The sequence below is a fragment of the Triplophysa dalaica genome, chromosome 22, assembly GCF_015846415.1.
Source record: "Triplophysa dalaica isolate WHDGS20190420 chromosome 22, ASM1584641v1, whole genome shotgun sequence".
Classification (NCBI taxonomy): Eukaryota; Metazoa; Chordata; class Actinopteri; order Cypriniformes; family Nemacheilidae; genus Triplophysa; species Triplophysa dalaica.
The window spans coordinates 8,057,050-8,192,848 of record NC_079563.1 but is presented as its reverse complement, the minus strand read 5'-3'; the positions used below and the strand labels follow the sequence as shown (position 1 = coordinate 8,192,848).

Sequence of the window (135,799 nt, the reverse complement as noted above, 5' to 3'; positions counted from 1 at the left end):
TTACATTAGAGAATTTATAATACATTGCCGAATGCAACGAACTAAATCCTCCCCTCTTGACCTTATCACATGAATTGGTATTAACTTAGTTAAGTAGTTGGAAATTATACGGTATTATTGTACCATCAGCACAAGAGGTCTTCTGTTTCATCGGATGCTGAGATTGAATGACACCGAGCTGGATATTGAAGTTGAGGCAAGAGTAATGACGATCTTCACGGAAAAGAACATCAGGGGAAACTTGGCAAGAAGCCACGTTTAAAATAGGAAAAAAAACGTCTAATGAGCCTCACAGGATCTGATCTAAAGTTCAGGAGATGGAAGTGCTGCGGCTCTGGAGAGAAAATGACAGGAGATGGAGGGCATTACAAGGGAAAGGAAGAGGAAAAAAGACATTCAGATGGAAAAGGGATCAAGATCTTCACAGAGTCTCGCCCTTCGGCTGTACCTCCACTGCAGAAATGTCATGAAAAGCGAGTGTGAACTGAAGGAAGGAGATGCCGAGGTCTGATGGGCAGAACGTGTGAGTGAATTCATCTACACGTGGGATAATCTCACACGTTATGTGCTGAACCTATCAACCTTGGCCACATTATATCATACCATCAGAATACTGGTAGGTGGTAGCTACATCTAGATAAGATTTGAAAAAGATGAAAAATTCCATACATTTGGAGTGTGGAGTCAACTACTAACTTTAGGCAATTCACTTTTTCGAAGTAAAGTGGCAATTTATCACAGTTGCACAGAATGTGAAGTCACAGGTGTGTGTTTATAGGGATTTTAAAACAGCTTAAAATGTGTGTAAAATTAGATGGAATTAAAAAACATTGAAGTAAAAAAGAAATGGATACAATGTGTACTTTTAAATTAGTCCATTTTGACAGTTCCAAATTATGAAAGGAAAATTAATTACAGGTTGTGAACACTGAAATTGATTATTTTATTGACAATGTTTTATGTTCTACAAAAAATATTGGAAGTTGGCTTCCTAAACATTGTGTTCAATGTCTGATACAGCCTTACTCAGTCCATGTTAACGATATCAAGCTTATATTTTCAAAACATTTACTTTGTGTAAAATTATTTTATGTATGGTTAATCTGTGTTTTCACAGACAGGGTAATAAAGTAAAAGGGGCTTTTATTCTGTAGTTTACTTAAATGTAATCTAATATATGCAAAGGAATAGTTCTCCCCAAAATGCTATTTCTGTCATCGATGCCATGGACCCAACTGCACATTTGACATCTGAAAAGTATCCTGATTGTATTTAGAAACATTGAAAATTGAAAATAGTGAGCAAGAAATGACATTAAACAAAAATATATGAAAATAATTTTCATTTATCCTTTGCCCGTGCCTTCTGGAACTAGAGCATGAATTGTGTTGTTTTTTTGAGCGAGAATTTAAATCTATTTGAATCAACAGCTTTTTGTGGTGTTTGAATGAGCTCAATGCAGAGATATCAGCAAACAAATCTACAAATAAAATATATATGATTAAAAAAGTAACATTTTGTAATAATATTTTATTTAAAATATGTTATTTAAATATTAAGCAGGAGTGTCTTGAAGGAGTTAAAATACAAATAACAATTCAATTTGGTTAATTTGTAAATTAAAACATTCATTTTATCATTAATCATTAATAGGGTTGGGAATCAAACATCAATCCCATTCAAAAGGTTAGGAATTGGATACTTGATAAAAACTTAAAATTTAACTTCCTCTTATCAATTCCTGTGTGCAAATTTTCTGAAATATGCATGTGTTTACTTTTGATCTGCTAATATCTCAATTAAAGCCCTTTGAAAAGTAACCATATGTTATACTATAGTAACCATGGTGGTTATATGGTTTTAGTAGTAAATCACAGTAACTATAAAGTTATAATAGTTTAATTATAGTAACTCCAGTTTAACCATGACATTTGTAGTTAAGGTATGGTAATACAAATTGTAAAGAAATAGCACAACATGGTTGCTATGTGTGTATACACAAAAAGGAGCTCATAAATATTCATTTTTTACAACTTACAACTAGGAGTCGATAGGTATTGGAATCGATGAGTAGAATTGAAATTGTTACAATGTAAGTGATACTCAACCAATTACCATTAATCTGTTTGTCCATTAACATACACTGAATATTTGCTAAAATATTAGATAATGTCCTTTTGAAGGATAAAAATTGTGTTTTTAAACACGACTGGGATCTGTTTCTATATAAATCAACAAATAGGCTTCAGAGATTGGTTCCCATACTCTTTCTTGCCTTACTCCTTTGCCTGCACATAGACACACACATACATGCTTCAAAGCTATCAGCCATTCCAAGCACGCAGCCTCAGCACAATGTAAATTATTCAGCCGGGCTTGCTAGAGGCTGCAAGCGAATCATAAATCGAGACAATCTGGGACCATTTCAGAGGGGTGACCATGGTTAAACGAAGCTAAGCATCAATACAGAAAACCCTCGCAACCCTAATGCTGCCAAAAAGGACCCAGTCAAACAGTTCATTCCAGCTGAAATCTTGCAATAAATATTTGGACATTAGTTCTTTGGAGCTGTGGTTCACCCAGGTTTTGTGGATTACAATTCTTGGCAGGGCTTCAAAGGTTAACCAGCACTTTATGGATGCAAACGAAGCCCATGCCCTGCTAAATAACTTTAATTATGTATGGCTACTGGGCCAGAGAAGGCCACCGTGTACCTGAATCTGTACCTCTTTGCATTTGACCTCGCATTTGACATTTCGACACGAAAATCCCCGGAAAGCTGTTTGTGCTTTATAAAGAAGTTAGAAATGAGAAATATATACATCAAGGGGATGTTTGTATAAGGCTAATTTGCCAAAGGCGGATTGTGCTTTATTCTTCTCAGGTTTAGGAATAAATTGTGTTTAGAAATAGAGATTTTCATGATGATAGAAGATAGTTCACATACAGTATGTGTTTTCTTTATTCCAGTTTCTGTAGTCTGTAGTTCTATCATCTACAGACATGTAATAATCTTAATCTTAAGAAATAATGAAGTAATTTCTGTCTTTGTGCTATTATTCGTGTGCATGCGATTAAATGCTTTTTCATCTCTGCTGCCATACATCAATTCATATAATGAGCAATGCGTGCTCCGCCTTCACTCTACGACACTCTATCTGGGAGGGGGCATGGCCAGCTTGAAATGCATTTTCAGGTCCACATTGAATTTTGCAGCACTCCACACGCTGCGTGGAAATGAAAATGCAATCCCAAATGTTCTACTTGTTTGTGTTAATGCATTTAGGGAAAATAACATTTGAATGATCATTTTGCTACAGTTTTGCCTGGCTATCTTAAACATCTATAATCAATCCCGGGAATTCATTATCATTTTGCAACTTAAAGAGTGTTAAAATTGGACTGTGCTGCCTTGTTCAAGGATTTAACTAAGTCATTTGATCAGTGAATCATAAGTTACTGCTGAACAAACTTCGGAATATTGGTCATATTCCAACTGCCACAGAATGGTTTAAAAACTATTTGGTAGACCGTACTCGATGTGTTCATGCTGAAGGTTTTAACTACGGGTGTCCCACAGGGCTCCATCTTGGGACCGGTTTTATTTTTTACATTTTTATGAACGATATTGGTATGAACCCCCATGCAAAATTACACCTATATGCAGATGATACAGTCAGTTACAGACATTCTTCCTCAATGGTACAGGCAGTTCAAAAGCTTCAGAGTGCGTTTAGCTCACAAGATACCCTGCTAAGTTTAAAATTGTTTTTGAACAGAAAACAAAGTTTATGATCGTTTCAAAGTCTCATTCACAGATAGTTCAAGATGTTAATATTCTTCTTACATCAGATGGAAAATCCATTGACAGAGTGTCTTCATTTAAATATTTGGGTTCATGGATAGATGATAAGCTATCATTAAGGTACATTTTGTTAAATTTGTTAAGAAGCTCAAAATGAAAATAGGCTTTTAAAATAGGTTTTACCCAAAATGTCAAGAAAAAACCTATGGAAGCATCTTTTTTTAGATCGGATGGATTATGGCAATACATTGTTTATGCATGGAGCTTCCTCCACCTTACAGGGCCTTGATTCTGTGCATCATGCATCCTTGTGTTTTATTACAGATGTAAAGTCATTCACACAGCAAACAGACCTTGTATATATTCATTTTTAAAGCTATATGTGGGACACTTCCTCTCTTTTAACCTTTTTAGTCCACTCTTCAAAAAGGTTACATGGTTTTTACTGTACCCAGAGTGTGTCAGAGAGAGAGTGTCAAAAAAATTGTAAGGAAATTTGGTAAAGTAGACATGTAATTGCTTCCTTTAGAAAGATTTGTGTGTGATTAAGGGGTGCTGCATAACTTCTATGTCTGCAACCTTGTAAAAGAGATCTGTGATTTCAATGGGGCTTCCTGGAAACATAAAGGTAAAACAAAATATATCTATTTTTGCATGTTACAGTTTTTCTCAGTCGCTTTGGCGCATTTCTCGAATAATTTAAAAAATGTAGTAAATATAGTGTGCATTTCTCCGAAAAATTCGCACAAACTGCACAAAATCATGGACTTCGTGCAAAGCGTGTAACTTGTTCAAAATTCTTACTCTCAAAATATTTTTTGGGGATCAATGAACATGTCAGTCCCATCAAAATGACGAGTCCTTGTGTCATTGTTTATGAACAAGACAGTCAAGATGTTTAGCCATGTGATCAATATATCAAGAGTATACAATTATATCTTTCAGTATATTCGGATGTGGACTGTAAATGAAGAAGTCTGACTCAATGTCTGACTCAATGTCAGACTCAAAGACTTTTTCAATTTCAAAAGTATGAAGTTACACATTTGTGCATTTTAAATATTGCACAAGACAAAGAAATAATTACCATTTACAGTACTATACTGTATGTACAGCTTTGAGATACAATGGGATTTTAATACAGGTAAAAAAACTGTAAACACACTGTAAAAAAGTCAGACCTCTCACTCAAAAATTTCTCAGTTCCCCTAAACTGCAATATTTTTACACGTACTGACGTTCCAGTCTGTCAGGTCACAGATTCTCATCTACATCACAACGGATAACTTACCTTGCAATGTGACGTGGAAATAATCGTTTGGAATGTCTTATCCACCCTCTGCAGTGGTCTGCTGTGATGTCATCACATGCTGCATCCATTGCAGCCAGCAAGATTATTTCATTTTGAGAATGGCGATCATAGACCTTCCACCTCCATGCAGAGAAGAACTTCTCAATTGGGTTAAGGAATGGGGAGTAAAGTGGCAGAAATTGCAACTGTATCCTGTTGTGGGCCGCTAACCATTGCCTGATTCTGTTTGAGCGATGGAAACTAATATTGTCCCAAATTACCACATACTTTGGTAGATGATCACAAACCTGACCACTCTCATCATCAGGGATGAGCACTCTATAGAGAGCCTCTAAGAAGGTGAGGAGATGATGTGTGTTGTATAGCCCTTCAATTGCAATACGAGTTAGCACACTATGCTGTGAAATAGCAGCTCACATACTAATAATTCCCTCCGCATTGGCCGGGCACATCTATAGTAGCCCTGTTGTCGATGATATTTCAACCACGCCTTCTGCTTCTTGTCTGGTTGAAGCCAGCCTCATCCAGGTATATGAAGTTGTGTGGTGATTCACTTGATTCTAGTTCCATCATACGCTATATAACAAGATCCAAAATTAGTTTTAGAAATTATAAGAAGTTGCATTGATACAAGTAGTACTGTGATAGTACATCAAAATGTATATTGCCGTAGCAAACGTACTCTAATACATGTCACATTATACTGTAACTGTACTGTATAAGAGTATTTACCGTATCGTGAAATAGAATGTAAACATGTTTTACTTGTACATAATGGTATATGTCCTTCACTCTGTCACTATATATTTCAAATGGCACTCTGTACAGCTGTTTCATGCTCATGTGGTGTCTTTTTTCCACCCTATCAAAAGTTGAGATGCTAATAGATTGAATGTTTTCAAAGACATTGTTGTCTTCTGTAACGGCACTCTGTATTTCCCTTAGTCTAATTGCATTATTTGCTAGGACCGTGTTGCAAATAGCCTCCTCCTGTTGAGGTGTAAAAAGGGGCCCTCTGCCACCCCGGTGACGTAGACGTGCTGTCCTAGTGGGAAAAATAGTAATGCAAACACAGACTGGGGAATATATGAAAAATGTGTTGTACACACAGTAAAGCATCCACTGTAAATATACAGTGGTGGTCAAAAGTGCAACCAACAATCTCCCAACATTTGGCTGCACCCTTCGACCAGCCTCAGCCACTGAAAGGCAGTGAGTGACGACATGGTTCACAATAGTTGCCCTGATTTTATCAGGAATGGACTTATTATAGCTCTTCCTCTGTTTTGCCTCCCTACTTCGTAATCCTCTTCTTCCAGGCTTCTGACCCTGTGTATTTTCTTGTGCTTCTTCCATTGTTAGAAATTGTAACAATTGTGTTGTGCTGTGTCTAAATATTCTTGCTAGTTGAATGTTCATGAGATGCACCCCTGAGCTATTCTAGAGAACTGCTTGACGATTGGCTGATCTAACACTTCACACATTCCCCCTCATTAGTCAAAATCAAGATTTATTTATGTGCGATTTATCAATTCAGTTCAGTAAGACTAATCAACTGGAAACCGGTATAATGTATTTTGATGAAAATTACATAAGCAACTGAAAATGTAGGAAACAGCCGACAATTGTACATAATCATCTACATGACCATACAAGTGCAAGTTCGAGTGTGTTTTGCTGCAAAAGGTTGACCAGTAGTGAATGGAACAGTTTGTTTTGTTGTCTCTGTTTGATTTGGTCATGTTCACTCTACATGAAGTATTTAAGTAAAGTGTACATGTTATCTCATGTTATGGAAACTTAATTCAAACGTGTGAAATCATATTCAACCAAAAAGCTCCTAAAATGCTTGTTTGTCATTTGTATTCTGTGGTAGTCGGGTTGTTATATTTGTCTCATTTAATTTAAATAATTAGCATAGCATTGTCCTATATCAAAACATATAATAAAAAACACACAACTTGTAGTGAGGCTGTGAACATTTTGTGTTTGAAGTTCTAAAGCTGAGCTGTTTGAACATTATAAACATGTGCATGTGTTTTTTTTGTGCAGGGAAGTGCTCTGCAGGACAGCCGCCATGTTTAGCGAGGGCGTTTGCGGTCTAATTACACACCGCAGGAGTGACCTTCCTTACACCTTCTCCTTAACCATCCTCAGGTACAAGAGAGCAACCCCATCACACAGCATTTCCTCAAAACAACATGTCAAACTGAGGTGATGTTTGCTAAAGGCAGCTGCGCTTTACCCTTAAAATTTGAAAGTCAAGATGGTCGTGGGTGATATCTTGACATCTAATTGCAAACATGTAGCGTTCTTCATATAGGCAGTGAGCTCGACTTGACTCACTTTAAATTTTAATGGGATTTTGAGTTGTCGTGGTGCTAAGTTAATCATGCTAATCACCAAAAATATATCTTCTTTTGTGTTCTGCAAATGAAAGAAAGTCATACAGATTGGAAATGATGATCGGGTGAGTAAATTATGTCAGAATTTTTGGGTGAACTATAACTTTAAGCTTTGGAAGAGGTGTTAGTGAGACCAGCAGGGGGTTTTCACCCTGTGGTCGATGTGGGTCCTCTAGTGATGGTAACACTACCCCGTCAAAAAGCACGGATAAGATGTTAAACCGAGGTCCTGACTCCCTGTGGTCATTAAAAATCCCCCAAAAAGAGTAGGGGTGTAACCCTGGCATCCTGGCCAAATTCGCCCATTCGCCTCTATACATCATGGCCTCTTAAACATCCCCATATGTACTAATTGGCTTCGTAACTCTGTCTCCTCTCCACCAATAAGCTGGTGTGTGGTGGGTGTTCTATTGCAAAATGACTGCTGTCGCATCATCCAGGTGGATGCTGCACATTGGTGGTGATTGAGGAGATTCCCCCTTTAATGTAAAGCGCTTTGAGTGTCCAGAGAAGCGCTATATAAATGTAACGAATTAACAAATTACAAAGCTTTGGAACTTCACTTGTTAGCTGCACTTTTTCTTTGAAAAAACACTCAAGGTTTGTCAAATTCTAAGTCATTTCCAGTGGCGGCTGATGCACAGATCTATTGAGTGGCGCAACAAAACCATTTGACATGTGATGTAAACATATCGGAACTGAATCTGATCGTAAACTGCTTAGCTAAAACATGGTTTAACTATCAAAGGGTGTTTATTAATAGTGATATGTAAAAAATATTGATTTGCACTTTATTATTTAATATAGTAAACGCTGGAGCGCCACGTGATTCCTGGAGCCTTCAGATAGTTCCAGGAAGTTATGTTTTCTCTTTAAATGCTTTTATTCTTTCATTTTTTTAATCATTAAATGGCTTTCGTCTATAAATGGGTTAAAAGTTGAACTCAGTTGATCCGTTTAGTCGCAGCTCCATGCGTTACTAAAAACTTCCAGGAACTATTGAAAGCCTTCATGAACCAACATTGCTGTGAAAAAAAACTGCTCCATTGGCGTCAACGGAGTTGACACGACTCTCTCTCTCTCATTGCTGGCACGTTCTGACGTAGCCAATTAGAGAGCTGCCTCAGATCACCTGTTTGCCAAAAGTTTGCAGGTGGTAGCCTACATTTGTCCGGCGCCCCGCACGTACAATATATATGTATTGTCACATTAATTAACCCAAATACAATTTCAAATAATACTTTTAATGGAACACAACTACCAGGCGAATATAGTGTGAATAAATGTAGTTATTACAAAATATTTTTTGCAATTTATAAAATGTTTATAACACATACTTAAAAAACAAATCTATAGTGCAAGACAATATAAGTCGCTTTGAATAAAAGCATCAATCAAATGCATTAATGTAAATGTTGAACTTTATATTTTTATCAGTCTTCTTCTTTGGATAATTTGGAGGAGCAGCCCCCAAGCGCCCCCTATTGACAAACCGCCACTGGTCACTTTTCAACTCAAGATAGTACATCAAACAAACTGTACTTCTCTACCACCTTGGATTCATTGTGTCAGACTTTCTATTCAGACTGCAAGCTCAAACTACTTACGTGATTATTTGGCTCCTAACACCAACATTCCTGTATCTCGTAACATCTAAACGATACAAAATGAAAAGAGTCCAATTTCAAAAACATTGCTAACAAGCCAACCACACTCGCAACAAGCAGCGACGAATGTGAAAAGGGAACCACAAATATTTAACAGTCTACTAATAAAGCCGGGCAGGCTTTAATTCCATCTCCCAATGTAAGTTAATTAATGTTTAATTATTGAAATTGGAAACAATATCACTTAATGCCGTTTCATAATTGCCGTGACACAGATGGGACAAGGGTAATTGATTTTAAGTTCTCTTTTCCGTCTGCCGCTGTAGATGCAAATACACTGCAATTCCCTCTGATGGTCTCTTCATTCCAAATGTCACCCCACCCCTAACTCGGTCACAGTTTCCCCTGAGTGTTTTGTGTGTCTGGACATTACTATGATGAACGTTTCTTCGGACATTGATGCTGTTGACATGCAGGTCTGTATCAGCAGAAACAGCGGTCATAAATCGCTCTGCTTTCAGATGCTGTGTGATTTCGAGGGGCTGTAAATGAAACTGCCGGTGTTAAATAGAAGTAAAATAGAAGCCCTGGATTCTAGAATTTAGGCTACAGAAATGTTGTAAACTTGACCAAATATGCATCTACGTTTGCCTTTTTTAAAACATTCAGGGCAATTTTGCCCTTGGCCCTGTTTAATTTATTGACTCACAAACAATATACATACTTCAATAAAATCTCTACGGTTTTCAGGGTTTTTTTCAAACCGCACATGGTGGCTAATATAGGACTGATCCATGTCTTTTGCTCTGCTGTTAGTTACAAAGGGATCCATATGTCCTTTTCCTGTATATCCAATCCCAGCATCATATGATTCTCTGTTTAGATAGCACTCCTCCAGATTGGGACACAGCTTGAGGCAAAGGTTGGAGAGGTGCCCCTAGCACACACACGAACAGGCTGAAGCGTAGCGATGCAGACGCTTCTGAACTGAACTGCCGCCACACTTTGTGAGTCTTGTCAACAAACCAACAAAACATCTGTCATTTTATTTGCCTCAGTTTGGCGAGTCTGATGCTTCCACTTTCACGTTATTTCACGGTTTAGTGGAGGCGTAGCATTCACCACCTGGAGATTACTCATGGTTTTAATTTTTTAACAGGGATTTGTTAAAAACACAGATATATGAAAAAGTAAAACAGTGTTCACTACTTTTTTTAGGGGATTGGGGAGACTTTTATTTTATTTTCGCAAAATCTTGGTCATTTTTTTGTTGTTGTTTTGTACTGATACTGTAATGACAGGCTGCAAATGATTTCATTTGACCAGATTCTAATCTGCATAGGTGCAACCTAAATATATATTTACAACCTAACATTCACGCTATCAGATGGATCATTAACTTAATTTACTTCGCTATTTTCATTTGCAAAATCGTCACCTTAGAATTAGAAAAGGTTTTATCTGACATTTGTCAAAATTTAGTTATTTACATATACTTGTGACAACTTCTAAAGATTACTTTATAGTTTTTCAAGTTTAGGACTACCAAGTATTGGGACTTTTTAGATAACTAAAACGGTCCATCTAGTTGAACTCTAACTTAAATGCACACTAGAGAACCATCAGGATCATCTTTCTTTGATCCCTTTTTTTTTATATCTTAAAATGTCTCAAATGTTGAATATTAAGCCTCACAGGTCAAACAGTCAACAAAGAATTGATGGTGTCTAAATTACAACAATAAATGTTTGCATCTTATTTAGTCATATAGTATCTCTAGAGAGAAACATTTAACCTGTAACACTTTCTGTGGAATAACGTCTGGGTTGCTACATAAAATTTACATCTGAACCAGACCAAATATTTAGCACTGCCTTTTCTGCACACACAAATCCATCCTATCCTTATCCATCCTAAAATATGAAATAAATGTCTCGGAAAGAATGGAATAATGTCACCACATTATTACAAAACTTTTTTAAGTAAACTGTTTGAGTTGCTTGAAAATGATTGCTTCAATTAATGTTTTACAAGATAGAACCTTCAAAAAAAATCACCATTTACAGATTTGAAAGGATTTTGATTCTGTACATTTAGATCTCAGTTTTTTAATGTATAGATAATTGTTCCATAATCTCAGACGTCATGCCCACGGACTGTTGTCTGAACGTCTGAAGCAGCATCAGTAAAAATTGTCGGGTTAAGAATTGTTCTGCAACTGAAATAATTTTAGAGACATTATTTTAAGGTCGAAAATTACAAAGTGTAGCTTTAATTCATAAAAGTATGCAAAGATCACAGCATAAACTCATAAGCGTTGTTGCTGTTAACTTTTGACATGTTTGTGAATGTACACCGGTCTGTTACTGCGGGGACATTTCCACGCCTCTAAACATGACACGGCACAAACCGAAATGTGATTAGTCAGTCAGGCCTTGGCCAATGAAAGTTCAGTATTTATATTTTGCTATATAGTATGGAAGAACTTTGAAACTTAATATCTCAAAACTGATCCGAATGCAGACAGAAACGTATAATTACAGGGTAACGAAATATTGACTTTTACCCTCCTCTATATAAAGATTGTGTTTTCTAGCATATCACTGGTGAATATAGACCATTTTGCAAAAAATAAACAGGACCGGTCCGAAAGCACTTCCTCTTTCAATTTATTATATTGTTATATACTCATTAAATTTTTTTGTTTTAAAAAAATGTTATTTAGCATTTTAATTAATCATTAATCTTCTGCTGGATGTAATTTGTTAAAATTGTGTACTGATGAAAACCGAAAGAAGAAGTGCTTCTGCACAAGCTTTGTCTTGTGAAATCTGTCTTTGTCTACTGAAAGGCTTTGCTTTTATGAAAGAAACCTATAGGTTTAAAATCCATACCGCGTTGATAGCACATTTTGATATACTGTAAGAACTTCCAGTAAGATTGAATGCAAAAAGCTACTATTTCACATTACAAATTGGAGGTTTGGAACATAGATACTTTTCTCTGAGCAAATCCAGAAAAAAAAGGAGAGGGGGTGACTGAACGGGTGACTGCTGCAGAAATGTCCATCTCAACTGCCTTGACAGTTTACTTCACACAATAAATGATCAATTGAATGATCACATCCATTCACCAGACATTCTAAAGTTCCCATTGAGGTTATTTGGTATCCTCCCAGATTAGACAAGATTTTATTAGCAAAGCGTTACTAGGGAACAGCTGAATTTTTAAGGCCCTCCTGTCCCAATAAAGAGCTTGGCAGAAGTGAATACAGAGCAGTTGGTGATGTAGTGGTAACAGTCTAATGGTTGTGGACCCTGTCAGACCCACTTACTCAACATACAAGACCTGGGTAAGACTCTTAACTCTCAACTCAGTCTTAACCTGACTTAGATTTAAATGGTTGAAGACAGCTTAGTTTTTCAAGCAACAAAAAGTTCCTGATTCAATCTAATCTACTTATTAGATCTGTAACCATCTATAGGTCTTTATTGCCTGTGGCCACATAAAGAAAATGTACATTTTCGTTTGTGCTTTAGTAAGAACAGAACATTCTCCTCCGCAACAGGTGAGATTCAGACGTGTTATGAACTTTAAAAAAATAAGTGTTAGAGTTTGATAACAACCGATATTGTATTCTTTGTTCTGCATTTTTTTTAAATCAGCAAGCCTACACAGTGGCGCTTGTTATTCTACACCACATTGGTTTACTCGGACACAAAGTCAATACTTTAAAATGCTAATGGCACTTGATTATCGCCAAAGACCCGGATTTAGTTTTATGTTCCCACATCCCCGTGATGTAAATCCAGACAGCCGACTGAACGTAACTCCAGTAAGTGAAGCGAAGGAAAGACAGTACTGTAAGCGAGGTGAAAGCGTTATATGGGACATTTAAGGGCAGCTGCCAGCATCATAACTTCACAGGGCATTAATTGTTTCACCGCTGTCAGCGAGATTGCCTCCGCTCGTTGAACCCTGGCCAAGGAGCGGCCCATCAGCCAAATTGGAGACCAGTTGGTATGTAAGTAAGAGTTCCAGGGAATGATGTTTTCGCATTACAGAGCGAGGTGTCGGCCCCAATTCTAGAAAATGTGCTTAGGCCAGGAAGAAGTTTCTGTCGGTGGTAATATGGTGGTAACAGAGCTGACTGGAAATGTGGAAATGCCAAATCTTTTCCCAAAATGACACATATAGTCGATCAATACATGTAAGTGGTGAGAGTAAATGTTAAGTGTTTTCAATTAATAATGTTTGTTTATTACTAAAGACTGTTTATAGGCGGTGACCATTTGCGTTTGAACAAAACTGTATAACGTCCTACAAACATGAATATTGAATAATAACAAGAGAAAGTTTGCACAAAACGATCACTCTTTCATCATAAGTTCACCCTCATTTCTTTCCAAACTTGTTTCTTTCTTCTGCAGAACACAAAAGAAGATATTTTGAACAACATTGGTCAACATTGGCCCCCATCGACTTCCATTATATGGACACAAAACCATAGAGACATTTCTCAAAATATCTTCTTTTGTTTTATTTGAGAGACATTTACAGGTTTCAAATGACAAGAGCATGAACAAATTATGACAAAATGAAAATTTAGGTGTGAAATATCCCTTTAGGTTTGAATGCGATCCGAATAGTTTTTTCTCATGCATGATTAAAACAATTAGGCCTTACCAAAAAAGTTATAATCCAGTACACCCTAGCATAGCAACAGCATAGCAACGCGCCAGAAATCATTCAGGACACACTAGCAAAAGCATACAGCAGTTCTCCGGCGACTACCCACAACACCCTTGTATTATGTTGCATTCCCTTAAGAAAATGCACAAATCTAGTGTCTGGTTTGATGTAGGTGGAACACAAAAGATGTGTGATTAGAACATTTAAAAAATTCATGGAAAACATTTGTGATCCTGAGGTGATTTAACCGAGCGCTCTGTTACACACACTCACGGCAGCCATGACCTCTTTCTGAACTGTTGATAAAGACTGCAGCGGTCTGGCCTCGATTTCCAGGCAATTGTACAATTGTCTAGGTTCAGTTTACTCACAAAAAAAGGAAACATATTCTCTTTAAATAAAGCAAGGATTTGTTTGAAACACAACCGTACACAATGCCAAATATGTACATTTCTGCTAATCATGAATGGCTATATATTTATGCGTCCATAAAAATAAGTGAAAATAAAATATGCCTCTGGTTTTGTCTTTAATCAGCATTTCTGCATGTAGTTAACAAAAAAGGTGTCATATGTCCTATCTATCCTATGTGACAAAGCAAAAATGCATAAAAAACTACATGCAATATAAAATGCTCTTTTAAACTGTAAATATTTAAATACATACAGAATATATTAACAGTGTGTTTTTGGCATTTTTGCTGTCACACCATATAGGACACATATTCGGTTTATTTGTCGATCACCCATAGCCACGTATAAATAAGAGACCATTGCACATTTTCATTTAATCAGCATTTCCATGTGTATTGTGGCGACCAGTGTGTGTTGAATCTGAACAAACTCAAACCTCAGGGGAGACAAGACACATGAAAACTCAATCAAAATCAAGGTTATACATAGAAAATTATGTTTGAACTTTTCCTAAATACATGTCCAAATATTACTGTTGTATTGCTTAAAAGTGAATCTGAACTAAATGCAATATTTAAGGTCTGAAAAATACTGAGAATCTTTTCTGTCATTTTCATTTGTTTCTCCAGTGTTCGTTTTCTGCAAATAGTGAATAGAAACAATATTTTTATTTGAAATGCAGAAGAAATATTGTTAGTAGTTCACAGAATGAAACAAAAATGACAATTTTACCTCAAAACATACCTAGTAAATTCAGAAATACTTTTAAAAAATCATTTTTTTTATCATCTTAAGTGTTGGCCTTGGTCAATCAGTTCACTCAGCCTTAGGACGTTAAATCCCTTTGTTAACAGCCTTGTTATATTGAAGGGGACACTTGATCGACAGAAATTACAGGGTGGTGCTAATGATGAAGCAGGAAATAGCAGTGCCAATCAAACATCTGCCTTGCATTGGAAGACAAGCTCAGCCAATTAGATTCCCCCCTGCGTGAGACCCCATAATAATCTATTATCATTGTCGAACTTGGACGGAAATGTCAGTCAAACCTTTCACCCTGAGCCATAAGGATATTTCTATTATAATTATAAAGGACTTGTGGGTGTTGTTCAATATTTAAACCAGTTATTTATTTTAAAAAGTCAGTTATTGGACGTTGTCCAGTCATATTAGTACAGGTCCATGTGCCACTTAGATTTAAATAAGGTAAGATCCTTGTAATTTGGTGTTTGGCCAGGAAATAACTTACTCTCTTTTGCTGGCTTGTTTGTTTTTCCTCATATACGTACTGGTCTCTGTCTTGTTTTGAGTGTCACCCACTCATTTTCCCTTCGCCTGGGAGAAAAATGAGAAGAGATTGTTGCTGGAGATGTCAGTTCGCCAGAAGAGGGCATTCCGATTCTGTCTGACAAAGTTATGGTGCGACAGGCAGTCGTGGTTAACCACTCACAACCCTGCTGCATCTCTCTCTACTGTCGGGAACTGTACAGATGAGGAGAAACATTCCCGATGGAGTGGAATACACTTCAATACAATTCCAAACTCTGTAACATTAGTGCATTGTTTTAGGAGCGGATGAAAATCTCATAGACATCACAATGAAGATTTCTTTCTAAAACGGTAAACGGATTTGCCTTCTCTAAACAGCATCCTTTCGGGAAAGACAGAATTTGCGCAGTGTGCTATGATGGAATATCGTCGGAAAGGGCTTGCGGGGATTTCCATAAGTTTGACTTGTGGTAAATAACTTGGATTGGGAACCGCGCGTCTCCGGCGACTCAACGCGTAATTTTGGGATTTAAAGGGGTTCTTTTGGTTCCGCTGGATATTTATTATGAAACCACGGCGTGTGTGATTTTGTTTTGAGGAGAACTGAAAGACATGATCAGTGGTCAGTTAGGAGAGACTGGCATCAACGGATACGAGGAAGATTTCCCGCGTCTGTTCTGCGGTGGAAGGCTACAGGCGGGAACGTGCGCGTTAGAACCGAAACATCTGAAGGGAACGCGTGCGATGCCGTTTCGGGTGTCGGGCGGTAGAAAGCTGTAAAACCTGTGGTCAGGAGTTGACTGAGACGCGGTGATGGGTAAGTTTGCGAAAGATCACTCGGTCCCGAGTTAAAACTATATTTTTCTGGGACATACCACAGTAAAGGGCAAATACAATATATTTTTTAAAATACCAAAACTGTAGTTTTGGTGACCCACGTTAAATTGTACACCTCATTTGCCTTGTTCGTATATTAAAACTGCGGATAGCTTGCATATAAATGCATGGTATGTTGTCATCTATATGCATGCAGTGCGTGCGATGTTGGTTTTGTTGCATGCATTTATTTTGCATACACATCTGACCTTGTAATCGCGTCGCTATAGATCCTGTTGTATAATATAATATTTTGCCTGAGCATTCGTTTATTTGATGGGCTTCTCCATCCCTCAGTGTTTTAAAGAGCAGACCGATGCCGGTTCCATTGATTGACACCGGAATCGGACCTCATTTTTGGAAGCAAAGCAACTTTTTAGCTCGAGTCTGTGTGCATTGATAGTTTAAGGGCACACTGGTAGTTCCAACCACATCACATGTGAACCTGACTAGACTGCACATTTTCTAACATGTCAGGATCACATTTCGTGCTCGCATCAGTTTGGGTCCGTGCATGTGTGTGTGTGTGTGTGCGTAAATACGCACGCAACGCTTGGATAGCTGAATGTGTAGTTGTTCAGTTTGCATGATTCTTAACATGCACTCTATCATTGTAAAACGAAGGCACTGTGTGCGTTGCTATTATGTGCCGAGAAAATAAGTACGCATTGCATGAGTGTTGAAAGTGTCGGTAACTTCAGGTGTTGTTGCGTTTTGTAAAGGACGCATGCTGTTAATCATGTTTTTTTTTTTATAATTATCTTACCCTTTATTTAAAAACACACTGCTATTAATCTTAAACTACAGACCTTCTCATGGCCGCATTAGGGTACTTGATGCTTTCCATCATTTTACAGGAGCTATTTGACAGTTATGCGACCCTCTCTGATTGTTATTCGTTAGCAGCGCGCGGCGAGATGGCCTTTCACAGCTCGTAAAACGATGAGCTATGCTCGCTGCTTTGCGGCACTGTAGAGGGAGATCTTGACAGCAAACATAAAATAACTAACCTGGCAAATTTTTGGAGCTTCTCCGCAAAGCGTATACGTGTAGGTCTATAGGGGCAGTATCGTTTTTTGCCAAGAGAAGAAAATATACAGTTGCTTCTAAAATAGGAGAAGTGGCAGTGCAGGTTTGGAAACAAATTAGTTTTCATTAGATCTCACTTGGGTCATTACGTTTATCAGCGTAGTTTCATTAGTAAATGTCATTAATCTTATTCAGGCTGATTATATAGTTGATATGTATTGAAGCTATGTGACGCAATTGCTTTTATGTGGGTGCAGCTTACCTGTGTGCCAGTGGTTTGCATGGATAACAGCACCTTTGTTTTCTCTTTGTATGTGTGGACCACTGTTGTTGATCGTGTAAAGAAATGATTACATACAGGTTCATATTGGTGAATATCATTCCATTCCAGGTAACGACAAAACATTTATTGCAAGGAAACAATAAAACAGTCAACATACCGGTGACAAGTTGACCACTTTTTGGTTGTTGGAACATAATTGGAAGAACACCTGTAGATATTCAGTAAAACACCTGCATCAACCTGTGGGAAACATTCATTAAAAATCACTTTTGGTTTAGCAGAGGCCGCTTTTGGCATCTTAAGTTGTGTACTGCTGCTTTTAATAAATAACCTTTTTAACTGTTAATACAAAATGCTTCAAAAATGATCTGTAGGATATAGACACATTACCCCACATCCATTTACATTGTCCTGTGACTCGTTTTTTCTTTGACATGTGGCATAAAACACTTATAACAACTGCTAAATTCACTAAGTCACGTTTAAAAAATGAAAAAATTTTATGTTTTTATGCTTTTTTGTATCATATTCATACATAACTTATGTGTCCAAGTGATTTAGGCACTATTGTGTATTGGAAGGTTCATGATTATTCAAACATGTTAGTTCTAATAAGCTTTAAATGTTATGAGAAAGAATATCCTGTGAATATCTCATTTCCAAAATTAGAGATCAGAATCTGGCAGAAACGCTTTTACGGTATAGATTCCACTGAACGTGGCATTTTTGAAAATATTTTTTGGATGGGTTTGAAAACGTTTTGCCTTCAAGCAAAGTGGTTGCTGTGATATTTCATAACCACCTGTATGGATTCTTGTTATGACAATATTAATGTGCCATACCTAGATCTTCTGCTGATACAGACAGATAATGCCTTAGGATTATGATTTTAGAAGTTATTTCCAACTATACCCTTGTAAAAGTGTTTAGGATGTTTCTATGTCAGGAACCCAATCGAAACCCTTTCATAACAAAACAGTGCAGCTGTGAAGGCCAGAAAGACCAAGTACAAATGATACAATCCTATCATGGTCATATACTGAGACCTTCAAGCACAGAGAATGTGTATTTTACCCAGACCTCTGACCTCACCTGATAATGTTTGGTTGAGGATTCAATGCTGATATAAGATGCCCACACCTTTTTATTTTCGCAAATGCAACACCAATGTTACCTATTTGCATTAGGGAAAAAATGGACACAGGCTGGCAGGAAAAGCAGATTTGTTTGACTGACAATCATTTAGATTATAATTAGGGTGTAATAGGATGGCCGAAGCATCTCTCAGGATACTTGCTTTCATGCTGTAGTGGGCTTGCGTCCAAGCTTATTGTAACGCTGGCTTGTACTGATAGCATGTTTACTATTGCCAGAAAGGAGAATTAAAAAACAAGCCATGACTGGATTAATTTCAACAATCACCATTGTTAATTGGGTCCCGTGTGGTATCATATTCTAGTGTAAATGTAATACTTCAAGGGTGTATAATCGCTGAACAATTACAGAATTTCCCTTTTAATTAGTCATGTTAATTCCTGCTTTGAAACTTTTCTGCACTATGGTATACATTACATTCTGAAGTTGAATTGAATGCAGAGCTAATCCATCTTCAAAAGTAAAGTTCACCCAAATAGGAAAATTTTGTCATTGTTTACTCCCCTCAGGTCGTTTCATACCTTTGTGACTTTTTCCGTGCCAGTCAAGAAGAAGAATGTCAGTGACTGACACCCAGTCGCCATTTGCTTTTCATTGAATAGTGTTTCTTAAGAATGGATGTAAAACCTTACTGAGGCTGTCAGTCAGTAGGATTCTGCTTTTCTGGTCTATGGAAGAATACAATTCATAGAGTTCGAAACTGTGAGTTGGATTGGGAAGGTTTTTACAAAAGGTTTTCACCATACTGATAGCTACGATTTTAATATTTGTCGGTTTAAATACCTATGTGAGGCCTCTTTTAAAGTTTTTAAAGCACACGTAAGATTTCTATAATTTTCCATAGACAGGTACTGTAAGTGCAGCTTGCAAATGTGTCTACTCCGTAATGAATGGACAATGATGTAAATAAATGAAAACTAAAATATAATGACTTTTTATGTTCTATGAAGGCACATTACTTAATCTTTTATTGGATTTCATTGCTTCTGGTTTGTGCATTTTAATCATTTTAAGTATATAGTATCTCAAAAACAATATTACATCCATAACAAAAAAATATTTATAGACTGATATTTTTCTAATGTTTAAACTCAACAGGGGTTTGGTAAAATATAAACAGGTTGATCAATGTATTTGTAATAATAAGATTCTCTAGGATTTCACATCTATAATGCTGGTATCGCACAACAGAATTTTCCTTTTTGGGGGAACCTACTGGTTTCAAATTTTATCAGATGAGTTCATGAGCTTATGTTGTTCGTTTACGAAGTGTTTACTTAATTTAGCTTTTCTTGTCCATTCCAGGCTTTGCCATGAGGCACCGCTGGTTTATGGTGCCACTGCTAATGCAGGCATGGTTCTCCGCCACCCCCTGCTTCGGTGATCGTCCTTGCCCTCGAAGTTGCCGATGCGATGGCAAGATCGTATACTGTGAGTCCAGCGCATTCCGCGATGTCCCTAAAAACCTCTCCGGTGGCTGTCAGGGCCTATCCCTGCGATATAACAGCTTGGCAAGCTTAAAAGCCAGCCAATTTGTTGGCCTCAACCAGCTCATTTGGCTGTACCTGGACCACAACTATATTGCCAACGTGGATGCCCGCGCCTTCCAAGGCATACGGAGACTTAAAGAGCTGATATTGAGTTCTAACAAGATCACGCTGCTTCATAACACCACTTTTCACCTGGTACCAAATTTGAGAAACCTGGATCTCTCTTATAACAAGCTACAAGCTCTACAGCCGGGTCAGTTCCAAGGACTACGCAAGCTGCTGAGTTTGCATCTCCGATCCAACTCCCTTAAGAACCTCCCCTCTCGCCTTTTTCAGGACTGCCGTAATCTGGAGTTCCTCGACCTCGGCTACAATCGCCTCCGCAGCATCACCCGTAATTCAATGTCGGGCCTGACCAAGCTGACGGAGCTGCATATCGAGCATAACCAGTTCTCCAAAATCAACTTCTTCAACTTTCCTCGCTTCTCTAATCTACGTGCTCTTTACCTGCAGTGGAACCGCATCCGGACCATGAGCGAAGGCCTTACGTGGATTTGGACGTCGTTGCAGAAACTGGACCTTACAGGAAATGACCTCCAGGAGATAGATGCAGAGGTGTACCGGGCCATTCCCAACCTGCAGACGCTCAACCTGGATTCAAACAAGCTTATCAATGTGTCTCAAGAGGTCGTGGATGCCTGGGCCTCTCTCACCACTATAAGTCTGGCTGGAAACATGTGGGACTGTGGAGCGGTCGTGTGTCCTCTAGCAGCCTGGCTACGAACCTTCCGTGGAAACAAGGAGATCAATATGATATGTGCATCGCCAAAAGAAGTTCAAGGTGAAAAGGTTATGGACGCCGTCGACGCCAGTGGAGTTTGCAGGATTACCTCTGCTACGGCATCGACGGTCATCATTCCCTCCGTCCCATTCGTCGCCTTCGCCCAAACGCCAGCCAGCTCTTTTGTCCCGACACTCAAAGCCAGAGATAGTAGAAGGGGCCAAGGCACTTCCTTGAAAGACGCAACCTCCTCAGCGCCTTCTCAGCCTGCTGTCCCACCTCCCGAGCAAGACTTCGAGCCAGTTTCCTTCCACAAGATAGTGGCAGGCAGCGTTGCCCTCTTCCTGTCAGTAGCCATGATACTCTTGGTAATTTACGTCTCCTGGAAGCGTTACCCCAGCAGTGTTAAGCAGCTGCAGGAAAACTCGGCTGCAGCTCGCAAACGTCGAAAAAAGTCACGGGAGACGGAACACACGCTCAGCACGCCCTTGCAGGAGTACTATGTGGACTACAAGCCTAATAACTCTGAGTCCACGGACGTGCTGGTCAACGGTACCGGACCTTGCACCTACACCATCTCCGGCTCTAGAGAATGTGAGGTATGACTCCACATCTGCATTTTTCGTCTGCTATAAGTTTATTTTGCTAAATTCTTCAACTGCTTTTATGGAAATTGTTGCATGTGCTGTGTTTTGATGCCCTTTATGGGGCATCGTATTTGTTTGGATAGAAGTGTATGTGTGGGAGGGATATGTTTTTGGCAGGGATATGTGTTGAGATGTTTTTGGCACAGTATGTGGTTTGTTTAACCTCTCGACGAGGTGTTAATTAACTTACTATTAGTCTTGTTAATTCTGATTTTTTGTGTGATAGTCTAATTTAGAGCAGTACTGGTGACATGAGTACAAGCAATTTGAGAGACAAGATTATTTTTTGTGCTGTGGTTTGACACGATGCGTTTGTACATTGACATGTCAACTTAAATGCCTTCCTCTACCTGTTAGGCACTTTCCTGAAGTTGATAGGACATTTTATAGTATTTGTGCTTTGTCAGACTTGATGCTTCATTTGGGCTCCTTTGGAAATGATGTAGCGGTAATTACACGGTTTCGTCACTTGGTCCCTTGGTATTGGTTTGTTAGGTAACCAAAATTTAAATATCAAATACCAATACCTGTATGTTGTTTAATGATTCTTGGCGCAAAATGATAGTTCAATTACATAACAAATAAATACAAAAACATACTGTAAATACAAGAAATATTAACATAAATACAAAAGAAATCAAGCAAACTTAAATCTTATTTTATATTATAGTTGACAAATGAATAGTACATTTGTCCTATAGTATGACAGCAAAAAATATTATAATGAAGATAAATCTCTCTTATGCTGTTATATATTATACATATAAATATAATAATATTTATTATATTATAATATATCATTAACAGTTTGTCTTCTAAATGTTTGCTGTCACACCGTAGAACACATGGTACAGTTTATTTTTGCAAATGTGTAAGATATATTGCTTTATATGTTGTTGCTGTCTAAATTAACAGTTTTTCTGGAAACAGAAGAAACACTGTACTTTTTAAATGTTGACAAGCTCTTTTTAATACTTTTTATCTGTTAGATATTTGCAAAACCAAGTGACAAACATGAAAGGTGACTATATGATTTATATCAAAAAATCTGAAATGACAAAACATGAAGATACAACGGTTCAGAAGGACAGCAGCGATATATGTTTATTTATATCTTAGGCTGTTTATTTATTAGCTATAAATTGAAAAATTAAACAAATTATACGCATGAAAAAGTCAAAATTTGGGAAAAAAATGCCTGCTTTCAAACTACTAGGTCTAATCCACAGAATAGATAATTGTACACATACACTACTGCATTCTTACAACTGCAAATTGCATTTCAACAAAAAAGTGCATTTTCTCGTTCACACAAAGCTGCACCATAAGTGTGCATGCGCATATAAAAGCTCGACAGACATCAGTCAAATATTGCCTGACTACTGAACTGAGGCAGTATTCTATTCAACAGAGACAAACACTGTTGAAATACTGATGTTTTTATATTTTTTGTGTAGTTTTGACTTTCTTTCAAACTACCAATCCTCATTCTTCAGTCCAACATCGTGTGTGCTGAACTTCTCACAAAACTAAAATGGAATAGTCTTTGAGGAGCGTCAAACGCATCCCGCTAGTAAAGAAAACCTTTTTAGCATCCTTCTAATTCTGAATCACTGCTTCTCTGAGCACTGTTTGATCCATGCTCCGTTTGAGTGAAAGAGAAACAGTGATGGTTCTTTCCTCTGTTTCCTCTCTTCTGTTCCTCAAGATCTTCCCGAGGCAAAGAGAACGTTGTCAAAGACATCCCCACTTCCAAGAGCCTTTTTTTACTTCTCTATGTTTTGCTTTATTTCTATTTCTCACCCTCTTCGCTTTACACTCTTCCTCTCCACTTGACTCATCTTTCTCACATTTTCTTTCATTCTACAAGAGATTCTGCAGTAGAAATAAATGTACAAAACACAGATTCCTCAGTCTATCAGTCAGGGTTCTGCTGACACGTGTGAGTGTTGACAGCAGGGGTCAATTGAAGCTGTTTAAGGAGACGGTTTTGTCTGTGGTTTGTACAGGTTTGCTATATTTACATGCCTTCGTTGTTGTCCCAAAGGGTAGCCGCTACATTTATTCTCCAGGGGTGCGAAACCTGTCAGTAGTGCAGGAAGGTGTCATTAGAGGCAGACGGCGCCTCTGGCAGAGCCATGATAGGGGCGAATGTGCTGGTGGCAAGTGGGACAGGCTTGGGGGAAACAAGAAAGGCAGGTAGACAGGCCGGCAGACCGATTGGCATGATGCTGGACAGGCAAACAGGTAAGTCAAATCAACTCACAGGAAGTGAAGACAATAAAGGAGGCAAGAACACAGAGAGAGAGACAAAATGACATTCTGACAGCTATACTGACCTCTCCGCACAGGTCCCTGTCCGCTCTCTGATGTGCCGCCTCAAAGCGCTTTTGGAGAGATCATAGGTGCACATCACATTCCAGGAGATTGGCATGTTTTCCATTTGTGGCTTCAAGTCAAGAAACAAACTTTTTTCATACGTGTAAATCCCTGCAGTACGTCCCATATGCAATCATTTGTTTGAACTTTTGTGTGATGACATGTCTTCACAATATGTATACAAAAAATAAATAATAATAAGAAATGAAATAAAATACTGTTTTTTCTCTTGTCTAATCGTCTCAAGAGGATAGTTGTAATGTGAATGGTTTAGTGCAGTGGTCTCCAACATGGTACACATGGGCACCTGTTAGCCCTTGTGAAGTCTGAGTCGACTTTTTTATAAATGTGTATATATATATATATTTTTTTAATAATACATCCATAAAATAAGGTGGAAAACGTTTCATACAAGATAAAATATAAATAAATATAATAATATATTAATATAAACATGTCTATTTTTTATAGAGTATGTAACCACCTATATTATTTCATCCCTTATGGTCACCCATGTTTACAGATCTCCGGTTTAGAGAGTTTGAGGATCTTAAGAAGGCTTAAATGAAGAAATAAGAGAAGACTTAGTAACATCTGATGACTTGAAGCCGGTAGCTACAGCAGTTTGTGCTTTTCCTGCTGGAAAATCTGAGCTGACCCGTTTCGGTAATATTTTCCATTAATAATCTATAATTCCGATTTGTTTTCCTCCGTTTCCCCCCGCTGTCCTCCACACCACAGCATTGCTGCATCAACACTAATGTGGTTTGGCTTCCCTCCCGTGCAGCAAAGCGCACGTCACCCGTGATTGATGACTTCTATTCTCTCTCCGGTGATTTGGTATTCTGCGCGCGCACCTGATTTACGGGCTTTTCACATCAAGCCAACAGACTAGATTCAAACACACAGTTCAGATTGCTCCTGTCTGGAAAACCAGTGTTCTTCTGATGCCTTACATCGCCTCTGTTGCGAATCACAAATAGAATATAGGTGTAGAAGAGACTGCTAAGAGAGATTGTCCCGTGACCTCACCTTGAGAGCGGCTCTCTGTTAAACTGACATACCATTTGGACATCTTTCATCGTAAAATATAATGCCAAGATCTAATGTCTTCTTCAATCGATTTGGAACGGCAAAGGGCCTTTATCGACGGCACTAATAAAGGCTCGACTGAGGATGAGCTGCCCCTTGAATTCAGTTATTTCGGGGATGAGGCTTCCCGATATATCTCATTTAGTTGTCAGTGATGTGTTGGCCACTGATGTTCCTTCTCTCATAGAGGAATAGATGATTAACATACTGTATATTATAGGTTATAGGTCTTTATTATATTCATTCTTGTTATGCAGTTCTGTTTGAACTCAGTGATATATGAAGACATAATTATGGTCATGTTGTACACAAGTATTTTTATACATTACAAAAACGAACACAAGGTTGATTAAATGTAGCTTGATTATTTAAAAAAATAGCAAGAAAATATGCTTAACTGGATGAAAAAGAGCAACAGTTTGAGAGATAATGTAAGTAAAGGTGTTGACTTGAATTTAACCAGCTTTCATAATATTGTATCCACATGCGTGTTTTGGAGAAAGATCCCAAACATCACAATTTATAAAAATCCACAGCTGATATGTATTGAAGTTTGATCTGTTGTTTGTTTCCGTACTAAAAGTGACTTTATGGGTAATTTGAAGCTATAGACAACATATAAAACTATAGTAAAACAACGATTCATGTCTTTATAAAAATATATTTGAAGAGTTTGGTTCCAAAATGAGGTAACTCTGTTTTCTTAATATTGCAAAAATCATGTTTTTTATTATGTTATCATGTTTTTGATTTTGTAGGTGTATTTAGTTTTTTTATGTGGTCTAAATTAAAAAAAATACACTGCAGTGTGATTGATATTAATTGGAATGCACAATAACAAACATAATTTTTGAACATGATTATTTTGGAACATTTTGGGTCACACTTTACAATAAGGTTGCATTTGTTCTTGACTTAATAATTAGTTAATGCATTAGATAACAAATAAAATAAACAGTTAAATGCATTTTTTCATAATACGTCCATGAAAAAAGCAAAAAATATTACATTTCATATAACTGTGAAACATTTAATAAAGTCATTACAAATATTTAGAAGTTTATAGCATCACATGTTTATATTGTTAAAAATATGTTACATATATATATATATATAATATAGATAGACTAATGTGCAATTTTGTCCTGTGGTGTGACGGCAAAAATGTAAAAAAAAACGAACAATGAAGATATATCTTTCTTATGCTGTTGTATATAATAGTATTTATAGTAATTATATAAAACCATGGAATAAACAGTTTGCTGTTATACCATAGGACACGTGAAGTTTATTTGTCAACTACAACAAGTATCCCCCTATATTATCCCATCCCTTCAGATGGCCTTGTTTCCAAAGGGTTGGAAACCAGGGTTTAGAACGTTTTAACATTTTAAGGTTCTTAAGAAGTCTTATAGCAAAAAAAGGCTCACACGAACTAACAATATGCAATACTTTTACTGCAATTATTAATCTTAGTTTATGTTTATTTATTTATACCACTACTTGTCATTTTTACCATCAGTTAATGCCCAATGAACTAAAATTAACAATTATATCTGCATTAACTAACATTAACAAAGTTTGTTAGTTAGTAAAAAATCCTGAAAAGACCATTGCTTATTGATTTTAGATTTTAGTAATGTTAACAAGTACAACCTTATTTTAAAGTGTTACAGCATTTTGTTTAGATGTTGTTTTTCTATTTTAAAGAAACAAACAATATTCCTTTATAAATCTCTGTTTGTTTCGCATAAAGTCAGGACAAAAATCTGTCCAAACCCCACTAGTGAAATAACTTTAAAATCATCTCGGTCACTTAATTGTGAAGCAGTGATAAAAGAAAACGAATTATTTTTTTATGTGAGATTAATATTTTATTAATCCCAGTATATCAAGACATTTGATGGGGACGTGAAAATGTACTGCATCAAGAAAATGACCCTATTGCAGCTGCAACATCTTTACATGTAACTTTGTGAGCTTATAAATCATATATCTTCTACTCGCAATAAACAGGATGTTATAAGGCCATCAGACTGTCAGGCCCATTGGGACTATCGTGTGTATGTGCAGAAATAGAGGTGCTGAAATCACCGGCCATGTTTCTGAAGGCTGCTCATTCAATATTAATCTTTTAGTTGCGAGCAATTAGGCCAGCGTCGTCCCGTTTTGGCGTTTCGTACATTGCGTTGCCGTCACATTTGCATTAAAAGCTTAACCTGTCAGACCGTGATGTGTTCCATGGATTTTAAATTGCTCTAATTGCTTTTGTGGGGAAAAAAAGAGAAATAAGTTTGCTTTAGTACAACAGTGGTAAGCCTACAACAAGGGCATTAATCATCATTAGACTCAACAAATTTTAGTTAACAAATGGTGTTGAACAGTACCTTTGACCTCTCCGCATAATGAAAATGCACTAATCCTCCCAACAGACAAAGATGCGAGACGGAGATTAACGGTTTTGCTACAAATCTAGTTAGCGGTTCAGAACGGGCTCAAAACTAGTGAAATAAACTCGAAGGGAGAAACAAACACGATTAAGTTCTGCCTGCTGATCACAAAAAAAAGAATAAACCATTTTCCGCCAAGGAACAAGTTGTAAACTTATGTTCATTTTCTAAATACACTGTTAAGCATCGCATTTCTGCAGCACCAAATGAAATTGCAGAAATGTCTTACTCCATTGGTCCACAGACAGATGTCCCGCCTGAAACACTTGCCATGGGTGATGCGTCAAGTCAGTTTGGCATTCAAACAGCAATTTTCAATGTGTTTGCACATTTTTGGGGGAATTCAACACGAGTGCCTTGCTTACAGATGGCTCTGTGCATTAAACTGGGATATGGGTGTGTTGAACTTTAAACCATCCAGCTTCACGTGTTTCACTTCTCAATAAAACTAGTTTGAAAGAACGCAGTGCCCCGAAAAATACAGTCTCTGCTTCCTAGTGGTTTCCTGGAGGATCTCCAGCAGTATATTTTGGATGTCTCCCTTAGCTGACGTTCCCATTTCAGGTCTTGAAGCTAAGCTAATGAGCTGATGAGTTGAATCAGGTGTGTTTGGCTAAGGAGACATCCGACATGTTTAATCCTGGAGGTCCTCCAGGAACAGGGATGGAAATCACTTGTAGAAAGCATCACGCTGCAGTCGACGCTGTTTAAAAAGACAAGAAACTTCTCTAATGGAGAAAAAGCTAGCAGAACAGATCCATCTCGCTCTGACCTGATAGTCACAGCCCATTTCATTTAGCACCAATCACGGTTTTTAACGTCTGTGGAGTGCATTATAATTTATAGGGATTATCATAAACTGGTCTGCAGTTTGGCACAAGGACATTCCACCCGCCCGTGTCAAAATGAGTTTTTGACAGCAGGCCTTGACGTCAATCCTCACCGGACAACCGTGCTTTTCCACCTCTTTGATGTTGTCCCCCCATCTTCAGGTTGGCAAAGCTTTGGCACTCCATAAATATTTATGGCCGGTTTTTGGCCAAGGATCCTGCATAGTGAACGGAGCTGAAGGGCCCTCAACATTTGCTCCATTGAGCAGGGAGGAGGAACACAACCAACGAGGGCTCTTGCGACAAAAGTGGCCCCTCGTGTTAGTGACCCGTGCAATTGAGGCGTGAGTGTTTTTTTTTTTTTTTGCAGGGATGGATGGTTATTTGGGATTGTTAAAGAGGGTTTATTTTCCTTCCCAGATGTCTTGTTGTAACTCACTGTTATGGAAAACAAGTTGAAGTGATGCTTAATTTGATCGAACGGAGGGTTTGGAGTTGTCTTTATAAAACATAGATGTTGTTTAAGAGGCTTTCGCAAATGACAGTCTGGGCAGAGATGTACAAGTGTCTTTGGCAGAAAAGAACACGAGGAACCGTGATAATTTGATGGCTCATCCACGTTTGACCTTTAAGTTCCATATGCCTTCAGCGTTCTGAGAAAGCACAAGACTTGAGCAAACATCATGTATTTTGCTAATGGTTCATTTACAATGTCAACGTTCACTCTGAAGTAGCGGTTCTTGAACTGTGCATGAATCATTGACCGCCGGGTGTCTGTTAACAATTAACAATGCTATGAAATTATGGCTAGAGATGTATTTAAATGGTTTAAATTTAAATGAATTACATGATATATCATTTCATTCATTCAATTTATCTCATTCATTAATATTGGCTGAGAAAAGTGAAAAATCTGTCAAATGAACACTTTTTAAAGGGATACTTTCCCAAAAATTAAAACTCAATCATCCTTTTCTCACCCTTTCAGTTGTTCCAAACCTGTATATATATATAAATATATATCTTCTCTCTCTCTCTTGCTCTCTATGTATATATAAATATATATATATATATATATATATATAAATGTGTATATTTGTTTTGCTAAACACAAAAATATATATTTTTTTTATATATTCTGGTGCCCAAGAACAATCTGTTTGCCACATTCTACAAAATATATATTTTTGTATTTAGCAAAACAAATAAACACATAAATATATATACATAGAGAACATTTTAAGGGTGGGTAAATGATGCCAGAACTTAATTTTTGGGGTGTGAACTATCCCTTATTTGCAGGCACAATATTCTGGAACTCAGTGCATTGTTTATTTTGTGTGTGTGTATTTATGCAACATTTGCGCCGCAGCTCAAATCACCTCCGATCAGTTTTATAAATCACAGAGAACAGATAGAAGCCAAATTGAATAAACGCATTATCGGCACTAAACACATTTAATTAATCGCATGCCTTAACACATTAACAAGTCTAGTCAATAGCAATCGTAACTTTATTTTATTTTATCCCTTTACCTTCCGCTCACTTGCGCTGGTAACCAAGCTAGCACGGAGCAGGATTACACGCTTTTGCAATTACGTTCCAACGACCATAGCTGGGAAATGTGTCCAACAACAACGCGATGTGTTTTATGAGAGGATGGAGGGTGGTGCTGGCAGTGCCAGTGCGAGAGGCAGACAGAAAGCTTAATTAATCCGGCCTCCCTTAATTAGCCTCTGTCCCTTTCATTATGTGCTTTCCAATGCACTCGTTCTCGGTTTATTCCTCTCCTTTTTCTTTTTTCACAGCCTCCCTTTTCTTTTTTTACCCTCCGTTTCTCTCCTTCCAAGGTTCCCTCCCTCTCTTCTCCCCTCGCCTGCGAGGACGTCGGCAATATGCTTCGGTGTGATAAACAAGCTCTCTCTGTCAGAAAGGGCGGCGGAGGCCGACGGCGGAGGTGCCCGAGCCCGTGCTCCTCGTACGGAAGGAGAGAGAAACAAAAGCACAGCTGCGGAACGATATTGAGTCCTTTTTTCTGACCACGCATTGTTTCGTAAGGAGCTCTGTGGAACGGGAGAGGCGGTCATTGTGTTCCGTGACTGGCTCTCGGCTTTTTGGCTGGAGACCTCCCGTGTGCTCGTGTCGATTAGGATCATGTCAAAGCTTGAGCAGGCATTTGGCCCAGTGGGCACACACGGGGCCTTCGGCTCTCGAGAACATGGCACATGGTGGGCTGGAGCATGCTTTCCATTTGGAAGCTCGGTACTGAGCAAAAGATGAATAAACGTCTGATTATGATTATAGTGCAGCCGTCCCGGAATGAAATAAAGAATGGAATTAGCCTTAGAATTTCAAATGGCAGGACACATACTACACAAAAGAAAAACCTTTTGAAATACCGGTAACACTTGACAATAAGTATTTTATATAGGTATTTGTTATCATTAGTAAATGCATTAGCTGACATGAACTGACAATGAACAGTATAGTTGTTCAACATTTATTAATTCTTCTTAATGTTTTTAAATGTCAATACAACTATTCATGTTAATTTATGGTGAATTAACTCATTTTAACAGATACAAATTTGGATTTTAAACATGTATAAGTAAATGCTGAACACTTAACATGAATTAAGATGAGTAAATGCTGTAAAAGTATTGTTCATTGTTAGTGCATGTTAGCTAATGCATTAACTTGTTTACAAATAATAATACAATTATTAATTAAACCTTATTGTAAAGTGGTATATGGGGTGACAAAACATATTTTGGTTGAGGTTGAAAAACAATCTCATTTTTTTTAGTTAACATGGAAAATGGTCGCACATATGCATGTACCACACGAGGGTTGAATTTTAGAGTAACTTCATTTTGCTGTACAATTTGGTTTTGGTTATTTTGCCTGTATTGTGAAATTATTAGCTTTATCTCTGTTTGAGCACACACAAAAAGTCGCACTCCAAAATCTTCATTGGAGTCCACATTTAAATCATATGATGCAGTTGATTTGTCCAAGATTATTTTATGATGAGTTATGATCAGTTAAACTTGAAAAACAGCGTTGTTAGAATTGTGAATCAATTGTTCAGTCCAGTTTATGAGATGAATCAATATGTTTTTTCAGAAAAAAAAAAAAAAGAGTATGCAGCAATGACACGAGGTTGAGCAAATAATTCATTTCATTATTGAAATCATGGAATTAATATTGAAGTTTTATGGCTTAAAGAGTCTGTGTACCTTCTGGCCCTTTAATATTCATTTGAAAAGCGGATATTAAAAATGAAAAGGAGAGTTATATTTATCATCGTTTAATAATTCAGAACCTTGCTACAAAAACAAGCTAATTTGTGATTTCTATTGTTTTGTTTACTCCCCCTTCTCCCTAATACCACCTGCTATTGGCTGTCAATTCAAAAATAGCAAATCATGATTCACATCTGTGATAGAAACTAACACAAAATTGGCTATTTCAACAAAAAGGCCTTTGATATGACAACTGTTTACAACGGTCTGCTTCAAAAGAGATTAGTCTAATTAAAGGGGAAAAAGCTATTTCATAAGGTCCATAAAGTCAAAACCCCTTTAAAAACCTTTCGTCTTCTGTACGAGGATAATAATTGGAAAATAATTTCTAATAGATAATGAAGATAATTAAGAAGCAGAACCTTATCTACATCTCTGCCAATGGTCCACCGCATGATAAATATCTTTAGCCAGTTTTTCCTTTTTTAAAGGAGGTCTATTTGCATATCAAGGTCATCTTACATCCCCCCTCCACCACCAGGGCACTCTCGATATCTCTTCTTTCTTTATCGTCACGCTTACTTTTTTATCTTTAGAGGAGACAGATTCAGGAAGGTTGAGGAAATGACACACTGAGTATGGCGGAGCCTTTATTGTGGAGGAGAGGTGATGTGGGAAATGACCTTTCCAGTTCTGTCTCAGACATTTATACCCTGATGCCTTAAAACGTTTGTGATGGACGGCTTGTCGTGTGAGTTTAAATGGATACCTCAACCAAAATAAAAATTCTGTTATCATTTATTCACTCATGTTATTTAAAACCTGTATATGACTCTGTCTTCTGTGGAACACAAAAGATGATATTTCGAGAAATGTCTCTGTGGTTTTGAGTCAATTGACAACAATGTTGTTTTGTTACCAACGTTCTTGAAAATATCTTCATTTGTGTTCTGCAGAAGTGAGAAAGTCATACAGATTTTAAATGATATTAGGGTGTATGAATGTCATCATGAATGACTTTAAAGTGAATATTTGCTCTCATTGACACTCATTATAGTTCATGAAATAATAACAAGACTTCATTTTATTAATAAAGAAGTCCGTTTTGTGTCAGTCATCATCATTGCCGTAAAGTAAAATAGAGCAAGTTCTTTTATTTTTCTCTAAGTAGAGAAAATCATGCATTCTTAATGTGTGTAAATGGGGACCGAAGTTTCATTTATTGGTTAAAAAATTGCAAGTTAGTCCCAGAACCCATTCATTGGCATTCACGGTTTATCTTGTACATTCCACTTGTCTTGAGAAAGATGGAAGTATAAGAGAGCAAGCTCATAAAGCCCTTATTCCTAGGGTGACTTCACATCAGGACTGCAGCTCAGAGAGCAATCTCAACGGCAATGAGGTCGAAAAACATTGTCCCTGCTCCGAGTGGGAGGCCGACATGTCTAAGCCATCACTGGAAGTGTTGTTTGGCGGCCATATAATCCTTCATGCATCATTTCAATGTCCGCCGAGTCCCATCTGCCGTTGGGATCCTGCACTTAACTGATCCCTGGGAGTATATCCTGCTTCCTGTCAGAACGGTGAGATAACCAAGTGAGGTTTCGCTGGTAATGACTATTTCTTGTGACTGTGGCTCAGTGCCTGGCAGGTCTCACGGGTCTCATTGCAGACCATTCGAAGTATAGTGCCAAGCTGACGTGTAATTTCAATGGCACCTGCAATTCTTCGGCCACAGATGCAATGTTGAGTTTTATTTTAATTAGCTGGTTTCTAAACTATTATTAGCTTCTGAAGGTAGAACGTAACCCTTAATTTTACCGTGTGTGATTGATTGAATGCGTTTGAATGGTAAGCTACAATTATTTAAACGGCTTTATTAGCGATGAAATTAGGCTAATTTAACCCAAGGTTAATTATAACAGTGGAACAGCAGAATGTAATTAGTATTGTTTGATCTTCCGTGTGCAGTAAGCACAAAACCCTGTTAAAATCTGTTATAAAGGCAATAACTGGGTCCAAAACCGCTGCGGAATAGACAGTTTCATCGGACGCGTGTGCACCTGACCCCCAGTTAACTTCCGGTTTGTGTCTGACTAGTGTCTAATATTATAACTATATTAATGTCATCTATTTTATGTTAATGTTAATTTGCGTTATTATTTTACTGTATACATTTATTATTAAATACACAATTTGTTGAATTCTGTTGTATGTTGTTGAATGGGCCCTGTAGTTTTGTCGCATTTACAGAAACAATTTGATACATTGACACCTAGAGGTTGAGCTTGGTATCGCAGTCTAAATTCAAAATATTGGAGAGAGAAGTTTAGCCAAGTAACAGTTCTTCTCGGTTTCTTTTGATTGTTTTCAGAAATAATCTACAGGCACTGTATTGTTTGTGAATGGAGATCGGATGTTCAGTTGGGGTCACAAAAGTGCGCAGGTGCAGTAACGTTTGTTAATGTTGTTAAAATGAAACCATCTATTTGACAGAAGGCATTTAAAGGGACAGATCATCCAAACATGAAAATTCTTTCATCCTTTACTCATACTCGTGTCTTTTTAAACCTGTATTTGACTTGTTGCTTTTCTAGGAGTTTTAGTTGATTTTAGATTATAAAATACGGTTCCTAGCAAAGCTGTCTGAGACCCGGTACCTCTGTGCAAACGTGCTCCTTAACCCTTCGATCGACCAAGCAGCTGTTCTCAGTTCAGAAAAAGTCAAATGCATCAATTCATCTGTATTGCAGTGCCACGCTCAAAGGCACACCTGCATTCATCTTCTGAAGAACAGAGCGATGACCGTTGAGCCTCTCTCGGACCCTCATAATAGTTGTCAGCCAGGATGCATTAGATAATTATTTTCCTTCAAAAATCTTTAGATGTGAGTTTATAGATCATACGCCGAGCCTTTTTCTAGCGTGGCGGTTGGTGCTCCACCGATGGCCTATTTTTTAAAGTGGGGCTGCTTAATACCTCCATCGAGGGGCTGCGGAGTGGTAAACACTCCTTTCAACACCGATGCCAGCGAACGTCCCAAATGAAATGATCCACATTTGATTTACTTTGCCTGTGCCCCTCGCATCCTCGAGAGCCCCATACTTTCCATTTGTAATTTTTACACGCCCCTTCCTAATCGTAAAGGTGATATAAAAGACCTTTTTACGCTATCGCTTACCATCTCATATTGCCTCATGGGACGTATGCATTCAAGATGCTCTCTGTTTGCTTTACATATTGCATTTCTTTGCACTTCCTAGCAGTTGTTTGCGCTTTAGCTCTGGTTTGTGTGGAACGAAGCGTTAAGCTTGTAAAAGCATTGTTGTAACTTAATGCAAGTGGAATAAGCAATCATGGTTATATTACATTTGGCAGTCATTCTAATCCAAAGCGAATTACATCGCATTCTGCACTTTTCATAGATATGAAACCCATGACTTTGCGCTACCATATGAGCTTTGATATTATGATTTTACACTCTCAGAAAAAAGTACAAAACTGTTATTTTTAAGGTACAATATCCGTCACTGAGGCGATACCCCTATGTGTTCCATTATGTGTACCCCTACAGGTACAAAACATACGTAACTTTTTGTGTACGTAATTATACACTATGGAATTATTATATATTATTATTATATATATATATATATATATATATATTATATATATATATTATTATTACAACCTTTAAAGGCACAGTTTAAAAAAAAAATGTTTTATGGAACCCATATGAGGTGCACAAAAAAACCCCGAAATACTTCGCAAGCGACCGACGTAACTAAAGTAGAACACTCTTGTAATGATTAACAAGGCATGGAAACAGTGTGAAAGATTCACAGTGCCGTGTAGAACGCTTTGTCACAGTGCAGAACTCTGTGAAGTTAACTCGTCCTAAAATCCAAAGTCAAGCCGTTGTTCTCTTTATTTGTATGATTTATTCCGAATTTGAGTTGCAGTTCTTCTAGATGTCTATATGACCTCTGACAAGAAACGTTTCAGAGATATATTGAAGACAAGCAAACAAAACATATGTCTTGCGGTGCTAGGCGGTATAATGGAAATATGCCATTACCACGGAATAAAATGCTAACTGTAAGAGATTTTTCGATCCACGTGTTCTGACGTCACGCACCACCATATATGAATGGTCATTTACTGTTTCCGGGTTCAAACGCTTAATAAGATGCAATATATTAACAACAAAAAAATGCTAATATACGCTCACGGAGAGCTATAAAACTATGGGAAAACCACGACCCTTACCTTTATCTTCATAACGAAATCCCACATGGCCAGTCAGCGATTTAATTTTCATAATTTATTCAAAAATTGATGTCTGAGATTCCGTGAGCCTGGTGGGGGTAGTTTATACTTTGAGTTGATAAATGTTTCGCCTTTAATACGCAACATAAGTAAACAGTCCTCATAAATAGCCGTTTAGCTCTAGCCCCGCTTGAGATGCTTGGACCCGAAAAGGCATTCCTGTCATACTTACAACCGAATTCTGTGTATTCTGCGGAACATAAATAAGTAGGCTCGGTTAATCAGCGCTCTGCAAGTTGGGCGTTATGACGAAAAAAACATGTGAGTTAATCCACCCGTTACAAATGAACAAATCAAATATTCTTTTGACCTTCCTTCAGTCGTGATCCCCTCCAGTGCAGGAGATAGTCTCTCACCTGTCACAATGCTCATGCAGGGGTGCAGTGATCTTCTCGTGCATATAAAAAGCTCAGTCTTGCGTTTTTCAGAAGTTAGATCGCTTTATAAAGCTGTTTATAGTTTTAATACAGTTTAACTAGGCGAGCTAAGGTGAAAAATCACGTGATGCTACTCACTTAGTAAAAGCTTTGATCTGACACGCCACATACAGTCAGAAATTTTCATATGCTTTTTTTCACATTTGGCTCTCGTTTGTATGGTGTCTCTGAATTGTTAAAAAGGCCACTCAAAATGCTTGACGGATGCGAAAACGCTGAAAATCGAACCCATTCCGAATTTTTTAATGATGGACCAAAATATCGGAGGCAGTGTGTAAATGTGATTGACACAATGTGAGGTCATATTTTTATTTTAACGTAAGAAAATTTCCGACGCAAATTTCGGACTCAATGTGCAATGGGCTTAACTCCCCTTTTGGGAGATTCTCACTATTAACTAGTCGTTATTAGCATGCCTGATATTGGCATATTGGCTGTTTATTTGTTCTTTTAAGAACAAATTCTGCATGACCATATTCTACATCCTAATCCCACCCAATACCTAACCTTACAAATACTTTACTAACTATTAATTAGCAACACATTCACAGTTTATTGGGGAAAAAGTCGTAGTTAATGGTTTGTAAATAGCAAGAATTGCCCCCTATACTCTAGTGTGACACATTTTCATAACTTGCCTACATTTGAATTATAGTGAGCAATTAAATGAACTATAATAAATAAATAAATAAAATCAATCTTAGAAAAATGAGGTTTAAGACATATTATTATAATGGGAGATTCCATTCCATTCCATTTTCTACCGCTTATCCGAACTACCTCGGGTCACGGGGAGCCTGCGCCTATCTCAGGAGTCATCGGGCATCAAGGCAGGATACACCCTGGATGGAGTGCCAACCCATCGCAGGGCTAATGGGAGATTGTAACTGTGAAATATATCGTTACCGTGAAATAAAATGACTCATTCCGTGAAATAGATCTTTGGTCATTTTGCCCATCCCTAGTTGCAGATGTCAACGCAGACGTAAAATAGACGTCTTTGAGATGTATGTACATGCTATCAGGAAAGAGGGCCAATGTGAAGATGATTGTCGACGCACTCGATATACTTTGCATAATACAACACAAAACGATTCAGGGCTCTGTTTCTATATGCCCCCTTCACCAGACAAAAGTACTTGAATGTAAATTCTATTAATCATAATTTATGTTCACGATATAATCAACAATTAGGATTTTTGTCATAATCTCCCAGCCCTAATGTCACCTCCGGTACAGCGCAGCTCGATTCGAGTTCAAATTTATGGATGCGCTTCTTTAGCGTAGCAGCCTTCAGGCTAACTCTGCTTCTGTCAGATAAGTCCACCAACCACCCACCGCCCTGCCTCGCTGACCGAGGTAGATTTTTTGAGCGGATGAAACAAAAAGGCTTTTGAAAGCTTGTGCTTATCTAAAATTCGTGATACACTCCTTTTTATGCCCGAGTCATGTTTTGGGAGGCTCGTGTATTGCGTAAACTTGCTGAATGCGGAGCATCTGAAACAGAGCCTTTGAACATCAAGAGAGATGTGCGAAGATGCGTCTTGTGCGCAACAAAGTCAGTTTCAATTGAGAAGGATTTTTGTGGGATTAGCTGCGATTGTGTATTATGATAAACATGTATTGGAATTGTAGGGATCTAAATAGGTAAAAACACATTAGTATGTGGGTTGAATACTCTTAAAACAAAAGTGTGGGTTTTACAAGCCGGTCGTCATGGCAACACAAATATATAACATGGCCAAAATCCTCTGCGGTGAGACTCGTGCTGCTTTTGTTTATCGTTTTATTACTGTCTTGTATCAAGTGCCTGCTATTGATGACTTGGCAACTTATCTGATATCATAAATCCTGGGGGAGTAACATCATCTGCACTTTTGCCTCACGTGAATGTTTAATTGTTCGTCAACGGTTTGACACCGATTGGAGCTGCGGGACAAGGGGGTCTCAAGAGCGATAATTGGAAAACTCTTGACTTGAAAACAGTGCCAACTGTTTCAGCCACAAAAACCCTGCATCTTATTCACCAACCACCTGAAATGACTTCAAATAGTCACACTGCATTTCTCGCCTGGTCAAACTTTTATTCATTCGTCATTCTTAAAGAATCCCTCCAGAAAAATGTTTCCAGCATCTCAGTCGCCATACCTAAATTTGACAGGCAGTACCTGTCTGCATCAGAAGGAAGTTATGAATCATGGATAGAGCTCGCTTTCCTCTCTGGTTCCACTGAAAACCTCAGGCAGCCAATCTGTTGGAGGCCATTCCAGCTTGCACCGTCCTCTCCCACTATAGATCTGAAGTTTCTATACTCAGTTGTCTGTCTCCTGCCATCTGCGAAATGAAACCAGACCATCTATGTTGGCGACGGGATGCTTTGACCTATAACTCTAATCGAGACTGACTGACTTACACGGGACAAATGAACGATATCTGCTGATAATTGGAGATTATTTATTGGTGGATATCATTGGCTGAAGGTCAGGGTGGCAGCGATCCACGTCTCCGCTCGTTCGCATAGAGTTTACTGGGAGTCGTATTGCAGCGAGCATCCGTTCATAAATCCATTTCATTTCCCAACAGGATGATGCATTTACCTATTGCTGATTGAGATCAGAGTATGCAGAACGGGAGCGGAGTTGCGGGAGTTTTGCCTGGAACGAAAGGGATTTTTCTGCAGTTGTGTTCTCCCTTGTTCATTGATCACTTTTAAACCGCTCCATCACAAGCTTACAGTGTTAATAGTGGGTTACCAGTCAAAATAAAATGAAGATGCTATTTGTGAACCATTCATGGGATGATGATAATAATACAAATGTTTAGTAAAAGTAAATGATGAATAGGGAAAATGTAGTTGTAGAGATAGGTAAAATATTTTATTGCAGAGGTTAAGAAAAGGGTACATTTGACAGTTAAAACAAAAGATTTAATAGAAACATTATTTTTCTACTTATGCTTCATGTTACTGTGAAATGATTTATTCCCCTGCACATTGTCAGTTTTGGTAAATCATTATCATTCATTACCAAAGTTTTTTTTTTTTTTGCATTTCTGTAATGTTAATTCTCCAGTGTGTTTGCTCTTTTGTCACAGTAGTATTTTTATGCTAAAATATAATAATTGTTATTATCCCTGAATTTTCTAATTTACTGAAAGAAAGGCAGACAAAATAGTAAAACACTCAATTATTATTTTATTCAGATGCCCAGTTACAGTTGCAGTCCTTCATAGAAAAAACAAGGTTTAATGGTCTGAGAGAAGTTGAATGTGCCGGCTCAAATTTGGGAATAAAAACATGAATTAAGACTATTTAGGTGTTTCAGTTTTTTATTTGACTGATGTATGACAATAGTCAAACGTTTTAATAAATTCTAAATTTCAAAAATCATTTGAAAAAAAATCTGCAGTTGTGTTGTTTTAAGTAATAATAACTCAAAAAATACCGCTAACTAAATCAATCATAATAAAAACATATTCAATTCAAGTTTAAAAAACATGTTTTAAATAAACTCTTCATATTTACATGCTTGTACAAATATATATTTTTCTATTTTATTTTATTTTCTATTAATTTATACTCATTTTATATATATTTTATTAATAAATATGTTTCTTCTTTGCACAGTTTATAAAGTATGCCAGACATTTCACTGCTAGTGATATATTTGTACAGATGTATATTTATGTATGTGACAAATTTGAAATTTTTATTAAATAGGGAGCAAGTATAGGCTAGTTAGTCGTATCAGAACACAGAAAGATGAAATCACTGTTGCTCCACCACACCACACTCACATGCTCTGCTACTGCCACATATTTCTAAATATGGAAAACTATTAGGAAAATGTCACGGAGGCACCCTGGATAATTTTTTTTTCTGTGCCCCGACCACAAAAACTACATTTTTAGCACCGGTGTGGAAATTAGGCGAGAGTTCCTTGAATTTCATTGAGGCTAGTACATTGTAAGCTTGCATTGATTTCCTCATCATTGCTGGCATTTGACTGCCGTCAAAGTCCTCCCCTGTCTCCTTCAATTAGCTTTCGGCCTAGGAGCTCTGTCAATCCCCATCTGCTACTGCGCCTGTCAATGGCTTCTCTCCACTGAGCGAAAGAGAGATACAGATGAGCTCTGTGTTCAGAGCCCTTTAGCTGGAGAAGAAATGAGTTAAATAAGTGAGTAAAATGTCAAAAGTCTCATGGCCCTTTTCTACTGATGGGCTCAGTGATGATACTTTAAATCTTGGTTTTTCCATCACAGAAAATCGACAATTTGCTTTGTTTTGGTTGTGATACAGTGTTCATCAGTTTTTACAGATACTAAGACTGAGTTTCCGTGAAAACTTTGGTCCCACAATCTCAAAGGGAATGGCTTAGATCGCTGTTTTTTCCTCATCGCTTAGAAGGTGGATGGTTTCAGAGACATTGCAGGCGAAATCTGAGAAGCAAATTCTAGCTGCCGAGTCCCATGAGAGCTGGGTATCTCAAGCAGGCTGGACCATATGGGCAGTTAGAGAGGACACGATAGCTCCAGTTTCCACTTGTGACTGGGTTTTTTCTTCCTTCCCACTTTGTGGATTACGAAGAAAGTCTGCTTTTGAAAAGTCTGCAGTTATGATTTCACAGATGAATGGATGTTTAGAGAAAGCTTGAGCTTTCCTTTGAAAAGAAACGAGACGCTTGGGGACAGTGGAAGATGTTGGCTTTTTGTCCCCGTTTAGTTGTATTAGCCAGTTTGTGCATTTATATTCTGGTATTTCTTTATTGTGCATTTGAGTGTTGGTCTTGACGGGTGGTGTAATTACTAAGCAGTGGGTGAGCGGTAAAATTGGCGACTTTGCGAAGGCGTACTGTGCCGAGCCCACTGGTTTGTAGGCAAAGAATTGCATTCTACCACCGTTTATTGTACTCCCATAGCCATCTCCCTGTGTGCTCACACTAGCGTAGCTCAACAGAACGCAATACATCTTGTATTCGCCACATACCGTGGAAAATCACAAGAAGTCCAATAAAATCTTGAGTTCTTCATTCGCATGTGGTTTTATATACCCGCAAACTCATTTGGGTGGAGAGCTGGAGTTTCTAAACACGTACGAAGCCGGGGGACCGGCAGGCCGTTCGCCTACGGTGCATTAGCCATCGCCGAGGATACGGAAAGCTGAAATGGCCCAGCGGTGGCCTTTATGATGGACCGGACTTCCAGGGCTACCCGGAGGAATCTAATTCACAATGGGGCCGAAAAATAATGAGCCACTGAATAGTTGGACGGGAACGAAATGATGCCCCACCAGATAGCATCAAGCAAGGTCAAATCTGACATGAGGAACCCTTTGGAGAGGTTAAGAGTTCGGGGATGTTCGCCATAGTTTCACAGCCTCAATTTGGTATCGACCTCAAGGGACGGAGGTCTATATCATTTTTTTTTCAAACAGTTGTAAGTGCTAGAGGAAATGTCAATATTAACAGCTGCGCTGGCAACATTACCAACGGCAGCACATTGGAGAATTCAAAACAACAGGAAGCCTACAATCGAGCAGAATGACTCATCGGGATAATGTAATGACCGTTGGCTCCCATTACCAAGATGTGAGGTGATTTTTGGAAGCCCAGGGCATCAGGTTGTGCGGAGGTGTGCTCTACCCGTTTTTGACAGGCTGGAACCTGATGCTGGCCTAACGAGCCTCTGGATGAATGTCTTTGGCTGTATCCCCCTGCTCTTCCTCACGCCTTCTCCCAGTTATAAATAAAATCCTGCCGCATTAACGTCCTTGTCAAAATAAAGCAGTATTCAACAAATGCACTGCGGAGCGTCAAATCGCAGTGGAAATTACTGCGCTGATGGGGCAAGTTCGGTAATTTCATATGGCAGTCTTTATCTGAAGATTCCATTAGCGCTGAAATGAGTCAAATGAAAATGTGGCAGTCTTTACCTAAGGAATTGCTGGAAGTTAAGAGAAGTCAAATGAAAACGTTTTGTAGACACAAGAAACTTCAGTAGGCAATGGCTTCCGTTTTTTTTATTGTTTTGAATAGGGATGGATTTTTCGAACACGTAAACGGAAATATATTTATGAATTTTTGTTTTTTTAATAGGAACTGAATGTGCTTTCTTTCGCCAACGTGGACGAATAACTTTACTTAAATTATCTGACAATGTTTCTTGTGCTGTAATAAACTAATTTATGACTTGTTTGCATAGATCCTTTGCAGACAGAAATTACTTTTCATTTTGGTTATACTTTACAGCAAGGATGAATTTCTTAATATTAGTTAATGCATTAGCTAACATGAGCTAACATGAACAATACTTCTGATACATTTATTCATCTTGGTTTATGTGAATGTTAGCATAACATGAACAATTGTATATGCATTTAGCATTAGCAAACTAACATTAGCAAAGATTGAAAATGCTAAAAAAATCTATTAGTAATGCATAAGCTAACATCAAGAAATGTCCATTGTTACTTGATGTTAGCTTATGCATTACTACTGTTAACAAATACAATCTTATTGTGTAAATTTAATATTTCTTCCTCAAAAGTCTTAAAAAATAAAAAAATGAACTCATTATAATTCATATCCCTTGACTTAGATAGTGAAACAGAATGAACGTACTGTGGACATCCCACCTCTGACATCGTCTTCGATTCAACCTGACACTGTACTTCATATGTTCAGTCTTTCTTTTTTCACTGTTTGTTTTTCTCACAGTGTAATCCTATTTCCCCTCCTTTCTTCATCCCATCACCTGCTGCAGTGCCCCGAGGGGTGAGCCCAGACTCTCCTGCTCAAGCCCAACGATTATTCCTCAGCTCATTCGCTTTGACTGGAGGGGAGAAGACTGAAAGCCTCTCTTATTGAGGAAGGGTTCTCAGGAATATGGAGAACAGATAGGAGGCTCTGGGTATTGGCTGTGCCGGTGCTTTACCTTTCAGTATTGCTTTCTCTCTCGCTAAGCCTGTTTAGATTCACAGCCACATTCTTTCTCGGCTAAGCTTTACAAATCCCTGTTATTTCTCTCAAAATTTTCTCATGGTTGTGCGTTCGCTTCGGGGGAGGGTGTCTCCCTCCCCTGTCCTATATGAACACTTTTGGGATCAGATGCTCAATGAGTAAATCCATTTTGGAACATTTCAAGAATAATGCATGTTTGCGCAAATTAAGCCTCCAATTAATCCTGTTTTTGTCGCTCGCTTCGAGGACTCGAGTGTGGCGTGTTTCGCGACGCTTTAATCAATAAAGATTGTCGCGTGAGAATGAATAGACGGTAACATCTTGACTTTTTGGTTGGTTCTTGTTGTCAGAAAAAGGTCATCAACATGGAAACCAAATCAACACTCTAAAAGAACATTTCACCCAAACATGACAATTCTGTCTTCATTTACTTTCCCTGAAGTTGTTTCAAATCTGTATAAATGTATTATGTATTTGGAAGAATGCTTGGAACCAAATAGTTCTTGGACACCATTGACTACCACAGTAGGAACATTTGCTTTATAATTGTTTTTGTTCTGTTGAACACAAGAGAATATATTTGGGGAATTTAGAAAAGCAAACAGTTCTTGGGCACTTTTGACCCACATTGTAATAAATCCTACTATGGTAGTCAATGTTTAGAGAACTGTTTGGTTACCAGCATTCTTCCAAATATCTTTTTCTGTGTTCATCAGAACAAAGACATTTATACAGATTTGTAACAACTCGAGGGTGACTAAATTATTACACAACTGTTATTTTAGGGTGAACTGGCTTGTTTCACATTCTGTCAGTTTACTCAGCACATTCAAGTTGTGTCTTTTAAACATTTTGATGTCAAAATACCAAAAAAGTAATAACTCTGAGAACATCAAGCCAACATTTTTTTAAATTTACATATTTCAATAGCTTTCAGGATGCTCAAACAAGCAAGCCGTATTTTGTTTGAGTCACTGTGTTTACACATTTCAGGGGAGAATCAACCTACGAAATTCTGACTCATACAGGCATCAAAGGAGCAAGTATTTTAACTAGGAAAAAAAGCATGATTCACCTTTGAGAAATTAGGTGATCCGTTAAGGACTTCATCCAGCGCAGAAACTTTGGCAACATTCGACTTGTCACATGGGAACAGGCTTTTGCTGTCCTTTACGGTGAAACGCACCCGACGGGGCGGCTTGGCTCGTGCCAGCAGGGAATCTCACATAACTCATCTCGGTGGGAGACGGTTCTGTAAAGTCATGCAGGTGCATTAAGAGTGAGACAATGAAAAAGGGATGAACTGCTTGATTTCATGATTTCACCTCAGTCCACCCGTATGCAACATTCTCCTCCTGTTCTAAACTGATTGTGCTACATGCAGCTAGCGGTGGCTTTACTAGCTTTAGGGGCTCAGCCGCCATCTCTGATTGACAGGCGTCAGGATTGATGGATCTGCAGGCGCCCCTTTGACTATGCCTGGAGATATCTTGACGCAGGAGGCTAATTAACCGTCCTCTGATAAATCAATGAATTTGAGAATAGCCTCAGGTAGGGGGTAGAAGTACTAGCCATCGGTTAGCGCTTTGTGTATATCTGGGCTTGTTAAATCAAAGGGATATGACAGTTCTTGCAATATCATGCAGAAATGCCTCCATGGTGTACATTTTACATCTCACAGTTGTTATTTCGACTTTAAAACTCAATAAACAGTCAGTTGTTGTTTTGCTAGCTTGTCACTTTTTGCTAATGTGTGCCTACTGCATTTTCTCAACCTTGAGTTTCTAAGACTTGTTTTGTCTAGCTAGCTCTCAAATGGGTTGTTAAAAAAGACATTTTTGTTGGTAAATGATTTAACAAATAGAGATGTATACCTGCGGGGAGACTACTGCTGCTTTGAGTGGTCTCTTTGAAGAGGGGCCTGAAAACTGACAGCACACTAAATTATGGCCTTATTTTCTCTCTCCCATTGAAATGGGTTTCTTATTTTAGGAATCAAAGGAATAGTTTGTCAATAATGGATCTTACGCGTTCTTTGAAGAGGGCGGAATCTTAACAGAGAGACCAGCCAAAAGACGGAAAGAGTCCAACCGAATGGGACCCTTTTTTATTTGCATTAGTCATTTTTTACATTTCAAAACTGGGACACACCAAGACACATTGCATAGTGTTCCCCATGTGTTTAATACACTAGACATACAGAACTAATAAACACTAGAATACAGCAATATTACATAGGTTACATGTGTTACAACCTAGTAAGATGTCTGTGTCCCAACAGGAGGGAAAAATAATTATGCTGGGAATGTTTTCTTTTCACCAGTTCTTACAGAAACATTGCATAAAGTAGTTGCCAAGAGTAATGTCTGATGGTTATATTTGTATAATATTAACTTTAAATGCTCTCTCAGGTATGATTAAACCAACAAAATATGAGGTGATTAACTGAAAATTAACTGTTATTAAAATCTGTTGATTCTATCATGTTGAAATATTCAATAGTCATTTTCTATAGGCAGCATCTGACACACAATAAATTGCACTCTAAAATGTAAACTGTGATTTTACGGTGAAACAATTTTTTTATTAAAAATAAGTAAATTGTAAAGCTGTGAAATCAATAAAAAATACTGTTTAAATTGAGTAAATGTAAGTTAAAAAAAGTTAAGTAAATCTGAGTAACTCGACTATAAGAATTCACCAAAAATATTAAGTTAATTTTAAATACTAAATACTTTTTTCATTAAATAAACTTAAATAAAATATTTACACAACCACGGAATTATTTGCCACATTTAGCTGCCCGAGATTTAACATAACGTCATGTGTGCAGATTTTCATGCTTTCAAGTCTGTTTTAATGCAAAGCTACATGTCACTAACTAGCCATTTACTACACAATAATTGTTCATTTATTGTCACCAGCCTTCTGTACATCTCTCATTTACTGTAATACCATTTGTGTTATTTCGCCTTTTTGTCGACCAATCGGCAACAGTGCTTTTCTAATATCAGCCATAAAAAAACATATCAGTTAACCAGTTATTTTTTGTTTGATTAAAGACATCAGTTGTGTAGCGTTGGACATCACATTTGGCTTAGAATATATATTATTCTTTGCAGTGCGCGTACACAAAGAAATTTGACTGGATAATTTGAATAAATATTGAAGTGTATCTGTTGGCACACGTGAGCTGCCAAGAGACAGATAAGCATAGAGGCTGGTATATTGTTATGCTTTATTGCTTAGTCACTGTCTCTCATTCAAAAGAAAGCCTGGGGGATAAAGCCCACATTGCAAAGAAAGAGGAAAGAGTGAAAGGTTAAAACATAAGAGCATATATATAAATAAATAAAAGTCCTGAGATTTAGAGACAGCCACTGATATCACAATCTAATGAAGGGCAAGCCAGCGTTTCTCTGGAGCCGGGGCTCCGGCCCCACAATTGACAAGCTGTCCGCATCCGAGTGTAATTTAAGACCTTCCCCATGAGAACCCAGCAGAGTTAGGACATGCATATCCCTTTTCTTTTCATCGTTCCCCAATTTCTTCATGCCAGACCTTAGCCACCCTCTTTCACTCACTGTTTCAAAATCTACGGAGCTGCCACACGGCCTGTTGCCTGCGTAGACAGCTCATTTCTTTTTGCGACATATTCTCCGAAATGGTGACCGATTGGAACGTTTTACATCAACTCAATGCATCATACAAATAGTTCCCTACTCAAGAAGCGCACATGATACTGGGCGGGTGAGGATTTGGGAGAATGGCTCAAAATTTGGTACGACACGTAAAGCCAACCAGCCTGTACTTCACAATTTAAGACGGCAATTTTTTGTAACAGTGAAGTTTTTTTAGAAAGCAGAAAAATTAAGTTTCCGTCTCTTCGCTTCAGGATGATGTCTTAAAATGCCGTCTATCTAGGCATCTCACTCGATTTTGGAGGGTAGCATCTTTCCCTCCCTCCTCATGTAAACACCAACTCATTCCTCTTTAAATTCAACTGTAAGCATTCCTCCAGCCATTTGTTTGCCACAGCCTGACGTCTTTTCATTCTCTTCAGCCTGTCATCCATTTATCCTCCTACCGCTCTATCTTCCTCCCTACGCCTGTCTCTCGTTTCCATTTACTTTTCGTCTCTTCTACACATCTCTGCCAGCCGCTGTATCCCCCGTTACTGCAGTCCTCCATCCATCTCAGCGCTCTCCTTATTTGGTCCTTTGTCAATGCTCACTTCTGCCCTCTCTTGGCGCACTCCCTTTGGATCATAGTGACAGGCGGAGGTATCTGCAATATACAGGGTATACAGTAATCAGTTAAATGTAATACTTTTTAAGAGCTTTTTTAAGACTCTATCCATACATTTTAAGACCTCATCACCACTTCAAGTGATAAAAAAGATAACACAACTATACAGTCTTAGTTTGTGATAACTCCTTATTAATGCAACATCATTCAGAAGGGTGGGAACGAAGCCCCAGAGAATTAATTGAGTGACTAACCCAATGCAAGGTTTATTAAAAAGAGAAACGAGGCTACGCTAATCGCCTTCCGACACATTCACAGGGACAGCCCTCAGCCACGGTTCCAACTCTTTATCATCCTACCATTTGCATTAAACTTGCATATTAAAAAATGATTCACATTAAATACCTTGGAAAATGGAATTTAATAAGGGCTTTATTTTTCTAAAAATTTATTTATCAGCTTTTACTACTTTTTAAGACCCACAGACACCCCAATATGCCAGGTGGCAAGAGAAATGTCAGGCTCGAGTTCTTGAGGGAAGTGCACTTTTTGTTATCACTTTTTTGAACACTATAAAAAGTTCCATGACTATTATTGATGAAGCGTAATGCCAAAATATTTACCAAAGATTTTCAGCACACTGGTGGGTTTTAAATATCGTGAAATCTCTCTCAAAGTTTTTAAAGCACCACTTTCCATAGTTCGTAACTTTTTAGTAATTTTCCTAAAAAAATGGACGCATGAAAATTTTAATATTTTGTTGATTATGAAGAGCCATCCCTTCTCTATTTGTTGGGTAATATTCACAGAAATAGTATATTGTCTCTCAAAAACTGTTCTTTTTTGTCACATCTCGCATGTTTATTTCCTTTTTCTAAATAGAAAACTCATGCTTAAGAGTCCAGACATCAGAAAAATCTCAGTCTATAAACAGGACTTTTTCCAAATATCAACAGACATTTCAATATTTTGGATAATAAATACATTCTCTCAGAATTTAGATTTCAAGTTTTGACTGAAAATTGCCCATCCATAACACTGGAAAATAGCTTCACAAATGTCATGTTAATGCAAATGCATGTTTATTTTCATTTAGATTTTCGGTTTTAGTCAGTTTTCATATTTTATTTTATTTGTATCTTGATTAAATCTAGAAAAACAACCAGTGCTAGATGTGTTTGTTAGCTTTGTTTCAGTACCTGTAACTAGATAATCCATCCATGTTTAAATTATCAATAGTAGCGCCTATTTTTTGTTATATTTTATAGTTTTTTCTTTAAAAAAAACGATAAAACACCACTAATATTACCTTGGACATCAAGGGAGCCAGTCGTGCCACCAGTTTACCCTCAAAAAATTGATTTTGCGTAGCCCCCGCGAGGCCTCCCTTCAAGTCCCGCCCCCCGTCCCACTCCACCCAATAAGCAAACAGACCCGTCCTCCCTGACCACGGCTCCGCACAGTAACAGTAAACAGCTGTGCGTCTGAACTCTTGCTCCTGATTGAATTAACATGGGGGTCAGATTGAATTACGTGTTGTTGCGGTCCCATTTTGAGTAAATGGCATTATGACAGTTGAGATTTAAAGTGGTGATTTGTTGAATGCCGAGGGAAATAAATGGCCCTGTGGAGTCTCCGGGGCTCAGGCCAGCATTAAGCAGCCCCTCCGCACACCTCTTCCGCACATCCTCTTCCATTTATCCACCGAGTTTAACCACCCGGTTTGGCTCACGCTGGGAGCCACAAAAGCCTTCATTACCTTAGTTTTTAATCACTTAATTTCCCCCTTTAATAAACAACGAAGTGTACAAATGCACAAACAGTGTAAGGAATGGTGATGATGCTCGGTAATAGCTCATAAATCTTTCAAATCTGGTAATTAGGTACAGTGCTCTCATACGGGCTCCGTTTGCAAGCGTTCGGGAGGCACGCGGCGGACGCTTCCCTCACTTTCGCTCTGTTGAAGAGCTTTGCGAGGGATTCATTTGCTTATTTGTTTGCTTGGGAGAGTTGAGTTAATCTGTTTAGCCGTAATGTTTTCTTTACCTCCCATAAATGATTCACTCATTTCATCCCTAGTTCATTATCGAGCTCAGCATTTTATAGCTCAGCCTATTTTCCAATTGCGCGGGGAATTGTAATAGGAACGAGTTGTGGAGCGCTATACCTCAGAATGTAATGCGGAGTACAAACGTTCGCGTTCACTTGTAAAAGTCCCTACCACGCGTCTGAGCTGTACCGAACGCTCTTTAAACTGGGTTAATGGAGTTTATGTTTAAACCGTCACAACTACATGAATACAAATATCCTCAATGCAGTCGACGGTGCATAAATGAGCTTTAGATAAACAAGGCCTTTAAAAGTGGGAGGGGGGTGAGAAAAGGCTAGAAAGAGCATTTCTGCGGCACCCTTCATGCAAATGGGATGACAAGTACACCTCTTTCTCTCTCTCTTTGCACGGAAATTTCGCCATACTTGTACATGGCCAATGAGCCATGAGAGCTAGATGGAGTCAGTCACCAGGCAACTGCAAAACCACATAGCGCTCTATTGTTTTTCTCTTATCCTGTTCTCTCTCTCTCTCTTCTCATATGATAGTTAAGATATTTACATTAAAAAATATATACCCAGATCTCCCACTGCAAAGGCTTCATGACTTTAAAGAGCAGTTTGTAGACGACTATTATCGGACCAAATTAGTTTGCTTGCCATTGGTGTAACATAACTTAGTTTGGTTGAGTTAAATACCCTCAATGTTAGATCATTTTAAGACACAATTTTGTGTCCATCCTAGCCTGAAACTGATCATGGGGTTTTCCCAGCATGTTTTGCATTGGACTGGATGGAAAGGGTAAACACGGAGTACATTAAGTGTTATTTAATGTGTTTTCTCAGTGAGATGAAGAATGTTAGACTTGTTAGTGTTTAATGATCTGTTATGTCACGATATAGAATAGTTTCTATTATGGTTATCCTTGTGCTGTAGAATAGAGAGTGTGCTGAAGATGGACTATAGTCCTGTAAACACAGAGAAAGAACACAATTGATCGCAATTGATAAAAGCAGACAGACAAAAAGTAAAGAAATGGATTGGAATTTGCTGAAGGTGCTTTTGTCTTCAGATGTGTGTAAGTGCAACTATGTTTTTAACACTTTTGGAAATAGAGTTTGATTGTGTATGTTAATGTGTGTTCGATTGAAAGATTCATCTCTGTTTGAAACCTAAAAGTGCAGGTGACTTTACAAATGGTGACTCCCTCATTATACCAAAAGTATACATTTCGAAACAACTACAGTTAAATAATTATTCTTTGTTTACAATACAAAACACAATTTTGTGGGCCTTCATTGTGATTTTATTTGAGTAGAGAGTTTGTATCCCTAATGACAATGTGGTATTTTGTTTTGATATAAAGACTGGCATTAAAATGATTTCATGTTTAACAATATTTTATTTGTGACTTAGTTATGTTGTAGTTGGAATTGACCATGTAGTTGCAAAAGTGACTTATAATCAGTTTAATGTCTAAAGCGTAACCTTTCTTTTGTCAATTAGAAAACATTTGAAAAAAGTTGACGTCTTTTGGATCCAACGTGTTTTTCCAAATGGTTGGGTGTGACTGGTTCTGATTTTGAAGAGTGATGAAGTTGTCAGTCTTGAGAGACGTGTGACTGTAGGTTATGACAGGGATGTCCTCACCGGGCCTCTCATGTGACCAACATGTATGATGGAGAGATATACGATGACAGAGGTCATTGTCATCCTGTCATCTATATTAAGTGTTATAAATCACCAGTGGGAGAAGTATTAGTTAGAGGAGCTTGTGTTGTGCAGGTGTGCAGGTCTTATGGCATGAAGATCGGGGCATTATGTAAGCTTTGGAGAGTTTAGCTCATTTGCATATGCAGTAGAACACTCATAAATAATGTATGTTTGCTTGGAAGTAATTAATGACTTAAATAATCTGACAGTCTCTTTAAAGCTGTAGGGAAATTGCAAAGTCTTTCCGTAGCTACTGTGTATACAAGCATGGAATTCCCATACAGTAATTAAGTTTGCAATTTGTTTTGCACATTTTAATGGGGCACACGTTATATTTTACATTCACCCGAGAAAAGGTTTTGATTCTGAAAAACTACCTTAACACTTCAGAGGATCTCATTAAGGTCAGCATCAGACCACATTAATAACTGCTTTTGAAATAGAGACTGGCGAGCCATACATTCTTTTTTTTGTTTCGTTATTACAAAATATTTCTATTATACTTTTGTTTTGCATTCACTGCTTCAATGCTTTGATATACAATATTGATTTACTTAGAGGCATGTGTCACCACATGAAAATATATATATTTGTGTGCTTTCAATATTTCATGAATTATGCAAGACACCACAAGCTTAATTAAGAGTTAATGATGTTTTTGATTGTATTTTAATGAGTAGTGTGGAATATCAAATGCCAACCCTTGTATGAATTTGCATATGAATGGATCACTCTATACTAATAAACACTTTTTAAAGTTTAGGGTCACTTACTCCTTTTTATGTAGTTTTTTTTACACATTTTGATTATTAGTTAACTCATCAAAACTATGAGCACACATATGTGACCCTGCCTGTGAACGCCCAACTATAGTATTTTCGTTGGTGATTTTCCACATAACATCATCCTACATATTATGAAGAACATTTTGTAATCTTGATATCTTTAATATTTACTGTGTAAGCAATGTCGAGGATTAAAAACACATTAAAATAATAATTGAAATCAAACTTTGATGCTATTATCTCATACTTGGATTATGTGGCTTTAGCTTGATTTTCACATGCAGGCACGGTCACATATAAATATGGGTGTTAAGACTACAGAAATGATTAATAAATACAATGTGTTCATCATAGTAGTCACCCTCTGTCTCAAATCTGAAAAAAATACTTCAGACATTTTGTTTGAGATGTAACGGGATATGTCACGCTTAAAGTGTCCAAAATCATCACGATTATCAGTATTATCACAATTGTGATAAACGTCCTGGAAATGACCAAAAAGTTATGATTCACTCCAAGTTTTATATTAATTTCACATCTTAAATGCACTTTCAAATAAATAACATTAACATCAATCATGGCACAGTGAGGTATGAGGCCATGAGGTAAACGTTACTTTTGTTCAGGTTGAACACAACCTTTGAGTATATAAGACGTTCAAATAAACACATTGCAAATCCGCAACTCATCTGTCTGCCTGTGTCGTCAGAAATCGAGTGTGCTTTAGGACCAAGGAGACAACTGCAGTCATAACAGTGAAAATATAATTTATTGGTCTGTCTGAAGAAATTTGAAGTAAATGTGTGTAAGTAGATCTATATTTCCCCAGATGTGCACCTTTTTGGACTAAAATAAAAGCTGCTTAGCAAATCCTGTAATCACAAATAAACAGGAGAAATATGCTACGGATTAACTGTAATGTTGGACGTTTTCATCATGGTTAAAAGAACAGTTCGCTCAAAAATGAAAATTCTTTAATGAATTACTCACTATCTCTATGTTCTCAACCTGTATATATGTCTTTGTTCGGTTGAACACTAAGAAAGATATTTGGAAGAATGTTAGCAACTGACAGTTCTTAGGCACCATTGACAACCACAGTAGAAAAAAATACAATTGTAGTCAAAGGTGGCCCAGAACTGTCCTAAATTCCTCAAAATTTCTTCTTTCATGTTCAACACAGGAAAATAACACAATAATTTGTCCTACTATGGAAGTCAATGTTGCGAACTAGAGCAAAGTTTACAGAGTAGTTTTAAAAGAGTTCCCACCTATGCTGGCTGTTTAAAATGTTTGAAATGTCAAATTATATTCAAACTTGTAAGCATACACCTTTAGATGAAACGATATTAAGGATGACGTGAAACATTTCCGTTTAGTGACCCTATACTAAATGGTAGTGTATATTTATCTATATTTATATTGTTTATAAATGAGCTGTACTGAACACGTAGCATCACCTCCCATTACTGCATCTGACACTTGGGTTCTTTCAGCACAGAGACTCTTACAGAGATTGACATCTCGCTTCAGTCCGTTCCCTTTTGATTGGCAGAAAAGCGCTAGAGGCTGGACTGACTGAGGGCAGCGTGTAGAAAACTGGCTGTTAATGAAGTGTTTAGAGAGAACATCTCTATACCATGCAACAATGCAAAACAGTCAGAGCGGTGTAATTTAGCTATTTCACTAAAGGCTGTCAAAACAAATTGGTTCTAAACACCTTTCATCCACCGCCTTCGCTTTGCTCTTTTCTTGCAGGCTCATATAGTCGAAGTTCAGCGGGTTTCTGGTCACTCATGCATTTACGTATGAAAAATGCAAATTGTAAATCTAGTTTCCTTTTCAAATAATCAATATCGAAATTGTCCTCGTGGGAGAACCTAATCGAGCTTTTGTTCTGGCGCCGCGATGCCTTCATTTTTGTTGTCTTCACCCTCTGAGAACTTTTCTACATAATCTTCATCCCGCTGCGGAATGTTCATTCTTGGAAAGCTATCCATCCTGGACATTCATAGCGCTCATTTACTATCATAGCCGGAGAGCTAATTGCTTTTCAGACACCCTTGATTTCCTGGAACGTGTGCAGGAAATCAAGCAGCAAGAGTGAGCCCCCTTTTCAATTTTCTCTCTAATAAATTTCCTCCCCTTTTTTTCCTTCGCTCTTTCAAAAGTACAGGCAAATTAGAATTCATTGAATTCCGACATATTCATTAAGCTCTGAAGTTCAAGGCCCGCTTTCCGTTGAGTGGCGGGTGTGGTTGAAGTCAGCGAACGAGATGAGGAAAGACATTGAGTCTCTGATCTCAAGGCACGTTGACAAAGGGCCCGAAAGAACGAGTGTAACGCTTAAATCACTAATTCAGATGGTGCGTTAGATCTGTTGGAGATCTCGGGGCGTCCAGGGTAATGCTGGCTTACTTGTACATTTGTCACGAAGCCCTTGAAAAGCAGCCATTTCATGGTGACTAAGGTTATTCTCATATGCACGGTTTTGTGCTTTTCAGGCATCCTACATTTTGTTGACACATTTGTGTGAAATACTCTGAAATGGCTTATTGATCTGACATATTTACTTTTACCAAACACAACACAGAAAACGCTCACCTATTGTGACTGGTTAAATTTATCCACATACGTTTGTTTGTTTCAATCACTTACGATTGTATATAAAGACTATAAAATTAAGCAATCTGTCTCTGTTTACTCATCCTCAAGTTTTCCCAAATCTGTATGCATTTCTTTGTTGTGACGAACACAAAAGAAGATATTTTGAAGAATGTGGGGGAAGCAAACAGTTCTTGGGCACTTTTGACAATCAAAAAGTGCAAATTTTCCTATTACGGTAGTCAATGGTGGCCAAGAACTGCTTGGTTACAAACATTCTTCCAAATATCTTTCTCTGTGTTCATCAGAACAAAGAAACTTGATTTGGAACAACTGGAGGGTGAGTAAATGATGACAGATTCTTTATTTTTGGGTGACTTTTTCCTTTCAATGAATTTAAAAGAAGAATTATAATAAATGTAAAGTCGGTTTAAATTAAATAAACCAGTGAATATTCTTTTGATATCTGGTGGCAAAAATTGGCAAAAAAAATAGTTTAACAGGGACTGAATTTCAAGGGCTTTTGTGAGCTGCGATGCTGAAGTCGAGACAGAAGGCTGAGACGAGTTAAAGTCTGTAATTTTTTTAAAATCCAGACATTTGCCAGCACTGAGAAAGGAGGTTAGAGAGAAACTAAACAATTGAATAGGCCTTTGGGAACAGACAATTTTAGTGGTGAACCTCAAGGCACTTCAGGATTTTAAGAGGGAGGCCGGAGGGCGTCTGCAGTCCGATGCTTCAACAAATGCAAAATGATGAGATATAAGTATTGTTGAAAACACATGCATTAGATAGCATCTCTAAAAGTCAGTGTAGATGCAACCCTAACCTTTAAAATTGTTACCTTTGTCCCAAGTGGTCATAGGGGAGGTGCACGAGCGAGCTTGAGCAGAGAAATGTGAAATTAAATTTGAATTGCATTGGATTAAGGTGCGTTCATCCGAATATTTCAGTTGAACACAAAATTTTGAGAAATGCTTCAGTGGTTTAGTGTCCATACAATGGAAGTCAATGGGGACCAATGTTGTTTGGTTACCAACATGCTTCAAAATCTCTTTGCGTTCTGCAGAAGAAAGAAATCCCTACAGTTTTGCAATAGCATAAGGGTGAATAAATAACGAAAACATTTGCATTTTTAGGTGAACTATCCCTTTAAAAGAAATGAGCATGTAAGTATGATGTCCACTGTCTATAATAGACCCTCGTTGACCCATGAATGAATAATGATTGCTTGTAAACACAGTAAAAGGTCATTGGGAATATTGGTGAAGATAAAGCTCATGATTTACTCTCTAGGCAACTCAATATATGTTGATGAAGTTTTTCACGCCACGCCTGTGATTTATTATACTGCACAGATGTGTATGATATTAACTGGCCGGCTGCCATTTTAAGCCCAGTTTCCAGGTGCCGTCTGAAAAACGTTTCTTTAAATATTTTGTTTGGTTGGGATTTCTCAGCGATAATGCAGTGAAGGGGGATTTTTTATTACTGTTTATGCCTGTAGAGAGAGTTTGATTGGTCTTGGGAAGTGCAGAGGGCAGGAGACTGGAGACAAGGACAGCCAACCTCCCCATCCCCATCCCCCCCCCAACCACCACCCACTTCTGTTCAACAGTTCATCCACGCCCGGACTTGCATCTAAATAAGAGGATCTGAATACCGCTGCTTCATCCCACGAGGGTTACTGGCATAACATTCACAAACACATAGAGAAGATACATTCTTGCAAAGAAAATGTTTATTGGAGCACAGCGGTGGTACTATGTGTGATCGAAAAATGTGTTTACCAATCATGGTTATATGTAAATATCGACAAACGTTTTAACGCAAATGTTCACCCAAAAATATATATATTTTGGCATAATTGAAGGTTATTTACCGTTTGTCCCTCTAGTTGTTAAAGCATAACATTTCTGGCTACTTATGTCATTTCGTCATTTGGGCTTCAGCTCTTCCGTATGGATGAATCTAATTTGTGCTTGACTGATGTACCCAGGTGAACATTTTACCAGAGCCAGTGCCAAATTCGTCCCAACGCTGCTTTTATAGTGCTGTTAGGTCCATTTTGAAGATTGAAAGATCTAGTCGCTATTCATTTAGTGGAAGAGTAACCAGGACATGAAGCAATATGTATTTGTTAGTCTTCCACGAAGAAATAAAAATCATGAGCTGGGAACATTTGAGCTTGAGTAAATAACATCAAAGAAATAATTCCAGAGAATATAAATGTTTATTTTTGGATGAACTGTCCCTTTAAAGATCCTTTGCTATAGGTGCTGTCACATCACCGCATACACATCAGCATTGGCAGACATTTTCTGCAGGATAAAGATTAAAATTACTGCCACGGTAAAACTATATACAGCAAATTAAGCGGTCGGCAAACGGTGCTACAAGTAAGAGCTCTCTGCAGATTCCAAAAGAGTTTTTTTGTCTAAATGAAAAGCGCAAAATGAAGAGGTTGAAGCCTTCAATATTTCAAAAGTCTCTTCCCTTTTGGAGACCTCTGTATGCATGGTTTTTTTTTTAGATGTGGGTGGTGAAAATGCTGGGATGGTGAGGGATATGTGGGCTTCATACTAATACTCTTACATGTAACACCTTTGCAGCCTGAAAGAGGCGTGAATGTACTTAAATTCTTGCAATTGAAAACTATTTTTTGCATTTTGTTAAATATAAACATAGTTCTTATAAAATAGTCATTTGCGGATGAGCCACATTTAAAGCATGGGTTGGAAAATACAGCAGTTGATAAACACACAATTGTGTGTCAATAAAACATCAGAAATTCCGTTGACTGTTACACATGTTTTGTCCTGAAGCATATCGAAAACACAACATGCACATTTAGCTGTGGAAAATATTAAGAGATCTTTCAAATTTTCATTCAATCAGATGTATTTTGGTCATTCTAGTCCAGTGTCTGTTCAATCTCAACAATTATGAACTTGTTTTCTTTGCAGTATTTGAGTTCTGAAAAACAGAGCATCTTTTCTATTATTTAGACCCGTTTTCTCCAGTTTTTATTTTCTGCAAATACATGCAAAAATAAACTTTTTTTATTAGAAATTTGGTAGTTAACATTTTAACTAAACACATATCTATAAATAGTAAATTCAGAAAAACTCAAAATGTTATTTGAGAGGGTCTATTCAATTTCCCCTAACTGTATATTCAAAAGAATTATGTCTGCGAAAATGTGTAAAATAAAAGATATCTGAATGTAATTAGAATTTTATTTGGTGCTAGTTTAATATACAGTATATGTGTACTTTTACATTTAGGCATCTTAAATTATTATAAAATGTGTTTTCTAAAAGATTTTGATGTAATCTACTTTCAGGGGGCATAACTAGGATTCTCAACAAGGGTGCAAAAATGGCCAGAAACAGCCCTGTATGTAAACAACATAACAAACACGGTTGACAAATGTATTAGTGCGGTTGAGGAACAATGTAAACTTCACTGTTAACTCTGTTGTGGCTCACAACGCCCCAAATAACAAGTTATTCTTCATCTTACAAGACTTGATCAGGACACGCCCCCTTTGTTATTTGACATAACTACATTCCAAATATATCTAGCACTGCATAGCACAGCTTCATCTCCACCCACTGCCACATTTCTACTGTCGCACTGTCTGCCCAGCCCCAGCACATTTCCACCGACATTAAGTGCTTCAAATTAAAGATTTATTCTAAAAAGCTCCAACAAATGGACGATCCCGGCCCTTGTCAGATTACACAACTCTTACCAGCCCGTAATTTCCATTCCAGACTCGTTTCCACTCCAGCTGTTGTATGAAGCAGCAGTTTTTAATGTCAAGCTAAAGACGTAGATTATTTTTCGACTCATGAATTCATCAAAATACGCGTCCAATTATTTTCCACGCTACGTTTCCCCATCAAGTGGCACAGAACGAACAGCGCATGGGAAATGAGCCACCGGCGTGCGAGCTGGGCTCACACTAATACATTGACCTTTTAAGTTGACAAGTGTGGAATGTGATTGCGGGGATATCGCGAGCACGATTTTTGTCGCCAAATTTTCTACCCTCCGCTCCTTCGGCTCGTAATGGCTGGGGAGTGGAGCTCAAGCTGAACTAAAACCGCTCGACAAACACGTGACGTCCTGATATAGGCGTTTTAAAAGCGTTTCCCTCGCACGTTCCTTGTCCTCCTCCTAACTACCCTTGGTGTCTGATACGATGAAGCGCCATTTCTCAACCGCATTGTTTTTATTGCCGTATAAATCCTTCTTCATCCGAGGCTCCACATAATAAGATATGTATACACTATACGTGTGCAAGCGCAGGCACTCCCACGTTCTTTTACATTACTGGAATTACCCAAAGGGCATTGACAGGGGGTTTTAATGAATTAAAGTGGACAGAGCTGACTCAGAGCGATCGATTGCTTGTCCCTTATGGACCCGTGTGTGTTTAGTGCCAACAGTTTCGTTTTGGCACAGGAGAGAAGGAGAACTACTAAAAGAGAGGCAGATCTGGATGTCGTGCTCGGTGGAGAGGGGAAGCACAAAGTGTTTTTAACTGGCCAATCATTTTTGATTAATGACGGTGTCTATCGGTGGGATCTTTACATTGCTTCCTAATGCAAGAAAAACACATACCCCCTTGCCGTACGGGATGGGGGGCTAAATAAGAATTTATTCACCCTAATGTCATTCTACACTAAAATAACCTGAAGATTTTCAGTGGTCAGAGCATAATGCCAAGATCATGGGTTCGATCACAAGGTATTGCACATGGTCAGAAACAAAAATGTATTGAACAATGCTATGTAAGTCGCTTTGGATAAAAGCGTCTACCAAATGCATAAATGTAAATGTAAATAATCAGAGGTTGCGCTAGACTTCTCATTGTAAGTCATTTTGTCATAATCTATTTTTACCCTTCACTATGTTGCAAGGTGATTTCATGTACCAATTAGGGTGTTTGTGACATACATGCGTTCTTTGAACTTACTTTATTTTAATACCCAATAAAGCCAAAGTCGTTTACATATTTAATATTTCAGTTGTCAGACATAAAATAGTAATTACAGACATATGTTCATATGTTCAGTCAGTAACAATGACAGGTGCTTGTACACCCAAGCAATCATACATTTATTCACTTACAAGCAGGGGCGGCTCAAGGAGAGTGCAGAGGGTGTTATGGTGAAATATCATTCCAGATCCAGGGGGGCCAGTGGGGTGGCCAAGTATGCTTGCCCCTAAATCTGGAATGATATTTCACCAAAACAGAGAAAATTTGAGCCGAACTTCTTTTCAAATGAAAAATGACTGTAAAATGTCATGACAACGAATGTTAGTGTGCCCCCTAATAGCATAAGTGGCCTCCCTGGCCCCCCCAGTTACAGTGGTCTAGAACCGCCACTGCTTACAAGTAACTTTAAAATGCTGTTGTTAGGTCATGAAAAAAGACACAGAGAAACTTAAAGGAAATGATTGGATGCTACCAACTTGACAAAAAGGGGAATTACAAACTACCCTCAATGTTATCCTGTGACTTCAGATTTTGGTATAAAACTGGTATAAAAAAATGACAGATAATTTTAGGTAATTTTTCTGCTAAATTATACATTGTTTTCCTGTATTTCAAAAATAGACTGTAAAAAATGAAATCTTGTAAGAAAACTTGGCGAAACTGGGGCGCCCGAATTTTATCTGTAAAAAAAAAAAAAATCCTTGAAAGTTTTTTCTTTAATTTCACGTGTTTTACTTTAAAATGTAACAAAAAACAGTAAACTATTTTTTTTACATTTTATGTAGGAATTCTGTAAAATTACGAGGGGGTCTATAAGCCTGTATATGACTCACAGAGGAAGCTATTTGAGAAAAGAGGTTTTGTGTCAGTATAATGGAAGTCAATGGGGTTCAATGTTGTTTGGTTACCAACATTCTTTAAAATATCTTCTGTTCTGCAAGTCAAAGGTTCGGAATAACATAAGGTTGAATAAAAGAAAGAATTTTCATTTTTGGTGGAACTATTCCCCCTGGGATAAACCCCATGACTTTTATGGTCCAATCACGGAAGTCTGATTTATTTTCAAGCCTTTGCACCCGTATACGCATGGCTATTCTTTAGTTATGTACCACAGCTTTAAGTTTTAAGAAATAGGTTACTAGCTCAGTTGCTTCAGGTAAGGTCACTGAACCTCCTCATGGGGTCAGGGATGTCAACTAACACACAAAAGGACTCAATGCTTGTTCCCTGTCCTGTGGCTGTGCGCCCTTGAGCGGGGCACTTAACATTAGAGTTGATCCTGGGGTGGCTACAACATCTGCCTCCCTCCGTATGCCCCTGACCCCTTTTAAAACAGAGCGCACATTCAATAGACAACCACTGCGAATAACTAAAGACTAAAACGGCACTACATCTGTTGTGAAAATAGCCTCCATGACCCGCTGTTTTGTGAACAAGATCAAACCTCGTCGTAACGTAGAGGGGCATCAAAATTTTCCAGGAACAGCTTAAAACGCTGTCAGAGAGGGGTGACATTCTATTAGCATATATATCCTACCTCTGCAAATGTCACCCTCAGGTTTGTATGACTAGCCTAAAGCCTACTTAGTGTGGGATAGAGGAATATCATTAACTTTTTTAAAGGACATTCATTACTTTTCATGTTTTTTTTTGCGTGTGAAGATATCTGTCTTCGGAAATGCCCAGAAGACATAAGAGTGACACAGAAACCTCATTGACTGTTTATAATAACTACAACAGTAGGTGTGTTAGTTAGATTTATTACAAAATATATATATACTAATATTATATAATATATAATAATAATATACAAAAATAAATAATTTTGTGCTAAAATATAGAATGCCAGTGTGTTACATATATAAATTGCCTTTATATATATTGTTTAAAGCAATCACAGCGGTGTTACCATGGTACAGTTACAGTCTCAAAGTAACCTGATGTCATTAGATTTTTATGTAACAATGCCTGTATTCATACACAATGATACAGATATTAAAGTCATTTCACCATTATGTAGTTAAAAACCTATATATGAACCTATGTGAAACACAAAAGAAGATATTTTGAAAAATGTATGGGTACCGCTGTTGTTTAGATATCAACATTCTTCAAAATATCTTCCATTATATTCTGCAGAAGACAGTAAGTCATACAGGGGAAAAACGTGAAGGTGAATAACTGGTTTAATAATTTCAATTTTTGAGGGATTTTTCTCTTTAAGACCAGTTAATGTTCCAGTCTAACATACAGAAATTGAATGAATTGACAAACAAGTCAAATGTCCCAGAGGGTACAGAATGTCCCAGCTCTATTTAACCTGTGGCTATACTATGGCACCACGATCAAAAATAAAACAATTTTCTGGTGGTTTTCGAAGAAAATATGGTCACAATGTGCTTTCAAAGTCATTAAACTTGTGCCTTTCAGTCCAACTGGAACACAACCAACATGATTATTATGATAAATGTGGGGGCTTGGTAGGATGTTTACTTCAGGAGGAAAATGTTTTTCAGGACAACAGTGGGACTATTAAATATCACAGCTTGGAACAATTTTGGTTGTCTTAAAGTGTTACCGAATTCACTTTACGTAATGCGACAGACTTTGTCACATGCGCCGAAGAAAATTAGACCGGCTGACAGGTTGGAGGTTGACTGTTGCTTTTAATTTTTCCTGCCTCTGTTCTCTCTCTCTACGTGTGGCGTGTGTTATGTTGTACTTTCTGTCTTTGTTGGAGAGTAAAAGAAAAGGTGTAATGTTCCTCTCAGTCTGAACGCTACACAGAAGCTGCTTAACCCTGACTGCTTAAACCCCTGTCAGAGAATCCTTTTCATCATCGTTTCATCTCAATTTGGTCTGTCTTGAATTTACCCCTTTTAGTGTCACATTCCCATCTGTTTGCTTTCCAGAAAAGCCCAATTCTCTCTCGTCATTCAGACGGCTAGGGGAGATGAGATAGAAGTTATAGGGGGTATGTTTTGCATATCTGTCAGGTTTGCATAACTGAAAAGTGTCAATTTAAATGGCTGTCACACTTTTGTTTACATTTATTTCCCTAGCAGACACTTTCATACCGAAATGTCCCGTCACCATTCCTCGAAATTCATAAACGAGACATAAATCTCCCTTTTTAAACTCTCAACCCGTACTTCCACCATCTCCTGTCACTTGGATGGATGCAGAGGTAATGCATGCTAATGGTTTTCAATATCCCCCATAGGTATGTCAAAGTGACTGTAAAAAAAATAAAAAAATCTTTCTACCTCAGTACTGTGCTATTTGACTGGTCGAAGGATGCTTTCAAACCTTTGCCTGCATTTCTGAAGAGTGCTTATACATTGTCATAATATGCTTGCGTATGTGTGTGTGTATGGTCCGATGAATGTTAAGCAATTTATAAAGAGATATGGTCAAAATATTCAATCTGAGCAGCCTAATGGATCTCCTGCTGTCTCTGTTGTCTAATATGTCATTAATATTCATCAAAGATAATTTTGACAAATAAGCAGAAAACTGAATTTAATGCATTTTATATTCTTTATTATTGACTCTTGGAAATGCTTAAAGCAGTGTTTCCTTAAGAACTAATGAAGGCTGCATTATTCAGTTTATCATGATTTAATTTGTTTACATTTTATTAGGTTTAACTAAGAAAAATATTGTATTTTAAAGCATAATATTGTTTTTTTACAGTAGTAACACAAGCAAAGAAGCACAAAATCTAGCTGTATTTGTAACATGTCTATCGTTGCTGTCCTTCCAAAACCTTGAATGTCTATTTAGCTGTTTTTCAGAAAATAGGAAAAAAAACACTGTCCTTGAAAATGATTAAAAACTGTTAAGACACGCACTTTTTAAATACTTTTTATTGGTTAAATATTGGCAAAACAGTGTCGCTAATGATTATGATTTAAAGTAAATTTAAAAAAAAAAAACTTTTTTTAAAGAAAATAAAAATCTTAAAATATGGAGATACAAGTTTTCAGAAGGACGGACAGCAGCAATCTGTTCCTAGCCACAAAAACTTTGTGGGTTCACTTACCCGGAGAACACACTAAATTTATCATGAATGTAAATGTATCAACCACTAAAACACTATCTTGAGAACGCTAATTCCCACAACCTGTGCCGTTTCCTTCCATTTTCTGTTCTCGTAACATACGACACCAATCACAATACGTGTGCGGCATTGACAAAGCACTCAAATTTAGTTATGCTTAAGTGGAACAGGAGAAAAGGCGCAGGTTTTGAGAGGTGGCGTGTGATGGAGGCTTGATTGATTGGCATGCCCGTTCTCTCACGCGTGTGATTGACAGAACAGCGGTCGCCGCGGAGCTGGAAATGAGAGTGGAATTCTAATGCAAACCTATCGCTTCCTTGGGGACGAGAAAAAGAGAGAAAACACAATCAGGCTCTTTACCTTCACATCAAACACACAACCCTAATGCCCACACGCTCTGCATCCACTGCGCGCACACACACGCGCATTCATGGAGTCGCACAATGGCACTTGGCACAATGAGTCCCGCATCAAAAATACACTCGGCTGGCTTGCTTTTAGCCGATATTATACCCCTGATTCTCCTTTCCTTTAATCTGTCACCTCACACGCAACCCACTAGAGCCATTATGGAAATTCAGAATGGGCCTTTAGTGGTTTATTCTACAATACGGCCCTGAGTGATTTGCACAAGGTTCTGCCCCGCAAATCGGCCTATTAGCTGCGTAATACTGTGATACTGTAATCATATAGATTGTCACTACAATAATGAATTGTTCGCCAATATGCTTGTTGACAACATCTGAGAGTGAACTGCTTTTAAATGTAACAATGATGCTTTTAAAGTGATCCCTTGGGGTCCACAACACCAGGAGCGAGCAATACGTTAGCATTACTGTTTATTTTAGGTGACGGTGCTTGGCCTGTCATGTGACTGAATTACTCCGGAGCCTTAAGATATTATTTTCATTGGCTGGGCAAGCATAGTCCCAAGCCCTTTACAAACAGATATCCTTCCAAATTAAGATATCATTGGTGTCAAAGTGAACAGGCAGGGGAAATAGGTCTGTGTAATGTTTTTAGAATGACTTCTATTACACTGATAGTAATGTATGTAATGTGGATAGTCTGTGTATAGTGTTGTATTTATTACTATTATTTTATAATTGTTTAACATTGTAGTTTTAGAAATACAAAGTTGAAATGGATGTGTATTCTAATGGATAAATGTCTATGTAATATACAATTCAGATAATATTAATCATTATAAATTCAAATAAAATATTAAGTAATGTAATCAAATATAACTATTAAAATTTGTAATAGTTAAATTCATGGAATTATATGTTTCATAAACAGTATATACATATATATATATATATATATATATATATACACACATTTGTATTTTATTGTTTTTGTATAAAAAATAATAATTGTAATTTCATTTTGTAATTTTTGAGTACACAGCTAACTTTGAATAGCCAGTACAGAAACTGTGTAGTAGGTATTTATCATGGAATATTTGAGTTTATAATTCTTTTTTATTATTATAATATTGTTTATGTAGTATTTTAATATTATATTTGTAGGAATACACAGTTGAAATGGATATGCATTATAATGAAGGAATGTTATGTATTATAATATTAATATTACTATAAATAACCATAATAATAAATAGTATTCATAAATAATCATATAGTTATATTAATGCAATATTAAGTACTACAATAAAATCAATTAAATATTCATATAGTAAAATTACATTTTTATCATTGTGTTACTTTTATTTTATATACATAGCTCATTTAAATGTTCAACCAAATCCTAATCTCAGCCTCAGACGTCAAGACCATTAACTGTTGGCTGAATATCTGACGCATAAAGCACACTTTTCTGGAGACACTTCAGCAAGTTCGATGTTGCATCTGATTTGTTCAATTCTGTTCTTTAACGGTCTGCCTGGAAACTTCACGTAGTGTCTTTTCATGTTTACTTGGATGCGATTGATATTTGTACGAAGTTTCGAATACAGACGCTGTAGATTACCGATAATATTAAATTATTATTGCACAGACTGATCGGTTCACTTCAAATGACATTGATATGTCCTCTGGAGCCGAGTGGATTACTTTTATGTTGCTTGTTGCACTTGTAACGACATTGCACCTAAGGACTTGATGGCCTCAGATCTAAAGATGTGCAGGACAATACATTTTGACCAGCAAATTGGGGCTGATGTGACAAGTTAGTTGAAGCAGATATTTTCCTTTATATTGAATGCATGAATTCTTATGGGGGAGGATGAATGTGTGTCACCTTTTCCACCTCTTCCGAGTTTGCAGGCCTGTTACCAAACCCTGACAGTTTGAAAAAAAATCCAATGAAACAAGTCTAAACAGTGACTTTATAAAGAGTAAAAGCTCTTTTTGTCTTTCTATTTGCACTTATGATAAGTCTGGCTCAAAAGGTTCATGTAAATACATGTTTGTAATTGCTGCATCTGTTTTCCAGCATCCCCAAATCCTTCCATTATTCCCAGCATGCCTCAGCTACGCCCAGGTTGTTTATCACTCGGAATTCAATTTCTTCGGTTCATTGTTATCATTTTAGGGGCAACATAAACCATCCTACAAGTATATGCTTGGAAATGTACATTTTAAGTTTAAATCATTATCTGTTTGTGTGAATATATACTTGTGTGTTGCTGAGATTTGATGCCACGTACTGCAGGAAGAACCAGATTATAGGCTCGGGTCTGTTTTATGTCCTTTTTTATGGGTGCTGAATCTTGTGTGGGTGTTTATGACTGCACGAAGAGTCTTACGTATCATCTCTAATGCAATTCGGATGTGCCGCTTTCTTCCGTCAACACGGAGACCCGTTAAACCTCGTTAAACGCCTTTAAAGCCCGCCGGCATGGGGCCTGTTACACGCAACAATAACCTCTAACTGGAAATTCATTTCTGGTGTCATTTAATAGGATGTAGCCCTTTACATCACCCATTGTTACCAGCCTCGCGGTGGATGAAACAAGTAAACGAGCCGCTTCGGGAGGATGTGCCTACCTGTGCCGTTCCCCCAAAATCGCAAAAATCTCTGAAAGGTCATTTTTACCAGCGATGTGGTCAGTGGAGTGAAGGAGGCCGGGAGGGGCGATGCGGGTGTCGCTATAGAGCCCGTGACCTGACATTTCGGATTGCCCAGACAGGTGGGTCGAGTTGCGGGAGGACAGCATGCCTCTAGGGAAACGCCTCTGAGTGTCTTTGAGGTTAAACGATGCCTCAGCTGGGGCTGCGACAAGCATGATGAGGTACTTTGGAAGCCGGCGAAGGCCAGGTGGCTCAGCCGCCAATGGTGGATATGAAGCAATCTTGTCGCCTCGTGTGACACCGAGCTAGAAACAACGGCAAACGCTTTGTTTGGCTGGGAAAAGTGGCATCGTGTCGGCAATGGAAACGCTTACCTTGTGACTTTGAATGACTTCGAGCGCAACACTTTCAAATACTAATCCGTGTTTTCGAAAGTGCGCATAACGCACCATGCATAATGAATGGTTTTGAATAATTGCCATTGGGTAACACCATGGAGGAAGGAGGGGGTTCAAATTGCATAAACTAATCTCACATTCCGCTCTTATAATCACAGCTTGATGACAATATATGCTTGTATTATCAATCAAAGCGTTTAATTAAGTTATTAAGATCATCCGAACACCGTGGATAGCATTCTCAGTCGACTGTGTAATGGGCAGTAATGACTTTCACCTAGAGAGACCTATTAAGGAACCCTCCTGTTTGTCACACGCATCTGCTTAAGCTCCAGATGTTAGCAGCCATAAAACACGTTCTTAAGCAGCCCGCGACAAGAACGCTCCTACTCGATGGTGGCGACTTCCATTCAGACCTGCTGCTCGTCTTGTCCTATCTCAACACGGTCCAGCATCCTCAAGAGTCCCTATTAGCGTAAACACGTGCAGAGCGACAGCCATATCTCAAGCTGTGGCGTTTCTCGGCGCTAATGCACTAAGTATCAATGGCTAATTAAACCTCCGGATCACTTCGCCAAAACATCTGTTCCGCTCTAAACAGCACCGGGTTGTCTCAAAGAGATTGCACTGAGTATCATTAACTGCTAATCAAATGGAGCTGCCCGGTCAATGGCCGTAAATGCTGCTGACTGCTGAGGAACGCACGTGCGGACGATGCTAACGCTAAAAAGCTACAAAGGGTTGAGAAAGAGAATGATTGTGTGAATTTAGTTTGACAGCTGCGTTCTTAAGATTTACCTAAACTTTTGATTGATATTAGCTTCTTAAATTACACCTATTGAGAATGTGAAGCTGACTTCATGCCCCATGTCGCGGTGGCGCCGCCATCTTAGTAGGATAAAACTCCACTGCTATTATTGTTTTGATAGGTACCGTTACTTGTTTTGTTTGATATATGCAGAGATCGAAAGTGAAATTACCATGTGCTTTTCCTGAACGACTCTGTGTAACGCTATTGCAGTTTTTTAACACAGCAAGACCGAACCTACCATAGTTATATTACCTAATCGAACAAGCAATAAAACACTGCATTGAGCGCACTAGCAGCCATCCTCCCAAGATGGCGCAACATTCAACGTGGCATGACGTCGATAAACAAACTCTTCAACCAATTCGTTGTATGTAGCCACGCCCACTTTTGTGATTGTGGTACAATTTATAACTCATAGAAAAAAAGCGCTAACCCTAACCGTTTGTATCCTTGGAAAATAAAAAAGTCTGATATAACATAACCTATCGTCAGTTCCCTGTTATTATAATAATGTATAATAATGTCTCTAAAATATGACTAAATATATGAAGCGCAACCTTGCGAATCCTACAAGTAGTGATAGCACGGGCTCTCCAGGACTTTGAAACTGACTTTTACCCTTATTGTCCTGTCAGTAACAACCTATGCAAACGAGTGCAGGGTTTGTTCGGTGGAGTCACACGAGTAGACGGGTTTCGGCACCGTGGCTAATAAGGTTGAAGAAGAAGATTCAAACAGCATCGCATATCTTAAGTTTAATTAGTCATGAAAGAAAAAGAAACTGGCGCTACGTTTCTACCCAGTCAAAGTTGTGCTTCGAGTGAGGAAAGATAATGAGGTTGGTTAAAGATAGTGTGCACTAGCATATCCCTACTTTGCTACTGAGATGGGGTTTATTCTGCCCTGTGTTAGGATTGTCAAGATGCAAAATTTTCAGTAGGTGATACCAGTAGCAATATACCACAGAAATTAATATTCTACTGAACACATTCATTTTTTTATGTTTATCGTGTAGGAACTATTTAGTTGTATGAAGTACACTGTGAAGAGGAAAGATATGTTTGCTTGATACTAACAATATAATAGACAGCAGTTTATTAGACTGCATTTACATGGCAAGGGCGAGCACCAAGATTACTCTTTTACTGTCTGTGTTTATGTGAATACCTCGACAGGCCGGCATTTTGACCGAGGAGAGCATTTGATCGTTCACGCACCAGCTGTGAAGCGTGAGCACTTGAGGATGTGCGTGCCTCTGAGCATTCGAACACAGCCGCCTGTCCGTCAGGTACAGTAGCACATTGAGTTAAATTCAGTTAGAACTCTGTACTACCAATACCGTAGAGAGACTAGTATAGTCATAGCCTTTTTATTATTGTTTTAATATCGACTTAGTTTGAGAACCACTGATTTAAATCAATACTGTAGTGCAGTATATGTGTGGTACGTGACGCGACTGGAAATTGATAATACTAATATGCTTATATATTTTAAATGGATTTACATTAAATTTGTGTTTAATAAATAGAGAATTTCTGATATACAGTTTGTGGAACTTTGATATGGTTTAATGTATAATCATTTATCATTGGATGATCGTAAGTCACAGCAACAATTGTTCAATATGTCTTAAAAGTGTAATATCTCGTGTGATTTTATTCAATTTAATAAAAAAATTGCTACATCAGGAATAAAAGTAATCAATTCACAATAATAGCAATTAAAGAATCATGCATAATAATAATTGTTTTATCAGCGTATGCGTGTGATTTTTATGGTGGTGAATACGCAGGGGGAACAATTTTATCAAAAGTTGTACTTGATTTTTAAAGTTTAAAGGGTTCATATAACACGGCTAAAATGAAAATCATCGTTTGTTTTAGATGTAATGCAATGTGTTTACACGGTTTAAGGTTTGAAGACGCTATATTTTCCACACACCGTGCATGTTTGTATCTCTTCTTTGCCAAAACTCTCTGAAACGTGCAGTTTTTTACAAAGCTCATCGTTCTGAAATGTGAGGTGTGTTATGATTGGGCAGTTAATCAGTGTGTAGTGATTGGACGAATACTGCAAGCATGTGACGGATATATAACATCAGGTTCCAAAGCAATTGTACTGACAGGTACACCACCTTACTTGCGTATACATTTGGTCGCTCTTAGTCAAATCATACCACGAACTGATGTAGATTTGTGGGGGTGTGGTTACACGAGGCGTTTCAGGCAGGTCTGGGTGAGCGTTCGCTTTTAGATAGAATTCATCTTTTGCACACTTAATTTTTGCAATTTTACGTGTCTAACACATGCATGGGCAATTTATATCACACCAAACACACAGAAAAACCCGTATTCACGCCATATGACCCCTTTAACTACTAATTTAGAGAATGACACTGAAGTATCAATGGTTTTGACATCCCTACACATTTATTAAGATCTCGTATTCCATGTTTACAAAAAAAATTCAAACACAAGCGACTGGCCCGAAGATGACTTCCAGTCCCTGCTTGCTGATTGGTCTAGGTAGTGGCTAACAGTATAACTATTTATATTTCATATAAATCATATTATTAATTATATTCATATTTGATGGAATATTCATTTATTAAATAAACAATTTGTTGAATGGGCCGTCTAACTTTGTCGCATTTAAGTTTAGCAAAGTAGCGGTCCTTCTACTGGTAACCAAAAATAATACTGGCTGGACATACTTTTAGCTTGCTAACTAATGTAATTTACTTATTTATTTTGCTTGTTATCTGACTTTATTCTTTGCAGATGAGATCGGAAGTTAAAGGCAGGGTTATCGGTTTCTGAAAATTACTACACTACTACGAGAAATATGCAAAGACCACATGAGTGTATACTAGCAGCACATTGGTTTCCAAATAATCAATGGTCCTGAAAACTGCTCTGTTACACAGCTAACACAACAACAACATATCTTGGTTCTGACGAACAGCAAAACCCATGTTACTCATATACTGATCCGAATCAAACCAACCTCCTCGGGCGTGATTTTTATATGATCTTTCTCTCCAACGTCTCTCTGCTGGAAACCCTTCATATCGCAGGAGCTAATTTATCTCCGCTAAAAGCCTTCGAAATATCGTGGGTCCCAATGCGTCTCTGCTGGAGAGTCTTTATAATATTCACACGATTCCAAGCCTGACTTTTATCCTTCTTTTTATACTTCAAAAAAAGTAAAAACCCTTTACTTTTCTATATTAAATAAGACATCACTCTTTCTACAGTCTTTCTAATGCCCACTTGCTCTCTTCCCTTGTCAACATGAGCTGACACGCCCCTTACTGCTGATTGGCTACAAGTTAGTTTTGGTACTGGGCCCAAAAAAAACGTTTTTGAAAAAATGCTATCCATGCCTTTAAGTTTGGGCCACAAAAGTGTGCAAAGCTATGTTGTTGCTTTGAAACTGTATATATAATTTGATTCAGGCCTGGGTTTTTCAGCTGGTCTACCTAGTTTTACAGCCTTTCCAATTAAACTTCTTTAAAACCAGAACACAAATAAACTTCATAGGCTTGGAGACCAGTTTAAGATTGATTAAACTGCAATTTAATTCTTTTTTGAGCAAATCATATTGAATTTTACAGAATAACCAGATATTCACTTATCAATAATTTGCGCAGTCACATCTACAGAGCCTGTTTCTTCTGAGGACAGTTACAGAGGAACACAGCTTTTTATCCAACAGTACATGCTCTTTACTTTATGGGTTGCTGAGGATTTTATGAGCCCGTACCACTGAAAGCGTTATGATGAAGTATTGAGATTAGGAGTATAATCCCTACGAATGGGCGCTTTATACTTTTATCTAGGCCAGTCATTTACATACACTGAGGAAAGGGATGCGAGGAAAAGACATATGAAGAGACAAATGGAAATTATTTCTTTTAAAATGGGAGAAAGTAGAAAGACACAGATTCTCAAGAGAGAGGAGAATTTAGAGTCGTCGTACAAAGTCGTTCGGTTTGGGTTGCGAAGACCGATAACACAGGCTCTAAGTAGGACAGAGAGACCAAGACTAAAGATTTGACTCACCTTTAACTGGAACATTCTGTCAAGTACCGTGGAACATCCGAGATACCTTCACCTCGAAATCTGTAGGCAGAGAATACTGCTGTCGAAACACTATTGGCTGCCTTTATCAGGGATTACTTTTTCCTAAGATTGGTTCTATAAAAGTGATTTTTCTGTTAAAATATGTGTCTTTCATTATTTACTTACCATCGCATCATTTCAAACCTGTATGAATTGCACTCTTCTGCAGAACACAAAAGAAGATATTTTGAAGAATGCTTGTAACCAAACAACATTGGCCCCCATTGACTTTCATTGTACGGACACAAAACCAATTCTCAAAAAGTCCCTTTTTTTGTTTCACAGACAAAATAATAGGAGTCACAAGATTTGAATGACATAAGGGTGAATAAATGATGACAGAAATTTGGGATTATTGAAGACGTTTTCAGCCAAATTTGTATTTCCATTTTGTTTGCACATTTGCAGTTGTCATGGCTACAAAACAAACTGGCTTTTTTTATACAACATAACTTCCAGCCAAGGAATCAATCGTTTCAATCATTCGAGCGAGACCATAAATCTGGCGAGGTCCCCCGACACTGATGGCAATGCGTACATCATGCAGTGAAAAAAATAATTGACGGTCATAGCTGTGGGGGGTCCGTGTCCAAACCTGCTCTGCTTGAAAACGTGAAGACGGATATTTGCGAAATACCGGGTCAGAGCGTCCTCCCATCATCTGCTTCACCAGTGACGTCAGTATGAACTTTCCATTCAAAACACAACCTTTCCCATTTGTTTTGCCACATCCACCTGTAGCCGCCAAGCTTCTGAAGAGTCTCCCGGAGGAGCAGTAATGTTCTCCTGCCTGTCTCGTTGTCTCGTGTTGACAGACTGACAGCAGATTGACTCGCATTCTGGCTGCCGTCCCCACGCTCCCCTAGAGCATCCTCCCTTGAGAGCGCCTCACCAGGCCTGGAACTCACATCTGAGGCCGTCCGTGACAGTCTCACAACCACGTGTTTCCGTCGGCTGGGAAAAATCCCTCTGATGGCCTTTTCTTCCTCCCTTGCTCTAAAGCTGTGCCAGACAGTAAGAAGATAAATCTCTGCTCTGCGGGGGTCACCCGCAGCTAAAATCCTGTGCCGCCTTCCACTCGGTGGCCCCCTGCTAACGAATCAGTTAACTGAGACTGAAAATGACAAAGATGTGTTTTTATTTCTTTCTCTTTGAGTGCTAAGGCACCCCGCCGAACGCGTTAGCTGTGATCTAAGGATAAATAATCTCTTTATATTGAATCCACTATGAGAATTTTGTTTGCTGAATTTTAAAGTCCCAGAGAACAAGAGTGTAGTTTATGTAATACTCGGTATAATTCACCTTCCTTTCTGTTGTAGAGGATTTGACGCCTGTCCTTTTATTTGAATGTGTTTTGAAAAATGGAAGAGATATGTATATTATTCCTTTCGCTTACACCTGAGGTGTTTTTCTTAGTCAAAATGGCAACTCTGGCTTTTAGCATGCATAACAGAGTACGTTGAGAACAGGAACATCATTTTTTTGACGACTGACAACTTTGCCGTGCCGGTTTATGTGGCAGGGCATTACACTTACAAAATCTCCTCCAAAAATTCATTATTTCACCAGTTCATCATAAACTGTCATACCCAGTCTCCTCTCGCGTTCTGCCGCTCGTGTATTTTACACTTTTTATGTCCAAGAATTGCACAGGTTGTTCCCAAATCTGCAGAACGGGCCTCGACACAAATTGTAAACACAACCTCAACTCTTCTGCTACCCTGGAAAGCGGTCTTAAGACCGACCACAGGGTGCCTGACAGAAATGAATAAAGGTCAGTGGAATTAATATGCATATATTATTTTTGGTTCCCGTAACCTTGAAGAAACTGGACTGGGCTCTTTGTATCTAATATGTAACTGGAGAGGTACGGAGGGACTGGAATGTAAATGTCACAGCATATCACTACTTAGATTTTGTTGTAATGAATGCAAGCCAAATTTTAAATGCGCTAAATATCATTACACTCTAGGTAAATGTTAAAACTGTAGTCCCGTGTCTAACACTACATTAATCCACAGAGATAGCTTGAGCTGACAGAGGTTTCTGTTTTGGACTGAATCTGTTTTACTGTGGCGGGACCAATCTTTAAAAGAAAGGTGGCAGGTGATAATCTAAAATAACTTTTTTTGTTGCTGTATGGTTCCATACATTCTGGAACCTTAAACATCCTAAGAACCTTTATGTTTTAAAAATGGTGAGGCTATTTAAAGTGGGAAACTCTACTTTAGACCAAAGACCCTTTTGCACAATCACTTCCATATTTTGATTCGGTTATTAATATTCTGTTGGTTGTATTTTGTTTGTGCACCAACAAAAAAACTGAAAAAGGAAGTACTTCTGGACCATCACGGAACTTGCATTGTATGCATCTTCCGAAGTGGTCTATAAGAAAAAAAGACAGGGTTCTTTACAGAATGGTGGTTCTATGGCATGGCTGTGAAGAACCTTTCATAGCACCTTTCTTTAAAAGTGTAAAGCGAGCTGCTTACAACAACAGGGTTGTGGGTTTGATTCCCAGCGAATGCATATACTGAACACTGAATGAAGTGTATTCACTTTAAGGGTAAAGCATCTGCCTAATGCTAAGTAAATGCGTTTCTGTTAAAAGTTTCAAAAGGCTTTTTGTCGGCTCAGTCTCATTACACTTAGAGTTGTTTAATGTGTTGTGTACATTCAACGGGGCCTTTATTAAAGAGACACTGCTTGCCTACACATTCAGAAGAAAATATCTGTAGATAAGCAAAGATTTAAAACAAATGCATGAAATTTGTGATGGTTTATTTACAATATGTGTCGCTTGGGCGGATACGAAACCCATGGTCATTGTAACAGATACCTCTTGTCTGCTTCTCTCTCATGCACAACTGCACAGTAACCGCTCCCGAGGTGAATTAAGACGAATCAAAATGCCAGGGGCTCAGCTCCTTTTCACCAGATTTATTTTAGCCATGCTCGTGCAGTGCTGAGGTGGTGTGCGTTGACAGATGGGTACATTTTCCTGCCCGCTTCCTGTGAAGTGATGTATCGATGTGCTCTGTACACCGTGTTCGCTTTGCAGGGCGTTATCAGGCACCTGGAACGTACCCTGGGTGAAAAGTTTCAGCTGTCGTTCAAACCAAACATGAGAATTAGAAAGAAATGCGATCGGTGTGACTTTGACGGTGTAACGATTAAAGATGCCAGGCGGGTTTGAGTTTCTTGGAAATTGCTGATTTACAGGGATTTTTTTCTCTGGGGTTTGCAAAGAAAAGTCAGAGAAACTGAATTCAGTCCAAAATCATTGGTCACGTGAGACCAAGGTTCCTAAACAAAGATGCTCCTGGGGTCTGGTCTGAAAGATCCCACCGTCGTATGCTGCATGCAAATGGTTGGGTCAGAATTTGGCGTAAACAACATGAATCCTTGGATCCGCCCTGCCTCATGTCAAGGGTCCGGGCTGATGCTGGAGCTATAATGATCTGGTGAATATTTTCTTGGCACACATTAAGCTCTTAATACCAATCGAGCATAATTAAAATGCTACAGGCTGAGTATTGTTGCTGACCTTGTGCGTCCCTTTATGGCCACAGTCTTCACATCTGCTAATGGCTACTTTCGGCAGAATGATGTGCCCTGTCACAGAGAGAGAGTCAATTAACGATGGTGTCAATGATTTCAATGTTCACCGTCACCAAATGTCAGTCCAAGGTACTTTATTTGAAGCAGTTAAGTTTTATTTAGCGATTTTATGGCTATTCATTGATTAAAATATATAATTTTAGAGAAGAATTCAGAAAGACTCTTATTCTGTAGTTTGCTAATAGTGGGTGTTAAATGCTAAAACCCCTTTTTCAAAAAAAATCCTTAAATATGCCGTTTCCAACCCATTTAAATGAAAATCATGAATAGAAATTTATTCAATATGTAAAGAGTCATGATGCAGTTTTTGCCCAAAAACAATTTTGGGGCACCATTGACCATTGATTGTAATTTTTCCTACTATGGTAGTCAATGGATGCCAAGAACCATTTGTTTACAAGCATTCTTCCAAAAACAATTCATCTCTGTTCATCAGAAGAAAGACATTTATACAGGAACAACTCGAGGGTGAGCAAATGATGACAGAATTTGGGTTAAAGGTCCCTTCCCCATTCACAGTACAGAACTGCACAGAAAAATGAAAATATTACAATCACATCCATTGTTCTATTTTATCTACGTCTTTTCTGCCTTCTGAAGTGACACAATAACCCATGTTAGCTGACCTATGATCATTTCATCACAATTATGAACACATTACCATGATTAATGCCTCTGTCATCTCAGCAGTCCATTGATCTTCTGTCTAACTGTCAATCCCATCAACTGACACAAAATCAGTCAGTTTGGTGAAATCTTCTGTAACACTTCTCTCAAGCAGAATCGTTCCCACGCTGTTATGTCTATTGTGCATGCCGATCATTCCTCTGTTTATCCGCAGCGAGACAGTGCGGTAAATAGTGAGGAGCTCAAGTAGGAGCTATTGAACCGAAGGCTTCAAGGTTATGATGTTTTGATGGAACGACCTACGTTGCTTTTAGTTCCAGTCGCGAGATGCGCCGCGCCTCTGATAATTGACACGCATTTGCTGGAACGCGTTGGCTTTCATGTATATGTCGGCAAACACCCGTCTCAATTATTCCTGTCAGTTTACATTTAAGAAAAAATCTCTGTTGACTGTAGCCAAGGCCGCATGTTATCATGTTACTCTTTATCGGCGTATGTCTCATATACATTGTTGTATTTCCCATCTAATCTTTTAATCCACAAATACTGTAAATGTCTGGATTTTCACTTTATCTGCATTGGCCCCTCCCTCTCCCGAGACGACGGCAGGAGGCCTGGCCGCTTTGTTCCGTCTATCTGCCAGCCTGCACCTGTGTTGCTATGGACTGTATAATTTTCCCTCTCTGAGGGCTTCCTGCACGGAAATGGAACTGGAAAAATCCAGAGACGGGCTGGATCTGCTGGGTTATCTGATGTAGATAGGTGCATGTGGATAATACTCAGTCTGGAACCGGATAGAAACGTTTCCCCCGCCGAGCGCAGGGGAGCAACATCTCTTTTTGAAAGCTCAGGGATGAAAAAAGACTTTGGAGTCAAAATGTGCAGCTGTCAAATGCGGCCTGCTGCTTTACACACAGAGGGATCGAATGATCAAAAGATGTCAGACGTTTAGCATCGATTTACCACAAAAACACAGCCAAACCCAGTTTACCAAACCCAGGGAAAGTTTTTTGCATACTTTAAATGGTGTATTTGGAGGAAGATTATACATGGTGATGGTTGTTCTGTAGTATAAAAACTACCCAAGCATATTTTTAAAGGATGGCTGTGTTTAGAAATCTAGCTTGCTGCCTACATAGGAAAGTGCTTTCAAAGGTGGCGTCTAGTTCTGAAGTGACTGATTTGGAACGTTCTGCATAGCGAGCAAATTCGCATCACATACTGTAAATAGCGCTTCTCATGGGAATTGATGGAAACCATTTAATTGATTTTAAGAGAGTCTGGAGTTTGCGTGTTGCAGAAAAATACACATCACTCACAAATATTGGAAGGGATAATTCACCAGAAAATAAAAATGATTACATCATTTACTCATCATGTCATTCCAAACCCATGTGATGGCTAAACACAAATGAAGATATTTCGAGGAATGTGGTAACCAACAATTTTTAACTAAATAAAATATCATATTTTTTGTTCCACAAAAAAATATTTTTGGGTGGACTGTTTATTTTAGATGCCTATAGACCACTTTGGTAAACAATGCTGGGCCAGAAGAACTTCCTGTTTCAGTTTTTTAATACTACACAAACGTGTTAACAACATACGATCAACAGAACATTCATTAACATATCAAAATGTTAAACAAGAAGTGCGTCGGAACCAGTGGCTACAAATTGCAAAGTGGCCAATAATGTCCTAAAATGCTCCCCACATAGGCAGCTCACTAGGTTTTGGTACATATACCATGACAACATCTACCATAATGAATATGTACACTTCAGTAGCATTTTCATTCATTTTAGTAACGGACACTTATGCATGACCTTAGCTTTAATAACAACAAGTTGGCAGGTTTTGTTAGCGCTTGTTAAGCTCTTATTCACTGTTGTTGTTTGCCTCATGCTTTAGCTTGTCCTTGAGTGGATTTCATTAGCTGGCTTAACAGGGCCGGTGTAAATAAGTGCGTATGCCGCAGCTATTCTGTTTAGTATGTATAGGGTGTAGATGTTGCCCTAATTTGAGTGTAAATAATTTAGCCCTCGTCGGTCTTCAAGCCTCAGTGATTTGACTAAGAACCTCAGGTTTTAGCTTTAGTGTACATACACAAACTGCAAAAAGAAAACACATAGAGTGTCTTTAATGGTTCAACACTCTCGGATTTGAGAAGGAGACTCGGGTCCTACGTTCTACAATTTTGTTGTAAGTGTAATGAACATTGGATCTCTGTGGATGCTTAAAGGGATACTTCAGCCAAAAATGAATATTCTGTCATCATTTACTCACCTTCGAGTTGTTCCAAATCTGTTTAAATGTCTTTGTTTTGAAGAACACATAGAAAGATATTTAGAAGAATGATTAAAACCAACAAGACAGATTTAGCCCCCCATTGACTCCCATAGGAGGAACAATTACCTTTACTTTTCTTATTCTGTTGACCACAAAAGAAGGTTTTTTAGAGAAAGACAGCAAACAGTTCTGTGGCACTTTTGACTACTATTGTATTTTTTCCTACTGTGGAAGTCAATGGGGGGCAAAATCTGTCTGGTTAAACATTCTTCCGAATGTCTTTCTCTGTGTTCATCAGAACAAATAAATGTATACAGATTAAGAACAACTCGAAGGTGAGTAAATGATGACAGAATTTTCATTTTGGGGTGAAGTATCCCTTCAAAGGTATCGCTTTCAAGTCAAATTACTTTTCGAGTGTAATCCTGTGTTTGTTTTCCAACAAGAAGCGTTTGTGTTTGAAAACCGCATACTTCAGCCGACTATGCTAATGAAGTTCATTTCGCAAATCAACCCGAGGGCTTTGAAGCTTTTCTCTATCTGTTTCATGTGCTTGGGTTTGTGTGCCTCACCTTGTCTTTACCTCAACTGGGGAAATGTTTTCCGAAGCCTTTTTATAATCCCATGTTTTCGCTCGCTCCCCTGACGGCGTTGCTGTAAATAGTCGTACCTTTCCTAGCAGCAAAGTCCTTCGTTTTGTCTTTGTATCGCTAATTCTATCTTTCATTCTCTACCTCGGACCCGGTGACTTTTGACCCTTCCCGCTGCGTGTCCGATTCACACCTGCGGACGTTGGCGGCACCGGGCTAAGATCGAGCCCCTGGGGGAGGCGCGCTGGGTTAAAGGAAGATCAAAGCCAATCCCCGGCAGACTGAATCTCACATCGACTCCCACAGACCTCACGATTACCTAATTAAGCACAGGTTAAAGAATCTCATTTACAGGTTTAGCTGTGTGTTGACAGAGAAGAGAGGAAAACAACGAAGCGAAACAGAGTTTGAAATTCAGAAAACCACCTCAAGAGAAATGCAGTGGCAACTTTGAGAACCGGGTTTGATTGATCGCTTGTGCAAATGTGCACCATAGAGAACAGCAAAAGAACTTTGATACTTTAATTCTTTTTTTCTGAATAATGCATCGCCCCAACATCCCATAACAGCAACAAACCCTGCCTCTCCAAACATGGTATGCTACAACAAACATTGTAAGGCACTCCACATTGCCAGTTGTGAGATTTAATGCATATTTGATAATGTTTCTGTCAGACTTCATGAATCCCTGTCATATGGTTGTGTTGACTGCGTCTACTCAAAAACCATTGGTTGAACATCAGTGGCGAATGAAGATGGAAGCGAGAGGAAACAGGGGACGTGTCGGTCTCCGAGGCTCAGTGGAACTTACTCACAAGCCTGAAGGAAACCGCGTGGCGTGACATCCGCTTCAAAGTGCGGCAGAAATGAGGTCTCGCTGCCAGCGAGTTCCGTTTTTGATTTTTCCGGAGGCTTTGAAATGATAGTTAAAGTCGTTTATCATGTATCTGGAATAATGCATTTGCGGGAAAGGAAACTTGCTTGCCGGTCTGTTAAACAATTCATATAGATCAATATTTGGATGTGTTTTGTAGGGTTATTGAAAGTTAAATTGCTTTTGGATTAATACTGTTATTTATTTTTTCAGGTTGATACTGAATACACTCTCAAAAAAATGTGCTTCAAAAGGTTCTTCGATGCCATAGAAGAAACTTTTGGTTCCATAATCAACCTTAAACATCTTAAGAATCTTTCTGTTTCACAAAACGTTCTTTGTGGCAAAAAAGGTTCTTCAGAATACAAAAAATTAAGAAAGAGATGGTTCTTCTATGGCATCAGAGTGAAGAACCTTTTAAGCCTCTTTATTTTGAAGAGTGTACTGTCAGTATCTTGATTTATTTTGCCCTCGGGCGTTCAGATTTGTTAGCAGTTTGTTGTCGGTTAACATAGACCTCATATGTATGTCATAAAAATATTTTCAAAGATTAAAAAGTGTAAAAGTTTAAAGGCAGTTTTATTGATTCAAACCCGCATACAGTATACAGTAAGCCGAGACGTTCTTCACATAGCTCTGTGATGGCCAGTATAGCACATACAACTCCAGGCCATGTTTTAATTCTCTGTTTTTACAGTTCGTCAGTGTTTATATATTTTGTTTTTACACTTTATACTGACAGTGTCATCTTTTGACACGTTCCCCCACACCTTGATGCTGTGAAACTATTAATGGCTCCGTGCCTGGTGTTTAGTGTGGTCTCCATCCCTGCTCATGTTACCTGCGGTAACCCCGGGCCCCCGTCCAACACCGATGCGCTAGGCAAACTGTGCAGCCGCGCTCGCTCTCTGATGCCCCGCCTGGCCTCTGCTTAACCAGAGCACATAATCCCAGAGCTTTCCTCAATGGGTCGCTTCCTGCACAGACTAACAAACACATTCAGAGAGAGAGAGAGAGAGCGGGCGAGCGAGCCCGAATCTCTTTGACGGCAGCGCTGGCTCGCGGGCTCGAAGCAAATACAAGCTGCCAGAAATCACACAAGTGTAATGCATTCTAATGAATGGGAATGGAGGATGAAAGTCTTCCATGGACCAACATGGCTCATCTGAATTATTCCATTAGAAAACGGTCGATGCTCCTTTTGACTTTAATTAGAGCCGTCTTCACATGGATCCGCCGGCCCCGGTTGATTGTAAAATTAAAGATTCTTCTCTAGTGTTTCCAGTCGCCAACCCGAGTCATGAATAAACCAAACGAGCAGCCTGAAGGATCACACTGTGAAACAGAATCACAATTACAAACACACTGTAGGCACGGCTTTCTGCCGCAGACTTGGCAAGGGTACGAGTGGGCACTTTATCACAGCGGCTGCGCTCGTGCGGGCACGTTCTCTGGTTTCTCAATAAATTTGGTTTAAATGAGAATGTTTTACGGCGACTGAGTTAGCGGTGCACGTCGATGCTTTGTGGCTGTTTGGGAGGTGGGTAGATGGGGTGAACTTTTGCCTAGATGCAGGTGTACAGGAATAGGAAGTGTCATGCGAGTGTTTGCGCATGAGGTGGTGGTTTTTGGTGCCCATTGATTGAAAGGAATGCAAATTTTAAGAACGTGTCAATACTTATGACATGTTGACGAGTTAATCTTGTGCGGACTCATTTTAGATTCACAGTTTTTAAAGGAGGGTATAAATGTGTCCTTAAATCCCCGTATTCTGTTCCATTCTGTCTATAAATATTAAGACGGAAAAATTGTCATACGGTTAATAACATCCAGAATAAATGTTTCTGTTTAGATAATGTACCTTGGTTTATTGTGCATATATTTATTTTGTATTTATAAACACATACATACATATTTAGGAAATATTTCAACATGTTTATTTATATTAACCAATAATTTAAATTATAAATAAATGTAAGTAATTTTTGTATTTTTCAAAAAATATATGCATGTAGAGTATGTGTGTGTGTTTATTATTATAAAATGAGTATGCACAGTACATAGACATATATTATGTAAACACTTTTAGTCTAGATGTGATTAATCGTGATGAATCGCTTAACAGCCATAATAAATATAGATAAAACAACTCTGCTATGAACTTTAATATTAAAATGCATTAAAAAATGAAAATTCACCCGAATGTTGTTGCAAACCTGTATGATCTCCTTTCTTTGCAAAGGAAAATGTTAAGGACTGACAGCCTTAGTCACCAGTCACTTTTACTGTATGACAAAAAGATGAAAGTGAATGACGACTGAGATTGTCAGTCCCTAACATTCTGCCTTTAGTGTTCCACGGAATAAAGAAAGTCATACAGAACATGAGGTAGAGTAAAAATGACAGATTTCTTTTCAGGGTATTCCTTTAAAACCTTGGAAAGTCCCACGAGGGCTTTGTAGTGTGCATGTATGTAGGTAGAATGAGCCGAGAGCGGAATGACTGAGTACTTTCTCCTCCCTGATGTCACATACAGCAAAGCTTATACAGTAGTAATGACTGAACTTGAGTCCCATTACACAGTTGCAGATGATAGATCTTTACAGTTGCAAATTTTGTCTTCCTTGAGGCAGTGCAAAGTAATACATGTGGACACACAAACGTTCACCTGTTGTGCTAAATAGTTTTTTGGTTAGCTTTTATAAGCTCTTGCTTTCATAGCTCAATGGCGTATTATGTGGTTATGTGGTGTGAACAGGGGTCAAGGTTTGGCTATTTAGCTTTTGTAAGTAGTCCCTGTTGCTAGATAGCATAACTACTGTATACCATATTGCATCATTCAACAAGAACGTTTTTAATTGACAACCATTTAAAAGTATGTTCAATAGAAACTAACTTGTTTACTTATTAATAAATCCTGGTGTGATGTAGAAGTAACTCCTGGGTTCTCGCTGTTTTAAAGTTGCAAACGTGTTGTTGATCCAGCCGCACTTGTGTGACAGTGTTTTGAGATCATTTACTGTGCTATCTACTGTAAAACGGATCATTAATTTATGTAGTTTAATGAAGTACTTTACTAAATTAAAATATTGCAGTTTCTTCTTGTTGTGTGCCAGAAAAAATATCCAATTAAACATAGATTTTTTTCCACAAACTTAGAGGTATTACAGTTTGTAGACTATGTTTTTCTGTAAAGTAGCAGACAGACGTTTAGCTTACATTTTCAAGGCATCTGGGCGTGATTTAATAAACTGAATTGATAAACGTTATAAACTTAAATGTACGCCTTTTTAGTATTCTAGTATTTCTATAGGATAGTTCTACAATGACTTGCAACGTTTTTCCGTTTTTAAAGCAGATTTGAATTGCATGTTTAAATTTAGATTACTTACATTAAAAAATATATATATTTTCTTAGGTGTAGAAGAACATTTAAATATGACAGTTGTCTAAAGCAGCTCACATTCAAGGTACACATTAATTTCTATGTTTCCTGGGATTCAAAACCATCCTGTCAGCAGTCCAGTAGCTCAGCCGGTAGAACATGGCTCCAGTTATGTTTAATCCAGAGAAAGAATCTGACAGCAAGAAGTAAGACAGATAGCACTCACTAGGTTACAAGGTCACGATGACTCTTTATTTGTCCAACTCTTGAGTTTAATTTTACATGACTTCCTCTACTATCACTCTATTTACAACTTCATCCAGTTCCTTCTTTGTTCAGCTTTTGGTGCCGGAGGAAGTCAGTCCAGACCTAATTTCTTTTGTCAGATTGCAGAGCAAGACACTAATATCGTTTGATACCATCTAGCGAGCAGATTGCATGTAAATGGCTTGAAATAAACGTATCAATTATACAATGTGAGCAGATCGGCTTCTGCTCCATTGGCGTTTATTTACAAAGACTGAATCTGAATTAGATCTCCTTATTCTATTTATCTTTCCAAACCAAATATGTTTTTCGTGAATAACCTCCAGACAGATTCATTTCTCATTCCATTCGGGAGCATTTTCGTAAAGTTAGGCGAGGACAAAACATTTGGATGATTAAAAGGATCCGATGAGCGCAGTGTCATGTTTTTCTAATCTCCCAGATAAGGATTAGGGCCTAGACAGTGTCGCTGTCCCTATAATCTGGTCGCGTGACGTCTCGGCGGGTGCGTCTGCCGCCCGTGTTCTCTTTGTTCCCTGTTATGTTGTGCCAACCTACTGACACTGATTCTCATATGAAACCCTGTATAATGTCAGAGGAGTTTCAGACAGCTGGCCGGAACGGTGGACAGATCTGTAGCATGTTCTCTTTCAGGACCCTGGACAGTTACGTGATGCACTGGGTTCAGTAGAACACAATTATTGAACAGACTGCAGTAGTTTCAGCACCAAGGACAGTTACATTCTGCACTTAATTTCAGCAGAGGGGTCACTTTCCCACTTTTCACTCAACCCCTGCTGGTAGATGGAGTAATTACACCATCTGGGACTAAAAAGCATTTTTCTTGGTTGAAAGCTGTGTAAAATTAGCAGTGTATTTGTCTTTTTTTTTTAAAGTAAATTATACTGTAGCAGCCAAAAGTGATGTCTGGAGTAGGGTTGGGCGGCATTAAAAAGTGAAGCAATACTTTTTACAACTCAGATTGCACAGACACGCATCTTCTTTATACTACGTTTATACTACGTTATACTACGTTTAATCATACGCGGGATGCACAGAGACGAGTCAGACACGCTTCTTTTTATACAACACATTCTGTGCAGACACGAGTCTTCTTTATACAACGTGGGCTGCGCAGAAACGAGTCTTCTTTAGACAACACATTCTGCGCAGACACGAGTCTTCTTTATACAACACAAGCTGCGCAGACACGAGTCTTCTTTATACAATGTGAGCTGCGCAGAAACAAGTCTTCTTTATACAATGTGAGCTGCGCAGAAACAAGTCTTCTTTATACAACACAAGCTGCGCAGACACAAGTCTTCTTTATACAATGTGAACTTTGCAGAAATGAGTCTTCTTTATACAATAAGCTGCGCAGACACGAGTCTTCTTTATACAACACAAGCTGCGCAGACACGAGTCTTCTTTATACAACACAAGCTGCGCAGACAAGAGTCTACTTTATACAACAGGGGCTGTGTAGGAACGAGTCGTCTTTATACAACACAAGCTGCGCAGACACAAGTCTTCTTTATACAATGTGAACTTTGCAGAAACGAGTCTTCTTTATACAATAAGCTGCGCAGACACGAGTCTTCTTTATACGACACAAGCTGCGCAGACACGAGTCTTCTTTATACAACACAAGCTGCGCAGACAAGAGTCTACTTTATACAACAGGGGCTGCGTAGTAACGAGTATTCTTTATATAACACAAGCTGCGCAGACATGAGTCTTCTTTATACAACACAAGCTGCGCAGACAGGAGTCTACTTTATACAACAGGGGCTGTGTAGGAACGAGTCGTCTTTATACAACGCAGACACGAGTGAGACTTGCGTCTTTAAACAACGCGGGCTGCACAGACATGTTTCAGTAAAAAAAAGAATCATAAAATTAACATTTACATTTAGACATTTGGCAGACGCTTTTATCCAAAGCGACTTACATTGCTTTATCCTATCCCCTGGGATCGAACCCACAACGCAATGCTCTTACCACTGAGCTACAGGAAAGCTAAATTAACATTTAACATCACTTAAAACATATAATCATTGTAGTTCATTGTAGTCATTCTGACATTGAAATATAACGAATGCCTTTATAAAATAAAACCTGAAAAAATAAACCTTGATCACGTATGCGGTCGGCGAAAATGCGACTCCCGGAAGACGCAACCGAATCCTGGCAAGGAAGCGTACGGAAGAAATGGCTCATTTGGTCACCCTACCTTAGCCTTGTTCATATTTGTTTACAAAGTGACTTGCAGTACAGAGCAGCGAGAGTCACATGAGGAAATTGTTGGAATCAGGATGCTGGCCCCCCATCGTGATTTCTGTCAGGATGATTGCATCGTCAGCCCAACTTTAGTCTGGAGACCTTATTTTATCATTTTCAGGGGCTTGACTACATTCATGCATAGACTGATTTTTTCTGATGTCTGGTCTTTATCATCAGGAGTTATGGAAAATATTAATAGATGGTTCAATATTAGTAATAAATACATTCTCTGAGAATTCATATTTCAAGATTTGATTGAAAATGGCACATCCATAACGCTGGAATTGCCCATGTGTTGTGTAATTTTTTTTGCCCAGGGACAGTTTACCCAAAATTTAAAATTCTGTCTTCGTTTACTCACCCTCTGAAGACAGAGAAGGATAATTGAAAGAATGCTTGTAACCGAACAGTTCTAGGTCACCATTGACTACAATTGAATAATTGCAATGGTATTCAAAAGTGAATAAATATTTAGTAAACAATGACAGAATTTTCATTTTCGGGTGAATTGTTCCTTAAACACATCTTCAGTAATATGTTTGAATAAAGAGAGAAGACAGCTATTTTAAAGTTGGACGTCACTTTCGGACACTACTGTATAACACCGCCTTTCATGTCACAGCTCAGTATAATCACTAACAGAGAGCGCTGTGCCTGTTTTTCTGTTGCCATCTGCTTTGCCATTACAATTTTCTTGCAACTCAAGAGTAACAAGCCACACATTTGACACTTCATGCAAGCTTTCTTCAGGTTATTACATACCACCTTGTCCAGATGCATGCACTAGTAATTGGGTTGGTGTCGGCTTGCATTGAAATCAGCTGTATGCAAAAGTCAAACCTCTATGAGTTCCTTTGGGACAACATGAGCGTGCACATTTACATTAACTGCCGCATCTGCTAATGACCAGGCGTGATCAGAAGCAACATCAGTTGGGATTGCGGGGAGCTCTTTTTGTCACAGTTAATTTGGAAGGTGTCTGCGCCTGTTTCCCCAGAAAGAGCAGAATTTATTTTGCCAAGCATGCGAAACTGCGTTGGAGGGGGTGGGGTGCGGTGGTTTCCACAGGCTCCCTTGTGGCCTCCGTCGCAAGCTGAGTGTGAGAAATGATGATGCGCTTGATGAAGAGATTGGCGAAGAGCGAGACAGGGTCCCTCTGTCTTCGAGCGTTCAGAAGCCCCCGCAGGGATTTATCATCCGCATTTCTAGACATCTCCAAATATCACGGACAGCTGTGTGATGTCAGCCAGGTAATTAAGACGTGCGTTCACCTTATTCCCCAAAACACGTCGTGATCTACAACCTCTTTAGCTTATCTCCTAACAGCCTGGCACAAGAGATCGCGCCTGCATTGCTTTCCTCTCAGAGGCCGGCTTCGACGTCTGAAAGAGTGCCCCGGTGTCGCGATGTACAGCGGGGCCTGTGTTTCCCGGCCTGACAATGGCCCTGTCATCTCCCTCCAAAAGAGCGGGCCGCCGGCTCCTCCGTGTGACACCTCCGCAGAGAATGTCAAGGGAGAACAAATTCCCCCGTCCAATTTGTGAGGAGGCTGAACTTTACACCCACTTGCAATGACAAGGGGGGAATTGAAAATCACCACTTGGTCTAGTGGTGATTTTCTTTCTGCCCCCTCCCTCCCTCTCTATCTGTCTAGCTCCGACTCTCCGAATCTTCTCCTCTCCGCCGTCTTGACATGATATTTTTATTCGCCGGCTCTTAAGCTTATGCACGCTTCGAGCCTCTGCAACGCCATTGCAGTCTATTCAAATGTCAAGGAGAATTTCAGCGTGTCTTTTATTTCCTTGCCGCCTCCACATCATTTTTTTTCTCCTTCTCGATCCCACTTTCCGTCTTTTTCTGATTGCCGCCTCACCTATATGGAAGGTTCCCATTACGGCAGCTATTCTGTAAGGCTTCAAAATTTTCCCTTGCTGAGTAAACAACCGGTTCCCGGTGCCCCTCTGTTGCATTTGACACCCTCGGAGAGGCCGACACTTACCGAGCGCTCTTAAAAGGGCACCGAGCCAGTGGCACGGCTCAGATTAAACCCGTCGTGGCAGCAGAATCATCTCTGAGCCTGTTTGAAGAGCTTTAAATCCAGCTCGCAGCAAAAGCAGAGCTCTCAGCAGATGGCCCTGAACAAACGGAGGAGCGTCTACACTTTGTTTACCGTTAAAAGGGAGAACTTTTGGGGTATTCTTTGGGTTTAATTGTGTAATCATACATCTTAAAAGCGGATTGATGGCTAAGTCCAGGCTGAAAGGCTATGTAGTGTACTAGGCAAAACGAGACGGCCAAGTTTATTTAAAGGGGATGTGCAACGGTGTTTCATGCATTCTGAGTGCCGGCTTCTCATGCTTGACATGGTCAACTTATCAAAAAACTAGTTGGACGTATGCCGTAGTATTTCTGTGCTTGATACACTTCCCCCCAGCGTTCGTATAGGTTTAGGAAAAAAAATTGAACATAAAATTCCCTTACTTAACAACTTTTCTTAGTCCCTAATTGTACAAGCCTTAGTGGAAAATCACGCCCAAGCTTCAACCCTCGAGAGTGAGATGAAAAAGCACACGTCAACCAGGGAGAATGGAGAAGGAGCATGCGCATTCAACCAGCTGGAGCAAGAGAGAGAGAGCACTGCGTTTGCAAAGTTCAGATGTGTTATAGGAATGTTGAGGAATGTTATATACTTTATATATAGATATATATTGTAAATTTGGGGCGGGACTACTTTACATTTGATACCTGAAATCATGGTTTATTGAGCAGAGGTAGAGTTCACAATTCATTTTTGTGTCAAGATATTAAAAACTAGGTGAAAAGACTTGAACAGGAATCAGATCATAGCTTGTCATGAAGTTTTGTGCTATTTTGACTGTAGACAACAAATGCAACTTGGCTTAATGTTGTGACGAAAACACATTATAGACAATAAGAGTGGACTATTTTGACTTTAGGTAGTCTACCAAAGCCCAATAAGCTCATATTTCGGGTCTAGAATACTATACAGAAGTACTGAGGTTGATTTATTTTTATCTACACTCCGTTGCACAAAGTCCCCAGGTGATCCCCACATTTCCATTTGATGGCACTACTAGCACAAAAATGACACACTTCACCTTTAAAAAGGTTAAACTTTCTTTGTACAGAACGTTCCGTACTGACACGTGATCTACCAACCACCAGTTATACAGCAGGTGAAAAACACACCCGTCACCCACATGCAATTTTAAGACTTGAATAGAGATACACACGATCCGGTGCACATATGACCCATCAATGTTTATCTTCCCATGTGTGATTTGAAGTCATTACCGCTCTTCAAAGGATAGGGGAGGACGGTTGAAGCCAGCTGTGGTAATTACTTCAGCATGGATAAAACATAAGTGGAGATGTTAAATGACTTAGATATCTCCAGTCTTTTGCATTTATCGATTCCGTGGTGTGTGGGAATGGTGACGCGTATCCGGAGGAATGCCACCTTTGACCTCAAAACTTCTAATGACCAAATATAATAACAATGTTTGGGCAAGTATTTGTTGAAATTCACAGACTGGCCCTATATCGTTCAGTTAATGTAATAGGGAATAAACCTATGCTAGTTTTTTCTGTACGTTTTGTCTAACTGTGCCTTTTATTGATGTCACTCATGTCCTTTAATGGCTTTTTGTGTCTTATTAAGTCTTGGCCAATTAAATCAAACTGCAGTTATAAAATAATAGATTTCATCAGATTTCATTTGAGAGACGGATACTTGGTGACCTGTTTTCCACCCACATTATTGATGGTTTTCGTTTAAAAGCAGATCATTATAACAATGGCGGGTTTAATCATAATAATGATAATTCACAATGACATCCTGTATATTCTGAATTAAACTAAAACTCATTTTAGGGTTGCTGTTGATGAAGGGGCACTTGAGTTTTACTGATGTTTAATAAACACTGGTTTATTTAATGCAGCATTGAGGCAGGCTATTTTTTTGTGCTTCCATGAATTGCATTATGGGTGCGAGCGGCATTCCCTCATGTAGGAGTTTAGATATTCATAGGGCCGTCCGAAACGCCTATAGGAAGCCATTTAAGGAGTCTGTTATGCTATTTTCAAATATAGCTTACCAAACATGACCCACCAAGCCACGGCCCAAAGCTCACCGCTGTCATTCAAGAGCACCGCTAGTGGCCTTCACTGTCTGCTTTTTTTTGTTGCCCATTTTCATGAAATATGCATGATCTCCAATGCCACGGGGCACATGGCTAAGTCTTGATGGCTCTCCCCGTCTCATATGCTGAACATTAGTCTCCGGAGACCGCTGCTTCCCTGAAGGGATCAAACCAGCAGGCTGTGTATTCCGGCATGCAAACTGCATCGTAACGGTTGCTTGCTGAGCGTATGGTTCATGCCCTTCTATTGTTTACGGTGGAATGCTTTGACTCTGATGCCAGAACGAAAGAGGAAGGGACAGCAAAAGCTTATTATTTTATATCTAATGCCGCTTCCCATTCGTAAGTACATTACCAGAACTGTGTCTGCTGTAAGAAGAGGATTACAGTGTGGATCAAAAAGTTCACGTTGTGAACAAAAGAGCTGATCATGGAGGTGCTGGAATACCTTGCACGAATGATAATCTTCTTCTCACGGTGGGGTGCGGTTTGATCAGAGTGTGGTGAGCCATGTAATTTAATAAGGTGTACATTAGGGACGGGGAAGTGTACAGTAGTGTTCAGCAAGTGACAGCAATGATAGATCAGGTAAGCACATTGGTTGTGTGACTCAACGCTAACATGCTAATTTTGCGATACGTGACGGCGGCTTTGTGTGGTACCGATTGGTCTTAAAACCAATGATCTATTTACTCCACATCATGACAATGAAACAACACTGGACCCCCTTGACTTCCATTGTATGGACACAAAACCACTGAGGCCTTTCTCAAAATATCTTGTTTTTGTGTTGAGTCATATACAGGTTTTTAACCACGTGGAGTGAATAAATGATGAAAGAATTCATATTTTGGATGAAATATGTCTTAAGGTAAAGAGATGTTCTCTTTTTCAAACAGGCAAATGCACCCTAAGACGTCTTCTTTGTTTTTTAATGTGAACTTTTTTTATACACAATGACCTCAATGCACAACCCAAGCAAAAATGTATATTAATGCAGTTTTTATGTAAGAATAATCTGCAAGGTTTTTTGTGTGGTGGTTCTAGATTCTCTGCAGAATTAAACTAATGGATCATCCACAAAATAATGATTTCAACCCACGCACTGATGTTGTTGTTGTTTGGATGTTTGCATGTTGGCTGTTTAGCAATGCATGCTTTTCTGCCGGAGAAAAAAGCTTTCAGCTGTTTTGGACGTGCCGAAACCCCAATTTTGCAAACGTGGAGCATTAGCATGCACTCATTTTAATTGCTATTAATTACTGAGAGTCCAAACAATCCCTCAGGTGGATCATAGACGGTTGGTGAAATTGTTGACACGCAGTCTTGGCCTTTCAGGAGGACACAAGGAGGTTGTTTGTAGCTCCTAACACAAGGCCAGAAGGTCATGGTTCGTGCCTCTATTATTTATCTTCCGTGAGTCACATTTGGCTCCGCTGTCGCGCATTCTTGCGAGGTAATGTCATAATCGAGGGACAGCTGGCATCCTCGTTTCCTGTCGGCACATATTTTCTGCCACATCAGTAACAAGCGCCTACATGCTGCTACAACGGTCATGGCTCGATGCTTTTCTGCGTTTGAACCCCCCCTCCACATTCCTCCTCTAGATCAGTGTTGTTGTGGTACTTCATCGCTGGTCGTCTCCCCCACTGGCATCCCATGCAAAAACCTCTTCTGCTTTTTTATCTACTGTGCTTTCGCACTGTTTCTGTCTGGTTTACTCCAAGATGCGGCAGATTAGAATCTGTGTTCCAAAACTGATATTCAGTTAACTTAGACTAACTTTTGCAGACACTAGATTCAGATTAGTCACAATAATATCTGTGGATACCGACACATGTAATTTGGTAGTTTTATTTTATTCTGCTTATTTACAGTATGGTTATCATTGTGTGGTGTTTGGGTCAATGTTTGTGGAAAAATTTAGCAGACATTTATATTTATTCGAGATAAGCTTGTTCATTGTTCAACAAAGTTTTTTTTAAAAATTATTTTTATTTAATAATAAATGCATTCATTTATACATTTATTTGTTTAATCATCTATGAACAGTATGCATCTGTTTATGTTTTATTAAAAAATATCCTAAATGTGATTTTACAGAGGTAAATGCGACTATTATCCATAAATGCTGTTTGTGTGCATATATTATGTACATTTGTAAAGTATATTTATATACATTTCTATGACTCTATTGATTTAAAAAATGAATAATGCATGGGAATTCTAGACCAGAGAACACTGGCTGCGTAACTAAAACAAAGGGTAACGCCACACAAGGGTAGAAAACACTCGATCACATTTTAAGGAAATAAAAAATAATAAGAATAATAAGAAAAACAAGAAAATCCTTCAATAAAAAGTTGTATATTTTACATATAAATATTTATTTTACATATTTTAATATAGATATTTTTAAGATTGCAGTTTTTATTCCTGTTTACATATTTTCTACTCAAGAGGTGGTTTGGGACACAATATACATTATAAAGGTCACACCATTTTTCATTGTTAAACAGCCAGTTTGTTTAACATCACACAATTGTCTGTAATGATTTGATATAATCAATCACTTTTACTGTTCGGTTGCCTGATACACCAGTGCACTGCAAGTTTCTCTAAGTGTTCCTCCACTGTGTTTTAAACTCTGTCATTATAATCTCTTAACCAAAGAACACGGCATTCAAGATAGATTCAACTCGAACAGGTGCATTTTTCTACCTTCTTTGTTTTGACGTGAGTGACTAACCTACACACAAGGGACGTGCTGACATTATGGAGGTGCCGCTGCGAGCTTTGCATTTTCGGACACGTCTTGTTCTTTCCAGACTTTTCTTAAAAGGTGAGATTGCGTCAAGGTGACAAAAGTGCTGTGGAAAGAAAGGCAAAAGAACAGGGCAAAGAGAAAGTAAAGGGGTTTGTGCTGGACCTCTTAAAGAGATTTTAGTCATTATGGGCACAAGAAGACATCGCTATGGAAACAGCGAAGCAGGAAGGATGGAGGCGATGGAAAGGGGCAGGAAAGGTGGCACCTAAGAATGATGGATGTTATGATGGCAGAACAGAGAGATGCAGAGAGATTTCAGGTGACCCAGTCACTCATCAGGGCTGAGGTTTCTGTCAAGAGTAAGAAAATGACCCCGTGTTGTGATGTTTGACAGTCAAGCCAGATAAATGTTAAAATTATGCCACCAATAAAATTCTTGTATTACAGAGGTCTGCTCGTTTCCTCATTAATCATAAAACCATTTAGATTATTTTAATGATGGGTGTACAGTATGTGCTTTTCAGAGCTTTACCAGGGTACCATACAAAGAAATAAAATGATGGCATTTTAATCAACTGTAAATGTTCAACTTAAGAGAGGAAGTCATCTGGAATGGTATGAGGATGACTAAATTATGAGAGAATTTATATTTTTAGGTGAACTGTTACTTAAGTGGAGATCTCGATTATGTTTTATAGGTACCTATTTAAAGTTTACCTCAGACATTTATTTTTAGAAATGCACCGATATTTGGCCAATAATCGGTATTGGTTGTTAAAAGCAATTTTCACACTATCGTCTATTGACCAACAACCCATGATCAGGGACGATATATCCTGTCATTCAAAGACATTGCAATGAATTTGGGTTTTTTTATAGAAAATGTTAAGAAACATAACCAGTTTGATGATCAAAATTAATAGTCATTATATGAATTAATAACATTCAGAAAGTTAAGAAATATTAAATGAATCTTTAGAATCGGTATGAGCAGGTATCACCAAGTTATAAGCTATAGGTAATGATGAAGAAATGTAGTATTGCTGCATCTCTATTTTTTATGTTTTGGTAAAAATTGAAAAAGAGCAGGGTGAATAAGAAGCTATATTTTCAATTAAAAAAATGAAGCCTATGCTTTCTGACATAACAGCAGTTTTATGACAATCCCTACATTAATGATAATGATAATGTAATGACGCATCATTTAAATTGCAAGTACTTATATAGCATTTCGAATAGTAATGTATTTTATTGCATGCATTTTATTGATGATGATTAAAAAAAACAAAGCGAGCGTTCACACAGGAGTTTTATTTTAACTGTTACAATAATGAGGATCTAATAAGAAACATCAATGAGGTTAATGAGAGTTACAAACACATGCAAAAAAACAACAACTGTGCAAATTACAGTAATGAGAATGGGAAAGTGCTTAATTGTGATACAACTAATGTCACCCACACGCACTAAAAGTTCTTTAAATGGCTTTGTTTTGTTCATACTAAAAAGTACTAAGTTCTAATTTCACCCGAAATCCAAATATATTAACCAAAGCTTTTCTTGACAAGCTTTGTGAAATACAGCCAGTTCTGGAAAAATCAAAGTTGATTTGTTCAAAAAGGACATTTTAAATAAATGTAAGCCATAATATCAAAACCCTTGGTTACCTGTTACCTTTGAAAAAAGTACTGTGCTCTAGTTTTAGACCTCTTACCTTCTCAGTCCCCAATGTCAACTTAAAAATGTGTGCAAATTAGCAGGCAAGTGCCCAAAGATGAAATTTCAACTTCATATTTTCCATTTCCTTCCTAACTTCAGAATCCAGCCTTCTTATATTAAACACCATTCAGTCACACTGCCTCTAGTGTGCGAATCTCTCCGGGCGCAGATTCTTCTGATTAGGCCAGAAGCCTGAGTCATACCGCAAAATTAAAATGATCAGAGGCCGAGCCTTGAGAAATATCCGGAAAAGACACTCAATTATACACCAATCAGCCGAAGGCGCCTCTCTTTTAACTGCTGCTTTATACCCTTCACCAGCCTCTGACTGGGCAGGAGTGGCCACCTTCCTCCCCTACTCAACCCCCACACACAGCCGGAGCTTTTCGGCTACCCATAATGCCACGCTTCAATCCTCGGCTTGTTGACGTTGCCTGATTTCCATCCATTGACATTTTTGGAAAGGGTGATCATTGAGATGCTGTGCGAGTGCCAGACCTTTTTAACCACTGTTTGTGGGCGTAATGGGGGAAAATAGAACGAAGGATGGAGAGAGAGAGAGAGAGAGAGAGAGAGAGAGAGGAAAAAGAAGAGAAAAAGGACAACGAACATAGCTAATAGAGGAGAGTGGGGTATGATGTTTGTATGTAGCATATGTATTAAGTTAGAAATGTTAAAGAAATATTAAAAAAGAAAATGTATATCATGATAAGAAAATATCATCCCTGTCAGGCTAAAAGCTTTTTTGTTTATTTAACTATTTCCGATTAATCATTACTGGATGATTCTTACAAAGTCCTGGTTTCAAATAAGTCAAATATTATTTAAAAAACACTTGCAAACACTTCGAGTTTGTTTTCCAAACAAATGTTATAATTCTAAATGTTAAGTCTAAACATGTTCAATTTGAAGCATATTTTGCTGAAAAAGAGAAGTCAGGGTGCCTAAACAAGGTGTTATTCATCACAGCCCACATAATTAGACATTAATTAAATATATTTTTTTATAGAAAATTAAAAGTGATCATTTATAAGTGTTGAAAACGGTATGTTAAGGTGATGATAATATGGCCATGTACACAGTATAACAAGAGAATATTGTAAAAACCTTTAACTAGAAAATATAAACAAATCTTGTCGGGCAGGTGTGTTACTTCAAACAAAGTCAAGCTAAAAGTGCAAATCTGTGAGTGTGCGTATGTGCGCGCTGCTTGTGTGTAAACAGTTATTTTAAAATGTTACAAAGTCATGGACACTTTGTTAAAAAGTCATGGACAAATGTTTAAATTACAACATATCATGCACTCTTTGGTAATAAGATTTTCATTAGAAAATGTAATAATATACAGAAATAATTCATTACTTTGTTAAAATTATTCTTTGTGCAAGTTAGAGAACACAATCATCTTTATTATATTTTTGTGTTTCTGAATTATGTGTTTAATATTTAATATAATTGCTGCAATGATGTTTCATTGGTTTTGTCAGAACAACCCTTTGTCCGTGGGTTTTGCAAATATTTAACCAATAAAAAGTATTTAAAAGAGCTTAAATAGAGAAATTGTATTATTTTGGCTAAAAGTGGCAGTTTTGGAAAATGAGACCGTAGATGTTTTCTTCTTTCCGTAACATTTATATTACATTCTAATTTCAGTTTGTAGCTCACATCCTAAAATGTTATTTTATTTCTACCTCACTCCTCCTTGCCTAGAGGACCACTGAAGTAAAAAGTGGCACATTTTACCCCACTCACCTCTATATAGGCCAAAGTTTCACCTTCCATCATCTTTTCCAGCAGTGACTGTAACTGTGCCATTAGCGGTAACACATTCTGATGTTAAAACGACAGTTGAGCTCTGGCTAAATCCCACAACCTAAACCCGCCATCTGTAATGCGATGGCATTTCTGGGCAGCTTAATCCAAGCCTAGGCCCAATATTTACTCCAGTCTCTCCAAGCACAGCCTCCGAGATCACTGAGAGATTTGAAGTGACAGGAGGGGTGGCCAGGGCACGCCGCCCTGAAATCAGAACACCTCTGTAGAGATTTGCGCTTTCAACACTCGAGACCCAAGAGCAACAGAGGCCGAGCGAGCCGCGGTGGGTATATAAGTCAGCTCTCTTCATTGCAATTGAAGAGAAGACCATCAAAGTCAACACCTCGTTCTTCAAAGTCGAGTTAAAACTATTTCTCAGACCCAGATAAAGGACCGTCTTAGAACAAAAGGTTTTCTTTAGGAAATGTGATCTTTCAGACCAGGATAAAGCTTGATTTGGTGGCAAGAGGGTTCGCTAGAAAAGAGTCACCAGAGGACAGCCCAGCATGATGCCTTTGGAGCTGTCAAACAAGCTGTTGTCAATGGTGGTTATTAAAGTTTGATTAAAGCTTGCTGATCTTCAGACTTACGGCTACTCACAGGCTCTCTTTAATGGGTCAAAGCAGGGTTAAAGGGAAAAAGACCATTTCGTGTTTGGGGTAATTGCAGCTCTAGGGGTTACTCAACCTCTCATTCATCTCCCTCTGGAGATGGGACCCTGCTGCGTCACCTGTCAGATAACTGTGAGGGAATGCCAGAACTCCCGCGGGAGCGGCTAAAAGAGCCATTTACTCATAAGACACGCAAGAATTTACTGCTATTATTTTCCTTAAGTAATTCCGTGATTGTACCCGGTTCTCACAGTACAAAGAGCTTGAGTTTCATTTCTGATGATGTGTATAGAACTGAAGCACCAATTTGAGGTCTATAGGAGCTTTTACAACTCAATACTGTATTTTAAAGCATTAGAAAAAACAAATGTTTTTTGTAGTGGTGGGCATAGATTAATTTTTTTAATCTAGATTAATCTAGATTAATTCCAAAATTAATCTAGATTAATCTAGATTAAAATGGCTCATTTGAATTCTGCCGAAGGCATTCAGAATATGTGTGCTACCCAAATAATGACTAAATGTAAGTCTTTGAGAACGGGTTTCTCAAGCCAGGTGGCGCATTAGACCAGGGGCTCATCTCCTGTTTCCAAAATGCATCACAAACTGCTTGAGAAAGCTGTTCTACTATGATAATTGGTGATGAAAATTAAATTATGTTCAATAAGATGAACTTGTGTTTACTTCCGCATTAGCTAAGGGATGATTTGCGTTTAGGTGGTACTTGAGACTGGAAGAGCTCCTACAGAACATTTACATTTAGTCATTTAGCAGACGCTTTTATCCAAAGCGACTTACAAAGAGTGAGGGAGCAACAAGCGATATGTCATACAGGAGCCATAATACATTAGATCTCAATACAAAGTTACTGGTTTCAACTAAAGCTAGACCGCTACCTGTTGAGAGAAAGTTTTTTTTTTTTTAAACCAATTCCGCATTGCACAAGGTGCAGACAACCTTAGTCTTGTCGATGTTTCTATTGGGAAGCTTCTTAAAAATTAATATTCCCTGAAGCAAACCCGGCGGCTTCATAGCTGCATCCATGTTAGCACGTCACGTTTGATGCGGTAATTTCACAGTAACGTTATGTTGTGTTCAGACCAAACGCGAATGGCGTGTCAAGCGCGAGTGATTTATATGTTAATGCAAAGAGCCAATAGACCTACTTGCTGCGCGAATCGCGCGAATGAAGCCCTGGTTATGAGATGATGAGGCGGCGCTAAGGACGCGAATGAAGCCCTGGTTATGAGATGATGAGGCTGCGCGAATCGCGCGAATGAAGCCCTGGTTATGAGATGATGAGGCGGCGCTAAGGACGCGAATGAAGCCCTGGTTATGAGATGATGAGGCTGCGCGAATCGCGCGAATGAAGCCCTGGTTATGAGATGATGAGGCGGCGCTAAGGACGCGAATGAAGCCCTGGTTATGAGATGATGAGGCGGCGCTAAGGACGCGAATGAAGCCCTGGTTATGAGATGATGAGGCGGCGCTAAGGACGCGAATGAAGCCCTGGTTATGAGATGATGAGGCGGCTTCTGCTTCCGCGAATCACGCGAATCGAAAAATTTCGTTCTCGCTTCGTACAGTGCAGTTAAGCTGGTATACATCCGCGCTAAAATATCAAGGTGAAAGTCATCATAGCTTGCGTAGTATAGACCCAGCTCCCAACCCAACTTTGAGAATAGATTAACGGCGACATTTTTTTTATCGCGCGCCGTTAACGGCCCACCACTAGTTTTTTGACAAGTCTCACTTTATTTGGGTTACACTGGTAAACATCAGATGCCGTTATCGACTTACAATGTCAACTTACACTATATGGACAAACATATTAAGACGCCCCCTTCTAATAAACACGATAATCTATTCCAGTGATTCCTATTGAAACATTAGATTCTGAAACGACTGTAACTGATGTGTTTGAGTGATGAGTGTTTGGCTCAAAGGTGTTCCGTGGGGTTCAGGTCTGGGACCACCAATGATTGACTGAATCAATCATTTCTTTTTTAACCTTGGTTTGTGCACAAGTTCATTGTCATGTTGAAATAGAAAAAGTTCCTGCCCAAACTGTTGCTATAAAATTAGAAGCACACAATTCTCTAGAATATCATTACATGCATCCTATAGTGCACATATTTGAATCTATTCCTAATGCATCCATACATTAATAGTCTACATTATTAATTTATATCAGCATTTATAAACGTGTCTTGGAGTCTTAAATATGAATGAATATACTGTTTATATGTATGTGTCTAAATGATTTATCTCCAAAAGTGAATCCATAATGTATTGATGTATGCTACCAATGCACATACAATACAAACAAAAAATATATTACCAAGACTTTTCTCTTACATTATCATTCAAACAGCATTAGAATATGCGAGTGAAAACTTAAAACCGCTGTCTCTCGCAGTTTGCCCTACAGTACTCGTGGTTTCATCAGTATATCTGCTGTCGGGCCTCCAGAGGAAGCACTTCCCAGACAAAAGAGAAACGCCAAGTTCAGCGAGAAGGCAATTCACTCAAATCTACTTCCTAGACCCGATCTTGAGGAAATGGAAGTGACATTTCCCCTGTGACTGCCTAAAGCAGTATCACTGCCAGTATATTGAGAGGTTATCAGCCAAGAATCTGAAAGCGCGGATTAAAAGATAGAGAGCGCAAATTAAAGTTTACTCTATAATACAGATGTTTCAGTTTTTGACAAGTTTATAGATATAAAGCTTGATATGAAAAATACATCTAAATTTACGGATATTTACTACGTAAAAATATCTGTTTGTATGACCAATGAAAGACAGGAGACGGTTTTGAACGTGAACATAATTTTTACTAGGCAACCCTTTCATGTTCGTATTTTTGTTACTGTAACGCTAAACAATCTGATTATAGACAGTTTCATCGGATGCACACACCTGGCCCAAAGTTAACTTCCAGACTGTGTTTGGTTATAATATTACAATTTATTTTATATTTAATTTATATTAGTACGAATTTATATTAATATTTTATTGTAATGTAATGAATTCAAAGACAACAACTCAACAGTATTGATTCTTTGCGGAGGCCTACTGGAAGATAAGTTCGGGCCACATATATTCGGGCCGCTTACGTTGTTGCCGATAAAACTTTCTAGTATTTATAAGTGTAATACCATTATTTATTTATTTCAAACTGATTTATCAATGATAATTGATTACTTACTTTCCTTAACCAGCATCTCCATCATCATTTTCTTCATCAACACCATAATAAAGTTGTTTGGGTTTTTTTGGCAGTACACATTACTGTAGCTAATACAAAGTCTGCACTGCAAATAAACTGTAGGTTTGAAGTCAAGGTGCAGTCCGTGTTATCTCTTCCACTATGCTGTGCATCAGATCAAAGTAGCGCAGGCTGGGCTTTGATAAGAAGCTCACAGTCAGAGGCAATATCAGTCGGCGTGTGGTTAAATTAGCAATATCGATTCAAACATTCGCTGTGAACTGTACCGCCAGATGTCTGAATCTATATACAGTGACATGGTTTACACACAAAAATATGACCTCAAATGTCAGGATGTCTGAATCGAAAAGATTATCTGATGGAAATGTAAGCAGAGCTCTTCCGTGCCTCGTGTGTGATCGCAAAGTAAGACTGATTTGTGTTACCGGGTCAAAGGTCACCCCTTTGTTTAAGACTTCTGTTTATCCACATCCGTAATTCACAAAAAAAGCAAGTGAACCAAGATCCATAAGGTCAGGGGAGCTAGATCTCAATTCTATAAACGAGTTAGTATCAAATATTCATTGCTGATTTTGATCAATATGACGTTTAATTCCTTCCACGCACTGCCCTGCAGGTTATTTATTTTTCCACCTACTCCTGGCGTGTTCATTATTTCAGCCGATGAAAACATACGCCCCTTCATTAATTTCATACTCTACAATCTATCTCAATTACTGACAAATAAGTTAGTGTTAAGGTTTTAATTTTGATTAGTGGGCTACTAATTCCATAAAAGAACACAAACACGCATGTCAAAGGTACCAAACTCTACACCTCACCAGGCAGGTTCGCTTATGTGATGACACATCAGCCAAGAAATTAGAGGTATTAAACCACAACATAATTACATATCAACTCTCCACCTCCACGACCCTTTCCAAGCTATGTTATCTGTAAATAAACATGGGTTGATTTTGAAAATTAAATGTTTGTGTATTTTTTGTATGGTATTGTGAGAAATGGGACAGTTGATATGGAGGGAGTCCTCTACTGAGTCTTAAAGTGTACATAACATGAGATCATGAAAATGACTTTTCATGCGTTGTGTAATATTGACGTGTTTGAAAGTATGCAGTCTGCCAAGTTGTAAAGCCGAAGGTGAATGAATAAAGTTATTGGCTTGGAAAAAAGGGAGTCGACTCTGAATCACTCAAACAAGTCGTCCCAGTCCGATCGCGAACTGCTGCCGATTTAAGTCACTACAGATAGTCCCCACCTACGTTTTGCTAGGACTGCCCGCAAAAACTTAACTCTTCTCCCCCAAACACTGTGACTCGTGAGCCTAATTCGTGGTAGACCAATCACAGCGGACTAGACCATCTGACCAATCACATCACACTGGGCTAGCGGAAAGGAAGGGATTATACAGATGAATCATGGAACAAGTCATTTGAGAGTCAGTCAAGAAGAAAGGTAAGAATAATAAATTCTATGTACATAAACGTGTTGTGGGACACTCCTTAAACCAAAGTAAGTCCTTCAAAATCCGTAGGTATGTACTCTTTAAAAAAAGTGATATTATTTAATGGTTTTATTAGGTCTATTATAATTTCCAAATGCAAAATGTTAATTATTCATACACAGTAAGTGAAGTATATCCACAATTTTAATGTGTGTAATTGTAAATATAACTGTGTGAATGTGTTATTGTAATGTGCTATTTAAGAGCTGGCGGGTCTATTATTATAACATTATTCCACACTATTAGTAAATACATGCTTAACGCATCAAAAGACATCGAACCCCAAATGAATTCACTTTCCAATTTTTGCATGCTATACGCATAGCATAGTAATCGAAGAGACGTTGAGTGGTTCATCTAAGGCTGAAACCTTAGAAAAGTCTAACAAAAGCATACAAAATAAACAACTAGATAAAATCAATAGATTTACCAAGAAGGTTTCGCCAGCCTGTGCTGTTGTGTACAGCTCCATTTATTAGAATTAAGGATTTGTCCATTTACCAAAGAACAGTAAATTCTGTGTAATTCTTTCTCAACAGCACCTTAAAGCAAAAAGCCCAGACTTAGATTCACAGGAGGGAGAGCCAATCCGTATCGATCCTTTTCAAACAGAAGCATCTTCAGGCCGAGCTTATCCTGAGTGCTCTTTTCCAGAAAGAATGCCTCATTTCAGATAATCTGCCTCTCTGAAATGAATTCAAACAGAGGGAGAGAGAGAGAGTGGAAGAAAGCGAAAGAAAGAACGAGAGAGGTCTTCACACCGGCCTGGCTTTGCTCCAATTCACGCAAGCATGTCTGATTAGCCCCAGCTTAAAAAGCCACGTTCACACACTCCTTTTCAATATCCCTGATTAAAAGTTGACAGGGGCGTCTGCCGCGGAGCCAAAAATCCTTTTTACTTTTTGGAAATATTCATCAGCCAGACAAAGTGAAAATAGGAGTAGTTTCGGACCGGTGGACGCAGCAGTTTCGGGCGTGCGGATCGAGCTCGCTTCTTTAAAAGATGATGGAAAATGGCTCATTGCCACAAAGAAACGGAGATACGGATGTGATTTATAGTGCCTGATGTGTTATGATACTTTGCACAAACTGCACGCCCGATCACATTTTGGGTTCATTTTATTGTTGTCATAAACACAAATCTGATACATAATTCTAGGTATCATTCAATTTGTCATCTGTTGGACATTCCTTAAAGGGATATTCCACCCTAAAGTTAAGAATTCTGTCTTGATTTACCCTCTTGTTATCTAAAACCTATGTGACTTTCTTCTGCAAAACACAAAAGAATGTTGGTGACTGAACAACGGCGGCTTTTTTATGGACACAACACCCATGAAAGTCAATGGGTTTCATTTTTGAGTAAACTACCTCTTTAAAGATGTTTTTTAAATACATGATGCAAATTTTGTTGCTAAACTACTATTACATCCATGGAACAGAAATTAGGATGATTTTTGAAGAATTATTCCTGTCATACAACAATGACTGTGAAGCTTTAAATAAATCTAAAAATCTCTGAACAGCATCATGACCGGGTCTAAATAGTTGTTTTCTCATAGAAAAACATGTTTTTTTTTTTTACTTTGCTATGACTTAAATTCATGCAATAAAAAAACAAACAAAAACTAAAAAGTGCATCTTGACTTAAAAAAGCAGAAATTAAGCTCCACCCCTAACCCTGTAACGAAACTTAGTCAAACCAAAACATACTGTATAAATGAGATTCTATAAATTCATAGAATTTGTGACCTTGTAAAAAAAATTGCCCACTTTTATTGCTTCCGCTTTTATATCTTTACAATTCTTCTACTTTTTTTTTTTTTTCAAAATAAAAGCACAAAGGTTTGTGACTATAGCGTCTGACCCTTTGTTTTCAGATGAACTGTTCCATTAAGGAGACTGACAGCGTCCACATTTTTATTCTAATTCCCAATGATCAATGCGCAGACCTCAGTGGATAAACGCTGCCAAGCCTTTCAGTTTCTGACAGATAATGCACGAGTTCATCTGTTATATAAATGGAAGGCAAACACTTGTGACGGTTTGCGGCAGCCCCAAATTCCCATTTCTCTTTTAGGCGTTTTCTTCCCCTTCTGCTTGTTTAAATTCTTTGCAGCTCAGGCGAACTCCCGGGCCCACGGACATGTTTTTATCCAAAGTGTGTCTGGTGGCTTTAGTGTCACACAGGCTAGCCGTGCAACATCAGTGTTGTGCGCATCCACACACCACTGCAACATTAAATATTCATGCGTGCTGACGCAACACACATGTGTCCGTGGTAACACTTTTAAACCCTTCTAGGAATGATTTAAGCGCATTTGATCGTGACAAAAATATATCTGCAAGACCCTTTTGAAGAATGTTTCTTCCTACGCTTATGGCTTTCGATGGTGAAGAAATATATATATATTTTTCTTTCTTTTTTTTCGTTATTTAAAGAAAAAATTCACCCAAAAATAAAAATTATGCCGACATTAATCATGCTCATGTCATTCAAAACCTATACATGATACTTTCTTCAGTCGCACACAAAAGAGGACGTTTTGAGAAATGCCTTTATGTTTTTGTCTCCATACAATGGAAGTCTATGCTTTCTGGTTATCAATGTTCTTCAACATAATATCTTCTTTGTTCTGCAGAAGAAAGAAAGTCACACAGGTTTGAAAAGACACCAAACAAAAAAAAGTTACAGCATTAATGTTGTTTCAACAACAGTGCATAGTGGGCCGGAGTTTCCGCTTTGGTAGTCACTGATGTATGGTAATAGCGAAAATATGATTCTTCAAAATGTCTGTTATTAAAAATTCAGTTTTTCCCAAATGCAACCAAATTCATTGCTGAAACATTCTGTGGTACGCTCCCCCATTACACGCAGCTCCGCCTGCACACGCAAATAATTGGTTGGTGCGTGGAAGCCAGTCACTCACAAAAATAGGCGATAAATTGCTTATCACACTTGTCATCCGATTAACTAAAGAGCTAGCAGATTCCATACTGTGAGCGTGTAGCTGCTGCAGTATGACTCATTGGTGCAGGTGGTGAATGTCATTTGCCTTGTTTAGCCTCTCTGACACATTAAATGCATTGTTGCACTCAAATTCCTCTCGCAAGAATGCATCGCAGACACACTGTATTATAGCATCTCTCATAACCGAATGGTTTTGGCCTGAACGTATGAAGAAATCTAATCCTATAGATTCCTTACGGTTCTCTGCGGGCCATCTATTAGCCGATACTGACATCTATTTGGCGTGCTCCTGCGGCCGGCAGCAAACAACAAATCAAAGCGTAAGCTCCACTGTACGGAGTTAATATGCCACGCAAGCCTGCTCATTTGCATAGCTAGTGGCTAGGGCACAAGAATTCCCTGTTAGGCTCTGAATAAACAGGAATGGCAGAGACACGACGTTCCCCACATACTGATGAGTTCCTGCAGTCACGGTCTACCCTAATGGACAAACGGCCCAGCAATTTGACTGTAGTTGGCCACGGTATTGTTATCTGGGTAATGAGGTAGCAGACAATGTGTTAAGAAACATCACAATATGTACCGCTCTAAATGAAAGCACCGGGGACCCAGACCAGAACAGAAAGACGTGACAGACACTGAATAGAATGCATTTAGACCTCATCTGCGTTGAGACCAGAGGCATTGTGGGATTGAATTCGTCCTCAAGAGTTTGACCATCTGTCTGATTAATACTGGTGAGTGTTTATACGTCCAGGACTGCATCTGAAATTGATCGAAAATTCTGCGATGCACTTCAACACAATCTCACGAGAATTTGTTACTTTTTTACGAGGCGGCTAATTGGTTCGAACTGTACAATCACATTCATACATTTTAGTACGGTTTGCTTTCGCGCCAGTGATAGTGGGTGTAGGGGTGGGGTTAGGTGAGGTGCTTCAGTATTGCCTTTTCTGATAATCATACGTTTTTGAACGATTCAAAAATTACGAAATCATACGAATTAGCCACTTCGTGAAATATTGAGGGTTAGGTTTAGGGGTGGGGCTAGGGGAGGGGCTTCAGTATTGCTTTTTCTGATAATCACATATTTTGAACAATTCACATTGTACGAAATCATACGAATAAGCCACTTCGTCAAATAGTGACGGTGAGGTTTAGGGGTGGGGCTAGGGGAAGGGCTTCAGTTTTGCTTTGTCTGATAATCGTATGTATTTAACGTTTCACATAGTACGAAATCAAACGAATTAGCCACTTCGTAAAATATTGACGGTTAGGTTTAGGGGTGGGGCTAGGGGAGGGGCTTCAGTATTGCTTTTTCTGATAATCACATATTTTGAACAATTCACATTGTACGAAATCATACGAATAAGCCACTTCGTCAAATAGTGACGGTGAGGTTTAGGGGTGGGGCTAGGGGAAGGGCTTCAGTTTTGCTTCGCTGATAATCGTATGTATTTAACGATTCACATAGTACGAAATCAAACGAATTAGCCACTTCGTAAAATATTGACGGTGAGGTTTAGGGGTGGGGTTAGGGGAGGGGAGGGACTTCAGTATTGCTTTTTCTGACAATCATACATTTTCAACAATTTACATAGTATGAAATTATACAAATTAGCCACTTCGTAAAATAGTTATGGTTAGGTTTAGGGGTGGGGTTAGGGGCTTCAGTATTGCCTTTTCTGAAAATCATACGTTTTTGAACGATTCACAAAGTATAAAATCATACGAATTAGCCACTTCGCAAAATAGTGACTGTTAGGTTTAGGGGTGGGGTTAGGGGAGGGGCTTCAGTTTTTTGTTTCCATTCAAATCGAATTAAATCAATTGAATTAGCCACTTAAATTCCTTTAAGATCATGTGTACTATTTTACACAGTGGCAGTGGATGGTTTTCGCTTCTCTTAAACTGAAGGTGTGGTTAAGACAAGAGCTCTTTCCCTCTCACACACTAGATTGATGTCCTGCACTTTGTTCAGAATTTGCTGAAACAGTTAGTAGTACATATATTATAATTAATCAATGCAACGAGTGACAATCTGCGGATGGAGGGTACAGTCATGAAAGAGTATGTTCTGTGTGTGTGTGTGTGTGTGTGTGTGTGTGTGAGAGAGAGAGAGAGAGAGAGAGAGAGAGAGAGAGAAAGCGAGGTGAACTAATCCACTGAGTGCCTACAATGTAATAAGTAAACCCAGCTTAATGGAGTCATTTAAGCAGCAGAGACTGCAGAGGTAATGCTTAAGGTATCATTGAGAGCTCATTTCCAAGGGTTTGACTTAACACAAACATTACTGTTATGTTCGCCTCACTGTACAGGATTTGCCTTGTTTATCATTTATATGGCTATTCATTTTCATAGCTTCTTGGTTGGCTTTCGTTTACCACTGGTTAAAAAATACATGCAAAATGTGACATCACCTCAACATATCAATCACACTCAGTCAACACAAACAGTTAAAGGTTGAGGATCTATTTTGGATGTTGAAGTATTTTCACATATTACAGTATAATGTGGCATGTTTGTGGCGCACTTAAAACATTGCTCTGGTTGTTTGTGGAGGATTTAATGAGGTCTATCCATTATAACAGTTTTATTTTTTTATTAAAAAATTGGCAGAATAATTATCATTTGTAGCCCTATAATTTGACTTTAGATACCATGGTAATAATTGTTTTGTCATACAGCTCTTTTTCCTGTGGAACACAAAAGAAGATATTTTGAGAAATGCCTCTGTGGTTTTGTGTCCATACAGCGGAAATCAATCGGCACCAATGTTGTTTGGTTATCGACATTCTTCAAAATATGTTCTTTAGTGTTCTGAAAAAGAACATGGTAAGTCGTACAAGTTTGAAATGACACGAGGGTGAATATATGATGATTTTTTATTTTGGGTTAACTATCTTTATAACAATGATTATTGTGGTAAAAACACCTACCTATTTGAAAACATGCATTATTTTAGCAATTCCATTTGGTTTTCCCAGTGACTTCACCTTAAAAGCCAATGGATATCTACCAGTACACAAACTTATACTTTATATGACCTCAAAGCTAACCACTATGGATTAAAAGCAAAACGCAAAACCCACAATGTTACCACTGGATCAGACTTTTTAGTTCCTCTTTCACTTTCATTAAACTCGTCTTCTAAGTAGCTACTCACTACATTTTGCTGATACCCCAAAAGCTCTTTGCTCTAGTCAGGGAAGGAATTAATTGTGGCTTACAGCGAGCTTTAAACCTCGAGTCCCTGACACGCTGCATCTCATTATGACTTGAGAGTGGGTCCCACATTTCAGCTTGTTTATTTTACTTCCTGTCAGGAGGCTCTTTGTAAAACCCCTTCACTGTCATGCCGGCAGACTTTTCCCATCACTAATGTTCTCTCTGTGCACTTTTGGTGATGGTACGTGGGTCTCTCTGCACTCTCTCTTCACTTTCTAATTAAGCACTATGAAAGCAGTCAACTCTGGTTGTTCTGTGATATTACGCAGGGATTTCAGCATTGTTTCAGCGTGATTTCTGAGCGTATCAGTGTGTGCTGGTACCAACGACATCAAGGTCAGTTAACCAGAAGTCAAATAGAGATCTTCTCAGGATTTTACATGGCAAAGAGTCAAGGGTTGCTAGGTTGGTACTGTCAGCCTGCTGTTGGGTATGGATGTTGTAATTTAAGCATTTGGTTGCAAGAAAGCGTTTTGGGGCAAATGAGTATTATGGTTGAAGTATTTTTGCAAGCAACAGGAAATGTTATTTTTGAATTGAATAGTCTGTCAGTCATTGATTTTTTTCTCTTTAAAGCATAAAATGGACTAAATGAATCTGCTCTTGACAGTACAGCTCAGGGTAGTCACCAACCAAGGTTGAGGACTTTATAAGCTTTTGTGCTGTTATGTTGTTGCGGCTTAGAAGTGTTTTTTTTTAAATGATAAAGCATTAAGCCTAACTAAAGTATGCTTACTAGACCTATGATTATAATGACCGATTGCAATACAATGACAGTTATTTTCACAGGTTGAATCGATAATGTACAGCTTATAAAATATTATAATATATTCTATATATTTTACCCCTAACTGTATTTTACTTTCCTCTTGTCTATGATTTCTATCCTTTCTTCTTTACGCTCCGAAACATGCTGGTTATTGGGTTGTTATGCTAGGTTGTTTTGGAAAATAATATTTTATAGTTTAAAAATATATGGGAACATACTAGACGCATTATATGGGATATATTTAATAATACATTTCCATATGAGACATTAAGATGTCCCCATTAAATAAATTTACAAAAGTGATTTTATGTCCATAGAAAGCTGTCTACTTTATGGTTTAAACTAAGTTTTGGAGAATAAAATGTCGTCATTCAGTGTAACATAATATGCATGTACAAAATAAAAAAACATACTTATTCTGACTTGTAGAATATATAAAAGAAAAAGGGAGCATATTACATTTTATTGTTCTTTAAATGAGTAAAACATTCGTATTGACAAATGGGCAAAACCTAGGATCGTGGTACATTTAAAAAAAATGTAAAATTACTACTAATTAGCATTTGGGGATAAAATAATGATTTTTTTATTATGTCATAAATTGTTTTTTGTTGTAAATTTGCCTGACAAGATTGTTGCACAGAATGACATTTTAGTGTGCGTCTTCTGTAAATCTGTAAATTGCTAAGAAAAAACAAAACAAAAAATAAAATTAAGTTAAACAGAAAACCTTTTAAACTTTAAAACAATTAAAGCAGTATTTCACTTATTTTTTTGTTGTTGCTTAAACCCTTTTTCATTTTCATATTGGAACCAAGTGCTTACATTTATAAAAAATATTTTTAGGCTACTTATGAGAAACTGCAATTTCTCATGTATTATTCAATATATTGTTAATTAAAACGTGTTATTCAATTTATTTTTTAAATATATGTTCAATTATTTAATATATTGACGGTTAATATATAGGAAAATATATTTACGTTATAAGGGATGACTCTACTGTTTGTTCCGAAATACATTTCCTGCAAAGCTGCTTTACAATAATGCTGAATTGTGAAAAGCACCATGGAAATAAAGTTGAATGGAAGTGAATATACAAGCATTATTTGAAGCTCTTACGGCTGTAAACTTTATGTTGTGCTGCTAATGTCTTTTATATCCAACTGTCCCGGCTTACTGCATTTGCCTTATAGTCATACTGGCAAGTCAGTAGAGAAAGTGTGTTTGTGGAGAACTGTACTGTGTGTGTGTGGTCCTGATAAACTGTACATTGTGGGGACCAAATGTCCCTTCCAAGGTAGTAATACCAGTAATTTGTGACCTTGTGGATAAACATGGAAACCCAACATCTGTGTATGTGGAGGGTGGTGAAATGATGTACATTACAGCCCACATACTAGACATATATTGTACATATATACATATTTTAGCATTTTCCACGCAGCCAAGCTATGGCAGCTGCCTTACCCTGCCTTATGCATCTGACGTCCCCTCCGTGGGAAAGATAAACATGAGGCAGGCAGATGCGACACGTTTCCTCCCTGCGACTCCACCGGAGTCACTGCATGAAAAGGAAAGACATATTTGCTTGTGTCACTTATCATGGGAATAGCTGCAGCAACCCATGCGGGGGTTCATGTGTGTGTGCTGCGTGTATCCACAGTGTGAATCACCACCGAGCACGGCACACACACTGGGAAGCAAGACGGATGCTGGGTTTGCACTCCATGAAAAAAGCTATTACGTGTACCAGTACGATGCCTCTTTGAAAACGTGTGCCACGAGGCAGGTTTTAAATGCAGACGGAAGCAGAGCTTATAGAGGAAATTCAAGTGGGTTGAGAATGAGGAGGAAATGCAGAATGATTCATACATAAACTTAATCTGGAATTATTCAAATGACTTGAAGGAATAACTAGCCAATACAAAAGAATCGGTCATTGTTACTCACCCTTGTGTCATTCCGAGTAAATTTTGTATTACATTCCAAATCATTTGATTCAGTGGGGTGTTAACCCTTGAAAGTAGATGGGTTGATGAGTTAAAATACCAAAGAAACAGAGCAGTACGATTGAATCATTCAGTCTGGTTTTGTGAATCAAAATAACTGGCTCATTTAAGGTATGTCTGACTGAATATTAGTCATGGACATGAAGTCAAGATTTTCAGTGAAATTAAAGATTGATTGTATATCACTTTATAACTTTTTTATAATGATGACACATGAACACATGTTTTGTGTTATTGAGTTTTACGTTTTTAAACACATTATAAGGCATTTTGTGTTAAATAAATAAATAATAGGGTCAACAAAAGTTTGATCTATCCACCCATCTATCCATATCCATCCATCTATATTCAACTATCAATCTAAATATCTATCTATATTTATCCAATCATCCATATTCATCTATCCATCTATATAAAAATTGTTTATTATCACAATATAAGGCATTTTGTGTTAAAGAAATAAAAGGGTCAACAAAACGTTGATCTATCCACCCATCTATCCATCTGTCCGTCTGTCCGTCCAGCCACCCATCCATCCATCTGTATGTGCGTCCAGCCACCCGTCCAGCAACCCACCCATCCATCTAACTTCTGTCTGTCTGTCTGTCTATCCATAAATCATCCATAATCTTCTATCCATTTATATATCTATCTATATTTATCCATCCATCCATATCCATCTACATAAAAAGAGTTTAGTCCCAAAATGAGATAACTAAATATTGTGCATTTATTGTTTTATTGTGCGTTCCAATTAATATCAATCAAACTGCAATTGTTTTGTTTTGATTTAGTCATAATACGTCCAAAAATACAGCTACCTAAAATAAAACACAATGAAACATGATAACATCATAAAAAACATTATTTTCGGAAAAAAACTGAGTTATCTCATTTAGGAACCAAACTCTATCTATCTATCTATCTATCTATCTATCTATCTATCTATCTATCTATCTATCTATCTATCTATCTATCTATCTATCTATCTATCTATCTATCTATCTATCTATCGTCTGTCTGTATGTCTATATGTCTGTCTATCTATCCATAAATCATCCATATTTATCTATCCATCTATATATCCATCTATATTCATCCATAAATACATACGTACGTACATATTTAAATATCTATCCATCCATCGTTACATCCATCTATCCATAGCAATATTCCAATACATATTTGTATAAATAATTTTCAGCTGAATTCAAAATGTACTGTTGTAATCATTGCTCTATTAAGTATGCTTGTCAAATATATTATAGGATGTACATTCTTGACAAATGTAAGAAACCCAGCAGAAAATAATGGATTGCTATTCTTGCAAAGCTATCGTATGGTTTGAGAAGCCTCTATTTTGGATGCAGGACACTTGGTGCAATTTAAGAGCTTGACACCCCTGGTCTCATAGTAGCCACCATATTCATTATTTCACTTTTGTGTTGCCTGTAGCACTTTGCTCTATTGAAATGAGAAAATAATGACAGACTTCTTATTTTTTGTGTAAATTATCTTATTATTGACCGTTGTGGTAGTGGGTGTTTAAACGACTCGTAAGGTCTCGTTTAATATGTTATTAATTTCTCTCTTTCTTTCGATCCATCCACAGGTGCCTCACCAGATGAGCACGCTGACCTTCTACAGGTACGAGCAGCCCATCGTGGACTACTGCCAGGCCCATCAACCCCTGCGGCTAAACATGAGCTACGAGGGTCCCCCGCAAAGCATGGAGGGGCTAGAGGAGCTTCCCCCTCGAGAGCGGAGCACCATCCAGGCTGTAGCCCTTCCCGCCGTGCCCACCCTCAACACGGCCCCCCCGGGGCCCTGCTCCCCACCCAGCCAGAGAGCTCCCGTTGAGGGGCCCAGCATCTCTTATCCCACCACAGAACGCTCGGTTAGCTATCCAACGACAGAACGTTCCACCAGCACTCTCACTTTTAGACGCTAGCGGCCCCTCTCGGAAAGCAAGGCATGATGGGTAATTTAAAAGAGGCTGTGCTTGGGTGGTGATCAACATTCCACCGTCTATCCGCAGCGGTGCGACTCAAACTGTGTATACTGCTGCGGTATCTTCTGTGCTTACTGTTTCTCACGGACATAGAGATGTGAAGAACATTCCCACAATGTTGCTGGAGGATCCTGTGTACGGTACACTTCCATTGTGGAGTGTAGTGTATCCTGGAAAATGGGATTCCATGTCTTTGTCCATTTTTCTTTGTTCCCATTCAAAGGCGCTTGCTATTTTTTTGTTCTCCCCGTCCTGCTCAATGGCAAATTGAAAACCGGTGCAACGTGCATGAGTCGTTAAACGTGGTTTCGTTTGCATTCAGCCCCTGCTCTGTACCGACGGGATGCCTCCACTGTGGAGCAGATAATGGTGATTCTCCCATGCGGAGTGAGGAATTAAAAGGAAAGAGGAATTAAAAAGGAATGTGCAAAAAACAGGGTTTTTGACTAGAGAGAGAGAATGAAGAGAAGCATATTAATGTTCAGCTCTAAGGCCTCTCACTGTTATTTTCATTTAGTTGCCAGGGAGCGTCCATAAATGCACCGCATTATTCGATTATGAAGACAGATCTGTCCAGACATGAGCATGGAAGATCTTGAGTATAAATAAAGCATTCATTAAAATCTAAATGAAGATTCACACAGCAAGGTCTTTCAGTGTGCACATGTACCAAAGATCAGGCTTCTTTAGATGTACATATAGCTTGTGTTTCTTTTCAGAATATAATCAAACAACTGAATCTGTACGCGTACTATGACGTTCGGACCTTTGCCATTCATGACAGACGACATTTTGCCTGGTTTTTTTTTCAGTTCAGTTAGCACTGAAAACCAGAATTGAAGCTTTCAGAGAAACTTTGTGTTCCTAGTTTACCTGTTTTACTTACGGTGTGTGTGTGTGTTTGTGTGAAGGTAAAGGGTAATAAACCTTCTGTTTGTGTGCATGTTGGAGTCACCGTACTCTCCAACCAGAAATGTATTCTACTCAAATAAGCGAACACATTATACTTGTATGCGTCACTTTGTTAACAAATAGCGGGCAAATGTCGGTGTCATTAAATGTTTGGATATTCAGGAAGCTATTTTTAAATATGTTGACAGCTAAGGAGTTTGAGCAAACAAGATTATTTTAAAATTGTTGTTCCTGTGTGGTTGTAGTGCAATGTCCGCTATAGTGCCCCTTATGGCTACGCTAAGAATGAAAGTGACATTTCAGAACTTAACAGTACTGTACGTGAAGACTAACGTGCATAAAAAGTGTTCATTTACTTGCGTAGAATGTGTTTCAGAGTAAAAAAGCTCATCCTAACCCAAATTCAAATGACTTCCCAATGATCTAATGAAAATGAAGGCTTGAACCTTTAATGAGGGCCTTCCGAAATTTGTATTTGCATTTGCTTGTTTTTCTTAGTGAGTTGAGTTCATGTAGAGATGGTCAGTAACCTCAGGTCATTTAATCTTAAAAAGAGATTTTCTGACTCCAGATGTCACTTAGCAAAGAAGCTACACAGATGAAATTGCTACAATTGGATGAAATGGCAAGAATTACATATAGAAGAGACCAGGGGCAATTGTAACTCATGATTTCATTTTTATTCTTCATAAGACGCCTTGTATAAATGTATTCTGGTATAAGATAAATATGTGCCAACAGTTACACATTTATATTTTTGTTTACATTTTCATTATTATTTGCATTACATTAAACATATTTACTTTAAATCGATTACAAAAAAGGGTGAAGTTTGGGGGCAACTAAAAATGTATTAAACTTACAATATTAATACTTAAAATATATCAACTCACTGTACGTCTATCTTTATAACAGCACACATCTACATAAAAATGACATTGCTTGAATTTAACTGAAAAGTTTTTGCATGTATGATGTGCTAATTTATTCAGCCGATAGATAATGGTTGCTTAATGCAAATGTCTAAGTGGGACCAACATTATAATTATTTGCAATAAGTATAAATCCTTTGTCCTTGTGTTTTTACCAGCAGGATATCTTTTTTAATAATATTATTATTTTGGGGATTTAGTCATACAATTTCCGTTTCATATTTTGTGTCACAGTTGCCCCTGACCTCACCTACCTGAAAATAATTATTACATTATAAATAATGCGTATTATATTATAAATCATTATTTGTTCCCAGTATCTAAGTCTCTTCAATCCAGCTCATTTGTGATTACAAAGTGACTTTTGACTCTATTTTATTTGTCTGCATTCCCCAAGAGATCATCAACCTTTTCAACAAATATTATTGTATGACTTTGACATACAGTCATCACATTACATAACATGTCTTAAAAAGCTTCACAGTTCCCAAATCACACACCACAGTTTACTGTCATTACAAATCATTGTCTAATCTTTTAGATATTGTGTTTCTCTGACCCTGAAAATGGACTTACGAATACAAACAAATATGGAATTATTGCCTGTAAACTGATTTTTTCACCCAGCGTGCCTGTGTGTGTGGACTTCACACAATGAATGTGGACATGGAACCTCACCATCGGTCAATGTGGACACCGCTACGTTCATTCAAATCTCAACTTGTTCAGTGGAAGGCTCCAGAACAATGACAGGGGGTGACATCATCACCTGTGTTTTTCAGGAGCCGTGGTGACCGCTCTGGCCACATCCCCAAGGTTGGTGTGTTCAGCCTTGCTAGTAATGGGAACAGAATCAACCGGAATGCTCCACAAAGACGTGGAGAGGAAAGAAACTGATGTCATGGCGAGAGAAGCGCCGCTGTCCGATCGTATAGACATTTGGAAGTGTTTCCTGACAGCCGTCGACTCTTCTTCATATGTTTATCTTGTAAATAGAGAGCATAAAGAAACATATTGTTATGCTTCTTTTGACACACGTTTGTGAAACGGACAGATCCTCAGCTGTTTAAACGCGCATCTGATCAAAGATTACGCTTGTAGAGAGACTCAATATGACCCCTCATTTCCAAGATTGATATTTTTCTATCTGCTGTTTGTATTAAGTTCCTCATCTCACAGCCTTGGTAGATTTTCAGCTTCTTTGTATCCTTTCCTCACCGATATTTGTCATGTACTCGTTTTGAAAATCGAAAGGAGGATATCCATACTCATTTTATTGTGATATTGACTTTGATTCTTGTATGTGCTCTAATCTGATTCGGCACTGGCCTTCAATCTTTCTTCTTGGATTAAATTTTCTAGCATTCAGGCAAATAATATCAACTTGTTCAGTGAGACTGACTTGTAGTTTGCTCCGAGGCTTCATGCATGATGTATCGGGTACATTGGCTTGATGTCATTAGGAAAATGCTAATAGGGTTACCTGCCCACTGCATTTCAATTCTAAGTAAGTTGCGAGAACTTTACAACCTCATAAAACGTTCCTCACAGCGAAGCATTAGCTCAGTGCCATTGTTTCAGAAAATCCATACGTAGACGATGTTGTTTAGGGGGAAAGACGGAAATAAAATGATTAGAAAGATATAATATTTATTTGTATCAAATAGAAATGATTATATTCAAATCTGATTATATATTTGAGCGCGCTAGGATTATTTGTTTGAGGGGGTATCAGTTTGTCCACTCGGCACACAGCCGTCTATTCAGAAATTCATCATTTGAAGATTTTTACGTTCCAAACTAATTAACTAGAAATGCCTGCGATAGCATCCAATCACATCTGCTATTTGGATGAGTTAGCTTGACTAGATCCCCTAAGCCATCATTCAAAGCAATGATTCACCTCCTCCACAAAATGTTCAATCTTGAACGCTTATGTAATTTCCTCTCTCCGTAATTCTGCAATATACCTGCAGAATGTGCTTCTCCACGTTTCCTTTTTTGGTCTCTTGATACAGTCATCAGTTAACCAAGCAACCGTGAGCCGTTTTGTGCACGGAGCTTTAGGATGTAATTTTGCTAATGTAGTAACAATTTGCTGCTGCGGTCATTTACGTAAGACGCGACGTTTGTTTTCCATCACGCCCATGCATCTTTGCTTGCGTTTCGCATTTCCTTTACGAGCATTCGAAACGTTGGGTGCCGTGATTTGTTTTTAATGTTTACGAAGTAAAACATTCATTTTCCAAACAAACCGTCAAATAAACATGCTATTAACACTGAAGAGAGCAAACAAGCCAGATGCTTATTTTACATTTTCCATGCAGGATGTCCCTCATAACACTGGTTGTGGGTGTAATTCACTAATATTCAAAGACGATTCAGTTCATCCACACGAAAGCTGAAAAACTGCTAGTGCTAGGAAAAAAACAAAACTCCAAAGAGATGCCCGTTCGTTTTTTGGTTGGTTTGTTTTTATTTCCGTTGTGTTTTGGGTGTCTGTTGGGAACACATTATTCCCTCAAGGCTTGGTTTTAAATGAAGGCAGCAGACTTTCTTACTTCGTTTTTAATTCTCAAAGAAGTGTCTAATGTACATATCCAGAAGGACGAGAAAAAGCCACAACAGAAGGAAACCGAGCTAATCGGCCATTTCATTCCCCTCTGCCGCACAGCAGTATACTACAAAAATTGGGGCGAAAGTCTTGTGAGGACCTACGTGCAAACACATACATCTGCTCATCTGTGCAGACACTGGAGAAGAAGAAAAAACCTTGCTTATCTCCAGGCTTGCACATGGCTTAGGTAGCGGCGTTGTCAGTCTGTGGGGGTTGGCCCATGGGGCTAACATCTGCTGCTTTTGTGGACTTGGCTTTGTCACCATACTTATTCTCTGTCTACTAAATCTGCCACATTCAGCCAGAGCTCCAGCCCACGAAACTCTCTAAACATTGAGTGGCGTGATTTGGTTATAACTGAATGCTGGACAAAATGGACAGACAAATATTGGAACGAAGACCCGAAGGCTCCGTTCCAAACTCTAGTGAGCTGCCCTGCATGCTTGAAGACAGCATCTTATCATTCATGAAACATCATAATTGATGGAATTGAAACACGGAACATAGGCAGCAAATACAAATAGCACCACTTACACAAAGCACACAGGAGACTGGACTCGTAGTTGATTTTAATGGAGTTTAGCACTTTACAAAGATAATGGCGCAATACCTTAGAACAGTCATTCTCAACAGGGGGGCATGGCCAACAGGGGAGGCCGCAGATTTTCAAGGGGGCCTCAGATTGAAAAAAATAATTTTAAATTAGTCTAAATGATAATTGAACTAAAAAACTAAAATCAAGATATCTCTTATTATTTGGCTATTCTTATAACGAATATGTGTATGTCCTGTTAATGTCAAACTGTCAAATAAAATATTGGGTTGAAATGTTGAGTTTTTGTTGGAGATTTGAATATTGAGTATTGTTGAATACAAAATAAATAATTTGTATTTAAAAATACATACGACACAAATGTTCTGCTACTATTTGTCCAGATATATTTCTAATTCTATATAACTATTGTTATTGGTAGCATTGAAAATATATTAATTAGACATTTATTTATTTTATTTGTTTTCTTTTTTATTCAACTTTGTTTTCTCAATGAGTAGAAAACAAAACTAAAGTTGGCAAATATTGAATGCATTATCTTAGAAGCATCACTTTTTGTGATTTAGACACAAAAAACTTTAACTGGGTTTTCAAAGGCCGGGTGAAAAAAAGTATTTTATAAAATAGTCCAATTTTTGTTTCATGAGCATGTCTGTGATACCCGAAAACACTGGCAGTTCACTAGTTTTTGGAAAAGTCTGAATAGTTCATTTCAAATTTACCAAAAGGACTGTATTACTGGGATCTGGTCAATATCGCAGGATCAAAGTCACCTTAAATCTGCTAAGAGCATGACTTTAGAGACTTTACAGTAAGAGCCATATTTAATTGCACATGATCGAGGCTGTTCTAGATCGAATACTGTATGTCTGTTCAAGGGACAGTCTAGATCACATCATTTATCAACCCAAGTCTTCTGGAGTGTTTCGCCGATTGACATTTTTGCCCAACAACTGACACCCAGACACATGATAGCATGAACAGACTGCATTCCATACCATACAGAGTTGTTTGCTTTTTAAATAGAGCTTGTTGAATCACATCATTCATCCTGATGGTGAAATGTATTGATCGGTTTCGCTCTGTGTAGTTTTGGTTCGTTTTGTATTGACGTTCGCTGTCAGTCAAAAGCTTGTACACACTTCTGAATGTGTGCTTCTCTATAAACAATTATAAACACATATTTTGTTTCAGAAACAAGTTTTAATGGATCAGTCGGACCGTGTTATGATGGAGAACAAGTCTAGTTTACTGGGGTGTTTAAAAAGCATCCCAGAATGCACCTGCATGTTGTTAGCTTTAAAGATGCTAAACAGCGAAATAGCTTTGACACTTTTTGTTCACTAAATGGTTTTCATAATTTCATCTTTTTCGCTGTTTTGAAGTTGCGATTTGTAATGTGGAAGTTAGCAATAATAATGCAAGAATGTGTGGAGAGTTTTGACTGGTAGTGAACTTGTCGCAGTACCTCCCACGTTTCCACAGTTACCCAGACATTTCATACATTTTTTGTTTTTGTTTTGTCCATCCAGCATGTTCAAGGCTGAAGATTTATTCTATTTGTAAAGCAGATCTCCTTTGTAAGAAATAACCGATGCTCAGCCAAGACCTCCAGTTCTATCTACTGAAGTAATTTACAGAATAGACAAGAGCCATGACATCACTGCTAATTGTGCGGATATCAATGATCAGGGCCGTGATGATTTATGGAGAACTCAAACTAACGATTCAAGGAAAATTTTGGCTTTTTTGTGCTAATTCATTTTCCCCGTTCAATATATGAATGGATTACATAGGGCAAAAACACAATGAAAAGCAATATTGTCTCATTTGTATTCTCCCCTGAGTTTTAACCTTCCATTTCATCCCCTGTAGGCCATTAACTTCTATAAAAACTCATGTTTCTCTGGCTTCGCCTGGTCTAAGGTTGTGTTTTTTTTTTCTGTGGGATGTAAATATGCATTGTTAAATTCCTTTGGTTAGTTTGCTGTTGTTTTCTTTTGTTTTCATCTGTACGCAGATTGAAAACTGTTTTGTGAAGACCTGCTCCAAATGCAAAAATGTGGCTCTTTGAGTATATTATTGTCAGAAAAACAATGTTTTGTAAAAATTTTGATGATGAGACCAGAAATAAAGTAATTTAAAGATCTAATGTACAAGAATGTCCGTCCGCACTTTTTAAGTCTACATGTGCATGTTTGATTGTGAAGTAAACATCTTTAACAACAAATATTCTGGTGGGAATACACTTCCACTGAATTGCGCCTGCTGGTAGCTTTATTTATTTGCATGTGTTGTTTCTGCTGTTTCAGGAATCGATTTCACTGAAGAATTTATGTAAATGAGGCAATGGTGTAAACATGCAATTCCCATCTTGTCGTTGGTTCTGAAAGCTGGATTTGTCGAGGATCCCGTAAACTACCGAGATCTGACTGTACAGCATGGCTCCACCACTGCTATCCAGCCACCTGAATCCAGTCTTTAACATGCCAAAATCGCTCTTGTTTACATGGCACGCCTGGACAGACGCCTGGTTATAATGCTCTTCTCCATCACCGGATCGTCATTTGATGAATTGCCGCTGCCATGATCAATAGAACACGTAAACAAACAGCACTCTTAAATAAAATTGCATTTCCCGTCTGCTGTATACGGCGTTAATTGCTCCAGGCAAGTGGCATTGAGGTTTGTGAATAAGGCGCATTCTTTAATAACCTTAATTTGCAATGAAAGGAGGCAATAACTGAAATCTAAAAAGAATGAATTTTAATATGCAATTTTAATAAGAGCCATAGGTCCAAGAGAGTAATAAACAAGTGAACTACTATTGAAATCCTGCATGGCACAATGGTGTGTCAGCACATTTTTACACAGGATTTTAAACTGATTAGTAAATAAATTAGGGCTGTCAAATGATTAATCGCATCCAGAATACAAGTTGGTCTATATTATCTGTGTACTGTGCATATTTATTTTTTATTTATAATGACATACAATTACATGCATATGTTTAAGAAAAATATTACAATTATGAAACATCTATACACTCACCTAAAGGATTATAAGGAACACCATACTAATACTGTGCTTGACCCCCTTTCGCCTTCAGAACAGCCTTAATTCTACGTGGCATTGATTCAATAAGGTGCTGAAAGCATTCTTTAGAAATGTTGGCCCATATTGATAGGATATAATCTTGCCGTTGATCGAGATTTGTGAGATGCTCTATTGGGTTGAGATCTGGTGACTGTGGGGTCCATTTTAGTACAGTGAACTCATTGTCATGTTCAAGAAACCAATTTGAAATGATTCGAGCTTTGTGACATGGTGCATTATCCTGCTGGAAGTAGCCATCAGAGGATGGGTACATGGTGGTCATAAAGGGATGGACATGGTCAGAAACAATGCTCAGGTAGGCGGTGGCATTTAAACGATGCCCAATTGGCACTAAGGGGCCTAAAGTGTGAAGAAAACATCCTCCACACCATTACACCACCACCATAATTGCATTAATGAGAAATTGAACAGGTGTTCCTAATAATCCTTTAGGTGAGTGTATATCATTTAAATTATTGGTAAATAAATCTAAATATTTTCTAAATAGCCTATGTATACATGTTTGTGTTTATAAATACAGAGTTAATATGCACAGAGTTAATATTACATTTATTATGTAAACTCTTATTCTGGATGCCTTAATTTGCGATAATCATTTGACAGCCCTAAAATAAATTGAAAATTTTGAATGCAGTACTATTCTGTAAAATCCTCCCGTCACCGACACTTTATCTGAGTACATTTCCTAGTTCACGGTTTCAAAAACGCTATTTTGGGACAGCATTTCACAAAATGTCCCCTAACTTTACATAGTAGACCCGGTTCAATTCAATCCTTTCTCGAATCAGTACAAAAGGCGAAACGGCACCAGAAGTCAGGACACGTTTCACTCTATCTCCCCTTTATATCCTGTTCTCAAAAAAGAGGACTGCCATTCAATATGCCCTCATGAAAAAACAAGCCCTATAGTGGGACATTTTAAGTCCAGCTTGCGGGGCCACAAGTGTGCTAGAAATTCTCCTCCGCTCAAAGGTTAGGCACCCCGCTGGGGCCTTTAAACTTAAATTGCGCCCGAGAGAAGCTATAAGCTGCTTATTTATTACAGCATTTCCTTTCTTTCACTTCTTCGCTTGGTTTGCAGGATGGCCACCATGAGCTTAATCAAGAGGACAATAAATGTTATCGTTTCGTGTTATGTTATGAGATCGCTGAACTGTGCTACTGTTGAGGTGGCCACTTTGAAAGTAGCTTTTGAAGCTATATGCTACTCGTGAATGATAGCAGTTATGCTACAATACATAATGATAATAAAAAGAAAACCTATTTAAAGGGATTGTTCACATAATAACATTTCTGTCACCATTTATTTATCCTCATATCATTCACTCTTTTCTCTGTGAAACACAAAAGAAGATATTTTGAGAGCAGTGGTTTTGTGTTGTTTGGTTACCAACATTATTCAGATTAACTTCTTTTGTGTTCTGCAGAAAAGAAGGTCGTACAATTACAGACATGAGGGTAAGTAACCTATATAAAAGACTACCTTTTTAGTTTTGGAAGTTTTAGGGTGATGGCATTTAAAAGAAATAGCTTATTTTACATTTAACACAACTAATAAATCCATTTAGGACAAAACCACAGACAAATCATTTCATTAAAGAGCACGTTCCCCGCGCTCCCATTTTTTAACCTTCAGTTAGTATGTAATGTTGCTGTTAGAGCATAAATAATACCTGCAAAATGATAAAGCTCAAAGTTCAGTGCCGAGCAAGATATGGTCTTTAACAGAATTCACTTTTCACAGACTACAGAGAACGGCTGGTTTGGACAACAGGCCTCTACTTCCCGGGTACATGATGTCACCATTTCGAGTGCTTTTACCTCCACCCACAGGAATACGCCAAAAAAAGGGCAGAAGTCTTTCTTAGAGAAGAGGAAGAGCCACTGGAGTAGTGTTTGGTCATCAGAGATTGTAAACATTTGACTGAGCTACGCACTAAACAACTTTCACTTTCATCACAGTCCTACAGCTGGTCATAAGAATTCAGCTACACACATTCTAAGATAGGCAACGGTCAAATAACAGTTTTCATGACTTAAAAGCAGCTGTGAAAGCTGTTCTGTGTAATACACTGATATTGTGTGTGTGTGTGTGTATACCTAAAACACTTCTATGAAACGTCCTTTAAAATCCTGCTTGCAAATGTCTCCTGGTCAATCTGCTTGTTTTATTATCCAACTCGGGTCCAATAGAAAATGCAAAACGAACGCTTCTGTTACTAGTGTGAATTAATATAACCGGTCTGATGCCATTTGGTCCGTTGTCATTTCCCTCGCCATAGTAGGAACAAAATTTGCGATCTCTAACAAAGATTGACGTTTGCACATCCACTAGCATTTTTGACATATTAACCTTAACAGATTGTTAAAGGGATAGCTAGCGTTTTGCAAAATGTAGTTTAGTGGGTTCGTTCTGTCTATAGTTATTTATTTAGTTCCATGTCATCCTTACAGAGGAAAACCGTATGCCCTTTCATGTGGGCATAGCTTGCTATCCTTTCTGGCATTCAGGCCTTTCTATTTGCATTTTCAAAACAAGAACCAGGGCCTTAAAATTTTGCAATTCATTTCAAATCCTAAGAAAGTTATCAATAAATGGACGGATACGGCCTGGGATCACATTTTTGTTAAAGGGGTTATATGGCACGAAAACATGTTTGTCTGTGTCTTTGGTGTATTATAAGTTGCCCATGCGTGTATTAGACATGCAAAATTGCAAAAATTTGAGGGTCGGAACAGAAGATGCATTTGATTTAAAAGCGAATGCACACCCAGATCTGTCTGAAACACCTCGTGTAACCACACCCCCACAAATGTGCACTAGTTAACTGGCCAATCATAGTACACCTTGTTTTTCAGAGCGAAGAGATTTGTAAAAGTCTGTACGTTTCAGAGAGGCGGGGCAGAGAGGAGATGCAAACATGAACGGTATGTGGAAAATAGAGCGTTTTTAACCTAAAATCGTGTAATACATTGCATTACATATAAAACAAGCGATAATATTTGTGTTAGCCGTGTCATATGTCTCCTGGAAAAATAGAGAAAAAGATTGAATGCGTGGAACACAAACCTGACTCGTCTGTGTGTTGTGGTACTGATGTTGGCCCATGACGTGTGTGTGTGCAGGAGGTCAGCAGCTTCATAATTATTCTGTGTGTGTTTTCACGGTGCCCTTTAAGGCTGCACGGTTGCCAGGTTGTTTTAAAGGTTCTTTGTAATAGAGGCCATCAGATAGCTGATGACTGAAAAGACATACACTGTCAAGGAGAAAAACCAAGTCTAACATTTTCTGATGCTCCTTTTTCCTATAGTAACATTCACAGTTGTTAAATTCCATAACGGTTGTGAGGGAAAGTTGGACAGAGGTGCTTAATTTAACAGCTCGGAGCTCTAACAAAAGGTGCTGAGAGCCAAAACGACCTTTCTGTGAACATAAACAGAAGAAAAGGAATGCCTTGCGAGAATGTTGTTGTTAGAAGTTATTTTATTCTTTATCTCTTTTTTTCTGATGAAGGCCAGCGTTTACGCAAAGTAAACAGGTTTTCCATGGTACCCCTGGAGAATTTGCTGTGGTAAATAATGCAGTATTTATTTGCTTTTACCAGCTTGAGCGCTTAACATGGTACATAATAGATTATGATTTCAAACAGATGGATACCACCACAGGTTTCCACCTGTTTCACACCTTTGCCATTTTTTCTGGCATTATGCATAAATCTATTGCCCAATTATCAACATCTGATGAACAATGTTATTCCACTTTTGACCTGCAATAAAAAACAACCACGAATACCGTTTAAAAAGTTCCAGGTAGCAGGACCTGGCAACACAACTCCCAGCGTTTTACATCTCACTTAAGTCATTATAGTTATAGATAACTTCATTAAGATACAAATATCTTTATTTGCTTTATGTAATGTTATAAAAGAACACAAGACCCCGGCAGAACATACAGTGCGTGTCTCCATTTCCATAATAATCCGCGTGACATTAGATAATTAAAACATGCTCAAACTGCACTGTGCATGTGCACAAGTTTTTTTTTAATCTGATTGAGAAAATACTTTGATTCAAGCGTTTACATTTTACATGTCTGATTACAAGTGGATTATTTGGTTGCATGTAAACATGGCTAATGATTTATTATCGTTTTACGGCATTTATTAATGTTTATTAATGTTAGTTAATACAAATACAATTGTTACCATTTAATTGTTGAAATTAGCATCAACTAAGATAATAGAAAATGCTATAGAAGTATTGTTCATTGTTATTTCAAGCTAAAGCATTACCCATGTTAACAAATACAACCTTATTTAAAGTTAACATGCTATCTATATATTTTCATATTATCAAGTAAGTGTATCTCGTTTTATTAATGTTTAGATATTAGACTAGAATTTAGATATTACTAGAAAATAAGACAAACATATTAAGGAATCTTCCTTAAAACCGAAATAAGACTCTAAATACATACTGTAAGAAGTTGTATTTAAGCTTAATGCGTACGCAACGCAATACACTTCAAAGCTGTTCTTAATTCATACCTCTAAATTCAATCCAAGCCACTTCTCCCATATTTGCCGGTGCTCCAGGAAGATAATAGACTGACATTTAAAGAAGCTTAACGACAAAATTATTGCCCCCAGTCACCAGCAGCACAGAGCCCCCGAAATTCTGAAGATGAACTAATTTATCAGTATAATAGGGCAAATTTATCAAGACACATTGGTCCCAGCAGGACACGGACTTCACTGGTAGGGGTCTAATGACTCAGGGAAAAAATAATCACCAACGCAGCATGTGGACGGCCATCGAGAGGCTACGGTCCCTCGCGCCATTGGTCATAGATGTTGTTAGCTGTCTGAAAAGCAGTCTGGAGCACCTGAAGAAGAGAGCTGTTTTACTTTGATGAATTATTGGAAATAAATCGTTGAAAATGCCAATTTACTTTAAAAATTGCATGCAGTACAGGGAAATATCAATGATTCAAGCACAGAAAACTGTGCCGAGGATGTTTTTTAACGTGATCCATGAACTGAAAATGTTAATAGTGAGTGTATTTGTCTCTAATAATCATTATTAAAAACTAGAGGTGCAACGATACTCAATTTCGATTCCAATACCGATTATTCAGAGTGATATCTGCCGATATCAATAGTTTGTTGGTTATATCAACTCGCATAAACTACATTCTAAAGGTTAAATGAATATTTCTTTACTTTACGAACATTATTAATTCATATAACAACTATTAATATTTAACATCAAATCGGTGATGTTTCTTAACATGTTATATACACAGAGCACACATTCAAAGCATTTTCCTGTAATTTTTCGATCGACAGGATACATCGACCCTGATTCTCGCCGTTTTAAATCAGTCGATAGCTTTAAAAATCACTTTTATCAACCGATACCGATTATTGGCCGATATATTTATACTAAAATGACAAGCTGTAGTTGTTGGACCTGGAATAACATTCCTACAACAAATCAGATTTTAGAAGGATTAGACTAACTGTGCGTTCACACCGCCAGCAACACTCAGCGACAAAGCGATTGACCATTGGCGACAGGAAGTGGGCGTTTAGTGACACGACAAAGTTGAGATTTGCTCAACTTTATGCAAATGACGAGCGAGTTTCTGGAGCGTTGCTACCAATAGGAGTACAGCAGCAATGCTCGCGTCATCCGTCTCTCATCAGACTGAGAGTTTGTTTATAAATGTTACTAGAGCAACCAAATTAGGAACGCCTTCTAATGACCTTGTAGCAAGAGACTAGCGACAGAGTCGCTGGTGGTGTGAACGCAGAGATTTTGCCATTAGGCGAGTTTCGTCTTATGATTGCCATTGCTTTTCATCAATTCAGTTAGAGCATGTGAAACATGAGCTGTCATTATGTTCATGACCATTCTGCTTGACGCATTCAATAATTTCCTGGTTTCTGTGACCGATGGACCTGTAATTACACCGACAATTTAACCTCGGCACACACAATTTTTCACAATGCTTCAAAATGAATATCAGAAAGCTTAATTGTGTGACCTCTTCAAGTTCTGGCACAACCTACTATTACTGACAATATACTTGATGCGACCAACCTGCAGCAGCCATTCTAACTGTGTCTCAGTACTGTCAAGGTTCAAGCTTTCTTATAAAATATTACAGTGGTGAAAGGTGCCTTTTATATAATGCCAGAAGCTTTGACTTCTCTTAAAGAAAAAGTGGCTGCAAATTAATTCTTGAGCAATAAAATGAAAACAAGAATGCAGTCTTACTGTATATCCTTAGGATGAATCGCTTTTTTGTCATCATTTTGAAGTAAAAAAGTGGCAAATGTAAACATTAACTTGATGTTTTACATAAACTCTGCTGTAAATCCTGAGATTCAATTATTTCTGTTTAAGTTGGCTAATGGCAGAGCCGCAGATGTACAGGTACATCTCAAAAAATGTTGAGAAAAAGGTCAATATTTTTTATCACTAATTTCAGAAATGAAACCCATATATAATATAGATTCATTACACATCGCCTTTATTTCTTGAAATTACTGAAGGCTGAAATTACCCGGATGATCAATTGTTTCCAGTGAAAATTTGAAGTGTGAATCCATGGACACTTAATAGCAAATATTGCTCACAGCGAGAGGGAGGAGTTCAGTGATGCAACATTGCATTAATAAAATTAGATGAAAGATGCTTTGCTAAACTGATAAAGGTAAGTAGCACACATTACATACACGTATTTTGATGTTCAGGACATTTCCCGATCATAGTTGTTTAGGCAACAAAGGCCACTTCCATTTAGTGTTAACATCTCCCAGTGTCTGCATACAGTTTTATTAAGCACTAAAATGTATATAGTTACATGACAAAAACAGTAGTCAACATACTTTTAGTGCACAGTATAAGTAGGAAAATTGGGACGCAGTATACTTTTCTAATTTTCTTCATAAAACTGCCGTTTACCGAAGAAAAATGCGCACAAAAACTCGTCTGAAATGTGCGAGTGAATGGAAGCAGGGCTTATTTGAATATTCATGTTCTGCGCATACTTAATGAAACTTAGGTGTAGAGTTGCATTCAAGCTATTTTAAGACATAAAAAATACATTTCACAAGAAAAAACGTTTAAATATATAATTTTGAAGGTCGTACAGTTTAAAGTGATGAAATAATCGACCACGGCTAAGGGATTTTAAGTCTTTCATTCAATGCTTTGGGTGCTTTAAATCTATTTTGAATTCACAAATTCGAATTATTTTGAATGAGCGACAAATGTGTGTACTGATGAAATATTTACTAATATAATAAATTTTATAACACTTGTCCATTGAAAAACAAGAATATGTACTCAAAAAACAATGTAGCTTCATTGCAATCAAGCCACTTCACAGCAAACACAACAGCATACATGCTCCAACAGTTGCACGTCCCTGCAGGCCAAGAAATATCAGTGGCCACCGGCTGAAAAGGCTTAAACGGTGTGGAAAAACACAATCGTGCTAGAGAGTATACACTGTTACTCATCTCCAGAGACAGCTGTCTCCCTAGATATTTATTTAGAGGGTATATAAGGTGTGTCCAGGAAAACACAGTGATGGTTGGCCCAGCATCCTACAAACACAAAGATTGTTATTGCTATTTCTTAACCCACCGGCCACAACAAAAGGGATTTAGACAACAGCTTAAACTTAGCCCTAACTTCCCATTTCAATTTACTGCTAAAATACAAATAAAAAAATTCATCTGGAATTTGGGAGACATTATGTCATAATAATTTGAACTAAACACACACCTACAAAATAATTCAGAGGAATGGTCTCTTAATTTTTTGGTGATTATACATAAAGAATTGTGTTCAAGGCCTACAAAATCTGCCTCAGACTGATTACAGATGGTAATTAAGACACAGATCCTGTAATTATTCTATGAAATTACAGTTCTTTGCACTCATTACCAGAAAAGTGCCACAATTGTCTCCCGTTGCGGACTGTGAACGCAGACTTTCCTTGCATCAGTTTTAGGTTTGCAAGAGATGATCTCTAGGTGGGACCGCAGTTCTAAAGCAGCCATAAAACAAGTCATTGGACAGAATGAGAGCCAGCCCCTCCCATATACATCCATTTTCTTCTCTAAATTTAGTCTTTACACTGTGTCAAGCTGTTAGCACGACTGTGAAAGTCCATTACATTACACTAAATTGCTCCGAAACAGCAGAAGAATATAGTTACTCCGGATGTGTTCTTGAGACGGCACTGAAACTTTAAAGCCCTTTTCCTTCATCAAAGGACACAACAAAATGTTTGGCATTTTAATGTTCTTGCTAAATACAGATTGCAAAGAATTTAAAGCAGGGACGTTACTACTGGTTACGAAAGATCACAAGGAAGGAATATCAAAGAAAGCGACCCTCTAATCACCTTTCCTTGTTGCCATGGCGTTACAGTCCCGGATACAAGACAAATTAGCTATTGCTTTTTTATCACACATATCAACCATCTGGCTGAAGAACTTTTTGTTAGCCACTTTTTTTTCACGGTAATCAATCAACAAATCAAACCCTTCATTTCTGTCAAGACCAAGCATTGTTTCGGCATCAATCATGATTCTGAAGCCTTAAAACGTCAGGCGAGTCAAAAGCCAGTAATATGGATGAGAAAGAGATTTAGAGATGTCTGTGATTTGAGCAAAAATGTTTTGTTATGTTGCTGTACAATTATCTGTAAAATGACTAGCTTCCGGTGGAGGTGCTTTTACTTGCATTATTAGAGGCAAATTGGGTCTATTTGTAAGGGTTTTTAATGGAACCTTTGAATTTGTAAAGAAAACACTTTTTTTCTTTTGGTAGCAGTGTTTTGTTCGGATAAATGTGTAAAAAGCCATTTATTTCGCAACACTGGAACAACCAGCCTCTGCTTAATTTACTACAATGCTTACTCTTTAATTCATTTTATTCATGATGTTAAAGCATGACTCACTTTTATTTTTCAGATTTCTAGTCTCAATTTGTTGAAGCCACTTTACTGTTAGTACTCTTTCTATGAAAGGGATTGGGCAAAAGGGAAGCAGCCCTCAGTCAAGTGTTAAAGGGTTAGTTCACCCAAAAATGAAAATCCTGTCACGCTCAAGTTGTTCCAAACCTTTATAAATTTATTTGGTCTGTTCAACGCAAAGAAAGATATTTGGACGAATGTTAGAAACTGACATTTCGGAGACATTATTGGCTAACATAGTAGACAAATAAATTGTCAGTTAACGGTGCCCCAAAACTGTTTGTCTTCCCAAATTCCACAAAAAAAATCTTCTTTTGTGTTCAACACAAGAAAAAAAGTACACAATTTTTCCTAGTATGGTATAAATGAAATCCCGGAAATGAAAAGTGCAAACATTCTACCAAATATCTTTGTGTTCAACAGACCAAATTCATTTACACAGGTCTAGAACAAATAAGGTGAGAAATTCATGTCATCATTTTCATTATTGGGTAGTTCTTTAAAGCTGAAATCTGTAACATTTGTCGCTATACTGCCATTTCTATTCAAAACAAACAATAGCAGGCCACTTTACACATCTTTACCTGGATTGAATAAAATCGCACCAAAGCTCAATTTATACGAACTGTATATCATTATTATAAGCATATCATTGCAAACAGGGCAGGAGAGCATTAAGAATTGTATGTAATAGCTCAATAACTTATTTTTTATTTTTTAGCCACAGATAGCAACTATAAGAACAACAAATGAGAAAAAAATAAATTGATGATGTTACTTCGATGTAGCTCCATTTGATCATCCTGCAGTGTTTATAACTCAATCATAGCTTTCATTATACTGTAAATGCAGTATCCGCAGTTCTGTAAACATGTCTTAATATATTCCATATATAAATGTACATTGTTATTATTACAATGCGCTTAAATAAAGTCTTGCTGGCTGAAAGCCATGTTGGATGGCATAAACTAGAGATGTCGAACAGTAGGCTATTGTAGATCAATTATGTGCTGGATGCTAGACAACACAACATGACTCGTGACTTGTTTATCTCAGAGATCACATCAGTGGTCTTGTTGAATAGAAAAGATCCGTCTAGAAAAGCTGCAGTGACTTACATAAGAAATTGGTGATGTTTTACCATTATAGCATATGGCAAGCCGCATACTTTGTTTGTGTTATCAACATCACAAAGACAGTCATATCTTGATAAACGATTTGTATTCATATTTCTAACAACAAAACACAGTGAGAGTGACAAAAACGATAATAAAGACCAACACTAACATCATTTGAATGAGAAAATAAGGATTAAAAAAAGCTTTGCAAATGCCAAGTAAAAAAACAATTAATGCCTTTACGGTGCGCCGTATGGATATGCAAAAATCCAGTTTGACTGTGAATATGCACATATCATCTCAGCATGAAAACAGGGAATAACAAAAAGGAAAGAGATGTCATTTCCATATCAATGACTCTCAGGCTGTAATTTCTGAATTCAAATCTTTCGACATATGAAAGTACATTGATAAGGGCCTTCATCAAACATGCTCAGCCCACTCAGTTCTGTTCTCTCTTGCATTTTAATAACTACAGACACACTATTTCTATCGCTGTGTGACCATGATTCATAGCCGTAAAACCAAATACACGCCACACGCATGACCGAACGTTGGTGTCATTATAATTGTATAGAGATAATTGTTTGTCTAAACTATGTAAACACAAACTACAGAACGCGATAACGCCGCATCATTCCAACCACATTTCCCTATTGATAAATCACCCTGTGAGAGTCAATTAATTGAGTGCTGGATCTAAACGTCTTCTTTCTTTCGGACTAAAAGTGTGATGAATGCCTGTGTGCGGTCGGCACGGCAAGAACACCCAGTTGCCAGGCGATAAACGATGGAACGGAGATATGCAGAGCCTTTTATGTAGAGAGTTGTTTATTAAATTTGAAAGATAATAATGGTGAGAGGATGGAAAGACGAACAGAGAGGGAAAAAAAGAAATGGGAAGTACAGCTGTCATTCATTTGCTGGAGGATGAATTTAGATTGAAAAGTGCAGTCGATATCAGGGAGATATTAGTATGTTCAACAAAGCACAACAGTAGGGTATGGAGGTAAAAAAGCCTATTCATTTTCATCACGGAGAGATTTTTTACAATAATGTGTGAATCATGTAAGACAGACATGCAGTGCCATGAGTTCTGAGGTTAAGTCATGCTTTAATATGCTTCTGTAGGCCATTTTATTTCTTTTTTAGATTTTAAGTCAATCCTGCTGCCTATTATCACTAAATGTACACATGTGCAGTAAATGCTGTTATTTTCAACCCAGCGTTGGTTGAAGAAAGGGCAACCAAACATTTGGGTTGTAAATTAACCCTTTCTGGGTTGTTACAACCCAAAATGCTCGGATGTTTTTCACTATTGTTTGGTCATGTATAAACCATTTGCCGGAAAATGTAACCCATCGCCCAGATTTGTCCATTTTTGACCCAGCGCTGTAAAAAAACAGTAATTGTACAGAATTTTACCGTCAATTTTTACAGATTTAACTTTTTATATGCATAAAACGTCAAATTACAGAAAAAGAAAAACAGAAACCGTAATTTTATGTACAGAAAAAAAGTGTTATTTTACAGCATTTTTTACACTGTTTATTTTATTATTGTAAGTTAAAATTAAACCATAAAATAAAATATTGTTCTTGACTACATTTCCAACATGTTTCTTTTGATCATATCATTAGGAATGTTTCATAGAGTCAGCAATTCATTCCTTTTACATGCACATTTAAATATTGCGCTGTTTTACCTATGGTTGGAAAAAACAAAGACAAGTCTACCGTTGGGTTTAAATTAAACAGTGATGGGTTGTTTTAACTCAGACTGATGGGGTTTTTCAAGTTCAAGGCAAAGTTGGACATTTTTAGATTACTTTGATCCTGAAATGAATGGGTCAGCTGAGTGCGGATCCATCTGCAGCTTTTATTTACGGTAAATACACGGACACCATAATAGCAGGGATGAGGACAATCCTGGAACAGGCAAGGGTCAAGGCAGGCAGCAAAGAATCAGAAATGAGAAACAAGACTTTGCCTGGAGGTGTGGGTTCAAGTGTCTTTTATGTGCAAGTAATTATTGTAAAATGGGTAGCAGCTGCAAGGTGATCAGTCCAAGCTATGAGGGTACATAGGAAATGGGGTCCAAATGATGTGTCATGTCTAGGGTGGAGTGACCACTAGTGGCAATGACGGGCACTCTCACTGGGGATCGTGACAGAGCCCCCCTCCTAAGGAGCGGCTTCCAGACACTCCTAAACCCAAATACCAGGAAGTCCAGGAGGGTGGTGGAGTGGAGGCGGAAAACAGTGGCAAGGATGGAGGGCAAGGTCCATGGAGAAGAAGAAGGCCTGGAGACAGAGGCAGGGTAGATGGCCAGGGCGGTGCAGGCTGAAAAGAGAGCTCCAGGCTTGAAGACTCCCACGGCGGGGCAGATGCCCACCACAGCAGATCTGGTAACACTAGGAACCAATACGGATGAACAGGAGAAACTAAAACATGAAGCACAAAGAGGTTAGCATTGGCCACTAGGGCCATAACAGGACCGGCAGGGAGCTTAGAAAAGCCCTCCAGGGCTCTCACAGGAACTTCCTCTCTGGTTGTGTTGAGGGAGGCAGACGGTTCTGGTACAACCTCTGCGGTCATGTCGAGGCAGACAGGAACCCTAAGGACCATCTCTCTAGTCACATCAGGGCAGACAGGGAAGTCAGGGACAACTTCTGTGGTCATTTCAGGGCAGACAGGGAACTCAGGGACAACAGGAAACTCAGGGACGACCTCCGTGGTCATATCAGGGCAGGCAGAAAACTCAGGGACAACTTCTGTGGTTGTTTCAGGGCAGACAAGGAACTCGGGGATAACCTCCGTGGTTGCTTCAGGACAGAACGTAAGTTCACAGACAGCCTCTGCGGCTGGGTCGAGACACCACAAGAGTTCACCAACGGTCTCCGTGGCTGATTCAGGACAGGATGCTTCGTGTGGTTCTGCAGCATAAGACGCCACCTCAAGAGATTCAGCGGTGATGTACGCGGCCCAGATACACCATATTGCAACCCCCATTATTGGGAGTCCTGCAGACATTGAATCAGTTCAGGATCAAGTTTGTTGGTTTGGGGAAATCAGCTGTACGTGCTAACTGGATTCATTGGATCAGCTGTGATTTGTCTTGGCTCACAAAGATCAACTGTGACTTGACTTGGCATTGTTGTAGTTGAAATTTAGTTAGCATGTTCTAGCATGGCTGCTATCATACGAGTGAGTGCAGGATCGCTTTCCTTCGCTATACCCACAGTGAATGCTGAACCAACAGTCCACAGAACATATTCAAAAAACTACTCAATGACTAACAAGGACCCTCATCACAAATTTGGGTCACAAATACGCGCATATAAAGTAAAATTTGTTCATGTTTTTGCTTTGAAACTATCTAAAAAAAGTATTTAAAAACAAAAGATCTGTGACTTTGTTGTTTTGCAATGTTTTTATCAATTTTAACTTCAAATCAAAGTGTGGAGTGTTGTGATTCATCTTGTAGCTGATTCTTTATTCAAGTTTTTTTTAATCCCTACGGACAAAATCAATAAAAAATCTTCCAGAAACTATAAATAGTTCAATAGCTTTATTAGGGAAATAAGCTGAACGGAGGTGAACTCCAACTGAAATGATGCATACTGCATGAAAATACTTTTCGAAAACTCCCTTGCACAAGCTTTGATCTGATGTGCCACGTCTGCGTCTCTTTCAAAATAATTTGAATGATTTTGAAAGTGAGGCTTTTCTAATGCAGGATGGATGTAAGTGTGTATCTCAGATATGGGCTGCAGTGATACAGCAGACATCGTAAGGTTTTTGGAGAAAGCAGACCCGGCAGATGGAGATCATTGTCCTGAATCAAGCAAGTGTAGTACTTGTTAATTTTAATGCATTCAAAAAACTCAAACTAAAACCCTTATAAATGATAAATACATGCTTTGTATTTCTTATTTCAACGTCTTCCCATCATGTTAGTGGTCCAAATTACGACTGTCACGATATCCGATTCATTTCACTACATGGTTATCGTTAGTGGTGGTCGAAAAATCGATTCACATATGAATTGCGATTCAGTCCTCTAGCGATTCTTATCGATTCACAGATTTAAAAAAATCAACAAAAAGGCTAGAGCTGTGCGGCAACCGGACGGTTGAGAGACCGCACAGCTCAACAACAGCGATGGCAGGGGCAAAAGAAATACACCCCGTCCCATTTTTAGCGAGGCCAAGTTTTTGGAAATACTTCCATTTTATCAACTCTATGTCAAGAAGGAGCTTGACAAAAAGTATTGAAAATGCAAGCTTTGTAAAGCGAAGGTGAAGTATTTTGAGAACACTTAACGTAAAAACTTGAATCGAACGCCATCATTCTAGCAAAATGGAATAAAATATAAACATACTATAAATCATATAGAATTGTGAGGAAGAATCGCTATTAAAAATGGAAAAATCGTTTGCAGTGGCAGTATTATTGCGATACATATTCAATAAAAAAAGACCAACACTC

General features: G+C 38.2%; 1 protein-coding gene across 3 annotated transcripts; it reads left to right on the top strand.

The window, feature by feature from the left end:
* Window positions 1-15,677: 15,677 nt before the first annotated feature.
* Window positions 15,678-120,216, top strand: LOC130411611 (leucine-rich repeat transmembrane neuronal protein 4). Of its 3 annotated transcripts, XM_056736382.1 has the most exons (4): window positions 15,678-16,320; window positions 20,152-21,716; window positions 23,812-24,011; window positions 24,116-24,172. In XM_056736382.1, the coding sequence occupies exons 1-3, from the start codon at window positions 16,317-16,319 to the stop codon at window positions 23,965-23,967; spliced, it is 1,725 nt and encodes a 574-aa protein (XP_056592360.1). In that variant the 5' UTR covers window positions 15,678-16,316; the 3' UTR covers window positions 23,968-24,011; window positions 24,116-24,172. The 3 variants fall into 3 exon arrangements, with proteins under 3 accessions (XP_056592360.1, XP_056592358.1, XP_056592359.1); XM_056736380.1 differs by lacking the exons at window positions 23,812-24,011; window positions 24,116-24,172 and adding an exon at window positions 112,664-120,216; XM_056736381.1 differs by having other exon boundaries at window positions 23,812-24,249.
* The last annotated feature ends 15,583 nt before the right edge of the window (window positions 120,217-135,799 follow it).

What these genes read in the sequence shown, in the direction of transcription:
- LOC130411611 (XM_056736380.1), top strand. An exon ending in CCGGCTCTAGAGAATGTGAG is followed by an intron (nt 21,717 to 112,663) that starts GTATGACTCCAC and finishes ATCCATCCACAG; the next exon opens with GTGCCTCACCAGATGAGCAC.